Below are 144,179 nucleotides of genomic sequence, written 5' to 3' on the forward strand. Positions count from 1 at the left end.
ATTGAGCAACTTTTTTTTTCCTTTTTTTAAGTGAGATTTTTAAACCATCCACTAAATATTTCAGCAGTTTTTCTACCAGCAACGATCTTCTTAAATTTGATCGAGACTGGCAGATTCGACGGTCGCTTTTTGAGCGTGTTTATTTGAAGAAAATGGACTGTTTGACGTTAATCAAAGGCACGCGTTAAAATCTTACATCTGCCTCCAGCTGCAGGCTTGAACCGTCAACATTCGTTACTGATGCAGGAGATTTACTGTGCACTCACCACATCTGAGGGACATAAATCAGGGGATGTGGATATAAGATCAGATCCTATCACATTAAATTTATTATCCAAATTAACTGCGGGTAATTTTTGGCTCAGATGCAGCGCAAACTATGCTACACGTCACCGATAATAATGTACATTTTCTGTACTGTGTAAAAGTCCTGAGCCAGCCCTCATTTCTTTAGATTTGAACGCACACTTGAGTTGTGTGCACAGAAAACACGCACAGCTCAAGAGATGAAGCAGTGTTTTGTCTGCACATGAGACGACTTGGCAAAGAACAAATTTATTAAAAGCACCCTGTCATAAAAATGCATCATTTGTCCCAATTTCTTCAGTTAAATCTATAAAAATGTCCAAGATAACACAATCTGACACACACAAAACAGTATTTTTGCACCAACAAGGTGATTTCCAAACAGCTGTTAGCTGCATGGTGTGCAGGTGGCTGTGAAGAACACTTAAAAGTACCATCAGATTTTGATCGACCATCAAAATTTCCACCATCTGGAAATCATTTGATTGCCTTCATTTTTCAGCATGACAATGATCCCAAACGCATTGGCAGTGGAGTAAAAACACAAAGTGGAACACTATCAGTCATGGATTGGCCTCCCCAGAGCCCGGACCTCAGCATTATTGCAGCGGTTTTCATCTTGAAGAGATAAGGGGGGAGGCAGGGAACAGACAAACTTTGTAAACATGTGGTTATTGTTCTTCCACCAGGTCAGGTTTACTCCAAAAGTGAGTGAATCCCCACAAACCCCTAAATTACAGCAGAAATAAACATGCTTACAGTCTCTGTAGTTATGCATGAATCATGTTTGTTGCCCTTTTCATATGTTTATGTGGGCAGTATGGCCTGCTGTCTGGATAACTGTACCAGCACCCTGTGCAGAAAACCCAGTGCTTCCCTTAAAGTATGAGATGGGTAAAGAAAACAGTAGCCTATAAGCACTGGGTGACGTCAAGTGTCAGTAAATGAACTGTTAGTTTAGTTTGAGCCACATGATCACCTTTAAAAGATGTTTATCCTCTTCTTTGTTATACACCACTGAATCCTGCTAACCAGCCACAATGCAGTTAAATCTTCTGTTTTCAGCCCGCAGCATCCTCGCGTCACTGCGTATCTGCACTGCATTCATTTAAACTCTTCCCTTTAGTTCACATTGCCTCTTCAGCGTTCCTTTATTATGTACCCAACTCCTCTGAGAAAACAACATTTACCACATGGTATAAATGTCATTTACAATATTCACGACAATAAACACTTTAATTATTCTGGTAAATCTACGTTTATGCTTAAAGCTCACTGAAAAGATGCAAACAAACTTGAGTAAAGCCTCAAAAGATCCCCACACCGTGGGAAACCTCCAGCCTCTGCTCCTCTCAGTTCCTATAGTTACTGTTTTCTTGTTTTTTGTTTACGTCTGATTACAGTCTATACCTCTAATCTCTTCTTGTTGCTACATGTTGGCGTGAAACGCCTCTGATTTGCTCCGCCATTGTCTGCCATGATATCAACGCTCCCACAGCGAGGGATTTAGAAATGTGTTCCCACCTCCCGACTCCCGCTGAGCTCTGAATAATGAAAGCGTTTGCACACATTTGTTCCACAATCACATCGAGGGCTGCTCGCTGATGCCGCCGCTGATACACTGGGTCATATTTCAGGGTTTTTTTTCTTCTTCCTGATTCTTTGTAGGAAATAAATCACTTTAAAAGTCCTGTGCCTGACAAACAGCAGTGTTTTGTCTTGAGTGAATAATTTATTGTCGCCTGGAGTCGCTGGCAGTTTGTCTCAGTGTGCTCGGGATGAAAGATATTTTAGGAGCAAACTACAAAAAGCCGGCATATAAATAAATGCCTTCCTGCACCGTGTTAGCCTGAGCTGAATTAACTGTCCTCTCGGGGAGATGTGAGTCGGAGAGCAGGCTGTGCTGCCACACGGATGCAGTTAGGTCCATAAGTATCAGGACAGTTTGTTGTAGTCCGGATGTGATTGAAGTGCAGACTTTAATTCAAGTCATTGTACAAATAAACTCATTTTAAACACAAGGATTGTTTTTAATAGTTGGATGAAAATCTTTTGCAATCAATCACAGCCTGAACTCTAAAACTCGGGAACATCAACAGATGCTGGGTTTCCCCTACTGAGATGATCTAACAGACCTTTAACTGCTGGTTGGTTGTGGGTCTCTCTGCCTTCAGTTAGTAGCTAAAAAGCTGCTCTGTTGGTTTGAGAGCAGGTGACTGATTTGGAATAGTTTTGTTTCTTTATCTTGAGAAACTCGGGAGTTGCTTGAGTGAGGTGTGCAGAGACTTCATCATCACTAACTACTCGAGACCTGGTTTTACTGGCTCGCATATGTGCCAATGCCGTAACAACGCCTCCACCATGTTTGACAGGTGGTGTGGCGCACTGGAAACAAGTTCATCTTGGTTTCATCTGTCTGGACTTCCTGTTCCTGAGTGTAACCAGTGGTTTGCACTTGGTTGTAAATCCTCTGCATTTCCATTCATGATGGCATCTCTTGATAGCTTTGGCACATTAAAAAACACACAAAGAAAACCCAGTTCGCCTAAATTGTTGTGCTTTATGTGGTCTTGTAGTCTTGTAGAGGTACAAATGTACACAAAAGAAGTGGCATTTTGCTGGGACACACTGGGATTAAGTATTCCCTTCCTATGGCTTCGTGTCACATGAGTTTGAGGCTCGGCAGGCTCCAAAGTGTGGTGGACAATCTTCCCTGAAGACCAGTTATTAACGGTCACTGAGAGTCACACGTGGAACACAATCACCTTAAAAGCACTGAGGAGGTTTCAGCACAGGGTGGAATTAAAATGTCTCTCAGCGTCTCGAGCACTGGTTTGCTGTCTCTGCTGTGGATCCAGCAGCACAGAGTGACAGGAAATCCAGGAGTTGGCAGTCCTATTGTGGCGGCTGCCGGGCCGCGGCAGGCCTGTTCGTGACAGCCGACACTCACCGGGAGGAATGTCAGCCCCCACCCCCAGATAAGTTTTGACAGCTGTAAATTGAGAGAGGGGCGTGGGGGTAGGAGGGAGGTGAGCTGCTATTTTTATCTTTCATTCAGCCAGGCCTGAACCAGAGAGAGACAGAGACCCTCCTCTCCATTTCTCTCACTTCTCCAGAAGGCGACGACTCCTTCTGGATCTCTCCTTTCTGCCTGGCTGGAGAAACTTCTGGAGACCCGACCGAGGCATTAAGACCCGGAGACACGGCCGGTGTGGAGGAACATATCTAAACCCAAGTGAACCAGTGCAGACTGTAGAGTGAAGAAGAAGAAGACATCACAGTCCACGAGGCCAACATGGCTCTGCTGTGCTACAACAAAGGCTGTGGGCAGAAGTTTGACCCCGACAAGAACAAGGATGGTAAGATCCTCCTGCATGTGTCTGCTCCTTTACTTTAAACCTGTTACAGCGACTCTGGGTGATCCTGTTATCAAAGACCTGGAGCTGAAGTGGAAGAAGACTAGGTGTGAGATGACGCTTGTAGGTTTCTGAAGAAACAGAATTTCCTTCATGATGATGATGATGATGATGTCTAAATTTTCAGCCACCGTTAAAAGGAGCTCTGCACTTTTATTTTGAAAGGGAGTACTCATGAATAGTTTTACTTCAATGTAGTGTTTTTGGACTCGATTCAAATTCAAATTGTGTGCAGAAAACATGAACAGTGTGCTCTGTGGGTATTAACCTGTGATTGTGACAGACCGACTAATCACGCGCCGGTTTGCGTGACATCAAATAGAAGTTGTGTCCGTGCTAGAGAGACGGTCTAGTCTGAGACAGCGTGGCTGAGAGAGACGGCCATCTTCCTTCCTTATAAGGGACACACAGCACCTCCACACTGCAGTGACCCTGTGAGCAGCTGGGATCTCAGTGAGTGTCTATATGCAGACTCATGTTGTCTTTATCTCCACTCTAAAAGATTCCTGCCTCTTCCACCCTGGAGTCCCCATCTTCCACGATGCACTGAAGGTAAACTCTCCTCTTAGAGTCTGACTGGATTGGGAGAATAAAACTCAATGCTAATCACATGTTTGTTTGTTTGTTTGTTTGTTTGTTTGTTTGTTTGTGTCTCCAGGGCTGGTCCTGCTGTAGGAAAAGGACGACCGACTTCTCTGAGTTTCTCTCCATCAAGGTAACACAAGCTCAGGGTCCAGGCTCCAGAAGTGTTTGTCATAGTGAAATGACCAAAAAAAGAGAATAAATTAGGAGAAAACATGGAGCTCTTTTGATGAATGTTTAATCAGGTGGAAGCAAAAGCAGTGGAGTGAAACCTAATGAGAGTTAGTACCGGGCATTTCCAACATTTATTTTAAACCAACTGAAACCGCAGTGTTGTAATGAAGTATGATACTGTTTCAGCCATTAAAACACGCTTAATCATGCAGGACAGAGAGGTCAGCTCTGAATGATGAGTGAGGGCTTAATTAGCGGGAAATCTATGTTTGTTTTATTTTGAAAAGCTGCTGCCCATTTATCAGGATGGGCACGTTTCATCTTCAGCCCAGAACATGCAGGTGGCATTTAAAGATGAAAAGTGCAGGCAAAGACGTAAAAACCAATATGGGAGGTTGATTTAGCCACTGAAAAAGATAATTACATAAAATAAATACACAAATAATTCTTCCAGACAGAGCTAAGAATGAACATTTATAGTTGCATGTACACAGTATATTTAATTGGTCTTTAACATATGGAAGCTCGTGTCTGCCTGCAAGTTAAAATTTCAGAATTTCAGGTAATTTTCAAATTACCTGATTGTCTCTGTCACAAAAATGTAAAAAAAAAAATCTTCCACACATTAAAGATCAATGAAAAGTCTCAAAAACAAAAACATGGATACAAAAACATTGTGTACATTCTTTCAGCTGTTACCAAATACTTACACACTCTGTATCAGTATCATCACTTCTGCCCTATAAGGGCAAAAAAAGTACATTTTGAAAATCTACTGGATTATTTTAAAAGGTAACAAGATTATGAGTCTAAAATGATGATTAATGTGTTAAGTTAGTTAAGTTAGAGTTTCTGCCAGTGAAAAAGACGTTAGCAGAAGTTAAAATTTCAGGTTATCTTGAAATTATGAAGTGGTTATCCTGAAATTTCCACTTACTAACCTGAAATCAAGATTATGGTTATTTCATAACTAAAAAGCTGGAAAATAACTATTTAAAAAAAAGAGTCTGGCCAATAGAATTGATACATCTTTAAATCGCATCCAGAGCTTCGGCATCCAGAGCATGACTGAAGTGACCCGTGTGGTTTTGAACGCAGGGCTGTACCCGTGGGCGCCACAGCGACGTGAAACCCCAGGAGCCTCTGAGGCCCGAGGTGTCGTCGGATAAGGGCGAAATTAAATACGCCGACGGCAGAGAGATAATCTATCAGGGCCCCAAATCTGCAGAGATGCTGCAGAAGGAGAGACCCAGGTGTGTGCTTCAGATCTGCAGTCAGCTCTCATTTATATCAGCATCCTTCTTTTTCTGATGCATGTGTGATCGCTGGAGTTTGTCAGGTTGTGTGTTTGTCCCGGTTTGCTTTATCTATCCAGCGAAGTCATGGGGGGGAGGTCACGGGGGTCACGATGAGGTCGGCTAAGCGTGGCTGGAATAAATAATTCACTGCATAACTCTTGTGTGTCAAGCTCGTGCTTTTGTATATGTGTGTTCAATTCTCTGTTGTAACGTGTGCGTGTGTGTGTGCACAGTTCAGACGAGCCCATGACCAAACTTCCCCACAAGGTGTCGGCGTCGCTGGCTCAGGCGCTGGAGAAACTGGACATCAGCAAGAGAGGAGAGAACGAGAAGAAAGGTACACAAATGCTCACCATTTAAAAGAATCGCAACAAATGTTTACTTCAGGGTTGGGCAACTCCAGCCCTCAAAGGCCGCTGTCCTGCAGGCTTTAGATGTGTTCTTGATCCAACACAGCTGATTTAACCTCCTCAACATATCTTGAAGTTCTCCACAGGCCTGGAATCTGAAGGCTAGACTGTCCCATTTGATAGCCTCGCACTTCCGGCCTTCTAATGTGTAATGTGTATGTGTTAGTCCCCGTAGGGAAATTACTCCTCTGCATTTAACCCATTCACCCAGTGAAGCAGTGCAGTGCCCAGGGAGCAGCGGGTCTTCAAAAGACCCGGCCCACGTAAACTGAGAAGGCCGGGTCCGAGTCACACCGGCCCTTGAGGCCTGGAGTTCCCCACCCCTGGTTTACAGTGTTGTTTCTTTAGGGGTGGAGAAGAGAAATTAAACTTTAAAAACAGCGACAGACTTCAGCTCCATTTTAATCACTTTTTGGACTCTGATAGAGTAGCTTTGCATGATTCACAGTTCAAAATAATCCCTGTGCTTCCTGCTTTGAGCCAACCTCCTTCTGGTTGGCTCTCCTTCACAAACAGAAGGGTTGAACGGGGAGGTGGGCGGGCTTCTGAAGCCATGTTAGGGATGTCTGTGCTGACTGATGTCATACAGACCCATAAGCAGTCTGAAGTCTGACCTTTTTCTGAGGTCAGTACTTAAATGTTTCATACTAACTCACTGGTCACTTTATTAGGTACATCTCATTATCAGTGGGTTGCCTTCACAGCTTCTTTAACTCTTCGTGGAACAGATTCAACAAGCTGCTGGAAACTTTTCTCAGAGACTTTGGTCCATTTTGACATGACAGCATCACAAAGTTGGTGTGGTCTTCTGCTTCAAGGTTCAGCGTGTTGTGCGTTCAGAGATGCTCTTCTGCATAGTTTGGTTGTGACGAGTGGTTATTTGAGTCGACTGATCTTTCTGCTCAGGTGTCAACAAGACATTTTCTCCCTGTGAATTGTTTTTCCCTGGATTTTCTCTTTCACATCATTCTCTCTAAACTCTAGAGATGTTAGTGTGGGAAAAACCTCAAAGTCACTTAAATAAACTTTCTTCAAAACAATCAGCTCTGCATTGAGACTTGTCTGAAATCGGGTGCATAAATCTTTAAACGAGGCAAAGTAAGCGAGGCGCTGCACTCAAATCGATAACAGTGAAAGAAGAGTCGACGTGTATTGGAAACAGTTTGAAATATTGATGCTACACTAGCAGGTGTTTCTCATTCAGGGAAAAGTGAACTTTTCAGATTCAATTAAAGTCAGATTGAGCCGGTAAGGCGGGTTTATCGGAGAGCGGATTCAGGAGTGCACGTGTCTCAGTCTTACTCCAGATCAGAGTGATACAATGAAAAAATATTAGGAATGCAGTCTCTCCCCGCCCTCCACCACCTCAGCAGCAGCTGTGTAAGCTTCACGTCATATTGGATGTGACTGCAGCACCGAGTGTAGTTTTTTCTAACTATGTGCTGCACACTTCCCGTTTTATTGAGACGTTTCTGAAAAAGAGAGAAAAAAATGTCAGCACACTGAGAATAGTTTGACCTCAGTGCAGCACAAATCAATACGTCAAAACTGCGTGCAGTCTCACTGCTCTGTTAGAATTATTATAAAACTTGGACTTGTTAGTGTCTTATCTCTGTTTTTGTTCTTTCCAACAGAGAGTCAGGCTGTTATTTGCGGGACCCGCTGCAAAAACGCAGGATGCAAAACAGTGAGTGTCTCTTTGTCATTTGTGTGATTTAATGCCTGAATCTGAGCTTAAAGCTGAGACTTAACCCCTTTTAAAAGATTCACACTAAAGTAGTCATCATAACACACACATGTGGCAGTTTTCTTAACCATTTATTACACAACATAGTGGAGTGGGGTTGGAGCTTTGTAATATATAGGATGGTTGAAACAACCCAAAACGTGACCCGGCCCCCTCAGATGCACCCAGGCAGTAACGCAGCCTCACTGCTGTGCTTTGGTTTGAGTTCAGTCCATCAATCTGCTGCTTCAGCCTCTGTAAAGTTTATTAAGGGCGCCATCTAGTGCACAAAGCAGACAACAACACATATCAGCTGGTACTAACTGTAGCAGCTCTTTGTTTCCTCAAATGTAGAGAAAATACACAAAAGTAAAGCCTCCAAACATGTGACTGACTTTCATATTTACTAGAACTTTATGAAAAATGCTGCTTCCTTATGGCTACAGTATGTTACAGGTATAGGAGGCGCTGTTTGCCCAATGATTGCTTTTTAGTTTTAAATGGACTAGTGAATGCAAGGCTTCTACCTACTTTTATGTTTTTTCCTTTTGCAGTATAAAAATATGAGGATATCTGGGATTACTACAGTACTCCTAAGCACAGAACTATACATACTGTGCTTGAAAATAAATTGTGCGTCAAGACGATGATAAAAGTGCAATAAGATGGAGTCGGTATGTAATTGGTTATCAGTTATCAAGTTGGCAATTACATGCAACCTGTTTGTGATAATCAGGCAATTAACTGTGATAAATGAGTGAAAATGGCTAATTTGTTGCCATCTGCATACACAGAAATTCATACTTGAATCCAGACTGTGGACAGAACCTCACAGATCTGAAACACACATTTGTAAATAGCTGCTGCAGGATGGCGATTTAACTGCCAGATGACATTGGTGCTTGGCAGTCTTGACTGTAAACTGGAATATAACCAGTTGGCAGCCAGCTGAATCCAGTCACCTACTGCAGAAAGACCACTCAGACTGATGGCAAAATGCTGGTGATCTGTCTGCATTTATAAATTGGATGGTAGTTATTCACAAACCTTAACCAATCTCTCTGAGCGTGACTGCAAGTGTTTGGAGACCCGTCACCTTCCACCACTTGACTTGTGATCAAAAGTGTTTACCCAAGGGTTGAGAGTGCAACATCACCATCGGTCGCCAAAGATGGAGGGAGTGAGTGGAGAAACTGAGAAATGAGCGGTGACACGCACATCGCTTCCGTGTTTTCACATCCTTTTGAACTTTAACCCTTTTAAATACAGTAAAACATCACAGTTCACAAACCACACCAAGCTTTCATGTTCACATTCAGTTTGATCACATGATAAAAGCACACTATCTCTATGTAGGTTCTCAGTCATCCAGGTAAAGTTAGTCTAAGGACCTTGGAAAGAAAGCTACTGGACTGGAAACTCCTTATATAAAAGCACAGAAGTATAAATACTGAAACCACCAAGTAACGCATACAAAGGCGACAATTCAAGTTTAAGGAAAAAGAAAGAGCCTTACTTAATATTTAATAAGTGTTAATTAAAAAAAATAAAAAAAGTCCTGACAACTGAAAACTACAATGGCGCGACCTTCGATATAGAAGTGATCATGAAATAATGTCTTCAAATCTAAGAACATGAAAAGAAGACAGTTTGATTTCCTTCATGGTCACCTATAGTTGGACTATAAGAAAACTGCACAGTCACTAAATCATCAGTATTCTCGAGATGTGAGAAGACAGATATTATAAATACCATGGAGGACCAACAGATTAGTCTTGGCTGAAATCGAGCCAACGACGTCACTGAAAGGGCAGAAATCGAAGCTACTACTCGCATACTTTGACTGTCATAAGGCAGGTAAAGATTTCCTTGTGTACTCGTTTTTATTTAGTCATCGTTTTGTTGTTTGTATCACTATACTGTTTTTGTCCAAAAATCAAAAAAGGTTGTTGATGAAATGAACTCTAATGGGAAGAACTTCAGGAACAAAAGACTGAGGATAGGATCGATGTTTATTTATGAAGTTACTATGATTCAGGAACGAACTGATGACCTTAACTTTAATTGCTTTATAAGGAACCTGATTTAACAAACAGTGCTGACATAAAAGGGAGCTATCCTTTCACTTCACCCTTCAAGGTCTTTGCCGTTCTACTTAAATATGGCTGAACACCGGTTATTGGACAGAAAATATGATATCACTCTTTTAAAAATGGAAGAAAACTTAAGATTAGACATAATCTTTTATGCCCAACTGATCCAACGGTCTTTACATTGTGTGCTATGTTTCTGTGTTTAGGTCTACCAAGGACCACAGACCGACATGGAGGTCTGCACCCACCATCCTGGAGCTCCCGTCTTCCACGAGGGGTAAGAACAAAAACTCTACACTGCCACTTGTTTACCGGAGATAATTTATTATTATTTTTTAACAAAAACAAGTCTAATCCGCTGTAACAAAACCGTAATTACATTCTTTATTTGCATAGCTCGTATCAAAAACAACAATTAGCTGACTTCTACAAAGGAGGGACGTAAACAAAACAAAACTGAAGGCCGTGCACGCAAAGCAAGAAACATAAAAGTGTCGAGATAAGAGAGTTAATTAAAGATTGGTAATTAAAGCAAATCTGCAACATTACAAACAGATTTTAGGAGTAAATAAACTGCAAGCGCTGCTTTTAAATCACATTAAGTGTAACGCTGGGCTTCCTACTGCTGGGCAGCTTTCCTAACAAAAACTGAATTAGTCTCATTTCATGGGGATCACGTAGGGTTGTTGTTTCCAGGATGACACGGCTTGTTTCATACAAACTGTGACCATTTCTTTGTATTTTCTTTTTTTGTTGTTGTTTAGGTACAAGTACTGGAGTTGCTGCTGCATCAAGACAACAGACTTCAACGCCTTCCTGGACCAGAAAGGCTGCACCATGGGGAAACACCGCTGGGTCCCAAAGCAGGTACATGCACCACCTGGAGAATGTACTAGAGAAACTGCTGGTGGGACACCGGGGATCGGATCAAAGTTTGCAGAGAAAAAGGAAAACAGATCTCAAGGGCTGACAACAACATCAAAAAAAGCTTTAAAGTGACCTATTTTTGCGTGCACGGTTCACTCATTCGTCCTTTTGATCACTATAAAACAAAGACTTGAGTGGGAAGATTTATCTGTGATAGCAGACAAAAAACAAGTCAAACTTCAAGTCGAACGAATCATGTTTACCACAAATTCAAATGGCCTTGAAGAGAGCTAAAGCAATCCAAATACTCAAACCAGGACAGGAATAAGGTTTCTCTCTGTCATTGGGTTATTTTGATTTAGATTTGATAATTATGATTATCAGCCTTTCGAGTCACTCCTCGGTCGCGCAGCAGAGTCTGGCTGTGCAGCTCACCAGTGTGTGTGGGTTCACGTGTGTGTTTGCAGGACAAGAAGAAGGTGGCGTGTCGCTATGACTGGCATCAGACTGGCAACAGCGTCGTCGTAACCATTTACGCCAAGAATGCAAACCCAGAGTTTTCCAGCATAGAGGCCAACCGGACTGTGGTGAGTGTAACAAAACAGACAGTGTACAGCGTATGTGGTTGGATCTAGTATGACTTTGTAAAGAGACAACCTCATTAATAAGCAGCTTATTCTAATAATTTGTGGTTTTATTAACTGTTAACAAATCAAGATTCAGCACAGGAACAGGCGTTAATGAGATTTAGCTCAACTTCCTGTTGAGGTGCAAAAATGAGTCATTTATTACAATCCTGCAACCCTTTCTGAGATTGATTTTTAAGAGGGTCTATGATGCACATGTTGCTAATTTATTAACCACAATAAGACGGCAATGCATATGTTGTGTATTAGAGAGTGACTGCATTTATGTAACAGGTTTTACTAAATTACTTTTACACAACAGTTTAAGCTCATCAGTGCTTTAACTTCCATAGGTCAAAGAGATGCGTCATAGAAAAGTTGCACTCATTAACACAGACTGACCCACAATCACAGCAAACTGTCACCAATCTGTCTGCGAGTGAACGCAGCCACCCTCAGCATCAACATAACAACTTGGTTGCTGCAACTTCTTGAAGTCCTTCATTGTTAGCAAAAGAAATTTGATTGGTCCTTGTATGCTGCACAGTGGCTGTTCATTGGTGCTAATTCTTTAGAGTGAAGTGAACTCTACTGACTGAAATAGACTTGACATTATAGAGAAGCCTGCAGGATAGCAGCCCTCGACTCTGTGACCTCCAAAAACACGTTTCTGGCGACTTTATGAGCTCAATCGTTAGTTTTAGGTCATACTGAACATACATGAAGTTAAGTTTGTTAATAATAATAATAAAAAAAAAGATTAGCAACACCGTAGCAATTAGAGAGCATCGAAAGTCAATGAAACTCAGCGACATGTGGCGACATAGGGTGAAATAACCATTATCGAAAAGCTTCTCTCAGCTCTGAGGCGGGCGACCAAAGTGACTACGAAGGGGTTCTCGGGAGAGTAGTGTAAATGTGCATTTTTGACCGACTGTGAGCAAAAAGGCGATGCCCAATAACTGAACTGTTAGATGTGGACAGGGTTGTACTCTACCTTTGATTACGGAAGTCGAAAAGGGACAGACAAGCCAAGCTTCTTCAAGCTTTTTACTAATTTTGCTAAGAAGTTCTATTTTTAACTTTAGTTCCAGGACTAATAATCAAGGTCTAACTCAAGATTTATGCAGTACGACCTACACCGTTTCTCTGTCTTCTGTCCTCTCTTTAGCTCTCGTGTCAAATCCAGTTTGAGAACAATAAGATTTTCAAGAAAGAGTTCCACCTCTGGGGGGTAAGTATCTGCTGTCTGCTGGGAATTACCTTTCCCACTTACACTTGGTACATTTGAGCTCATGTTCAAAGATCAGTGAATGAACTGAGGTTTGAGGATGGTGGGCACACAAAGCGCCCGACTCTTGTTTGGCAGGTTTTTCTGGCTGTGGTTGGAAAAAAGTATTTAGGAGAGAAAGAGGAAGATGAAGACTTTGTGTCCGACTAACTACGCTAGACGGACCTTTCCTCAGCAGTGGAGTGCTGTGAGCACCTAAACATAATCTGAAGTTTAGAAATAAGTAATTCAGTTGCAACTAGAGTTTCTTAAAAATATAATCGTGATCATAATCATTAGCATATGCGGTGGTTAATTAGTTATCGGTTCACACGTTTCTGATGAACACATTTAAACTAGATTGCACTTGAATGTTGTCCATCCAAAGTTTGAATTTCTCTTACCTGCAGGTGATCAACGTGAAGCACAGCTCGGTCAGTATGGTCCCATCTAAACTGGAGATAAACCTCCGCAAGGCCGACCAAGTGGCTTGGGGCAAACTGGAGGACCCGAACTACAAACCTGAGCCTGAGCCCGCAGATGACCCGTTCATCGAATCCAACGAGTCGCACCAGCCCAGTTGGGACATCGATGATGACGACATCAGCGACTCAGACGAGGAGTGGGCCTATGACACGCCCAAGAATAAAAAGGCAGAGAAGGACGAAAATCAGAAGAAGAACGAGGAGGAGGAGAGGCAGAAGTTAAAGAGGAAGGAGGTGGAGGAGGAGATGAAGAGGGCATTGGAGGAGCGGATGAAAGCGGAGGAGGAGAGGAAGAAGCTAGAAGAGCAGAGGAGGCAGGAGGAAGAGGAAGGATATGAAGACATGCCAGAACTAGAGTGAGAAACTGCAGATTTCTTTGTGGTTTAGAAATAGAAAATCAAAAGAGATTTTTATAACATAGGACATATTTATTTCTGAAATAATAATTATTAACTACAAACCCCAATGAGACGTGTTTAAATGACCATGATATGGAGAATGATGTAAAGACAAAACTGAAGAAATAAAGTTTTCTATGTCAGTTTCTACTTCTAGATTTGTGTTGGGGGTGTTGTTTCTTTTTGTATGTGTACCGACTGGTAGCATTTCACCACTGTTGGCTACATTCATTACAGATAAATAGCTGGATCAATGTTATAAAGACTTGATATCCATCACAAGTCCCCTGGGCTTTAAGCAGAAAGATTAATGATTTTTTCAAAAGCCTGTAATGAATCATTAGCTTATCCACTGGTGCTGTAAATAAAACAGTTTAGGTCAGACTAGCCTTTAGTTTATGACTCATGCTTAAATTGTATTTCCACACTTTGTTTTCATTATTATAAGCCTATTGTACATCTGTGAGAGCAGCCTACACAGTATTACTCACTGACTGGCTTTACTACAGCCAAACAAAGAACATACAGCATGTGGGCTAATTGTTTAGAGCAAGCGTGGCTAGTAAACAAGATGAGGAAAATATCAGCGGCAGTTTTCTGAGTGAAAATGCCTCCTTGATGCCAGAGTTTGTTGGAGAACAGCCAGACTGCTCGAATAACCACTGGTCAAAACCAAGGTATGCAGAGGAGCATCTCTGAACACCCATATCTTGAAGCAGATGGGAAGCAGAAGACTTCCCAGAAGTCGGAGTTACTTCTGTCACCTAAGAGCAGGAAACTGAAACTACATTTCACGCCGGCTTGCTAAAATTGGACAGTATAAGAAAAATGTTGCCTCATCTGATGAGTCCCCAGTTTTACTACAACAAGAAAGCATCATTCTATCCTGGCTTGTATCAAGCTGCTGTGGTGTTGGTGTACTATTAGAGGATATTATCTAAACACCACAGTCTTACCTGTGTCTTGTTGTTGACCATGTCGATTCCTTTATGACCAAAACTTCTGGAACTTGTTCCAGCAGGGTAGCACATCATGTCACAAAGCTAACGTCATCTCAAACTGGTTTCTTAAACATGACAAGTTCACTGTTCACTTGGATTGGGATATGTCCTCCATAGATCCAGATCTTAATAAAATAGAGCAACTTGGGGATGTGGTGGAACGAGAGATTCACATCCCAGATGTGCAGTGGATAAATCTGCAGAAGCTATGTGTATGCCATCATGGACCAAATGTTTCTAAGGAATGTTTTGAGTACAGTGTTGAATCTATGACAAGAAAAATTAAAGTAGTGACGGCCAACGGGGGTCTAACCCGGTGCTATCACGGTACCAACACCTCGATTAGCGCAATCCTTTGTGCCACAGAAGCATGTTATTGTAAAAAGATGCTAAAATACAGAAATTAAGAAACTCCTCCAAAAACTAAAAGATAATTTTAACTATGCACAGACATCAAAGTCATTTATCAAGTGTAAAAATATACATACAGCCAGAAAAATCAACTTTCAGGTACTGTGTCACTGCTTAAGTGGGTAGATAATAGTGAAAATACTATTTAAGTCTTTACCTTTAGTTGTGACCTACTTTGATTAAAGCACACCGAGAACTTTTCTTAACCTGGAAAATAAACACTCGAAGGCGCAAGAGCAACGCAAATCACACGGTTACTAAATAAAGCAACACACAAGATTCACACTTCAATAATTCATTTAATCTCCAGAGGGTTGCACTGACTTTGTTTTTGTTACAAACTGCACATGATAACACAATAAAACACCTCGCAACGTACAAGGTCGTGCAACATCTAGTCTGGCTTCCAGCACTGTCTCAATATATAGGCTGTTCAGAATCAGGGGTGCGTTCACAAATGTCATCTATGGAATACTGTTGCACAAACATGGCAGAGTGTTTGTAATCTGTGGATTCATTTCAGTTCCTTTGCTAGCATTTTTCTTTTCAGCTTCATGTAACTCCTTTGGAAGAGTTTCAGTTTGCGACATCAGAAAAAAAGTTTAAAAAACAAACGCTATAAAAGAAAAAACAAAAAACTAGGAGATATTTAATTAAGAGCAATAAATAAGCAATTACTTGTCCCAAAATGGCTTCCATATATTATGTTCCCCAACATCTTTGCGGTAATTTTCAGCACAACACAAACCAAATCAAAAATTATACACAAAAATTTCACCAAAAAAAAAAAAGGCTCAACACAAGCTGAACAACTTCTTTGTGTTAGTAGTCTGTAAATAACACTGGATTATATTTTAAATAACTTTGGTTTGAAGTTAGAATAAATTTAGTATAACTTTTTTCTTTTTTTTCTTCTTCTTTGGGATAGCGTACCAATTGGGGTAAGGATGTTTAAATGACATCGCTGTGATGGTAAAATGACACAGTCACGAATAACATTGGTGTCAAATGGTGTTGAGCTGCTGTTGGAGCAATTGTACAGCCACGAATGTAATAAACATTTGTGTATACATCTCCATATATTCATCATTTTTTTTATGATTGGTTACATATATCACACTTTATCGAAACACTTATGTCCGTATACATTTTTCATAAATAAAAAGATTTCATTCATCGATTAAAAAAAAAAAAAACAACCCTGTAAACACGTGAAATCTTAGCGTACACACACACACACACACACACATACACGTGATTACCCCCCCAATCAAGTTAACCTCTTGATAAAGTGCAAGGCAAAATACAGTAAACTTTGAAATATATGACATACAACAACTCCTGCATCTCAAGTGCACGTGAGCGCCATCGCTCAATCACGCACACGTTATTGTATGTCTCATAACCCACAAAAGTACAAACTTGGCACAACACCACGAAAGCCTCTAAGGTGTAGAGCGTAAGCTGGCACACTATGGATACAGTAGCACAATCCTACATCTACAACGCCTCACAGTTATTCTGTCTGGTAAAGGAGTTTAATAAATGTGGAAAATGACGTCCGAACTCAACAACCGAGCACTTCTGTGTAAATGAAGCAAAGCTGATGCAGAAACAACTTTATTTTAACAGACCTGAGTCAAAGTGAGATTGTGAATGTACATTTTTGTCCATTTTCTAGTTTTCAAAGCAGTTTAGTTATAAATTAAGAATATGTAGGCTTCATATGAAAAAACATCTAACAACCACTGCATCATATTGCTAGCTTGAAATAGCTAGCATTTCATTTTGTTTTAATTTTCTTCCTTCCTTCCTTCTTACATTCTGACAATCAAACACTTGCCAGTAACTATGTCTCATGGTATAGTTTAGCCCAATAAATGTGAAAATTTGAGTGTAAAGAAAAAAAAGTATAGCTAACTTGTACTGTAAGATTAAGCTAGTGTTAGCTAAACTTGCATTAAAACTTAGGTAAAGGTTAGCTAGTGAATGTTCTTTATTACATCCTGGTAGTAAAAATTGTGACATTTTATGAAATTCATTTTTTTTGCTAGGTAAGAGAGATGTTTTATTATTATTGCTGTTTACAAATTTAGCTTTGCTTCTGAAAAAAGACGGAAAATGTCAAATCCTGCCACAAGTTAGATTTGATTGCTTAACAAAGAACGTGCTGTTTGAGTAGCAATTATCGGATCCATTGCCACGGTCTCTTGTAGAGATGTACTGGACTAGTCGGCTTGAATGTTACTGCAATTCCTAGTTGCACAGAAATACTTGTGGGTTGAAATGATTATAGGATTTTTTATGCTGTAATTGATAGGAGTATTTGGTGGTTTAAAACTGATATTCCAACATATTTGTCCATTCTCTTTTCCCTCATATTTATTATTAACTTTTTTGTGTGTGTGTTGATGGATCATGTATTTCACTTTTAGGCTAGTAGGAAAAAGAAACAGTAAACGGGTTAACAAATTTCTGGAGTATTGTAAAAGAACAATTTTCGATTTCAGGGATTTCCAAACAGCAGAACAACAATTTAGGTACTCAAATAATACACTATTGATACATTGCTTGACAAAATTTACAATATGCAGGGTGTAAGTATGTAAGTAAGTGTTTTGTCTTTTTTTTTTTTTTTGCTAAACTAACTCCTGCTTTTCAGTTAAACTCCAACCAGTCTGGTTTAAAACAAAAGTAACATTCACAAATGTTGCTGGTCTGAACAAACACACAAAAAAACCCCAAAACTTAAATTAAAAAACAAAACAAAACATCATTTTCATGAGGCAATATCCACTGTGAGGCGAAGGAAGGCTAAGTATGCATGCGGGGACACACATAACAATAGTAATTGGCTTGATTATATGCATGGTGGCCAAAGAGTTTGTCAAAGGGGGAAGCAGCAAAGCCAGAACAGCTTCACAGGTTACCATTGGGAAAATAAGATATACAAAAAAATAGATATACATTTTGTAATGTTAATAACAATAATAATAATAATAGCTTTTAACCACAACAAGGCAAAGTCAAATATCCACTGACTCTTATATTACATATACAATCATGAATATGGCAAAGTATTAGTAATATACTGAGTAGCTGTAATGTTTTATTTGTGTGCATCCTTGATGCTTCCTCCTTCTGTAAACGCATTTACCAGACACTACCAAAAATATCTGCTCTTATCAAGTCACTTCATCTGGTACTGTGCCTCATAGTGGTTCACAGAACAACTGAAAAACTGCACAGTGGGAAGAAATATTTAACTCCCACATAAGCCACATTTTAGACCTCGATAATAACCAAAAGAGTGTACTTTAAAAATCCCACAGTCAGATCTTTTCACAGGGCTGAATGCCAGATGAAATGACTCTCAGTAAAGTTTTTATTTTCGTTTTGCACCATGGCTGCATAGCCTCGGACCACACAAGCCACACAACAGCCTATTAAGAACCACTTTAGAACCACAACAATAGAACCTCTGTAAAATCATATACGATTTATCATTTAACATCATCATCATTCACAGGTTAGTACAAGTACATTCCTCAGTATATTTTTTTTGCAACATATAAGAGATTCTCCAGTTCAGTAGACGGTAAGGTCGAGATGTTTCAGTTTGTTCATTTTGTTGATTTGTTGCGTCGGAGTTCTCATAGCAGTAGCATCACGGAATAAATACTCAGTCTTAATCAACGTCTAAAGGCGATTCAAGAAGTTCAGAAATAAAACAATTAAAGTTAAAAGATTGTAACAACTTATGATTGTACATATAAAATAATATGGCTGAACTCAACATGCAAGGAGAGCACCACGTAAACACATTTCTTGGTCACGGAAAAAAAAAAAACGTAAGCGAGGAAGGACGTTGTTGCTCCACGCCTGCCTTGATTTCAGTTTGATTCGCTGCTGGCCACATCTACCGAACCAGAAGCAGAGCGCCAGTGGTGAAGCAATGCGATGCAAAGCCAGGGCCCTTTGGAAAAGATTCAACAGAAACAGGGAGGAAAAATAAAATCCCCCCCCTCGACCCACGTAAAAAATAAAATAAATCCTATACTGGGAGGAAACACCTCTGTCAAGCCACTGGGCATTGTGGTTAGAGGTAAGGGCAGGAGGGGTGCTCCTCACACCTGGTTTTTAGAGTAACGGGGTCGGTAATAAAGCACCTCGTGCAGGACTTCAGTTGCCTGAAGAATCTGCCTCAGTGATCCCGCCTTTGATATCCCAGGTTCCTGTGGAAGAAACAGAAAACAATAAAAACCTGCCCCTGCTTAAAAAGACAAATAACTGGGTGTTTTTAAAATAAAAGCAGGCTGAAACCGACTAAAGCCTCTTCCTTTAGTTCTTGGAGTAAATTGCTGTTAAGGACAACAGGACCTTGAACAATGACAGCATCCCCCGCCTCTCTTTTTGTTGCTCACTGATGTGTAATTGAAGAAAAATGCTAGCTGCTGTTTGTTTGGCAAACTTGATCCTTTGTGGTCTGTTTCCAGAGTTTGATTATGTGGTTAAAATCAATTAAATGGTTTGCCCAGCGGGAGTAACCACTGCAAACAAACAAACAAAAGAAAAACTCTAAATGGGCATGACTGACTCAGTATAGCTGTAACCGATCCACCAGAAAATGATCCAAGTCCTGGAGACATGCAGAACCCTCTCCTCGTGAAAGGGTCATTTTTATAGTTCCATGGTGGGCACTGTGACTTATATACATGACAGATACCAAGTGAAGAAAAAAACGATTAACGCTTCCATTTATTGCACCAAAAACCCCAAAAACGTATCCGTCTTTCAAATCATCCTCACAGGACAGGACCTGTTCACTCCTATACTGCATGCATCAATTTTTATTTGGTGTGGACGTGCTTGCGTTGTTCAAGTTTGTATTAACACCAGCCAATTTATAATGAGGAGATCAAATCAGGACAGGATCAAATCACTGATTATGAAAAGATAATAGAGATAAAAGATGATTCATTTTGTGTTTTTCCTTACTAGGTTTAAAAGCCTGAGGTCAGTCACTGTTTAGTTCTGCTAAACCCAAGAAGACAGAAAAAGAGCTTTTGGTCAACAAAATGCATGTTGACACAAACTTAACCTTCCCTTTCAGTATTTAAAGTTCAAGGAAAAGATTTTTTTTTTTTTCATGACTATCATGACTATTAATATGTGCATTTGTTTTCTTTTACTATAACCAAGAAGTACTACATAATCCATAATTTCCCTAGGGATTAATAAGGTATTCTGATTACAAAACTTCAGTAGAATTGTAGTTTGTCCTTGACAAAGGACAGGAACGCATAAGTGTTGCTGCACAGCACACTGAGAGCTTTTTCAGTCAGTTTAATTTCAGAAAGTTTCATTTAATCTTAGGCCAGAGGTTTCTCAGGTCGATACTTTCGGCTCCAAGATGAAACCTCCCCCTGGCCGCCCGCCGGCTCCTTTTTCTCTCATTGTTGGACAGCAGGGGCTAAAATGACTCATTTGATGTTGAAGGTTGCTGACCTGGTCTAGACAACACCTTGGTCATTGTATTGCTGTAACCCACATCCCAAAGAAATGAACAAACACAGCTAATGGCTCGGTCACACTACAGTGAAAATAGGACGGTAAAGTCTCTGCGACTTTGGGGGAAAAAAAAAATATTTAAAATTCTGGTGGTTGCCCAATGATTGCTTTCAATATTTTTGCTGACAATGACAAATGTCAAGAGTTGCAACTGACAACCTCGTCTGGGCGAACACTCAAGCACAAGGCTATTGCTCAAGTTGTGGTGGGAGGCAACCTGTCTCCGATCTCCGACTGACTGCAGTCACTCTCAGACAGATTGGCCAAGATTTGCAAATAACTGCCATCTATTTTTGCAATAGGGAGTACGACTGACTGGTTCCCAACTGACTGTGCCATTTTGCATTTACATTGCCGTCCTGAAGCAACTGCGTCACTATTTGTGACTCTTTAAAAGACATTTAGAAATTTCTAAATTTATGAGGTTCTGAACTCTCAACGCAAGTAGTTAATGTGAATTTCTGTGCATGAAGATGGCAACAGGTTTTGCTGATTTATTATAGTTAATCAGCATCTTATTGATGTGTTGACGCACCAAAGTTGCTTCGAAGACGACAACTGGCTGCGAGTGCTCCCAGTCTTCAAAGCAACCATTTCAAAGGCAACGAGACTGCGAAACGTTTGGACACGATCACAATAAATTTGTTCCTGCTGTGGTCAACAAACTAGTTTAACTGTTAGCATGCTGACATGCTGAGATCTTTTACCTGAGAGAGAACTGTTGGACTTCTGCTTGTGGAGCTTCTCTCTCTCCTTCTTCCCCTTAGGTATGATCTTAAGCTTCATACTGCTGCTGCTCTTAGTGCTGCTCCTCACCGAGTCCTAAAAATACGAGCAAAGACATTGATGGGTACACAGTGAGGGATATTTTGATATGTGAAAGTCGTCAGTGAAGGCAGATGGGCTGCTACTGAGCAACAGAAGTGACACTGTGGCACTTTGCTGGTTGTTAGTCTGCGATAATGCCACGGCTTCTCTTTGACACAAACAAACACTGCATCCCATCCCACCTCCTCGGTGCACTGCATGAGCGGGCAGATCCAGTGGATGTCATCCAGCTTGTGAAGCTCGGCGCTGAGGCTGTTCAAAGTCAAGCGAAGCTCCTCTCGCTCTGGAGACTCAGACTGAGACAGAGAGAAGGTGAAGAAGAGTTCAATTATAATCAGAATGGGACATTTGACATTTAACCCTCTGAAAGTCGGTAAAAAGTCAACACCTGTTCTGTCTCGATGCACGTTTTTGACCCCTTCTGATTCACAAATGCATAAAAACACCTGTTAATGTGTCAACAGTGGTTACTTCGAATTTCTTAAAAAGGAAAAATATTTTGTATATCTTGCTAATATTTTCTGCACTACCTATCTGTGTAATCATCACATGTTCACTTCATTTCATCTCTCTCATCAAAAGAAGTTTACGGAAGTAAAATCACTACCTGTGGTTCACCATTCAGTGTTAAAGGAAGTGAAAGTTAAACCCTGTTTATTAACTAAAAATGTGTTTTAGATACTTCAAAAAAGGAAGCAGATTAAACTGCATCCCCAGGATATTTGTATCTAGCAGTTTCTAACATGTAGACGTGTTAAAGACAGCATCAAAAGAAGTAGAGGTAGGTTGCAAGGCGGCTTGCAGCAAGACTAAAACAACTTAAATGTGCTACCAGAAAGATGAGCAGGAGGCGATCATCTGAGCCATCAGCCAATGCTGTCTGGCACCGCTATGAGCCATACAGCATGCACTAACACTGTTCTCAGTTTGTCCCTCTAGCTTTGAACAAAGGATTGTTCAATTTATCCAACTGTGCATGAAGTGCCACCCACAAGTTGAAATGTCTGGACACACCATACAGTCAAGCTGTTCCCACGACAGCTCCGTGGGACTGAGATCTGGTGACTGCACTGGACATAGACCGAATACCAGCTGACTGTTTCTTGAAATAGTTCTTACACAGTTTGGAGCTTTGTTTTGGATCATTTTCCTGTTGTAGGAGGAAACTGGCATCGCCACAGGGTATGGCTCGTGTTGAAAAATGGAGCAATATCCTCCCTTGTTTCAAGATTAATTTCTCTTACACAAACCTTCCTCCCCTCTGCAACCAAACTATCGGATTTCTCCACCATGTTTTAAAGTTATTGTTGAACTCCTCCAGCACCTATTTATTTGTTCCACAGCTCACAAATGTTCTGTTTTGACCACAACTCCTCAAACTTTAGATTAATGGGTTTGTAAGGCTAGTTTCCAATCTTCCTCCGTCCAGTGCTTGTGTTCTTTCCCCACAGTTTCCTTTTCCATTTATTGGCCAGACTCAAATTAAGCTTTTTCTTTTCAACTCTGCCTAGACGGCCATCAGGAAGAGGTCTCATCATTACTGCGGACACTGAAACTAGTTATTTACGGGAACTGTTTATTGAAGGTGCCAGTCAAGGCACTCTTTCTGTTCCCGTCAAAGTCAGAGCATGTTTTCTGCAAAGGGAGTTGTTCCTTCTGGTCTTTGTTGAGCCATGCTCTAGTCTTTATTTCTTATCAGGTGTACACACAGGAAGAACAATGAGGGGGAAAAAAGAGGTAACTTGTAGCAATGTCGGGCAAAATAAGACAAATAAATTAACAAGCAGTTAAACTAATGTCAACTTTAAAGCCACATCCACACTGGAAGTGATTTGCAGTGATGTGGTGACCAGAAATAACCACCACCTGAGATAACTTCTCTGTATTTCCAGGTAAGTGCCTGAAGCGACTTCCAATGAGAGTGAAGGATATATGACATATGATCTGTTAATAAATATATTGGAAGTCGTGATTGCTCGAAAGTGACCAGCAATCAGCTTCAACGAGCAAACTGCTTCCAGTGTGAACGCAGCCTCCTGACTACCAATGGGAATGAACAATGCGCCTGACTGACCTATGACAGGGCAGAAAATGCGCTAGAGGGTTACCTACACGGTCAGCTTGATTGTCCAGCAGCGACAGTCAGTGACAAAGCAGACTGGCAACAAACGAATGGTTTCATATTTGAACAACTTCGTTTTAATGTTACATCTTTTTGGGTGGTTAGGCTGATCTGCCCCAGTGTGTGATCAAATTCAGGGTCAGTCCGGATTCAAACCAACGGCCTCCTTGCTGCGATGCAACAATGACAAGCAAAGACATTTTTCTTTCATAAATAATTTCTAGCTGATAAAAACTTGTAGGCATGAGTGTCCTCTAGAATTGTAGTTGTATGCAGAGTTCTCATTATGTCTGCACAAAGGACCACTGCTTTAAACTGAGATTTCTTTAAAGCTACAGCCAACACAAACTGAACAAACATGTTGAACAGCAGAAGCTGAAATATGAGATGGAATATCTGAACGGCTTCAGAGGAAATGAAGGACCGAACGCAAACAAGGAGGGAAACAAAGAACGGACAGATGAGAGGGATGAACGGCTGAGGCGTACCAGTAGTTTTCCATCGAGCAGCATCCTGGTCTCAGCCTGGAGGACTTTACTGCTGTTGACAATTTCCACTGCTGTGCTGCGACTCAGACACTGGAAAAAAAAAAAAAAAATTTCAAAGTGACTGTTTTGAAGACATACGTCGTCCTTGAGGTGACATCACTGATGGAGTTCAGGTTAACAGGCTGCAAATTTAACAGCCTTTAAATTGACATGAAATCTGAGCATATTTATGAAAATCTGGACATTTTGTGCCCTCAATAAACTCCCCCATCTGCCCATTCATCTGTTCCCCTGCTCATCCTCCGCTCTCCGCCTCGGTGTCTTACCTCAGGGCTGGACAGTTTGGCCTCTGTGAGCACCAGGGCGGTGGCGTTGACTGCGTGAGCCAACTCCTGCTCCACCAGCTTGTGGGTCTTGGCCGCCTCACGGATTCTGGGCAGGGACAAAGCAGGAAATGGTCAGAAAAAAAAAAGAAAAGCACAATTATGGTTGCTTTAGCCTGTTGATATGTACCCGCCTCTGAATTTACTTTCTTTTATTGTCTATTATTGTATTGCCTCTTCCTCAAATATAACCGGAGCATCTTCTACTGTGCGCTTAAATTATTTGTAACACATCTCTCTTGAATTGAAATTCCCTTTACGAACATTTCTCCACATCTGAGACAAGTTTACAAATGTAATTAAAATATTTATCATCCTGAAAGGAAGGCAGTTTTGAGACATAACCGAAGACATCATCATAAACCAGGCAAACTGAGACAGGAAGGAGGAGCAGCAGAGGGACACTACTTGTTTGCAAATGTGAAAAAGAGGAATAAAACAGCTCATCAGTGCAACGGAGACAAGCTCAACCCAAGTTTGCAAATAAGCCAGTTAATTGCGGTGGGATGAGGAAATTACCCCTTTATGGTCTCCACACACAGACGGATGCAGCTCAGTTAGATTGAGCTGTTTGCAGTGTTTGAATGATATATTTTAAAATAATGTAGAGCTGGGGGTGGGGAACTCCAGGCCCCAAGGGCCGGTGTCCTGCAGGTTTTACATATCACCCTGGGTCAACACACCTAAATCAAATGATTAGTTCATTAACAGGCTTCTACATAACTTTAAGACATGTTGAGGAGGTAATTTAGCCATTTAAATCAGCTGTGTTGGAACAAGGACACATCTAAAACCTGCAGGACACCCCTGATGTAAATAATCAAACACGTCTTAACATATTCGAGGCAAACCTACTAGATCAGAATCTGCGGTAGTTTCCTTTTCTTTCCTACAGATATTTAGCCTTCACATGACTAAAATCATTTAAAAATGATTCTGCCTTCACAACAACTGTCCAGATGTGAACTCCTGTGAAGAAATTATCCATTTAAAGAGTGATAGATATTTGACATGTGATTGGGTAATAAATAAATTAGAAGACTTATTTATTTATTAAAGGTAAACTTTTGCCGAGTGGATGCCAACACACCACGTCTGGCAGGCTTTTCGAGCACGTTTGTCGTATCTGACGAATAACACGTCCTACAACCCATCTCAGAAGTGTTTTTCAGTTTTAGTGCTAAATTTTTGTATTTTCAAAATTTTCTTCTGACCACAAAAGAGCATCCAGCTTTTATAACCACTGTGTGGCGTCAGTGCGCACTAATTAACTGTGGAACAGTCGAGACGAGAGGAGAAAATCTGAAGCGGTGCCTACTTGTTGATGAGCGTGTCGGCCACCATGCCCAGCTGCTGAACCTGAGCGCACTCCTCCTCGGTCAGGTACTCCATGGACTGCTGGGAGTTAAGGCGGGGCCTGCTGGCGCGGTAGCTGTCAATCTTCCTCTTGTCCTCCCACGACTTTAGCGTGCTCTCAAACGCCTGGTTGTAAAGAGATCAACGTTCAGCCAAGCTAGTGCTGCTGAGCCATCTTTGAAAGGGAAGTCCATTTCAAACAAAATCAAATCCAAGAGCCACCCGATGTCTGACAGCTCCCCTGTCAGTTACTGTGCGGTTTGTAGAAATAAATGTCAGGGTGCATTTCATTTCACGTCTAAGACTAATATAGAAGAGCAAAGACATCTTTTTAATCTCATGAAGGAGCAAAGGAAGAAAAGTGTTTCATTATGAATTTAATTTAAAAACTCGCCAATAATCGTGCCTCGAGCAGGCGACCAGCAGGGAAAAGATTTACCCGAGACATAACTGTCACTATTTCACTGAATAAAAGCCGCATTTAGGGAGGATAAAACCAGCGAGCCAACTCTGTGGTGCTTAAGGAGGGGAAACCATGGAAACAAACTGCCCAAATGTGCTTGGCTCAAGAGAGCTCTCAGAGGTTTGAGCAGCACGAAGGGAGAACAAACAGTGGGTATGGATGTGATTTAAGAAATCCCAAAATAGAAAGAATCAACAACACGGGCAGTGCGCTGAGTGGATGTCCAGCTGCAATATTTATGAAAGGAAAAGGGAGTATTTCCAGCCACTGCCGGTTTTAACATGCATGCCACAGACATGTGTATGCAAACTGTCAGGTGGCAGGTTTTTTATGTGTGCGTCAGCGCTCACCCGGTCTCTCGTGAGCATCTGAGCGCGGTTCTTGTGGATGATCTTGACGATGCCGGGCGGCTGGATCCAGGCCTCTCCGTCCACCTGCACGGGAACGCCCTCCTCACCCAGGATAGTGATCTTCACCTGGCGGCACTGAGAAGCGGCAGAGCAGAAAACAGCAGCTGTCAGATGCGGGGGTTTGAGTGCTTTTTACCAGCTAACCCCTTCACTTGACCTCCTCTGCCCTCTACTGATGAACACTGAGCAATTCATGTGAAAAACCAGCAAGTTTAAGGATTGGGCCTCTCCTTGGTTGGATTTTATACCTCTTTACAGCCCTCAAAGCTCAGAACAAACAACTCTTAATTCAAGTGAAACAACAAGACTTTGTGACCAATCGCAAGCCTGTTATTTCTTTTGTTTACTAAATTTTGCCTAGCAGTATTTTTACTGCCTGATAGGAAACGGTGTCCCTTTTCCAAATCAGCAAGGCCTGATAATTTGTACTAACCAAGAAAGCTCACCAGCCACAAAAAGATCCTTGTCATTAGTTGTTATTAAATTAACAGTATTATCCTAGCCGAAAGAATTCATGATAACAGCACAGTGGAAATAATACCAGGCCTACTATGTTGAAGTGCCACAGATGCCACCAAGGGCTTCAACTCCCAGTGAAAAACATCTGTTGATAGTTCAATTCAATTTTATTTATGTAGTGCCAAATCAAAATAAGTCACCTCAAGGTGCTTTAAACTGTAGGGTAAAGATCCTGCAACAATAAAGGAAACACTTAGCGAAAGTGGGAAGGAAAAACTCCCTTTTAACAGGAAGAAACCTGCAGAAACCAGGTTCAGGGAGGGGCCATGACCAGAGTGAGTGAAAACAAGCAACAAGCCGGTTTTGGGGACAGTGGGCACCTGGCAGATCCCACTTATTCCCACTAAATATTATCTTATTTAAAATAAATGCCAGTGTATGAAAATATCTGTGGTGTGTAGCTTACTCAAAGGCTGTTTTAATCTGAATATACATTTTTAGATTACTGATGTTGCACATTCATGTAAACACTGTGACTCCATTTAATATTATAATTACTCCACAGGCTCCTTTATTATCCTTCATATGTAGATGACTGTGGACAGTTTTTATTTATATACTGTAAGGATCAGCCCTTCAGCTGCAGGTTAAACAAGATTCCTTGAGCTGTTGGTTCAGGGTGGAAATTAAATATTTGCTACTGATATTTGTCTTTTATTGGTGCAGAAAGTGACGGCCACGGGATATGATTCCAGTTTGTTTTTTGTTGCTTCCTGTTGTGGACGTTATTAAACCTCAACCTCTGATAAGAGCTGATGTGCAGCGTTTGCAGGTCCTGAAATCGTGTGGACCTTCACCGTCTCAGCCAACCTTAACAGTGATTTAACTTGCTCAGTGTGTCCTTTTGAAAGCCAAACTAAGACGCTGATGTAGGGAAGAGGTTTTAAAAAGGCTCTGTCAGACATTATAAAGGTAAGAGTGTTACATGCGTGTGTGTTACCTGTGCAATGCGATGGTGCTGTAGGTTTATGACTCTGGACATGGCCATCTGCATGCTGCCGAACACCGCCACCACCTCCAGCTTCTTATCATCAAAAGATGGAGCGCCAAAGTTCTGGAGGTGCACGCGATAAAATCAAACACAGTCAGCTTCAAATTTAGATGAATTCGAAATGTAAAGTAAAAATTCTGATTTCTTTTCTTTTCTTTTTACTAAGAATGCTTCTGAAGGCTCTGTTGCACAGCACTCACATTGTCCTCCTTGGTGCCTCCCCAGAAGTTGATACCGCCTGCATAGCTGGGGATGTTGAGGACAGCCAAGCCCTGCAGACTCGGCAGAGACATTGGAACCCCGTCACACTGTGGATAGAGGAGAGGAGACGCTTCAAGACGAGGAAAACTCAGCAGGTTTGCAGAAAACAGCTGACAGACATTTGTTTCCCTAAACAAAACCGTTGGGTGTGTGTTCATGTACGCCTGTTTTTTACCTCCAGCTGAACTCTCTGCTCTAGGTTCTTGTACGTCTTCTGGACCAGTTCTTTGGTCCCCAGGACTCCGTACCACATCATGTTCTTGGTGCGACTACTGCAGAGGGAAAAGCAAACCAGTCAGGCCTAAACACAATATGATAAACAAAGTGCAACTAAAAAACACCATAAAATCTAAAACTGAAGCAATTTAAGCAGATATTCTTCTGCTGCTAGCATTAGGAGGTCATTACTGGGGGAACTTTGTCATCTCTGATCGGATGTTTCTTTCTGATATGCACCTTTATTTACTGGCATGACTGAGAATGTCACAGACTAATAGGTCACATGTAGCGTAATGAACTGGGATTACAGTGGGTATTTACAAAGAGTGCAGTGACAAGATTGCGTGTAAGAGGTTGGACCTCACAGATTTGATGCGACTGACCCTGATGGATATGTATTTATGGGAGTTCCTATCTCAAGGTGGAATATATAGGGAGGGGAATATCTAAATAAGTAAACATTTCTGACATACAATTTAGAAAAAAAGCTAGAAAGCTTATTTTTATTAACTTGACATTGAAATAAATTGACTGCTTGTGACTGCTTGTGCTTACACGTCATTTTGCCCCGTTGGCCCTTTATAATCAGGTTTGTGCGTCTGTGTGTTTGTTGGGTTTTTTACCTGCATTTTTTCGGGTGCTCGTCTCTTTTGTTGTTGAACTCGAGGGAGATTTTGGCATCCAGGCCGATGCCGAAGTAGTTGTTCATCACACACTTCTCTGAGCATTGTCTGTAATTATGAAGCATGCAGACGGTTTATTAATAGCTGATTTTTGTGTGTGTGTGTGTGTGTGTGTGTGTGTGTGTGTGTGTGTGTGTGTGTGTGTTTACTCATGTGCGCGCTTACACAGTGTCCTCGCTGAAGGTGACAGTGTTGAGGCTCTCTGGCTTCTCCAGGACGATGGGAGAGGTGGGACTCAAACTTCCTTGACCTGGACAGAACAGCGGTAGTAGGAGAAGCATCTTTAGAGTGAAAACTGGTGGCTTTTTTTAAGGCTTGAGGAACCTCCAAAGCTTTAAAGAGAAATCACACTGTCCACTGCTTTGACTCTTTAATTTGCTAATGCGTGACGTAAGAGCACTTTGGCATGGCTCGTATCCCTGCTGTGATCAAACTTACGTGGCTCGGCATCCTTCAGCTCCTCACTGTTTTCTCTTTTGATGGAGGATGAAGACGGCATCCTTTGGACCTGCGTGTGCCGGTTCTGCTCGTCAACCACTGAAATGATGATAAACGACCGGTGAACTGTATGCAGCATGCTTGTATTTTACAAAATAAGCCAGCCCTGATGTTGTGCGCTAAATGACAAGAGCAGAACAGCGGCTTACCTTTCTCGGCCTGCTCGATGATCTGCCTGAGCGCCTTCTTCAGACTGTTCGCCCTGAGCATCAGCTGCTCTTTGGACCGGTACGTTTTGCCCTCCGATCCCGACTCACTGCCACTTTCACCGTGGCTCGAGCCGCTGCTCTCCTGGCTCGGCACCGTACCCGCTGGCACCACCTGGATGAAAGTACAAATAAAAACCTATGAAACCTGTGAAATAGGCCCTGGTATGCTGCTGTTTGATGGCTTCTTTTGTGGAATTCCTGATATTACCCGACTTCCACATTCAATCTGTTACATTTTACGAGCAGCAGGAGCCCAGCATCACAATATCACCAAAGCAGCAGTGTTCAACCTGAAAACGTCTTCTCATTCATAAATTTTTACGATCCCTGCTTCGCAGCCCTCTACAGCGGTGCAACATCAGCGAGAGGCAGCAGTTATCATCCTTTAACGACAGAACTGCGGCTACACGCAGAACTTTGAATCAAAGGTAAAAATTCAATGCACTTCCTCTTTTACTGAGCAGAAGGTTTAAATCATGCTGACATTTTGAGGGCTGGGCTGTTTCTTCTAAAGCAATGACATCAATCTCTGGATAAAAGGCTCCACAGGGTGCAGAGACACAGAAAGCTGTGATGATGTTTTGCTCTTGAGCTCCCGTGAGGAAACTTAAAATGCGTGCAAAGCCGCCTTTTTTTTTTTTTTTTTTTTTTAAACTTGACCTCATGTTTCAGACAGTCCTTAGTTTATCATTGCAATCCTTATTTTCAGTTTATTTTGAATTCCTAGACACTGTATGTGTTTATTACTAGCAATACAAATACCGCTTTATTTATTTTAGTAATTAGTCTACCACGCAATCGTCAGTTCAAGACTGGGAGGAGACACTCACTGGGAGGTGAGAGACTATAATTAGGGGGAGACGACATTATCATGCATAATTATGAAGCAATCAATCAAAAACATTAGCACTTTCAAGAAGCAATAAAAATTAAAAGTATGGTTCACTTTTGAGATGAAGGAAACCGTAATAAAAATGTCATTTATTGTAGAAGAAAAACTTCCGTTCAAGGTTACAAATAATCTTCTTGTGACCTCTGGTACTGGACTCATCTCTGTGTTTGTTCCACTAAACTTTAGTGCTACATTGGATACTGCTGACCACAATATTTAAATACATACATCAGAACATACTGTAGGTATTACAGGTACTGCACTTCAGTGGTTTGTATCATATCTATCTAACAGACTCCAATGTGTTCATGTAAATGGAGAGTCCTCTTCACACGCCCACAGGGTTCAGTGCTAGGACCAATTCTGTTTACATTATACATGCTTCCCTTAGGCAGCATCATTAGAAGACATAGCATAAATTTTCACTGCTATGCAGATGACATGCAGCTCTATCTATCCATGAAGCCAGGTAACACACACCAACTAGTTAAACTGCAGGAATGTCTTAAAGACATAAAGACCTGGATGGCCGCTAACTTTCTGCTTCTTAATTCAGATAAAACTGAGGTTATTGTACTTGGCCCTGAAAATCTTAGAAATATGGTATCTAACCAGATTCTTACTCTGGGTGGCATTACCTTGGCCTCCAGTAATGCTGTAAGGAACCTTGGAGTCATTTTTGACCAGGACATGTCCTTCAATGCACATATTAAACAAATTTGTAAGACTGCTTTCTTCCATTTGCGCAACATCTCTAAAGTTAGAAATATCCTGTCTCAGAGTGATGCTGAAAAACTAGTTCATGCATTTATTACTTCCAGGCTGGACGACTGTAATTCATTATTATCAGGAAGTCCTAAAAACTCCCTGAAAAGCCTTCAGCTAATCGAAAATGCTGCAGCAAGAGTCCTGACAGTATTGAGTATTTGCCCACATTGTCTTGACTGTGTTAAATTCCTGTTAAATTCAGAATTGAACTTAAAATCTTTTCTGTTGCTGTATTTTTTTCTTCACTCACTACTACTGAACTTTCAACATTATACAGATTCAAATGATGGTTGTTCAAGGACAGAAGGGAGCAGAGGACACAGATCATTTCACAAGTTAAATTGTGCAAACAGGCCGGCGGTTCCACACTGCTGTGTCTTCTTCACATAACAGCGGGGAGGTATACTGTATTGATACACCGAGCCCTTTGGGATAACAAACAACAACTAAATTGGTCTTGTTTTCTCTTCTTCCTCGTAACATTAATTTGAAGTCTGTTTTACTGTTTGTAAAGTCTGAGGCTTTGATGAGATTTTGTGTTTCTGATTGTGTCTTTGATTAAGACATTTTAAAAAAGAAGCATTTATGAAGCCGTAACGATAGAAGTAAGAGTAAAAACAAAGTAGTGAAGGAACAGCGGTGGATGGGAGGTTACATAAATGAGTCAAAACCTACAAGAACCCACATGCACGTTATTAAACTAAGTACTCCGTGGGAACTGTAAACATGATCTGGGTTGAGTATAACTGGTTGTGTTATGTCATTGTCAGTGTGGAAATGCTGGTGTGTTTGCACAGTTAAAGTCTCTTATAACCACTTGTTGTCATTACCTGGGCTTCAGCTTCCTCACTTAGGGCCTTGACGAGGGAATCGAGCTTCTCGTTGAGCAGCGCACACTGGGAGAGGAACAGAGACAGACGGGGAGATTTTCATTATCTGCATTGCTTTCTTTCTCACTTCAAAATTACACGAGTGCAGTGTAAATTTGGACATGTAGTATGCATCACTTTGAAATTGTCACTCTGTGAGACTGCAGCAACACCTCAAACCAGCGTGAAATCAATACTCCGTCTGATTCGGTGCACACAGGACTTTTTATTTTGAGACTTACGAGGCAAATATCCCACCAGGCATCAACGCTGCAACGCAGTATTTGGAAAAAGGCGGGTTGGTCGGAGGGTGTGGTGGAAGCTGAAAAGATTTTTCTTAGTTTTTTGGAATCTTGTACTTCTCAAAGTGATTTTCTATGCAGAGACTCCAGCGTAAATGTTGTATTCAGGCGTTGTAGTCATGTGATCGTCATCTATATGGCGTTAACTTGTCCACCATCAGGACAACAGACTGGTTGCAAGAGAAAAATGCGTGCAACCAGCATTTGGTGAGTCGTGGCGAGCGTTTGCAGAAAACTCTGCAGCAAACTACGACCAAAGCAGGTTTTTGGTGCAGCACCCTGTTTGCAACCAATTTTACCTAGCAACTGTGAACAACCTCTAGCAACCATTTGCCAACTGGGAATGGGTCAGACGGTCACTGACTGCTCTGTAAGCCTTCATATCTGAAGTGAGTAATAAACCTGCTAAACATTAAACATAATTATAGTAAGGACTCATTTACGGACTAGGATCTTGCCCAAGGAAACTTTGGCACGCTGGCAGGAGGAGCTGGGGATCGATCCCCCAATTGGTGGACAACCCACTCTACCACCTGAGTCACCCTAAAATGATGTGAAAACTGTGGGTAAAATAACAAAAACACAAAGCAAGTGCATTCAAACCTGATAGACTTTTGAGTGCGTAACACTAGATCACAGACAGCAAGACTTGAAATTTCTGAATTTAGATGTTATCCCGTCGTTGTATCCTATTACGTCCCAAATAAACGAGAAGCAGCATGAAAATGATCAAAGCATGAGTGGGTTAGAGTCTTTTGTGCAGACAGCGAGGAGTGACTTTGACTCAGCTTTTAATGCTTGCATTCAGACGTCCAGCTTCAATGTCTCCATTTAAATTCTAATGAAGAGTCAAATAATTCAGCAAGAAGAAAACATGAACCGCCAAAGGCGCAGAACACTAAAGCAGGGAGTGATAACACTGAACCTTCAACTATATTTCACACTCTCAATTATACGCACGCACACCTACACTTGCCCACTAGTTACTGTTATACAAGCTCTTACATAACCCACAGGGCTGCACACAAAACCCATTTACCTTCCTTGCCATGGCATCTGCCTCCTCCTTGTTCTCCGTGGCTCTCTCGTACGCCTTCCCCACCTCCGCCACAAAATCATTCACCGTCCCACACAGAAATCTGAAAGGGAGGGAGAGACGTGAAGGTGAAGGTTAACGTGATTAACACAGAGAGTGAAACTAATTATACGGCTAACAAGTTTCAGATTGTGTGAGTCACTGTGCGGTTACTGCACTGAAGATTATACAGACACACACACACACACACACACACACACACACTTGTTTTATTGCCACCTACCTGCCTGTCAGCTACGTCGCCTCCACACAGTCACTATTTACTCACAGCTGTTACATTGCCGCTGCATGACTCAGCGGGGAGGCCTCTCCAAACTCTCACAGTCCTCGTCGTGCTTTTTACCAAATATTGGATGCTGAAAAATGATCGCCGCTCGCCTTCTACAGAAACACGCCGTTTATGTCCTCCAGTGCTGCCCAGACTATTTATTTTACTTCTATATTAGATGTGTGGAAATTACACGTCTCATCGCACCTTTTTAATGAATTTAAGCGTCGTCTTTAAAAGGTAAAGCTTCTAGTGCTGATGAATATCCATTCAGCTTCACCGGTGCTACAATCAATCACGTGCAATGGCTCAGCAGCTGCAGGTGACGCGCCAATAACGGTAAAGATGTCACTAAAGGATATAAGATACAGTTTTATCTGGAAGCTCTTTTTAAGGTGTAACTGCTTTTAAGCAGAGTGCATCCAATAGAGGTTCTAACAAGATGTTTGCCAGGTGGGCAGACTGGTTTCTACTGTTCAGATTAGTCAGATACAGTTACTCCATAGATTACGCTTTTGTAAACTTTCATCTCATAGTACTTTCATAGCGTAGCGGTTTGCACGTTCACTTAATACACATATCATAGTACTTTTAGTCCCCCCCCTTACACCATCTGACGTGTGATTTTAAAAAAAAGGTAAAACCAACCCCTAAACTTTATTATGTTTAAATTTAGTAAATTTCTTGAAAGGGAAGTTCTGTTTCTTTTTGTTAAAAGGGAGTTTTTTTCTTCCCACTGTTGCCAAGTGCTTGTTCAAAGAGGATGGTTTGATTGTTAGGATTTTCCCTGCATACTGTAGGGTCTCTACCTTACAATATAAAGCACTATGAGACCACTGCTGGTGTGATTCGGTGCTATATAAATAACTGAACTGAATCTTCCCTGCGCACCTTGGAGGTCCAAAAGCAAAAATCAACTTCTGTTTCAAACTGATCCAAATTTGTGTGGAGGATGATCACTTGCTGTCACCTCAGAGCAAGAAGGTCCTGGGTTTGAATCCACCACCTAGCATCTTGAGGAGTTTGCATGTTCTCCCCGTGGCTGTATCGGTTCTGTCCGGGTATTCTAAACTCCCCCCACAGCCCAAAGACATGCGGGGGTTGGGTTAACTGGCAATTCTAAACTGGAAGTTCGTGTTAATGGATGGCTGTCTGCCTCTCTGTTAGCGCTGTGATCGACTGAGGACCTGTCCAGGGCATACCCCGACTGTCACAGGGACAGGCTCCAGAGTCCCTGAACTGGATAAGTGAAAGAAACTGGATGAGTCATCACTTGTGACAAGAACTGGGTCTCTAGATATGAGATATTAGTTTAAAAGAGCCCAAAATGTTGCATTTCAGGCCCAACTTGCTGGATTCGCCTCCCTGTGACTTCATCAACTTTGAGAATTTAAATGCGTTGCAGCCAGCATCACAGAGGCAAAGCTACCACATATTCCAGTAACAGACTTCTAGGGAGAGATTTAAAAATCAAATCCACACTGAAAGCAGTTCAGAGGTGCACCAGGGGATGATCCTGAAGGAGAGACTAGCTTAACTGGAAACCAGGCGAGGTTTTAGATTTTTGTGTGCCGAATCCCAGAACTTTCTCAAGCTTTCTCGTAAATCTACACTTATTTGTCTTTACTGTCCCAGGCATGTTAGTGGAAGATCATTGTTAATGTTTAGAGGGCTCCATTAGAGCGTGACAGCAGGCTTACATTACTTATTCCTCCTTTAATGGCTTTGCTGGCAGAGTGACATCCCATTTCTTACATTAAGTCCCGGCCCTGTGCAGGAGCTACACCAGACTCTTCTATGAGTTTTCACTGATAGTAACTCGGGGTGAGAACAGTACCCAGCTGAACTCCATAAATTATATTTTAATGTCATTTCGTGCTTGAATTCTGTTCACACGTCGAATCCTGTGAAAGTTCTGTGTGCCGCCTTCAAGTTTTTTAAAAAGAAGTTATTATTGTTATATTTCATGGGAAATCTGCTGTGAACGTGTCCTTAAAGTCCCCGAGGTGTTTTAAATGTGCTGCAGGTCTGAACTACAATAAGCACTGTTTTAAAAGAAACACATGCAGAGAAATGGAGACGAGTCCTGCTGCACCGTTCCCCAAAGGGAGACGACTAATGTACTAATGCACTTAGGATGACCCCTAAACACTGATTCATCTGTCTCGTTCACTCACAGACACGCTCGCACTCTCAAGTGTATGTGTGGCCTCAGGATGAGACCAAAGCATATATACACATTTAAAAAATACCAAGACAATCACTCGACATCCCCGTCTCATCGTTAACCCCCTCTCCCAGGCTTCATTATCCTTTACCCTCCCATCTACTACTTTCCTCCCCTTTTGTCTCATTCCTGAGTTTGGAAGCATTCGTGGCACGTACTTGGCAGAGGAAATGACATCACTGTGTTTGTCCGAGTCCAGGATCTTGGCGAGGTGGGAGGCCACGGAGTCTGCATACTGAGTGATGTGGACCTGTGAAGAAGGGAGGAAGGTTTCAAGTTAACAGAGAAACCAGAGAAACTTGATCTGTAGTTTAATCAAACACGCTGGTTAATGAAGTGGCAAAAGATATTTTTCTCTTTCATCTGGAAATATTAATTTACTGGTATTGGCACTAATTATGTGAGTTTAAGATAGAAATGTCTGATTAACATTATTATCTTAGATAGAATTAATTATCAGATTTAATGGAACTAAGATTAAATTAATTTCAGTTTTATTTTGGCCAAAGATTTTGCAACTAGCAACAGGTCAGGAACATTATTTGGTGAGTTTCTCAGAGATGAGGCATGGGCAGAGGTTCACCACTTTGCAAAATAACTACATCTACAATTGTGGAGCAATTGCAAAATAATCTAATTTGTGAAAGCTTTGACTGTCTCATTATCCACATTTCCCAACACCGTCAAATGAGTCAGAGAATTTGGAGAAATCTCTGTGCGCAAACGGCAAGCCTGAATATGTTTTTTCAAATGGTGCATTTCCTTAGTTGCATGATTGGTAAGGTATCTCAAGTGCCACAAAAACCTGTGTGATTTCTTTTCACAGGTCGTGTTTGACGTGACAAGGCATGAATTACTCGCTCATATTACTCATCCGTGCACAGGAAATTCAACTAAATTCGTCTGCGTTTAAGAAAACGTCAGTCCAGGTTTACAGTTTGTGCAACAAATCCTTCTGCAGAGCGGGGCATGTACAGTCCTGTGAAGAGGTGCACCTGATGATTCAAGAGCCTGCAGAGCTACCTTTAGCCGCAATGACGTGAAGTAATTGTTTACTGTGTGACCTCATCAGACACTCACGTTGCTGCACCTCACTCTTCTTTACGACCGCGTTTCATTTCATTCATTCGTTTATGCACAGCTGTAATGTTTCATCAACTTGAGGTCTGGACTTTGACTGGACCGTCGCGACCTAACTGAGGCCTGTAGAGCACTAACGTCGAACTCATTTTACATTGTGGGCCGCATACAGCCCACTTTGAGCTTGGGCTCAACCCTAACAGGGCTGACTCAGGCTTTTTGGTTATACTTTATACACATGTATGTTCTTAACTGTAAAGTTAAGAACATACATCAAAAATACAAAATTTATTCCCTCCTTCGTGTTTTCAAAAACTGTCCAGTGGGCAGGATTGGAGTCTTTGCTGGGCCGATTCTGGCCCCTGGGCCTTATGTTTGACACCCCTGCTGTAAAGTCTTAGATGAAGCTCTTGTGGGGCAGGTTTTGCCGTTTCTCTGAGCATTGCACACTCTGAGCAGGTAATCAGCAGCTACTCTACTTACCCTCTTAATTCCTATAGAAGTGGTAAGGGTGGAGTTAGTAAATCCCCATTTATAACTCAACAAACTCCTGTTTCTTTGGACTTTTACTGCAATTGCAAAATCATTTAGTAAAGAGGATTAATTTATGTGAGTGAAGATGATTTTAGCACGTTAACCACCATCTACGGCATATCTGGCATTTGAGAGGCAGCGCTCAGCTTGAATTGAAAACACAGAGCTGCCCTTTGTCGATATCACCGCCGCTCCCCGTGGTTTGAGTCTGATTGCTTTGGTTTCCAGCTGCCAGGCTCAATTGATTCTCAGCGGATGTTTTCCAAAATAATTTCAGAGAGCTTGGAAGCTCAGCCATTTATGGTCACCATCTGTCAAGAGACAGACAGCCTCTTTTTTAAAAACAAAAACAAGGAAAAAGGAGCCGTGCGGGGTGATTTACCTGTAGAGGAGAATCGAGGCAGTCCTCTTCCTTCACTATCGGCGTCTGTTTGTTGGTGGTGGGCACCTCGTATGTCATCACGCTCCATCTAAGGAACACAGATTGATAAAAAAAAAAAAAGAAAACCGTTATCAGATAATCACACTGAGATAAGACGCAACAGCCTCCTTATCCTGTTCAAACCGCAGATAAGCGGTCAACGAAGAAATGACCTGCAGTTCAATGTAAGTTCAAAGAGAAGTTTGACCTCTGCTGCCCATAAAAAAGTTTGCTTTATCATTTAATTTCACCCCAAAGACGTCACAACTCGCAGCGTGTGGTAAAGCCTACGCTGTCCTTTGACTCCAGAATGGTTTGTTTACGTGAATGAAAACCAAAAGACAAAATCAGAAGAAGCAGCCATCTGCCGTGACCGGTTGGGGGTAGATGATTAACAGTTAAAGAAAACATACCCCAAACTCATGGCTGAAGCATGTAAGGCATTTTATCTCCCGTTTACATCATCGCACGCATGAAGAACCAGGAACCGGGAAGAAGGCCACCGCAAACCAAGACATACTTTCATGGCGTGTAGTTCATACCTGAACCTGAACAGTTACATTTACAGCCAGGTATGTAGAGTATGCTCCATCACTAAGATAAGCTTCAGGTTATTTTAAGTGACAATAAAGGGAGTGTCCAAAACGCTGGCACCACGCACTGTGATTGGTTCTTTATAGTCCCAACGGCATTGGAAAACAGCGTGGATAGGATGGGGTCAATAGGGTCAACTCACGACATTCCTGGAGCCTGACAGTTTTTAACAGCAGGGAATAGGTGTGTGCGTCAGATTTTCAAAATAAAAGCCTTTGTCTCTCAATTGAATACCTGTGCGCTTTAAAATCTGTGAATTTATTTTAACATAAAAGCCTCATTTAACTCCAGGATGTTATTGGGTTCACAAAAACTGTGTCTAATTTTCAAAATAAAAGACTGAGTATTCAATGAAAGCTACAAAGAGGCTTCAATGGTGGCTCTATAATGTAAAAAAATGAAGATATATAAAAAATAAATAAATAAATCTGCCAAATCAAATATGAGGGCTACTCCCACTGTGACTTTTAGCCTTTTAAAGCTGTGAAATATAAAAAATGCTTTGAGGTGCCAGATTTTCAACATAAAAGCCTTCTATTTAGCTTTGTTTTAACTTTTTACAACAAGTATCAAGCTGCTCTCAGCAACCCCCCACGATTTCTCCAGAATCACACGTCAAACATAAGGCCCAGGGGCCAGAATCGGTCACCAAAAAGACTCCCATCTGGCCCACTGGATGACTAATAACTTTTGGAGTTTTATCTGTATTTTCATAACTTCTACTGATAAAAACCTCCCCCGTGGTTATTAATACTAAAGCAACATAATTAAGTAACTGTTTTTTTATTATCTACTGTAAAAATTTCTGATGTGTACAATGGTTTCATTAGATAAATAAAAGTAGAATGGTTTCTGTGAGTTAATAAAAAACCTTGTTATTTATAATTACTGGGCAATTACATGCTACAGATCTTTCTGTACTTTTACACATTTATTTCTTACAACTTAAGCCCAAAGAGCCTTGTCGACAGACTTCTTTCATTTACTACAGCAGCATTTCTTTATCATGTAAACAACCAAGACGTACTGTTGGGCACAGCATGCACTTCTTATTTTTTAATGTTAGATATCTCAGCCATTTAAAGTTTTACTAGTTCGGCCCACTTAAGATCAAAGTAGTTTGTATGTGGCCCACAATGTAAAATGAGTTTAACATTTCTGGTCTAGTTCGTTTACTTTTAGTTTAATATATTTGCTCTTTATTGAAGTTAATCCATGTCGTGGCCCTTCCTACTTCCACTCCAAATACTTTACTTTGTTCAGATCATTCATTATAACTCTTTACTTCCTTATTATTTTGCAGGTTTTAAAATCCAGCGATATAGTCAATAAAGATTCAATAATTATGACCCCATAATACAATATAATGTAATGTATGACTCTGAAAAAGGGTTTATGTACGACTCTCTTTTTCATGAGCTTAAACGCCACACTCTGTGTTTCATATTCCAGTTTTCCGATCACGTATTCTGTTTTTTGGTCGTGGAAGCACCTCTGAGCGACAAGTGAGGCTCACAAGGAAGTGCTAAAAACTGCAATTCCACTCGAGGCTGAAAAGTCACAGACTCCCACGTTAAAATGCCCAAATCTGCAGCAGAAATAAACATGTTTACAGACATCATTAAGTAACAGCTGTGCCAGCACAGGCAGCCACTAGCTATCTGCTGGATGTCACGTTAGATAATTGGAGCCACTGAACCTCTAAGCAGCGTTTGTGGTGTTGGACCCTTTTGGAAAACTTTTAATCTAATTATCTGACAAAAATGATGACCTACTCTGTGGTTAATTGTACTATGAGGCAAAATCTTAAAAATAAGGTGCAAGTAGAAGCGGACATTTAAGAGGTCACTGTCGGGTTGTTTGAAATCGCTGAGGCTAAGGAAGGCTGTGTTGGATTCACATGACGGCACACGGGGAGTAAAAAGCTCGCTGTGGCTCATTTTCTGGTTTTAATCGGCACCATTTATGGCAAATATGGAAAGGTGGCTTCCAACATTCTGTGAAGCTCGGAGGGCTCTGCATAAATTTGTCCATCCACTCAGTCCGTTTCATTTTGTGCCCGTTGCTGGCTGAACTCTGTGGCATTAAAAGTTATTTTTAACTTTATAAATCTTTCTCAGGAGTGCAGACAGAAATGAATAGCCTGTAGTACTTTCATTTAATTCTTTTTATTACTCTCAGTATCGCCTGCTTCTGTCTGCAGCCCTTCAGTGAACCTAATGAAGCCAAATATAAAAACCTAACAGGACCAGATCTGTTTTTCATTAATTCGTTCATCTGGGACTTCCTCCTCCAGCAAGTTATTTCAAGAAAACACCGTGAACATCTCTCGTCTCACAACCCAAACAAATAAATTAAACCTCACTTAGTGTGCACTAGCAGTAACAGCTAAAAGCACTTCATTCTGGACCTTTTAATTCCGAGGACTTTTACAGGAACCACACACGGACTTGGAACTTTAAAAAGTGAGAAAACCCAGCTGAAACCAAAGTCCCGCCCCGTGTTTTCCACCCTCTCTCCCTCTGGTCTTACCGATCCAGCATTTTGGTGGTGGCTCTCTCCAGCTTCTCCAGGATCTGTAGGAGCTGAGCGTCATCATCGCAGAGGCCGCCCCAGCCCAGAACGCGAGCCAGGTCGTTACCTGTGCCCAGAGGCAGCACGCCCAGCTGACACTACAGACACACGGAGAAACGAGCCTCAGAAAAACTGATGCAAAATACAGAACAATAAAAAGCAAACAAACTGATGACTGCAACTAAGTCAGGACCATGTTAGCTCACTGCCATGGCTTATTTTTGCACTACATCTGTCTTCTGAGACATCCTCACCCTTTCCTGTGCTCAAAAATATACCTCCACTCATACTTGTAGAAAGCTGAACCTCAACCAGTCTCTGTTGGTATCCATCAACAAGCTTCTGGCACAATTATTGCTGGTTATTTGATGTCTAATGTGTTCCACAAATCTTCAGTGGGGCTGAGGTTGGGGCTTTGGGAAACCTGTTCCAGAAGCTTAATGCTATTCTGTTTTATCCACTCCGAAACTAGCTTTGATGTGTTCAAGCTTAAACTGTCTAGCTGCTGATCTGACATGACTTTGAATAATTTGGAGGTAGTCCACCTCCAAATTCAACCACGTACCAGGACCACTGATAGTGAAACAGCCCCAGAGCATGATGCTACCACCACCATGCTTGAGAGTGGCTGCAGGGCACTGGGCATGTGTATGTGTATATTATTTGTCTTATATTTTAAAGTAATTAAAAATCACCATGACATTCATTCCCAGGATGAGTGGATATAAACTTCTAACCACAGCTGTCAGCAGCAGACAGGAAAATGATGTTCATTTAGTGCCGGTAATAAACTCTGTCCGTAGTTAACCTCTCTGAGAGGTTCGTTTCAACTGCAATGTTAAATGATCAACAAATCTATAAAAATCAGGCTTAGGTTACAAAAATTCTGACTCCTTGATTTGTTCAGTTAACATCTTAAAGCTGATGCTGACTTAAGTGGTTAATCTCGTTCATTTATCAATTTAATCTGAAACAAAACTGATTAGATGCGGCATTTTATATGAAATTAGTATTAATTTAACATAAAAAGCCATTTTAATCTGCCACAACATCAATATATGTGAAATTAATTAAATAGAATTAATGAATTAGTTCAGCTAAGGAGGCTGTGTTGCCCTTCTCTCTACCATGAACCACTCCCTCTCCAGTCAGGATCAATATTAGATTAGATTTCAATTACAGACTCAAGTATGTAAACTTGGCTTATTGTTTGTGTTTCTTCTGAAAGCACCTCTCACCAGCATCAAGATTAACACAACAACAGGTATCTCGCCGCTTTCTCCTACCCATCAGCGTTACATCATCGGCAACATCCACTCCTCCTCGTCCACCTCGTTGTTCTCACCTGTTTATGGAGGTTGAGTTTATCCAGCTCTGAGAGCACCCAGCCCACGCTGCCATCTCCTCCGCACACAAGAATACGAAATGTCACAAACTTCTGGAAGAGGCGCAGGCTGAGGGGAGGATGAGGAGCAAAGGAGAGGCAGGTGTTTATAGAGAGCAACACTTATTAAATGTTCTACTGGAGAACGACCCGTAGATATTACAAGGATTCAGAAAGAAAAAGCTCTTAAATACCCGAGCTCTGGCCCTCCGTTCATCAAGTCAAAGACCTGCGCTGGGTTCAGAAGCTGCTTGAACTTGCGGAGGAACTTGACCCCCTGGTTGTCCCCGCTTTTAGAGTTGACCAGGACCAAAAGAGGGCTGGAGCACGACGCCGAGGTGGCCTTCCAGAAGCCTGTAAACGAGCAGAAATGTTTGTATAGCTCACAGCGTGGAGTTCAAATGCCACTGGGACTGTGTTCAAACTGTAAACTGCTGATGATAGATGCTCAAATTCCAGGGATAAGGGTTAGTAACTTGGAATTACAAATTGTCAGTGTCAGTAGAAAAAGCCAAGTCGGGCTAAGTCACAATTTCATTACATGACTGAACTTTAAAACCTACTGTAAAAGTAATACTGTGTGTCCATATGGGTGGGTGGGAGTAAGAGGTGTCTCACCGTCTGAGTCGATGCTGTTAAGTGCAGTTGGAGGGATGATTGACACTCGACATTGGCCCAAGGGACACACCTTCCCCATTTGTTCCTTACAGCTGTTATGGACCTGTGAACGCACACACACACGCACACACACACACACACACACATACATACAGAGTCAGTGGTCTCCAGTAATTCTATATTTCAGTAGAAGCAGAAAGGTCATTACATCCCTCTGAAACCCACCAAAATGCCAGTTCTGTAACCTTTACAAATGCCACTGTGATTCATTTGAGTGTGCGAGCCTGTGTATGCACGCGTGTCTTTGTATACGGAGGATCAGACTGCGCATTATGTGTGCCCGTTTGGCCTGAACGCTCAAAAACACAATGCAGCTCTTGCTAAATGGAACAAGAGGATAGAGTAAAGCTACATCTCTCTGTGTGTTTGAATACCTCCACTGGACTTTTCTGTTTGACTACATCAGTGTTTCAAAATCCACTATAGTACAGCACAAACATAATAAAAGAAAGGCTCCTGTGTACTCCTTATTAAGTAAAGAGCGGCTGTTTTAGGCTTTCCAGCGCGATGCTTTGTTTGGTCTTTTGGTGAACACTGGGTGAAATGACACTAAGAATCCATGATGTGAAGGTAAGTGGTTATAGTGCAAAGCACATGGGTAAAAATGCACTCAGCAGCCCAATGCTCAATTCTATAATGTCCAGTTATCCCAAATGAACTCCCAACTCATCTCATCTACTGACTGAAGGCTGGCGGTTCGATCCTTGGGGAGGATACTGAAGCCCAACTTCTCCTTCCGATGTTAGTTAGGAAGTGTAGAAAAAGTGCTTGTACAAATGGATGATTGAAGGATATAAAACCCTTCGAGTGCACTTGTAGAGTAGAAAAGTGCTACATAAGAATCAATCTGTTTACAGAGTCTCCTGCCAACTTGTACTGTTGCACTTAAATAATGGGAACTGTATTTCACGTTAAAACATGTGGAAGAACTATATTAAAAAAAACTAATATATATATATATATATATATATATGCACACTCTGGTTTTACTCTAGTTAATATTAAAGCTGCAATTTCATACTTTCTTTGCCACTTGGGGACAGCAGAAGAAGCTGGAGACAGACGGTATGGTCACAGCTCTCAGGTCAGAAAGTGCCTTAAACCTGTGTTGTCTCTGAAGGCCAGCAGATGGCGATAGCTGTGACTGGAAAAGACTTCCTGTCCTATTGAGGTTTCTCATGTGACGTCATACACGCCTCGCTTAAGAGTTGCCACCATGTTGGACGTGGTACAACACTCAGTTGCTAGGGAAACTGGCTGGCTTATTCCCAAACTGGCTGGTGGTTCATGGAGGTTTCTGGTTCTTGCTAGGTGAAATCGGTTGCAAAGAAGGTGCCACACGGTTGTAGTTTTTCATGTTTGTCTGCAAATACTTGCTAACTACTAGTCCACTGGTAGTTAAATTTGAAGAAGTGAAGAAGGTTCACTTTCAAAGTAAAAGTTATGCTGGTTGCACATTTCAAAGAAAGCAACTTCGAAGGCAAACAGTCTCCATTTCTGATTTGTGTTGCACATTTTACGGTGTTTGTGGACGAGCCCGTCGCTGACTCGTCTGCAGGCCTGTGGGATTTAGCAATCATTTTCCCAGCAACTGCCACCAAATTCGATTTGTCTTTCTGTTTGTTCCAGTGCTTTCTGTTTTCCTCGTTTGTTTTGTACAGTCAGGTCTAGTACATCACAACTACTGCAATAAAAAAAAGGAACGTTTCTGGCCGTAAAACCAAAACAATGGTCTGAAAGGCGATAAAATGCTCCGCAGATTTCAGGGGCATCTCCCTGTAAAACTGTCACATATTCTTTTATATTAGGCAAGATTATTTTATCCATGTTATATGTGAAAACATTACAAAATAATGGTTTAAATGAATTTAAAAGCATGAAAAATTAAGCAAAACTTTTACGTATTTTATGCAGAATTTGCAGGATTTTAATTTTATGTTAAGATGCACCAAGTGCTGTTGGTCCTTGTGCCACTTTCTTTGCAGGATTATCACCAGCCTGTCAACGCCCTCCTAAATATTATTAATACTCCAGCACACACAAAAAATGATTCTCCACATCGTGCTTGAGGCGGTCGAAGCGTCGGGTCAGTTTCAGCAGCCCTGGAGCTGACAGGAATTTATCAGCCCCTGTTCCATTTCTCATTTTAACTTTCCTTCCTATTCCTCCTCCCCTCGGGGATCTCTGCTGCCAATCTATGTGCCGTCCCATTAGTCTGATGACTCCGCTGAACTTTTCAGACCTTGAGTCTTCGGAGGAGGTGAGAGCGGGAAGTCAAGGACAATAAAAAGTTTTGGGTTTTTTTAGAGAGGGGGGAGGAGCATCTCATGTGGAGAATCACAATTTCCTGCGCATGAGTCAACATGTCCCAAGGGCAGACAAACAAATAAAGAGAGAATTGAATCTTAATGAATTTATCTGAATTTGATCTCTCTGTTCTGTAAGGAGCCGCTCACACGGTTCCAGATAACGAGACGTGCACCGTATTTAATGAAAACCCTGCGTTCATATTTAAATGTGACAAATGTTGCACTTTTATTTTGCTGACAACATCACTTCCCAAATTACCTCCATTATTGGAGGGAGCTGCTTTGAGTCTGTTTGCATCCCACACTTTTCCCAGTGCGCTCGCTACTGCTATGACTCCATTTCCGCGGGCATCGACGCATTCGAATGACAGAAGTTCAAATAAGAAAGGCTGGAAATAACTCTCAGCTAAAAGCAATGCCCCAGATAAACACTAATATTGATTCAGCGTGACAGTTTTTGATGGGATAGAGGCTAAACTCAATCCACACTTACGATAGCCTTGCACCAGAGGCAGCGCCAGTCCTGCAGTCGCCTCACGCTGCCACAGTTCTTATCACACACCACACATTTGGCGCTGACGGGCAGATTGCCTTCCAGCCACTGGTGGGGCATGGACACCTGGAGGGAAAAATTAATAAATAAAGCATATCAAATGAAGCCCTTCTGCTCTAAAGACATCAAACCAAAGGTGTGAACATCAGGCAAAATAATTTGCATGAAAACAAAACCAAATGCAACTCGTGAAAAAGCTTCAGCTCGTACCCCATCCTCATCCTCAATGATGTCATTTCCTATGGAGGCTAGCGTGGTCCACTTGCAGTTGTTGGTGGAGCGAACAGCACATCTCTTATGAGCCTTGAACTTACAAACTGCAGAGGATAGATGAACAAACAACATGTCAGACACACCGAAAGTCTCCACTTTTATCCTCTTCTAGTCGGGTGAGTGTATGATGTAAGCTTCCTGATGGTCACTGTGTGTGACTGTACGCCTGATACAGTTGTGTAAAACTGTGTGATAACATGATGAGACGGTGTACATATGGACTGGAGAGCAGCTGGAACCCTAAAAACTGCAGCTCCTCTAGCCTGAGGCTGCTCTAAAAGAGGGCCGGTCCCCATAGACTCCCATGTTAAGACGCACAACTTTAAAGCAAAGACTTTAGATGTTTACAGCCTGCTGCAAAACTCAGTTTCAGTTAGAAAGCATGTGTAGTATAATGTGGTTTTTGACGCTTAAAGTTATCAATTGGGGCGTGGCCTCTGAGTGACAGTCACAGTCATCTGCGCTCCATTTTTGGTCACTGAAGCTCTAACATTTTATTTCTGTGTTACACGCTATAACAGCTATCTGTGTTATAGCTGACATGCTAAGGTTCTCTCAGATGGCTGCTGTTGTTGTGAATTTTATATAAATGACATTTAAACTGAATCCAAATATGGTCACTACAAGTTAAACAAAAAAAAAACTAAGCAGGGATAAACAAGTTCAGAGGTGGTTACTGCTTAATTACTGCTAAGTGTTGCCATCATTTAGATACAGTCTGTGGTAAATGTACTGCTGGGTTTTTAAAGCATGAGAACAAAATGAATCTGAAGCAGGTACACAAGGACAGTGGGTTGACTAATTAGAGTTAATCAGTTAATTTCTTTGTTTTTACCTAATCAATTTCATATTAGGGACCAAATTAAAATGCAGTGTTACTTAAATACCTGTAACACTTTCTTTCTTCAAGATATGTTGTGCTGAAATTAAACAAAAGGGGCCCTCGGGTACTAACATGTTCTCTGAGAAGAGAAATTCTCTTTAATGGTAATTGGAAACCTGCAGCCTCAATCACACAGACCTCGAGTCTGGTGATACCCTGGCAACATGCAGTTGCTAGGGAAAAACGTGTTTTTCCTGATCAGTTGGCGGGTTGTTGTGGGCAATCGCTGGGTACATGGTGCTTTTACTTTGAAGGAGACTGGTCTCCATTTTTAGTTTCTTGGACTTCTTCGAGGGCTACGTACATGGATATTTTGGTAAACGTAGATTTTTGTGTGTTTTGGCCTTTCATCCACGTGTAAATGCCGTGATATTGTTTGCTGGATTTTGAGCTGCCGCTTAAGGGTTATATGGCGACCTGCTGCTCTGGCATGCTCTTGACAGACTTTGAGGTGGTGTTACACATTTTAATGTTCACCGAGATATTTTTCAAAATAAGCTCTTAAAATCTTCCTCCCTTCTAAACCCCCAACTGCAGATGGCTGCTCCTCCTGGTTCTGCTCAAGGTTTCTTCCTGTTAAAAGGGAGTTTTTCCTTCCCACTGTCGCCAAGTTACAGGCTGTCGTTGGATTGTTGAAGTTGTCTCTGAATTACAATTTAATGTGTTGAGTGGATTTAAGTATGTCTGTAATCTGATTTTTACCCCTGATATGAGAGGTGACGTACTTTATACAACTGTCTCCAGTTGTGTCACAAACCTGTTGTGCAACCATTGTCACAGTGCAGGAAAGAGCTTTAAGGCTACTTTATTACTGCATATCAAGCGCAGACAAAGAGAACGCTGGTGATGTAATTTCTTCGGTTAGGCCAAAAATGATAGTATTGTTTCTCAGAAATTAATGCATGAGTGACTCGACGTTCCAGTGACTTCATATGAGTGAGTGTAAGAACACAGATGCAGTGTGTGTGTGTGTGTGTCTGTCTGTCTGTGTGTCTACGTGCCTTCACAGGACAGGCCGTGGGAGGTGACACCTGGCAGCGCCTCTCTGCAAACGTTGCAGAAGGTCGGTCTGGCGTGCGAGCAGGCGTACCAGTTGTGCATCCCGGAGAAATGCTCCATATTAAACTGACTGGCCTGTGGGGGTGGGAAGGAGAAACACTGAGGTTGAGACGCGTCAGCACTTCTCCACGCAAGAGGAAACACAAAAGGACAAAAACGAGAACTTTCCCAGAACTACAATTAAAAAATAACTAGGCTGGGGTAGGAGAACGATGGCTGTACATTTTGTCAGCTGCTTAAAATCACATCACATGAATAACTAGAGATGAGAAGGCAAAAATTGAAACCCCAAATTAACTTTTATAATAAAAAGCCTAGGAAGCCCAAAAATCAAAGAGAATAAAAGCTCATAAAAAAAAAATCAGAGCCTCCACTCTATAACCAATTAAAGAGGAGGCTTGGTTTTATGAGGACATCAATCGGTAGGCAAAGAGCTGAAATGAGAGGCAGATAAAAAGGAGACGAGAAGATGTGAAGGTGGATCATTTATGTGAAAAACAGATGGAAGAAGAACTGAGCTGTGAAAGCCTGGTCTCATCAAAATTAATTACATACTCATGACTCGCTATTATCTAATGATAATCAGTTTGGCCCAGTTTACTCTCATGTCAGCCAGGAGAACGAAGGACGAGGCTGAAACATAACAAGAGCCCGACACAGAGATGAGAAGCACCAACCTCGTAGGTTTCCCACTTTTGGACGGATTTGAGCGCCGTGATCCAGTCCTCCATTTCCTTCCTGCTTTCAGCGCATAACATTAGTTTGCGAAACGGAGTGATCACCTGAGAAAGAAAGAAAGTGGAAGGTTTAGAAGAGAGCAAAAAACTTGACTCCAATCTTTGAACTTCTTGTAGTTGTTGAGCAATATGGCATGACAGGCTAATGGAAGCACCAGCTGTTCTTCAGATATTTGTTGCCAAATAAAATCCTGAATTAAACAAACTTATTAGAAGTTATCAATCCTGAAGTTAATTAAGCCTGGTATGAACACGACTTTAACTTTTAAGGCGAATGTTCTCTGTTTCCGGATTGCGTCGCACTTTTTCAGGTTTCTACTGCTTGGTGGTTAGCTAGCAACCGTGCGCAAACAAGTTGCCGTCTTCAGTGCAAACTACGGGCGGTCTCCTAGAGACCAAAGCAATCACAAGAAGGTTTCTGTGCAGCTCTGTATACCCATTAAGTTTTCAATTCCTACATTTTGCTTTTAACTTTTTTTACAAGCCAAAATAACATCACCTGTTATATTAAAGTGAATAACAAACACACCTTGCTAACCAGACAAGCTAACTTAGCTAACTAAATTAGCTGATTAGCCGTAGTCTTTTACACTAAAAACAGTCACGTCAACACCAAATAGCTGAGCTGGCATCCATTAAAATGGTCTATTTCTGACCTAGCTTTAGTCCGTGTAGGCTATTTTGTCATAATTTGCCCTTAGAAAAGTTTTAAAGTGCCCCCTTGTAGTCATTTATAAGGCCTGTCTTGTGCTTACTGTGAAACTGTTGTTGATGTTCTTGGTGCTGGTCTCAGCCACACTGGCATCTGATAGGTCCACTTCATCAAAAATTAGGGACTAATGGGAGAAAAAAAACCCATCAGCTTATTTTTTAGCCAATTACATTTAAATAAAAATGTTACAGTTTAAGAGCTATGGCGGTAAAACGATCACACAGTTCTATACCTTGCAGTCTTTGGCATAGTAGAGGGTCCTCCCTCTGAGTTTGAAGTACCTCCTCTTCCACCTCTGGAAGGAGCTTGTTTGCTTTAACAGGATTCCCTCCTTCACACTTTTCTGTAGTGAGAGAACAGAGACAGAGGGGATAGAAGGAGAGGAGGAGGAAGATAAAACAGACGTTAGCGCATCCAGAACCTCTGAATATCAGACGTGACAGCTATTCTTCTCGGAGTTCACATGTAAACAGAAGGAGATCGGTTTGGATAGTGTCACTCGGACGGCTTGCTTTTGTCAAACAAAGACAGATAGAGCTGCACACATGAGCAGAGGGGTGTTGACTGGATCTGTCACGATACAACAGAAGTATCAGCCCAAAGGCTGCGCTGGGCTTTTTGGGTATTTTCACCCGATATGTCTGTAGATGAGATCAGGGGCCCAAAAACAGCACACTAATCTGTTAAAACAGCAAATAAGGACGTCTGATTTGGTTTACAGTACGCTCACACAGCATTAAAGTCAGGTAGGGAAGCACCAGGTGGGAGATGCAGTCATCCGTGGCTACGTGGAAATTATTACCACGGTCAGAACTTCAGAAGATCAAATGATTTCATTTGATACAATCGATCCGCTTGGCTGAAACTCATCACCGATTCTGCCACGGTGGCTGTTATTGTCCTTTTTCCTTATCTCTGCTTAACGTGCGCTCGTTCTTTCTTCCCCTGTTTGTGACTACATGGTGCAAGAGGGCCGAATGCCCCACGGGTAATCAATTTGAGACAGGACGTCGGGAGGGGGTCGCCATGGAGATCCTTGTTTCTCGTAACAACTGCTGGCACACGCAGCTCCCTGCATACCTGCACATTCATCACCAAATGTAGCAACAAATCACTAGATCTGCCTCCGTAACAGCCCAGAGGCTTCCACATAAAGATAATAACCGTGTGCCTGCATGAGTCACCCGCATACTGTCATGGCAGAAAACAGCTGTATCACACATGTGATAAAACTGGAAAGAATTCACTTTCAAGGCATCTGTGAAAACTGCTACAAGCATCTATTTAATGTTTCTTCATCTTAACGCTTTATCACCCAAGTGTCGCACAGGCCACGTGGACTTCTTAGTCATTTTGGAGGTAAAACTTCAGAAATATGTGGAATTTTTTCTCTTGCCAAAGAATAGCTGAAGAGTTATAGTAATGTGAAGCGCACATGGAAAAATCTAGGTGGATTTCATTTTTCTGTCTGTGTTCAGACAGCAATACCTTATAAACGCTTTGTGCTACCCCGATACACCAAATGTCCCCATAAAGCTCAATGTCTCTTCTTTCCAAAACAGTTTGAATTTTGTCTCTAGCACAAGCGGTAACAGAGTAAAGGTCATTTAAAGAGCGCTTACAAAATGTTTTGGCATTCATGGCATTCCATATACTCCGTTTCTTCGTCTTAATGAATAACTCAAGAACTGTTCAAGCTAACTTTTCGACCAATAAGCTGAACCAGGAGTACTGCAGGTAATCACATCTTTACAGGTTGTATAACAACAATTCTTAACATCGTCTTCAGCAAATGAGACTTGCATAACGAACCGGTTCTTCCAGGAGTTAAATCATGTGTGTAAGTATGTCAACTTCCATCCAAGATCTTTTTCATTGCTTCAGGATACTATCTGAAGATATTTTGCAGCAGAGTGTTTCACTGTGAAATTAGTTCAGTTTTGTAGGGGAGGTTTCATGCACTTTTCAAAAACACGTGTACGTTACTTTCCTATTGAAAATTAACAAACGTCTCAGCTCAGTCGTGGTTCGACGGCAGGTGGCTCAGCAGTCACTTGGCAGTGTTTCCATTTCGGAGCGGAAGTCTTCCCTTAAGGGAAATTGCAAACGGGAGTTTTCAAAAGTGAAAGCATTCAGATTTGATAATATCTCGCAGAGCAGGTAGTTAGCTATTTTTTATCTTTAGTGGTCTGACTTTATAATATGAAAAGAATGCAAACAAAAAGAAAAGGAAGAAGATTAATGCATTACTCTTCTAACATCTTTAGGGTTTGACTTTTCACTCGGTCATTATATTTCACCTTGTATCTTATACCTCAAAATTATTAATTTTTTAAATTTATTTTTACTGATCTAAATGCATTTCTGTCATTCTGTGTTTGTCATGGGTTTAACGCCAACTGGATGCCAGGCTCACAACAGAAAGGACTGCGTCTAATAGAGCAGTGATCCCCAACCCCTGGGCCACGGACCGGTACCAGTGCCGGAGCCGTTTGGTACCGGGCCACGAGAGTTGAGGCTCAGGTGTGAAATTTATGGTTTTCAGGGTTTTTAATCGTTATTTTTTTATTTTGGTGCCGGTACTGGTTTTATGTTGTTATATTTATCCACGACACCTTAAATGCCGGAAAATACTGTCGGACATAAACCGGCCCGTGGCGCAAAAAAGGTTGGGGACCGATGTAATAGAGGAGCTGAGCTAACCTAGATTAGACAGCCGTTACTGTCAAATGGGATTGTTTAATACAAAGATAGATACTGACATTTATATGTGCCACATGAAAACAATAACATCAACATAAGACGTAAAGCACACAATATACATCTTAACTATCTTATGGAGGATTCTGGCCAGACCGATGGGCAATGGGGGAACCTGTGACCTGCTCGTGTTCGGAACTTTGATGGCTTGAGGAATACAAGACAGTTTTTTGTGAGCAAGGGGGGACAACTGTGGCAGTAGTTTAAATAAAGAGGCAAGTGGATGCTTTTCATCACTCACAAGTCCCTATAAATGCTTTGTAAGTTTGATAATGGGATTCCCAACAACTTACTCGCTACTGTTAACGCCTTTTTCTGCACCACAGAGGCAAACCCAAGATAATAGCATCTGTCCACATTATATATTAATATATATATTGATACCTAGATTTACTTTAAATATTTTGGTGCATTCAATAGCACATGTATCTACTAATCTATGATACAGATGATTCTGGCAGTTTCAGTCCTCCATAACTTCTGTTACTGCTTACGTTTCTCCTGACATCCTTCATCTCATGCGATTTCTGTCTTACTTTCTCTGGCCATTTCTCTTTGCAGTAATGTCCTTGGCTGTGTGAACAGTGGGAGTAATACAAGGCAGAGGCACCGCTGAACCAGTGATAAATCTAATTCATCGCTCCATCACAATCTCATTTCTCTCTTGCAGTGTGTGTGCGTGCGTCTCCGTCTGTCTGTGTCAATGTGCAACCATGAGATATCCCGCCTAGTAATGGCGCATACAGCTGCTTGTGCTCTCCGTGTGCTTGTTTCTTTCTTAGAATAAATGTGCTTTCATACCCTGCAGGAGAGAAAATCTCATATTGTCACCATGTGAGAGAGAAAGACGGAGAGAAAAGGAAGCAGAAAGGAAAGGATGGATGGTGGGAACAATGACAGATAGGCTCATGGTATGGATCATTAACAACAGGAGATGCAGGGGAAAAAAGAAGTATAGCTGCGAGAGCGGTGAGGACAGAGGAAGAGGAACAACACCAAAAGAGAGAGATGCAAAAACTAAATCAACCACAGGCTCTAGAGAGTTGACTTGAAAGAAAACCAATGAGCAGACGGTCCCTTGAGGAAAAAGAAGAAAGAACGAAATGCACTAACAGGAAGGTGTAAAGGTCTCTTTCCACTGACCCACTTGACACTTTAGAGATAACGGTGAGGTGTAACCACCATGTTCCACCAATCAAGCTTATCCGTGGTTGGCACAACAATGCCGTCACAAACCGTCAGTCGAGAAGCTAATCAGAGTGGTTTTGTTTGACAAACGCTAACACCATTGCAGCCTATGGTGTCAGTAAAGGACAAACTGAAAGTCAGACCCAACACAGAGAAACTTGTCAAGCCTAATGGCCCCATCCCCAAACCAGGGCCTAACATTTGGCTAGGTTAGCTTACTATCCTAAACAGGGATGAAAAACGCGTTTGGCCCTTTGGTGCTGCACATGTAAATGGTAAATGGCCTGTATTTATATAGCGCCTTTCTAGTCCCTAAGGACCCCAAAGCGCTTTACATATCCAGTCATTCACCCATTCACACACACATTCACACACTGGTGATGGCAAGCTACGTTGTAGCCACAGCCACCCTGGGGCGCACTGACAGAGGCGAGGCTGCCGGACACTGGCGCCACCGGGCCCTCTGACCACCACCAGTAGGCAACGGGTGAAGTGTCTTGCCCAAGGACACAACGACCGAGACTGTCCGAGCCAGGGCTCGAACCTGCAACCTTCCGATTACAAGGCGAACTCCCAACTCTTAAGCCACGATCGGCCCCCAAAACGCAGGTTATGTGGAAAACATTGAGAAATTTAGTTGATTTAAAGCTGGCAAAAGCTAAAGTGATAAGTGCTTCAGCAAAATCAGATAAAGTCCTGTCCTCTCCAGAAGATGTTCAAATGCAAATTCAATGGATTTGCCTACATTTGCCAGTTTATTCAGATGTTTTACATACTGTATCTACCATTGGTCCCTTCACCCACAGAGATATCTTTCAACCACCCATTTAACAACAATTAAAAAACCTTTGGGCCTTTCTGATCCACTGAGGGTCATAAAAAGGAACTAAAAAAGCACTATAACCAAACCTACACTCCTTTAGTCCCTCCCTGAGCCTGCTTTAGTCGGAGGTCTCTTCCTGTTAAAAGAGAGTTCTTCCCCTTCACTATCACCTGCTTCTTTAAAGTGCCTTCAGGCAACTGTTGTTGAATTGAACTCCATCTATCACTTGAACTTCCCACTCACTTCTCTATGAATTTCAGCTGACCAGCTACAAAACCAAGCAACTAAATTCTTCAACAAACAGTCACACCTATTGCTAGAGTTTGCAATGAGCTAATTTTGTGTATTTAGCATTCCTGGTCATCTGCTACTTATTTATTGAACTGAGTCGTTATTAACCTTTGATCACCGTGCAGAAGGAACTAGTCCCTACATTAAAACAATAAAGCGCACCACCAATTTATCTTTGCAAGGTAAAGTTTCCTTAGCCTTCCTGACTGAGTCAAGCACCCGAGCACAGTGAGTGTCACGCATGCCATAAAGCCTCTTCATGCTAATTCAGTACACAGACTACATTACACTGCACACAGGAACATATCGGCAGAGCAAACAGCACGCGTGTTTCACATATAAACAGACATATGTGATATTCAAAGGTCACAGTGTCTCCTCTCTTCTCCAGCTGAGCGATGTTGTCACACAGATCACTCTATTCATTAGAGCAAGCCTAATCACATCACAACAATCATCCTGGCACACGCACACAGACAAACACTCAGAGGAGGGCAGTGAAGTGGACATGCACACTGAAGCACATTAACACATATACTTACTCATCTGCGAAATGCACACACACACACGCGCGAAGCTTTGAAGGGCGCCCACATCCACACAAACATCCGACTGAATCAACCCTGATTTATTTCTCCCTTCATTTAATTCTCTAACAGAACACACACACACACACACACACACACACACACGTCTGTCAGCCTCCGTCCTGCATGAAAGACTGACCTTCAGTGTTCAGTGTAAACACTCAATCAACAAATCGCTGAAATTTGGACTTTCTCCCAGACAGCAGAGCGACGCGAGTGACTCGACCAGTATTCTGGCGTACACAAAGACTGCTGCACAAAAACTTCCTGCAGTTTTATTTCCACTCGGTGAAATGAGCAATACCTGGGGCTGTAGGAGAAGACGGACACGGCCAATCCCAAAACCACCCACTTCTCTGTGAACTCCACACAGAAAGGCCAATACCTTAATAAACAGTCACACCTACTGTCTGAGTTAATAGTTAGCTTCATTTCTGCAGCTGCGTGGACATAAAAATGCAACATTATCTGTTTGGTAGTTTGTTCTGGAAACCAGGAGCTGCTAAAGCCAAACTTTCACACCTATAAAGTGGACACAAACAGAGACAGGGTGATATTTTGGGGTTTCTTTAAAGTATCGAACACTAAAATCTTTGAAGAGAAAAGCTAACTGTCCTAGAGCAGCCAGCTGTGAAACTGTCCTCTCTGTGACGTCCCTGAGATTTCTCAATATAAGAACACAAGAAGTGTAATTTCAACAGCATGCTCCAGCTTTCATACATGACACGAGAAACTTGACTTACAACAAAGGCTGCTGTGGTGAATGAAAGAAAGCTGTCAGTATGACTGTTTGGGCTGAAAATGTAAGAAATAAATGTGTAAAATTACAGAGAGAGTTCTGGCAGCTCACTGTCCAGACTGTCCTGTAATCATAACACAGGAAGCCTCTGTGATTCACAGACTTCCACAGTAGATTGTAAATAAAACAAAACTTTTATGTCATTTAACTGTTTATCCAGTACTTAGTTACTTTGGTGTGGTCTGAAGAAAATGTCAAGAATGATGTCAACAAAAGTTTGTACTTTTAAACAAGCAGTAAAGGAAATGCAAAGAATCCATCTGACAAACTACAAAAACGCATGCACACATTCCCACAGTCTAGGACCGGGCTTATCTGGCTGTTGGTTTTTGCCTCTCACACTGACCTCTTCCTCAATCAGCCGGCTCTCCTGCGCCTTCCCAATGTGAGCCGACTCCAGATGGTCCTCGTGGCTGAGCCACTTGTCGTCATCCTCCTTCCCTCGCCCGAACAACAGGGGCGGAATGCAGCACCCACCGAACCTACACAGCCCCAGCATTTCACTGAAAATCAGTCTTATCCTCAGGACGGTGGTGAGAAACTTTTGCTTCCTTTCTGTGTGCTATCTGGATTCCTTCCTTCCCATCTTTTTTCCCTTCTCCTTCTTCTTATATTCGAAAGCTTCCTTCTTTTGTCTACATAAAAACTTCCACTCAACTCGCTCCCCCTCTCCTTTCACACTAGCGGTTCTCTCACACAAGGCAATCCTACTTCCTCTCTCGCAAACTTCCCTGTGGCAGGTAACCACGCCCCCCTCAGGTGTGCATGTGTTTGAGCAATTTCCCCCACCCCCGCCTCAGATGTAACTCCTGAGAGGTGAGGTGGAGCGTGCAGGTGTGTGTCTGCGTGTTCATGTAAGGACAGGCCCACTTCCTCCAGGCTAAAAATAGAACTGGAAGAACCTGTCTGGTCGGCAGTGACAGCACACACACACAGACACACACACACATGGTAATGGCTATTCCTGCTGATTTAAGGCATCAAATTCATTTTTACACACACACACGCACATGTATCAAGATGACGGGAAGGTTAATGGCACGCCGCTGTGCTTATAAGAGAGCTGGAAACGTCACTGTGATCACACAAACTCACGAGCTGCCAGCCTGCCTGAGCTGTCCTGACTCTGTGTGTCTGCGTGTGTGTTTTGCGTGTGTGTGTTGCTCTGCGCTGCCTACACGCTGTCATCGGACCGCTTTCAGTGTCAGATCAGCGTCTCATCTGCCAAGGCAAATTACAGCAAGCGTCCGCATTTGTGCGAGCGCATATGTAAGTGTGTGTGTGTGTGTGTGTGTGTGTGTTTTCTGCCACTCGGTATACCATTCTGCCTTTAATGAGCAGCAGCATGCTGTTCCCAGCAGACTCAGTGACACCAGCTCCCTCTTCTCCTCTACTCGTCTTCAGTCCCTCCCCCCTCCAGAACATTTTCCCGCTGCTGATCTAATTCAGCATCAGGTCAAAGAGCTTCATTAGCGACTTTAAATGATTTTAATGTAACATGTTCTTATGCTTGTTATAAAAAGGAAACCCCAAGGACAGAAAAGAGCTAAAGGAGGGACAGAAAATCCTCTTTTACAGCAGGAAGAAAACAAGTTCCAGTCTTTTCTCCAGTGTCCTACTGCAATAAAAGATAAGAGCCCCCAAAATATAATAAAGAGATACACTATAAGACAAAAAAGTACCAAAAGAACCTCCAAGAGCTGTTCACCCATAAAAACCCCACACCACGAAGCTCCCAGCACACAGTTTTTATGCTGATTTTAACGCTAGAAGACTTTACATGGTCTTTGCAAGTTGCTGCGGTTCCTAAACGCTTTTAATTTGCATTAACAGCACTTACAGCTGATTGAGGAATATCTAGGAGAGAAGAAATTTCACACACTGACTTGTTGCTGTGGTGGCTAGGCGCTTAATTACACCTGAATTCAAGGACTCAGAGACTGTGTGGCCCAGTGGGGAGTATTTCAGCGAGTCAAATCTAATTAAAATGGGGAATAGAAACTGAAACAACTAAATAACCTGCATTTCCTGCTCACTCTACAATCCTGTGATAAAGTGGGCTAAATGAGTATTAGAAACCCCCTCAGCATCAACTCTTCATATATCTGTTTAAACCCCTAAACACCTGGTGTCTCATATTTGATACTTGAGTTTTTGAGACTTCTGCATTGCATATAAAATAATGCGGTTTTGATTATCGCACGTCCAGATACGACAGGAAAACACATCAAATTCTGTTAAGCACAGTAAGACAGCCTTCATATATATGGACCAATCATGCTTATGAGTGTAGTTAAGGCCTAATTTTGAGGCAGGAGAAGCCCTGCAGTTATTTAAATGTTACGCTCATCTACTCATGTAGGCCACTCTCTGAGCAACATTAACAGGACTCCCATTTGTTTCAGTGAGACTGAACTGAGCTGGTAATGCACGAGTGCCCTCAGGTTGGACGTGGCTCGAATGCCATGCAATCTAACATAAGCAGCACCAGTAAAATCTAGCGGAGCAATTTGAATAGATCATCAAGAAACAGGATAACAAAGACTATATTTTTATAGTCTTACTGATCGCCCAAAGCACTTTAAACCACAAGCCACGTGTAACCACACCTCACACCCATGGCTAACATTTCAGCCTTATAAGTCATGGATGGACAGTATAAATCTTGCCCCGTGATAAACCAACCATGTGGGATCACGGGGCATGCTTGGTGGTGCCTTCAGTCTGAAAGCTCCCTGTTTGAATGATGTGTTTCCTTAAAGTTGTGTGGACCAGGCTTTCACGCATGTTTTTATCTGGGTGGGATATATAGCTCCAATGCAACATCACAAAAATTGCTTCGAATTCAAGTTTTGATTTTATTTCCTGCATCATTTGTGGATTTTTTCCCTTTTTTTCATTATCCTAGAGCAGAGATGTCAAACTGGTTTGACCTCACGGGCCACACAGAGTCCATTTTACCTTAACTGGGTGAAGAAAATGCCCCTTTCTGTCAGTGTAAAACAGTTTAACCACATTACATCCTCGTGATAGCTTCACATAAGACGAAATCAGTACAATCTCAGTTTCTCTACATGATTAAAATAATGCTTCTGTAATAAATAAAAGAAATCTGTCAGCATGACTAAATTGTAAGAATTATATGTGCAAAATTTAGTTCTTTATCTATTACTTAGTTACTTTATGTAGTATGGGGCGATCGTGGCTCAAGAGTTGGGAGTTCGCCTTGTAATCGGAAGGTTACCGGTTCGAGCCCCGGCTCGGACAGTCTCGGTCGTTGTGTCCTTGGGCAAGACACTTCATCCGTTGCCTACTGGTGGTGGTCAGAGGGCCCGGTGGCGCCAGTGTCCGGCAGCCTCGCCTCTGTCAGTGCGCCCCAGGGTGGCTGTGGCTACTATGTAGCTTGCCATCACCAGTGTATGAATGTGTGTGTGAATGGGTGAATGACTGGATATGTAAAGCGCTTTGGGGTCCTTAGGGACCATAAAAGCGCTATATAAATACAGGCCATTTACCATTTAGTATGCATGGCCATGGAGGAGGTATTTACCAACAGGAAAAGCTAAAGCTTAAATCTATGCACTCCTTCACATTTTTCAAAGCCTTCCCGTGGGCTGTATTAGGAGTCTTTGGCAGGCCAATTCTGGTCCCCCGGGCCTTATATTTGACACCCCTGTTCTACAGTATCATTGATCACTCTTTTGTAAATACTGCAATAAAGTTGGTGCAGAAGAATTAAAAGAGCTGCTTTCATTAAAAGAACAGATTTTTTAAACAATCCCTGTTCGAGATGCCTAAATGTGAAGATTATTCAGCCGTGGTCTTACTAAACACTGATCAGCAGCTGTTTATTCATGAATAAACAGAAACGCGGGCGCTTTTTTCCCCAGGACTAATTAAAACAGTCGCAGGCTGGCTGCTGCAGACACAGAACCACCTGGCCTTTCAAATATGGCCATGTTTTTGTAATCATGAGGCCACGCCGTCCCCCGGACGGACAACACTGGAATGCCAAATGCAGCTCGGCTCCCGTGTCACTGCCTTTGGACAAGCTGCGGTTATTTTTCTTCTCCAGCAGATGGCAGACTGAGAAAGAGATGAAGGGGGTGGTGGGGGAAACGGCGGGGAAGAAAAGGTGACGGGGTGCACGGGGAGAGGAACTGCAAAGGGTTTGGAGTAAGGACCGAATGGAAACATTAAAGATGACAGAAGGAGAATGGTGCAGTAATCTGCAGCACATTTGGCAGGACTTTAACTCGGCGCAGCCTCCCAGCTGTTTGTGTTGGCTTTTTAACACACACACACACACACACACAGGGTTTCTCATGTGGACATGCAAATCCCCCTGTGCACCCAACAAACTCATGTTTCTGGCACCACCAAGGTGGAGTTTGACACACATCCAACATTACACAGACACACATCATCAGGACTGACACAAGAAGACATCTATGGAGGACCAAAACTGCTAATGACAAGAACAAGACGTGAAGAAATAAGGAATGACTCGACAGAAAAGCATCAAAACAAGTATTTTTTTTTTAAAAGTGACTTAAGTTCCTAGTTTTGTTTTAATTTTCTTCTGGATTTGTTTTTTTTTTTTTATGAATTACAAAAATAAAATTAAGAATAAACATATATACCATGAAATAAATGTAAAAGATTATATTTATAATTTGGTTTTTATTTTATTTTATTTATATTAATTTACCTTTTTAAAAAAAAAAGAATTTAAATAACTATAAATACAAATTAAAAGTAAAATTAAAAAAAAAAGTAGAATAATAATTAAATAAATGTACATTTAAGAAATGTAAAATTAAAATGTAAATAAATGTAGTTACATTTATTTTGAGATCTATATATTTTGTAAGTATGTAAAAGAATATACACTCACTGGCCAGTTTTTTAAGTACAACTTTTCAACTGGTCATTACCACAAATATCTAATTAGCCAATAACGTCACAGCAGCTCAGTACACTGACGCATGGGGATGCCATTAAGACAAACTGAAGGTCAAACACAGCATCAGAACGGCAAAGAAAGGGGATTCACAGTAGGTGCCTTTGAATGTGGCATGGTTTTGGTGCCAGACGTGCTGGTTTGAGTATTTCAGAAACTGGTGACCTGTTGGGATTTTCCCCACACGACCATATCTATGGTTTACAGAGAATGGTCTGAAAAACAGAAAATGTCCAGTGAGCTAAATGGTGGGTGGGTGAAAATGCTTTGTTGATGTGAGAAATTAGAGAAATCTTATTGCAATAAAGGTATGCAGAAGACCAGCAGCAGAAGACCACACTGGGTGCCACTCCACTCAGTCAAGAACAGCAAATGTTTTCTGCAACAGTTGGATGGTAGCGTCAGAATTTGGCGCAAACAACATGAAATCATGGATCCATCCTTCTTGTATCAACTGTTAATGATATAAGACACATTTTCTTGGCATATGGATGTGCAGCCAATAAATCTGCAGCAATGCAGTGTGATGCTTTCACCTCAACATGGGACAAAATCTCTGAGGAATGTTTCCAACAACTTGTTGAATCTATGCCACAAAGAATAGAGTCCAACATGTTACCAGCAGATTGTACCTAATAAAGTGGCTAGTGAGTGGACTTTCAGTTATTAAATGGCGTATTTATTTCTACACGTATTTTTTTGGCATTTACAGACCTCCATAGGCCACCTGGATCACCCCGATGCTGTAAAGCCCCACCCAGCCGGCACTCAGAGGTCACTAAAACAAATGCAGCGTATCATTAGCACATAACAGCCGACCCGGGTCTGTTGTTGTTAATTATACTTATTTTCTCTCTCGCTCTCTCGCCGTCTTTATTTTTTATTTTTTTTGCTTTGTGACATTTGAAGTTGGTGATGCAAAGGCATGCGGGGTTGCCACGGCAACAGTTCGACTTTCAAATCAACCTTGAGCGTTGGAAATTTAAGGACCAGCGCGCAAACAGAAAACAAAAAACAAAAAACAGAACTCGCGCTCCTTTTCACCTGGACGTTTCCTCTTCAGTTAATCAGACAGGAAGTAAACTAGGCTTCCTACGGGTGTGTGTGTGATGTTTGTGTGTGTAAGGTTGCGTTACCTCACCGTCCTCGATAACTTTCATTATGCAAGCAATTTTATTAAACGGTGCAAAGAAACGCGGTGAAACAGATCGTTTGAAATAGAACAGCTTGCATCATCTGTTATACATAAAAAACATCTGACCACACACACACACACACACACACACAGAGGGAGAGTCAGAACAAGGCGTGGGAGGACTTTGCACCATGGCGACCACATCCTGTCTCATGTACCTCTGTGTGTTTATTAATAGACACAAACACGCCAGTGATATGTGCAGAAAGCAGCCAGAGAGAAACTGTTGTACACTCTGTCGTACTTTAGATGGACAGATGGAGAGAGACAGCCAGACACAACACACACACACAACACACACACTTTCTAACCCTCTGACACACACACACACATGCACACATTTCTTCAGGTTTAGCCCAGTTTTAACATTTTTATGTTAATGTGTCTTTGAAAGATCATCCAGTTTTTGGCTTCTGCCCGTGAGGTTTGTGCACTGAAGGACACATAATCTGTTGCTGGTGATGGTGGCAGGAGGAGGAAGAGAAGGGGGGGGGGCTTTCCCAGGAGCATATGGACCAAATCTGGCCCTGATGCTGCATAATCCTCGCATACATACACACACATAAACACACATAAACACACACAAGCGGACAGATAGGTCTCTCAGCCAGAAACAGACACACAGTGACAGAGAGGTGGAAAAAAGGTGCAAGGCTCTCATAATGTGCCGATGCGATTAGCGTGCTCTTCCTGTTGTTTAGATTTGTGATGTTAATCACTCCGGTGATGTTTTTTTTTGTTCTGCTGTCATTAGAAAAGAATTACGCAAATAAAAGTTTTACATTTGGGTAAAGCAGAGATGAAAAGAGGAGGCAAGACAAGAGGAGGTTGTGATGTAATTCAGGTAGGGGAGGAAGGAGAGGAGTGTAAAGGCGGGAGGAGGTAAGCCAAGATTATATATATGGCCATGCATGTGCGTGTGTTTGTGTGCACGCACTGATTATCCCTGATGATCACACCGTGCTGTTTAATCTTGTCTCAAAGCATCCAAAAAACATCAGATTGGGGGCTATGTGTGCACGCGCCTTTGTGTGTCAGTACGTTCCTGTGTGTGTGAGTCTCCGGGGGACCCAGTGTGCATGTAAATGTTATAAATTAAAATAAACTTTCAGTAAATCTAAATAATCAGGGTGTCCATGTGAAGATGTGCATGATGTGTGTGTGTGTGCTCTCCCTTTTCCTCTGAGCGTTCTACCTCAGACACACACACATGCGCGTGCACACATGCAGACGTTACACTGACTTAGTTAAGTTTTGTAGAAACTTGCCCTAATTCTAAACCACATGTTCACCCTTTAAATTAATGATCTGAATTAATTTAATGAGGGAAGCAAAGTCCCCGCAGCTTGAATGAGTTTTGTGCACACCTGCTCACACATGATGAATTATGCACCCCTGCAGCCTAACCTTCGCTTTCGGTGTTCAGCACAAAAGCCAAGCAACGTTTGCCTCTGCAAAGATTATGCAGAGTCGTCGCCACGCCGCAGCACACAGGTGAATGGAGGCCAAGTGACCTGAAAATATTTCAGTCATGGATTTCGCCTGTTACTGCGTCTCGAAAGTCACCATCAATAATCGGAGCTGTATGACCCAGCTTTGCTTTTAGAAACTAGAGGGGAAAATGAGAGAGCTTGGAGAAAACTAAATGAAACTGCAGACTTCCTCTTAAGTTCGGACAGTTTGATACCGTTGATTGATCCCAGCTATGGGCTGGACTTTGGAAGGAGGCAGGAAAAGCACTCCGGTGACTGGATCTGTTTGAGTAATGAAGCCAACCTTTGCTTCACGTTTGGTCTGAACCATAAAATCAATCTTATTCTAACCTGAAAGAAATGCAGGTCCTCTAATGGCCACTTGTGGCTGGCTATAACAATGAGTCAGTCCTCATAGACTCCAACGTTTTAACTTACCAGTAAAACTACTTCGACCTTACACACACAGGCATAAAGACCTATTAGTGAACATTTAGCAACTGCCAGATGTTAGGTGTGATTCCCAACCAGTTATGAGCCTAATTCACTCAAGACTAGAGTCCAATCAGTGACTGCCCCTCAACCACAGTTTGCTAGGAGGCAGTGTGTATTCTGCAAAAAGCTGAATAAACGATGGTTGAATGCTGAGGTTTATTTATTGGTGTTGTACCCAATATCTGCTCACAGTTGCTTTGGTCGCTAGCAGATTGTCGTGGTTGTCCATGGTTTGCATGGAAGATGCCAACTTGTGTGCAAACACTCTCTGCTAGCAGGGCGAGAGTAAATCTGAGAGCTCAAGGCAAGGTGTAAACAGAAAATGTTTTGCTGCCAAGTTGAAATGCAACTGTGTTTTTGAGTCCTTTGAAATGTGTTGGCTGTAGGGGGGATGTACCGCTTTTACTTTGAAGGCGAGTATTCTTGATTTCCTGTTTGTTGCACTTTCTGAAATTTCGCAAGAGCTCAGTCATTATTTTGCAAGTCTTTGCAGACAAGTTGACATCTTCCATGGAAACTATGGGCAACCACAGCAAACCGCTAGTGACCAAAGGAATCACGAGGCTTCTGGTGCAGCATCCTCTTTGCAGCCAGTTTCAACCATTAGCCAATCAGTTGGGGGTACTGTTTCCCAGAGAGGTCACCAACCAGTCTCTGGACCCGTGTGACTGAGGCTTTACTTAGCATTAATTACCAGCTTTTATTTTAAAAAACATCATGATGGCAACACCCAGTAGCTTGAAACTGTCACCTGAAGCTCTGACTCAAAGTGAAGGCCACTGAAATGTCATCACATCCCAAAAACACGTCCTGAAACTCTCAGTGATCCTCTCAAACACAGACAGATACAAGCACACACTCACAGATCAGTAATCAGACAGAGATAGAGGCAAAAACCAAACCGTCTAGCTTTCTCTCTCTGCGCCACTGGCTGTGCTGTCGTCATGGGAGATGAGTGATTTCCAACCCGTGGGGGCTTTTCCTGTCCTCTCCACTCATTTCCCGACAGTCTCATTCAGAACATAATTGCTGCAGTAAACTGAATTGTGCTGCGCTCCAGCAAACGCTGCTGACAGCTATTAAAAATCACTTTAATTTCACAATTATGATCAAATACAGATCTGAATTCTTCTGCCTCACGGGAACAGTTTAGAACTACTAGTACAGGTAGTACTGCAGGAGTACAGAAACACTGCAGACGAATGCATACATTTTAATTTCTTTGCATCTGAGCAAAGTAACCCGTTTGATTTCATATATGGAAAATCAGATTTTCCAGTACAATTTACTGAAACCTTACTATCCTCAGCATTTACATACACCCAAACATTTACCACCACACCACCAACCGCAGACTTTACCCACATTATTTAAAGACTTCTGTGTGGTCGCCTGTTAAAAATGAAAATAAATGATTAAAGCTAATTAGATTCTGTGTAAATAAAAGACTCAACCCCCCACCTCCATTTCAACCAAAACTTCACACTGTGAAGTGTGAATGATTCGTCCTTCTTTCTGTGATACAAGAGCTTCATTGAAGTAATGTTTTCACTCAAACACAAAGCACCGAATGAATTGCCCAGAATGACTAAAAGCTAACCTCATGTAATTTCCATATATTACAAATTAAAGAATAAAACCACCAAACAAAGTGTTTTTAAGCTAGACTGCCGACTCACTGAACCCAAATTTCTTAAACCTGATCTATCACAAACACTCAGAACACAGTAAGGAGTAAAAAATGTTAAAATCTGTTTTATGTAAGTGCTTCTGAAGTGGAGATTTCTGGTGTGTTTGAAAAAACTAATAAAATATATATGTTATTTATAGTAATTATATTAAATTATTCACAAATATTATAAGACTAATGTTTTATACTTATATTTTATACCAATTTTGCCAGTTATGTAGGTTTTCTTCATGTATTAGGACTGTCAGTGTTAATGCATTAACGTCATTACGATTAACGCGATTAAAATTTTTAAGGCAATCAACCCAATCTTAAACACAGAATGTACAAATTTTGGACAACCTGCCCAAAATGCGTTGACAGAGACATTTCAGGGATTTTGAGTCATTCTGCGCTCCGGATGATTTGATTGTGTTAAAAAAAAATTTTTTTTAGCACAGTAAACCTCAGTGTAGAGATAAAGAGATAGCATTGGGGCGACATATGTAGTGGAATCACGGGTACGTGTTTCTGAAAGGAGGTTGTGCACATCCAGTGAAACGGCTGAGAAAACAGGGGTGGGTTGATATCTCGTTTAGACTGTAGGACCTTAATTTAATCAAGACCAACTGAGCAAAACTCTCTCTAAATCTCTAACTCTCACCAATGAGAATATGTCATTTTGTTTTTATTAAATTCCTTTCCCAGATTTTGGCAATAAAGGAGCAAATGAAGAAAATAAAGAAATAAAATCATGTAAAAATTAATTTACAACTTGTTCAATAAATATAAGCTTTGCTTTTTTTAATATACAGGATGAAATCATATAAAAAATCTAGATGATCTTCTATAACTTTAAGAGTCTATGATTATTATTTTTTTCTAATGCAAGTTTTCTGGCAATATTAAATATGGAAATGAGTAAAGGGGGATGCTTTGTGCAATTATCCAACACATAGTTTGTATTGGTGTATATAAACACCTACATTTGTATTTTTGACAATTTCTTTTCACTACTTTTAAAGAAGACATTGATTTCAAAACTGTCCCATGTCTGAGGGAGAAAAAAAAATTGTCTCACCTAATTTTTTCTAAATTAATACTTTGAACTCCAAAGAATAAAGAACGCATTAAAAAAATACTCTTAAACATTCCTGTCGAAGTCATGAGAGTTTGAGAATTCTGCATAAATATTAATTTGCATCTTGAATTAGTGTGCACATAACATAATGCCGTAATTATAATAGCTGAAGGAATTTCATTATGGCATATGTATTATAGTACTGGAGCCTCTACAGTGTTGTCTATTTGGGGACATGATTTGGAGACATTTTACATGTATATTCCAGCCATGCCTGGTGTCACAGTAACCAAACGGCCTCGACACTTTTTATTCTATGCAACATTTTATTCTCCACACGCATTGTTTAAATACAAAGGGCCTGCAGATGTGAAGTGGTAGGTGGGATGACTGCATAAACACAGGCTGTAAGACGTGAGCGATTAGAGCACAAAGAAGAAACACTTGTTTGTGCAGCTCCAATTCCTCCGCACCGCTAAGTGTGATAAAAGAGCTCAGAGCCCCTGCACTGGTTCTGTGACTGCAGCTCAGGGTCCAGTCACTCCAAATCAAGTCAAACAAGATGAATCAGAGGACCTGTCCCGTCACTGCAACATGTGCCCGCGCCCTTGCTCCTGCTGATGGGGATTCATTCGCTGTCTAAATAAAGGACACAGCTTTCCCTTCAGCTCTCATAAAAATTCATTTCAGACCAGGCTTCTTGCTTTTCAGAGCAGTTCTGATACATATTTGAAGCAGATGGTTTTAATTTCTGCTGCTGGAGCTCCAGTGCAAAAAGAAAACTATTTGTTTTCCGCTTAAATCGACTCTTATGGAATTCATAACCTTCTTTAGAAAAACATCTAAAGAAAAGATCAAATTACAGTCCCATACACGTAACTGATTATAATGTCAACAACCCAAAACAGTGACGCATGGGACCTTTATGAAAACCTTCCAGGAATCCAAGAACTGATAAAAGCGGATTCAAACTCTTCTCATTTTGCTACCGTATGGGGACGTTAGTTCGGTAAGGTGTCAACTTACTGGGTCAACAGACATTAGCAACGTCACCACCTCAGCCAACCAGGATTAACAAGACCAAAGTGCAAAAACGTTTCTCTCTCCTTCCTACAAGTTTCAACGGCCTAGAAATCAGATATCGATAGTGCCGTTGTGTGTGCGTTTGTTCGTGTGAGAAAGAGAGATGGTAATGATGTATATGCATTCCTGTCAAACCACCAGAGAGATATGATCTGCAGATCTGAAACCCCTATAAGCTTTTAACAAGAAAAACGTGGGTGCAAATCAACCAGTGGTTAAGGTGTCCATTTAAAAATAAAACATCCGTCTTTCCAAGAATATAAATAAAGGAATTTTAAAAAATGGCCACAGACTGTATCTAAAAGATAGATGAAGCCACTGTGATGTCACCCACTTAAATAAATTGAATTTAATTAAATCATAATAACTTGTCAATGAAAAAGTAGGCATGGCTCAAAGCATACCCTGCATTACTATTTAATTTACACTCAGATGGACCATGTTTCACTAAATGTACACTATGCTGTATTTATGATACATGACACTAGCAAAAATGGAGTTGTGGAGTCGCCCCCTGCAGGCCTTTACAAATAATGTGTTTTTTCAACACTGACTTTTCACACTCGAGGCTACGTCCATCTTTTGTAGACAGTCTATGGCAAGGACTCTCAGAAGTTACTCAGTAGGTCAGCTTACCTATGGAGCCAAACATTTCAGTCACTGTGTGAATGTGAATTGTAACAGAAACAAAAGTGAAAACATGAACTCACTGGATGGTGATGCATAGTGGCGTCTAAGGTGTTCAAATCAGCATGAAATATCTGTTTTGGGAAAAAGCACAAATTCACCTCAAAGTCTATTTTAGTAACTGGTCAAGAGGTTTCAATGATCAACTGATCTTTACTAGAGCAGGGAGAAAGGTTTGAAAGCCAAGGAAACCTAGCTACTGAACACAGATTAGACGACCCTGGAGCGTGCATACGAAAAACAAGTACAAGCGGCTTCGACAAAGTGGCAAAAAAAAAATCATATGAAGACATTCATGAAATATCAGCAAAAGCAGCAACTAACCAGCTATAATATTGTTATTATTGCTGTTATTTTCAAGTGCGGATTTGCGATTAGTCTGCATCATCTACACTCGCCAACCAGTTCACCTGCTCTTTAATGTAAGTATTTATTCAGCCAGTCACATGGCAGTAGCTTGGTCAAGACAATGTCTTGATGGTCAAGTCCAAGCTGAGCATCGGACCAAGAAAGAAAGGTGAATTTAGTGACTTTGAAATTGGCATGGTCAAAAAGTCACGATCTGCTGGGATTTTCCCACAAGACCAGCTGTAGGGTTTATAGAGAATGGTCTGAAAAAGACAAAATATCCAGTGAATGGAAGTTTTCTGGGTGAAAATGTTTTGTTGATGTCAAAGGAGGCAGAAGAGCATCTCTGAAAAGCAGCAGAAGACCACACCTACCACCCATGTCATTTAAGATCAGGAAATTCAGGCTCTAATTCACAGAGGTTCACTAAAATTGGACAATAGATGATGAATCTCGATTTCAACTGCGACATTTTTTTCGGTGCTTTTGCATCATGGACCTTCAGTCAGCAAATCTTTCAGAGAAATGTTTCAAGGATCTTGAATCTGTGCCACGATAAATTAAAGTAGTTCTGAAGACAAAAGAGGGTCTAAGCCTGGATTTGCAAGGTGTAGCTAATGAAGTGGTTGGCAAGTGTAAATCTGAAAGCGGTAGTGGTATAGCATGGATTCAACACAATAACATGTCATATTCTGTGGGCAAGAGTCCAGTCTTGGTTTATATAAAAGTGGAAGTAAAGTCCTAAACACAGCTATTCCTTCTGTCGCTTCTTCTTTCATCATTGCTCTGTTTCTACCTCTTACTTCCTTTATTCCTGCTGTTTAAAGCTCTTTTTCTTCCAGTCTCTTACTCTCACTCCATTAACTCTCATTCTTTGCCTTGGATCAATATCATGCTTCCATCTCATCCCCCTCAACAATTCCTCCTCTATCCAGGCCTTCTGTTTACTACCCAAATCGATACCTCCTCCTACTCCTCATCCTTTATTTTTCACTCTGATTTCTTCTTCATGCCACCTCCAGCTCTCCAGCCTCTTTCCTATTTTTAATCGCCTACAGTCTTCAGCCAGTTTTGAATCATCTTTCACGTCATCTGCTTTATAAGACGCCCCTTCTGCAGTCATTCCCACAACTCACCGTCAGTGTTTTTCCTTCTTTCATCTTCTCCACTTTCTCCTCTATCAAACAAACATTTCTTCTTCATCTACTGGTCTCATTTTAAGATTTGTGAGGCCACCTTTCATTTCTTTATTTGCTTTGATTGTGGATCTTTTCATCTATCACCGCCAGAAAATAATCAAACTTCATACCTGTTGCATATTTCGCTTCATCACAGCACAGCTGTAAAACTGATGACCAAATACAGGTACAAGTGTTGCTGTTTGCCGAGATTCAAACACTAAACCACCAGTTCAGGATTCAGACTAGGGAGCTAAATTTGAATACAGCTGAATAACTTACAACTACCATAATTAGGCTCAAACTTCACTTTCAGCTGTGGTTACTAGATACTAGTTACTAGTAACTAGTAGTTACTAGCTGTAGGGGACATAACTGTAATCATCCCTTTTCCAGCATAATGGCTGAAATTTTCAATACAGCTGAAATATTATGATCGCAGATCTCAGCTATGTCTCATGACGTGTAAATCCCTCTGGTAACAAGCAGCAGAAACCACAAAAGTAACCATTGCATTGCCATCCTGTGTGTAACATAACGCCTCTTGGCCACGTTATAAATAGCCGTCCACTACAAAGAGCACACTGGAGGTAGGCGGTCACTTTGTGGGAACTTGTTATTTTTTTCCCCCCCAACTGATGTATCTAGTTCAGTGATTACCAAAGTGCGGGCCCCCTGGTGGCCTGTGAAGGTACTGCAGATGGGCCACAGTAATAGGTTAGTACAGTTACGTAGTAATATAAGTTTATTTATTTATACAAAAAGTGAACTGAAACTGGTAATCGTGTCTCTGTCCCAGTGGCAGGTTTTTCACACATTGCCCTTAACACTTTGCATATGATTGGGTAGCATTAGCAATTTATAGCTAACAGCCTTTTAAAAAAATGCATTACTTTCTCTTTTAATTTGACTAGAGTGAAGATTTACGGTTGGGTGGGCCCTGTGGGATTTTCTGGTTTTTAAAGTGACTTTGGAAATGACTGAATTAAAGCATTTGCTGGAGGTTTTGGGGACAATAAAGGTTTTAGCTAGTTAGCAAATAAAAGACGTAGAGCTGCACTCAGAATTAGCTTACCATGTACAATGCTAATGTAGACATGCTAAGTAAAGTGTTTTAGCTGGCTAGCAATTAAAAAAGTATTTCTTTCTGTTTCAGCATCTGATAAACATGAAGATGATGGTTTGGGTTTAAAATAACCAGTGAACTCATTCTATTTTTAAAGCAATGTAGCAGCTCAAGTAATTAATTTCCTATGTTGTAACCTGGAAGCTTAGAAAATAGAGCATTGTCAGAAAGTTTTTTTAGGGTACTGCTACTAATAATCTAAAACATTTTTTTTTAGACAGAAATATGTTCAAAGCTATCAATCAACGTTCTTCACTTTTTTCACCTCACTGGTTCATATAATATGATTGTCTTCAGAAACAGTAAAATTCCCACTGACAAAGAGAAGTTGATCGACTCTCTAGGGAGTTATCACACCCTCACCACAGAGCTCAAAATGCCAATAGTGCCACTGGTCTTCTAGGTTAAGCCGTTTAGACCACCAGACTGTGCAGGATGGAGCATCGCGTCAAAGCCATCACCATGAAAAAAAAAAAAGCTGATTATGTGGTCTAGACATGCAGAGGTCTGCTCCATCCATCACAATACAAAACCTGCCAAAACGAGGCGTGGAGGAGAGGAGCAGGGAACAGGGTCACCTCAGTTCCTGCGATTTAATTCTCCCTTTATGAGGCAAGCAGTCGATCACCTCTTAAATCTGACACAAACTCATAGTACACATCCAAATTAACGACACCGCACTGATGAAGATGTATCAGTGCCCTGATTTTAACAAGTTAGAATAAAACTGTAAAGGTCATGATGCCTTTTCCTTCTTTTCGTGGCAAAGTTATGTGGCAAGGTGCAAATGGATGAAAAATGAAACAGGATGGTGCCACAAGAAGGGACATTAACTTTCATAAAGTAGTCTTTTCATTGCTGATTGTAGCTTTCAATAGACTAGCTGGATAATTGCCATATCATTGCACTGAGAAAATGGAGAGTGAGAGTAAAAGTGAAAACTGAGTAAATACCTTTTTTTTTTAAAAAAGCAGAACAAAGTGCAAAACACCTCCTGACCTACAGTGTGAGCTTTGTAGTGGACACCTGAGTCACTGGTGACAAAGGACACCTTGTGAGTAATGGTAAGACACGGTTAGCGTTGGACCTGGTATGACCACTGGTTGCTCTCATTGCTCAACTTCATACTAACAAAAGCTGCACCTGTGCATGAATGACGGAGAGACAGGTGTAACAGTGAAGCCGCAGGGAGCAGGGGGAGTGAAGGTATGTGTTTAAATACCTGAGGTCAACCATCTGAAGCAACGGACAGCGGCAGAGAGGGGAGGCAGAGAGTGCAGGCAGGGTGAAGACGGATAGCAGCAAGAGTGAAAGGAAGGTTTACAAGATGGTAGTGAGACCTGCTGTGATGTGTGGGCTGTAGACAGTGGGACTGACAAAAAGACAGGAGGCTGAAGATGTCGGGACTGACCAGAAGGGACAGGATTAGAAATGAGTACAACAGAGGGACAGCTCAGGTTAAAGACAAAGTTAGAGAGGTTGGTTTGGACGATGGGGTGATACAGAGGCCAGGTGAAAGAAGAAGACAAGGCTGGATCACATAATGTCCCCTGAAACTAAACCTGACATCACATCCCAATTCGGATTATTTATACAGCGCCAAATCACAACAGTCACCTCAAGGTGCTTTATACTGTCAGGTAAAGACCCTACAGTAATACAGAGAAAAACCCAACAATCACCCCCTATGGGAAAGCACTTGGCGACAGTAGGAAGGAAAAACTCCCTTTTAACAGGAAGTTGAAGGCTCTGCCTCCAATTCTACTTTTAAATACTCTAGAAACAACAAGCAAGCTCGCAGTCTGAAAGTGAAGTGCTCTACTGGGATGATACGGTGATATGAGGTCTTTAAGATAAGATAGTATGGGAGTATGGGAGAAATATGCTCTGTCTTTCTAGTCCCTGTCAGGACTCTTGCTGCAGCATTTTGGACCAACTTGCTTTTCAGGGAGTTTTTCGGACACCCTGAGAATAATGAATTACAGTAGTCCAGCCTAGAAGTAATAAATGCATGAACTAGTTTTTCAGGGTCACTCTGAGACAGGATATTTCTAATTTTAGAGATGTATGTATATATGTGGTTTCACCATGAAATCCAAGCAGGCAGAAACATTACTCAACAAAGCCCTTCGATCATGTTGGCAAACTGGCTGCGCAAAGTGTCGAAACACCGAACTGGTGAGGACAAGCTGCACGTGAGGGATTTACACAAGCAGAGCAGCCGCTATTGCAAAACACACACACGTTCATGTGAAAGTGCGCCGTTTCAAGAGGACTTCTCTCCCCTCTCCTATCTGTCATGCTAATGAAACTGAACTCCACCTACACCACCCCACCCCCTCCTTTTCTTTCTTTTTTTTTAAAATTCCACTACTGCACCAGCTCACCTTTGCCCCCCTCCTCCCTCCATCACCTCCATCACGTTGAGGCTCGCTGTTTACATAAAATGTGAAGTTAAAATAGCCTCGGTCTGAATGCGCGAGACGATAAATCCACACACATAAACACACGCTGATGGAAGCACATGGCCTGTGTGTTTTGACAGTCTTCCAACACGCTGACGCTGTATTTGTTTAACAAATTGACCTCCTAAATATAGACTATGTTTCCCAGAGGAGGCTCTAAAAATGGAGACGGGCCCTTATGTGTATGTGTGTGTGTGTGTCCTGCTTTTATTATATCCATTTGAGTGGACGGCTTGCGGCTACGACAGAAATTCCTCTGGCTTTCAAGTAAAATCAATACCAGCGCCTGTGGTCTTCTGTCGGACACTTGGACGTGAGAAAAGAGCCACTCCTCGCTCCTCGAGTGTGTGGTTATGAAACTCAAACACGGTGCCGGATACACCCTTATTGACGCTACTGTTTTCTTTATCTCTCTCGCTCTGCTTAAGCTTGCTCAGGTGGTTTCTCGGCCCTGGTAGTGGAGGTGCAAAAAGCCAAGGATTACAGTATGCTTTTAATACGTAGGCGGGCTCTGGCTCTATGCGTTTAGGCGGGTGGGCGGCTGCTGCACACAACAGCCATGATTTCGCCTTTAAACGGTGGCATCGTGCAATTGGAAACACGTTGTGTAACCAGAGAGGGAAGTGATGCTTGCTCTACGTAACATATGCAAAAACAGTTGATGCTGTGAGACAATTTCTTTTTACTGCATTCAAATGTAGCATGATCAAACTACTGTGCGTTTCTGAGGTCCCCCCTATCTGGGCTGCAAATCCCTTTGTTTGGCTTCGGCTGCCTCACATGGACGTTCGAATGACGTGCGTGGAGTTTGATGCTGAGGCGCTTACATAAAGAACTCTTTTTCAGTATAGGAACATGATACGACTTTACTACTAGCTTTTTTTTGGCCAAGCAAAAGTGGCTCAAACTCACTTGCACATGTGCACTAAATCACATATGCAAGTCTCAGCTTAAAAAGTGAGGTCAGAATTCATTTGGACTTCAGTGTCCTCCTCTGAGAGTCTTTCGGAAAAGCACTGCCAGATTTAGCTAAAAACACATTTTGGGGCAAACAGAGCACTTTGCGTCAGACTGCAGGCTTGTTTGTGGTCCAGAAGGTGTTTAAAAGTAGAATGGGAGACAGCACCATCATCTCTCAGGCCTCACTGCTATGGAACCAGCTCCCAGTTTGGATTCAGGCGACGAACACCCTTTCTACTTATCCGACTTATCCGACGGTGACCCTGAACTCTCCCTTTGTTATGCTGTAATAGGTCTCTGCGGACTTCCCATGATGCATTGTTTGCACCAGTCAGGACAGATAGCCCTGAGCCTGGCTCTGCCGGAGGTTTCTTCCCGTTAAAAGGGAGTTTTTCTTTCCCACCGTCGCCAAATGCTTGCTCACAGGGGGTCGTGTGATTGGTGGGATTTCTTTCTGATATTCTTGGGTCTTTACTTTGCAATTTAAAGTGCCTTGAGGTGACTGTTAACCTGATTTGGTGCTATATAAATACAAATGAGCTGAAGTGAAAATTTAATTGCACTCTGGCTCCAGTTGCCTAGGTGACTCTCACTCTACTGTATTTAGTGCCAATGATCAGCAAAAGTAAAAAATCAGCAGAAGTAGCAAACTACACTAGCACTGTTATACAAAAAGCCATAAAATATGCTTTAAAAGGCCTCCATCTTTACTTGTATATGGCAAATGGTAATCTTCTATAGCGCTTTTCTACTCTTTTCCTACTCTGCTGGAGGACTCAAAGCAGTTTTTCATGCCTCATTTACTCTCTTACACAAATTCATACAAGCACTTTATTCTACACCCAATTGTGTTCTATCTAACCTCCACACACACTCATACTCCAATGAACACATCAGAGAGTAACTTGGGGTTCAGTGTGAATATACTGCAAGCTAGGAATCTTAGCATTTCAGACTAAAACAGCCAGGTGAACAAAGGTGAGTGAAGAAGAAACCCTCAGTGCATCATGGGAAGCCCCTAGCAGTCTAGCATAACTAAGGGAGGGTTCAGGGTCACCTGATCCAGCCCCAATTATGTTTTTTATCAAAAAGGATCAGATGACAGAATTGTTCAGCAGCCCATCATTTACATGATATCTGATATGATATGCCACAATCCTGACACTGGATGAGTTCTTTATCATAACGTAGGTATTTTGTAATTTTGTTGTATTCTTAATATCTGTTGTCCATGTTTGTTTTGAAAATGTGCATATGAGAATGTTCAATTTAATTTTTAGTTCAGTTGTATTAATATAGCACTAAATCACAACAACAGTTGCCTGAAGGTGCTTTATACCATAACGTAAAGACCCTACATTAATACAGAGAAAACAGAGAAAACCCCAACAATCATATGGCCCCCTATGATCAGACACTTTGGCGACAGTGGGAAAGAAAAACTCCCTTTTAACAAGAAGAAACCTCTAGCAGAACCAGGCTCAGGGAGGGGGCGACCATCTGTTGCAACAGGTTTGGAGCGAGAGGAAGGAGCCAGAACAAAGACACAATGTTTGACTCATTTACTGCAGATCGAATCGATATACAGGTACAAGTAAGTAAACGGAAGCAAAGGAGAAAGGGTCAAGGTGGTCAAAGTCCAGAGCACAGTATTTACTTTTGTTCCTCCAGCACCAGAAACATCTGACCAGTAAGCTGACTCAACATTCTCACGTGGTTTGTAGTGACACATTTTGGTCTCCTTGTAATTTTCTCTGTGTGAAAAGAAACCAAGTAAAGGGAAAAATGTCAGAGTTTGTCTGAAAGCAGTCTATATTTGACTCATCTTATGAACTTTTAGCTGTATGAACAGTCATTTGACCTAGGTTACACAACAAACTTATCAACTAAGACATCTGCAGCCTTTGTCGTCCTCTGAACTTTAACTTTGTGTCTCTAAAGGCGGATTCAAACAACCTTTCCTTCTTATTGAATGTTTTTTTGTTGTTATCAGATGATTTTATACTTAGACGTGTTACTCATGATCATTTCAACACAGCGGTCTGGTGAGACGTCTGCGCTTTAACGTCGCCCTGCGAGAAAGCTTAAAATAGCAACACAAACATTCAAGTATGAGACGTTTATTGTGTCGAAAATATATTGTGTAGCGAAAGTTTCGGAAAATCAAGCCACGCTGGCTAAACGGTGGTGTGACACAAGAAGAAGAAGAGCTGTGCTCGACCCTATTAGAAGAAAGGAAGAAAACAAAACTCAAAGACTTTCCTTTCTTTGATACGTGCACTGAACTTTGCTTCTTTGCGGTAAAAACAAGGTCTCTTCCCCTCTCTCGCCTGCACGACAGGTGGGGGTGGGAGCGCGCGTGGGCGTTCATGCGACGCTGCGCTTAAAGTGTGTATCCCTGCGTGTTCGTGTGACGAGCGCCAGATTGCCGCGCAGCATGGCTGTACGCTCGGACTGACAGACTTCTGCAAAAATGAAAGACAGGACGCCAGCAAAAGGGATTAAAAAAAGCATTTTTTAAAAGTGAATAAAAAGAAAAGAAGAGGTCAGGAAGAGCAAATGAAAGAAGAAAGAAAAACAAAGAACGGAAATGAGAGAGAAAAAAGTAACAACAGGCAAAAAAAGGAACACAACAAAGAAAAAGGGCAAAAGACAGAAGCATAAAAAAAGAAAAAGAAATAAAAGAAAAACAGGAACTTGATGCATAAACAAAGAGAGAGAGAACAGTTGGGGATTTACCAAATACAGTAAAGAGCCTGATTCTAGAATAAGCTCGGTTTCTCAAACATAGACACAGGATGACAAAAATAGACTTTCAACAAAGAGTTTGCTGAGTGGTTAGTGGTGGTGCAGAAAGCATGACAAACTTGTGTGTGTGTGTGTGTGTGTGTGTGTGTGGCTTTTCACAGAAGCAGGAGCCCCAGCGCTCCATCTGTGTCTCAGATTCCTGCTTCTATTCGTCAGACTGAAGGGAATCCTGCGCTTCAGCCACAACAACACGCTGCTGATCTTATCATGTGCACACGTTTACTGATTCATCTGCAAACATGTTGCACAGACATGCGTGAAATACAAAAAACGGTGCTACTGTAAGTCGTAACCGGTTATGCTTTTAGTCTCAGATGTTGCTTTTTTTTACTGTGAACAAGATAACACCATTTTTTTAATGTGTTTCAGGCCTTATAGTCTCAGCCTGCAGGCTAACTAGTGGTTATTGTTGAGCATTTAAAGGTAGAATTCCTGTTAAAAGGGAGTTTTTCCTTCCCGCTGTCGCCAAGTGCTTCCTCATAGGGGGTGGATTGATTTTTGGGATTTTCCCTGTATTATTGTAGGGTCTTTATCTTAAAATATAAAGCACCTTGAGGCAACTGCTACTGTGCTATAAATAAAACTGAATTTAATTGAATATTCACAAACTTGGGGTCCATGCCAGGTGGTGACAACACCCTCGTCAGCTTTTAACAGCCGAGGGGTAAAAATGTGGACCAACAAATGCCTTACTTTATTGTGAAAGGACCCACACGTGTTCACGGGAAACGTGGTTTTAAATCTGAGCAGTAAAAATCCACTGCCAAATGCGATTACGGCCCAGTTTATTTAATTTACGGGACAGTGATGAACTCCCTCCTAAAACCATGACACAGTGGCGTTAATGCACCCTTCCCATATTGTTTGTTCTGCTGCTATTTATATACACGGTATGAGGATGTGGGGTAAATCATGCTGACATTTACATGTATGCGCAATCATTTGCATACGCACTTCCACGGCAGACATATTCAGGAAGCCACATGCAGGCTGGATTCCCAGGCTGCAATCTTTCTGTGCCTTCACCTGCAGATTTACAACACTGAGGTGTGTGCGGTACATGCACATGCAGGGGTTATGTGGGACACTGCTTTGTTTCGGTGTTAAAGATGAAATTCCAGGAGACGGTCCTGCCTGACAATCTATTTTTAGCCTTACACACACACACACAAACACAGACCTACTTTAAATACAAAAGGAGTCTGGAGTAAGCAGACACACACCATAACACCCAGTAAACACACCTATTCACACACCCGTTCTTCAGCACTTCCTCTACTCTCCTTTCCATCACCCCTTCTCGCTCTTCTTTTATTCTCCTTATTTGTCCTCTCCATTGTTAACGGCGATATTTAATCAGGTCTTTGTGTTTTAGAAGCTCCCATGACCCTTATGTGTTTTTGATTTCCTGGTAAAACTCTCGGTGCATGTCAACACTATTGGTGTGTCTTGGGTACATGTATGTCCTCGCGTACATGAGGCCAAATCGCATTAGCTAGACTCAAAATCTTGAGACGAGTTAAGAAAAAAAAAGAAAAAGGAAAAGATGGAGAGAAACTTGGGGTATATTTGTCTTTCTGATAACTTGCCAATACCTCTAACTATAATATGATTCAGTGTCTGGCTCAGCCTCAAGCTTGATGACTAAGGGAAGACACTGAGATCCAAAAAGGCCGAGTCAGAGAACAAGACAGAGATGGAAATGGAGTGAAATTGGCGACTTCGGGCTGGGTAAGCGCTCCTTCCTAATATGATTATACCTTGTCTTGTCCTCATCTTTTTGTGCCAGTGATGTCCTTGGGAGGAAGTTTCATTCCAAGCCTGGAAAGCCTCTGCGGCCAACTAAGCTAAGTGTCCGGTCAAAAATAAAAATAACACTGCCTGCTAAGGTTAAAAGGACACTTGAATTAAAAAAAGAATCATATCGGCATCAGCAATTAGAGTAAATGCAACAGGGTCAATCAATGAAATGAAGCCTTTAAAAGCCAGAGTACAGCAAGGTTTGTGTGATAAAATCTGCCAGCCTCATCGGCTTGAGTCGCAAAGGGGGGCTGGATCCGCGCAGCAGTGTTCCATCTTCACTAATTGAGATGCTGTTGATTTGCTGGATGTCTTTAAATTAAATTAAGGTGTGCCGGACAGACGCCAGCTGGAAGTTGGGAAGCCTATGTAAACAAAAAAGCCCAAAGTCTTCATGAGCCGAGGGGAGCGTGACTCATCAGTAATGACAAAATAAAGGCTTTATTTTTGATTTACTTTAAGTCTCTTATTAAGCAAGAACATCTCGTTTGTTTTTGGTTTTTAGCTTTGGTTTGAGGACATTTCTTTGGGCACTAAAGAAAAAAAAAAAGCACTATTAGATCCTGAGATATTGGCCCTGACAGCTTATTTTGTCATAACACACACATTTTCCCCTCATAGTCAGCAGCAGGGGCCCGAGCACCAAAAAGACCCTCACTGTCTATGTCTGTGAGTGTAAACACAAACACTTCATTACGAACACGGGTCTTTGCACAGAAAGTACCAACACACTGGCCGCCTTCCTTCAGCCGTGTCCTGTAAGCCTCCAACTGGAAAAAATGGAGTTTACCTTATATGAGGAGAAAGTCAGTGGCATGAATATTCTAGCCTGTGTGCGCTCAACGTAAATGGAGAAAAGGAGGCAAGCAACTCTGAGAGACCGACTGGGTTTTATTTATACCCTCTCGATTTCACCCAGCGCTGAACCCTTGTAAAGGTCTGGGGTCTTTTTCTGCATGTGTTAACTCATGCAGCCAAATTAGCAACAGAGTGAAAATAATATTTGTATTCAAACTACGGTAACATGCTTAAGAGAGGAATGTGTGAAAAGCTGCTCAGTGTTTGCACAGGAAATGCTTGGGCCAACTCCTTATTTAATGCTTGCATTAAGAAACTACAAACTGCAAAACAGTTAGGGTTGTGCAAGCAAACACAATGAAAAATACCATCGATCATTATTTGCAAGAAAATGCTGAAATTCTTCTTGTGTTGCCACAAGCATTTCAAGACTTCATGCCTCCACTTTGGTTTTGTAATCCATTGTGACCATGAAATAGCAGTTTAGGACAGTTGACCAACGTTTTTAGGAGATTACAACTATGTGGACATTTCGGCTTCAGTCGCACAGTATGGAAGCTTTTTTCTGCCAATGAAAAACAAATAAAAGAAGTGCCATCCATAAGTCAAACTTTTGGGTTTTTCATTAGTGACCAGAGGTTTCCAGGGGATCACCAACTGGTCTCTAGGACTGTTTGACTTGTTTGGTCCAGCCTTACAGCAGCACCTTTGGGGTTGTCTTTACATTCACTGTCACCCAAAGACTTACACTATCACTTGTTAGTTTTACATTTACAGTTTGATGCATCAATGTTAGCATTCTGGCCACCGTGGGGGTAACTATCCTTAAAGCCTAAAACCTTACTATTAATTGTTATTTACTATTTTTCAAAGGTTTAAACCAACTTTTTAATCCCGTAAAGTTGGGTATTTTAACAAAGAAGTCTTTGGAGACTGACTTGATTCTGGAATCAGCCTTAAGTATAGTTCAAACATTTAAAAAACCTACGCTGCTTGCTAGCTTGAATTTTGCTGGCACATCACTATGACACTTGGGATGTTTGGGGGTTTTTTTTACTTTAATTAACCATGAAGTGATACTCTTCATGCCTTCAATGCCACATGTGAATTTGAACCCACGACGCTCTTTCCGTACAAAATCAGCGGTAACCACTGAGCTACCGTGCTGCACAGACGCTACCACAGGCGTAGCTCAGTCCCGGCGACTTGAAACCGAAAGCACAAACGAACGCTCCAGCAGGAAGCTCGCTCGGGTTTACTGCTCGTAGTGAAACAATCTTTTTACCATTGAACTGGTATTTTTTAACCAAAACACGACTTATAAGGCTAACCTTCAACTTTGTGTTATGACTGTCATCATTATCAGCAGTGCAGCTTACATGCAGTGCATTTCTATCATAACCGTGCAAACCCGCGACAAGATTTACGTCCAACTATCAAAGCAGAAATAGAAAATAAATGCATTTCATCGTCTTTTTCCTCCATTCCATAAACAATTTAAAACAGAAGCATCCAATCATATCAATCAATTTATCTATCTACTACATCTATGTCAGTCTATCATGTCGCGCCTGTGTCTCACTTTGTACCTTTCTTTCATAATGAAAACAGTCTTCCTCTATTACGAACATCACACACACGCGCACACACACAGCTGTGTAAAAATAAGATGTGCTGTTTTTAGAAGGGAAGCCACATCCTTCCAGTACAGTCACACTGACTGCCAGGGTACTCTACTTCTACGTTGCTCTCGTTCTCGATTTTACTCACCGTTTCCAGGAAGATGCGCTAATATCTAAGGACAGTTTTTTTTTGTTTGGTTTTTTTGCAATCAAAGATCCTCTGTGACCTACAGGTTTTGACTCATTTCATCTCTAATATTCTGATCTCTTTCCCTGCCGTTATCACTATAATTTGGTGTACATCTGCAGCGCACAAAATCTGATGTGGGTGTAGCAGGGTGTCGATTTAGGTTGTAATGCAAGGTCACGGTGTGAGCCAGATAATCAAAGTATTTGCATACGGTCGCATGCCACGTACAAGCTCAAAGGCCTCATTTGGCCACACTTTCTTCTCTTCAGCACTGAATCTGGATTTTAATTAGGCTTTATAAAATGCACTCAATACACTCGAGATCAACCTCGCAGACTTGTTATTACTGTTACATTTAAGTAATTCTTCTCTTTCAAAATGAATATTCATAGTACACAAATAGTAATTACAGCTAAAAGACAAATCTGTCCACGCATGCTTACATTACATCAGTAACATCTCAAGTTTCTGAGGAATTCAGATCCATAGGATTACACATATTTCTGTCACTGTCTAAATAATCCACAGGGAACACAGAGGGGAGCCCTCTTGCGCAACACATTGCAGGAAGTGAACCACACACCTACACAGGTTCGTGACACACTAAAAGGTGTCTTCTTACATCAAACGACTTCACTTCAGCCCTCACACACTGAGAAACTATGAATCTCCCGAGAGGGATCCGCTGAATGAAACAGCGAGTCGTACGCATCGACAAAGATGACAAAAGCCGTGCAACTTTGGATCCGAAACCAACAAACAAGGCGGTAGAAGGCGAGCTGCCACACAGCCAGGTGCATTTTGTGATTTACTTCAGTTTTTGCTTTAAAAAGGCCGTCCCACACAATCACTGACGTCACCCGTACCTCAGCAGTCACAGAAAGTGTACTCAGGGCTTCATGGATGCATCGCCAACTGTTGCTTTGGCATGCTCCGGACAGAGCCTGTGAAATAAATACATGTAACGTATACGTGTATTTCTAAAAAACATAATTGTATTCTTCTGAACCTATATGTACACACACTATTGGTAAAAAATACCTGTATATGTGTGTGCATATACAGGTATTTTTTATTTTAAAAAATTCATATACGATACGCTTCCTAATCTTTATAAAAATACGTATACGGGTGTTTATAAAAATACGTATACGGGTGTTTATAAAAATGTATGTACCTGGCCTCACCTTACTATCTCAATAAAACAAACTAAATGGATAATAGTTGGTGATTCCCGCGTTGTTTTCTTACAGTTCTTGGGATGCCTTTAGTCTATGGACAAAGACCTCAGTGACACATGTTGTCACTTGACACACAAAGTGTAACCTTAAGGTATTGCCTATAATTAGGTGTCATCTGACTGCACCAATAGAGAAAGGTATTTTAAACACAGCTGTTTCAACTGTCCGCCTTCAAAGATGGAGCAAAAGGGCAAATATGGAAGGAGAAAGCAACACAACACTCACTACAAACGTTCACACAAAACACAACTATCACTGCCGCCATCTTTAAAACACACCGAACTACTTCATAGAGAAGGGTTAATAACTACCTGGTTTGTAGCTACTGAACTTTCAAAATAAGAGCGGACTAACTGTCCACCAGTATGTTGAAGAGGCCTGTTCTTTCAAGACAGATGAGGAAATAACAATATAAAGCACTAAAAACGAGTTGCATGCCCAGGGTGCTTCGTGTACTAGGTTCTATGATGGATTTTACATTAAAGACCATGACAGTGGAATATTTTTTAAACCTAAAAAAAGCAGTTTTATGAGCATGCATTTAGTTTGCGCAGCTGACAGGCTGTCAGAAGAGGACAAACTAATGATCACGACACTGTCATAATGAAAGATGTACTTCAACACAGCAGGTAAGCAGCAGCATTAGTAAGAATAATAATTCTAATTACTGTAATTGTAGGAAATGTACTAGTGAATATGATGAATAGAGCTGGCTCTCCCTTTCTCTTTGTCACTCTCACACACACACACACTTTATTTCAAGTGTCATTAGCAGATGTGTTTTTGTGCTGCTGACTCAGTCTCTTTCTCTTCATGTGGTACTTAAAGTCAAGGCTGATAACAGTGCATGGGCTCACAGGCAATTCAACACATGCATGTACACACACGCACACACACACAAAATATTGCAATGCAAGGTGGAGTCAAAAAGAATAAATGGAATCACTAAATATATGTGATCTCTCAGGACAGCAGTATTGCAAAAGCACTATGTGTGTGTGTGTGTGTGTGTGTGTGTGTGTGTGTGTGTGTGAACGATGTGGTGGGTGTCTCTTACTTCCTGTTAAAGGGGTTTTAAGAGAGAGAGCAAGGCTGACAAAAACCCAGAGAGAGAGTGAGTCTATTTTTGGCCCCTGTGAGACAAAAAAGAAAAAAAAGATGAAGAGATAGCAGCAGGGTTAAATAAAACCGAGAGGCGCGCCGAGGCGTGAAAGCAAAACAGGAAAAATGAAACACAAAAGTTAAGCAAACAGAAAGAGGGAAACGGGGAAATAAGATAGAGAGAGAAGTGTAAGTGTAAAACTGCCCTCATGCACACTGTCTGCTTTTTGTGGCCAACACCCTGATAGGACGAGGTGTACGCATCAGAGGAAGTGCTTTGGCCTCCACGTCCTCTTAACAGAAACAGCCTGCGCTCACTGAACAGCCCGATCTGGCATCTAACTAGTGGCACAATTTTTGTAATGTTTTGTTTTGTTTGTTTCCTTCTGCAATCAACTTTCCCACACTTGCACAAAACCCATATACGATATACGAGACCTGACACATGAAGCTACATCTTTACTTCCCTTTTAACCCGTTAGCTTTCCAGGCTAACGCAACACTTTTTTCTACTCTACGGGGTATTGTGCTTCTGATAACAGCTGCACACTCATCATTTGTAGCGTCATAAAACAACTGCAATTAAGCAACAACTGAAAATAACTAAACCACAATAAAAAAAATTTAAAAAACAACAATCCCACAATGCAATCAGCTAATAAAGCTCCAATTTTCTAACTTTCAGGCCTTTTCTCATTCAAGGCTGCAGCAGTCTGCCGGGTTTCCGCCAAATTTAAACGCCAAATTTAAAGCAAATTCACTGAATAATAGCTATGGAAGCTGCAAATTACTGTGCACTTCCATCTCTTACTGTTACATAAATATTAGGATCTGGGTATATTGAGATAAAGTGCTGCTGCTGGTGCAGAAGAAGAAGCGGTTACAGAAATGATAGCATGGAAATCAGGACGGAAAGCTGATTTTTGATTTATTCATGTGTTGATTTAAATAATGTTACAGTGTCCACACTGCTTCATACTGCTTGGAAAATCTATCAGCGAAGGAAAATGTAGGCGAACACAAACGGCGGCGAGCATCTAAGCCTCAAGTTTCACAGGCGTCTTCATTTATTTGTCAGTTCTCTTCCATTGCACCAACTTCCCCTTTCAGCCAAGCATTAAAATGGTTTTTGCAATATTTGGACCTTGTCCCAATTTACTTTTTCATGCACTGAAATGCCAAGTGTACCACCCTGCAACCTCACTTTAGAGTTGCACAGCCTTCAGTCTTTTGTATACAAAATACAAAAGACTTTCATGTAAAATATAAATGAAAGCAGAATGCAATTATTTGCAATGAACACCAATCGCCACATCACTTTTTTCATGTCATGTTACTTCCCAAATTTGTAAGTGACATGTTTTAGTGAGATATGTATAATTCTAATCAGAAGAACGTATTCTGTCCAGTGAAAGGGAGGACGTGTCAGAATAGCAAAGGCAGCTTAAAAAGACCTGGTAAGCATTATATTTTCTAACCAATCTAACCATGTGATTTCTATTTATGAGACCTAACCAAGCAATACATTTTTTTTTAAATTGGTAACACATTTAAATTAATACAAATGATGTGTGAACATCTGTGACGTGTATGACTTCATCCCGAAGCATGAGCAGTGAGATCACTCGATGTATGAATGACCCCTCCAAACTCCAAACGCAGACGTTTCTGGCCTTTTTTAAACTACAAAATATTGGGGTTTTAGCTCGATGGTTGAGCCAGTGACCTGTGTCACAAGGCTGAATGCAACGGCCTGGCTTTACTGCCTTGTTGCGCCTCGATTTCTTCACGGCACTATGCAAAAAATACTGCCAGCCGCCACTGCTACCCCTCAGCTTCCTGGTAGATACACCCATCGTATCAGTTTCAGTCGTCTTGTTCTCAGGTTATTGTTATCAAGATTTTCAGAAAACCTGACCGAGATTCAAACTCATCTGAGCTCTTCAGTAGATACACCTATGGTATCAATATCAGAATTGTACGCTGCCTAATTCTTGAGTTTGCAAACTTTGGTGTCTACGCTGTCTGCCCGAGCAGCAGGGTGACGACAATACCTAATCGGCCTTTTACAGCAAAGCGATGAAATGGAAAAGCAAAAACCCGAAACAAAAAAACTACTTGTGTTCATACACATGAACACAAATCAATACTTATGCAAGCAGAGTCAGGAAAAGTTGTGCTCGAGGATGTGAAAATAAAGACCGTGCCTATTTCACGAACTACCGTGAGACTTGCTTTTATTCACTTTGCACATATTCCAACAGCGCGTCATCGTAGTGAGAGAGTCCAGGTGCTAGGCTGGCCCTGCTGCTGTCCTCAGCTGTCAACCGCTGAAACCAGCTGACAAATGACACCACCCAATACTGGGCAGCTGAAATCCTCCATCGAGCACGAATAGCAAAGCACTTGTGAAGTCGAACAACTGGTCTCGGCAGTCCTAAATGCAAAAAAGTGCTGTGAAGCTACAACACAAACGCTTCTTTTTCAGCTTTAAAAAAATGAGGAAATGACAAATGACACTTCTCAGCTGCAACAGCTCATATGCTGTTTTATAGAATTCAAATGACTTGTAAATCATTTGTTTATTTACACTTTTTTGTAAATGTAGTTGTAAAATGTTGAAAACGCTGCATGTAGCACCTTTACCTGCAGGTGTTATGAGGGAAAAAAACAGACACATTTGCAGATGTACCAGAAACCTGTGAGAAAAGTCAACTCAAACCGCGCAGCCTCAGCGAACTGAACCAGTCGAGGGTATATTATCCATCTCTCGCTGGCAGAGAGAGATATCGCTTCAGAGGCACGAGACAAACACGCCGAAACTCGTGCTTTGTGCTGTCAGTCTCCGGTAACGAGCAGAGGAACACGAGCGGTAAACGCCCGTGGACGCAACACCTTTCACTGATTGATAACGCACCGTTAGCACATTAGCACACAAAAGCACACCTGCCGAGACTGAAACGCCCGTCAGTGATAGCACAAACACACACACACTTCTGCTAACGACCGAGAGCACACACGAGCACACACACGAGATATTGTTCTCTCCTCATCATTAGCACATTTCCATGAGTGAGCGTCAACATGTTAGACACAGCCGCTGCAGACAACTCATCAACTTTGTCTCACACACACGCACACACTTTCTTTAATGGCCTGCTGCCTACAGAAGACTGATGACGGTTCAGGCTTTGCAGACGCAGGAAGAAAAGGGAATGACGGAGCAAAATGGAGACGAGGGGAGGTGAAATGAAATCAAGAGAAAGGAAAGAGTGAGGAGAGAGATCAATACGGGGATGCCGGGACGAGGAAATGCACCTGAAGTCAACCTGGTTTTACTGATCTAAATCTTTTTTGATGTTTGTGCTCAGCTCAGATTGTTGTGAGAGAAATGCTGCAGCTTTTGAGGTGAGGGCGGGAAGTGAGCGTTTGACAGACACATTAAGCTCAAAAAATGATGTTAAAACGTGAAGAAAACAAAAAAAAATGAAAGACACGAAAACCTGCAGTGAAACATGAGAGATGTGAGGAGGAAACCTCTGTGCACAGCACGTTCTGCAGGAGTGAAGCCGAAGATGGCAACCACAATAAGCATGTAATCATGAAGAAAATAACCACAAGTAGTGCAATATCAAGACTATAAAAATAGAATCAAAGCTCAACAGTGTTTTTTTTTCTAATGCGCGCTTTACTCAGGCACAATAGATTGATAGATATAGACAGAGAATTTCTGCTGAATCAAAACAATCTCAACTCTGTTAACTTGCTGCTTTCCCATTGCTTTAGCCACACTACATAATCTACATTCAAAGGACTCTTTAGACCTTTAGAGCTCTGAGAGAAGAAGAAAATGAGCTTTACCTGTCAAGTTAGCTCAACAACAGCAGGAATAAGGGCTCTCAAAAGCCCACAGTTGTTTTTACCCAAAAGCCCCAAACTTTTCTAGACATTAACACCTCTGCATCGGTTAGAATGAAAATTTCACACACTCAGGTCAGACATTAAAAGCTGTTTAACCTCCCACTTCTGAATGCAACCATCCGAGAATGCACAGCTTTCAAACTTACTACAGTATGTAATTGTTCCATTCACTCAGAATTTGCTAACACTGCAGGTTTGACTGCAGGTTTCCCCAATCTTATAAGCAGTACATTTGTATAATGACTGAAACCAGCCCACTGAAGGAACAATGGGCTGTGAGATCAGTTCCTTGACCATTAATATGCAAACTGTTGTGACCATTGATCAACAACCACTGTTCAAAGCCCAGCAATCAAAGGCCACTGATCAATGGCCATGAGTACCATTCACAGAGAGACCTCACAGCCCATTGTTCATTCAGTGGGCTAGGTTAATAAGTTTGGGGAAACCTGCAGTCAGCCGAGACTGAAGAAGTCACTTGGATGAGTGACGAAATGTTTCTCCCACTGAAAACGCTACGTCCAGATGAACAGAATCAACCTTTTGGGATTTACTTACCTGGATGATTGAGCATGCGTTAAGACCTTACGGACCAATATAACCAGACATCAGTGACGTTACTCCACGGGATTCTTCCTCTAAAACCTTTAGCACAATTTGGGTTAAGACCCTTCCCATGATCAGCGTGTTTAAGTTTGAGTTAATTCAGTAGGAGGAGTAGCGATTCTTGTGACCAATGGACATGTTGCCACAATGCTAGCTAATCGAAATGAATGTGGCTTACTTACTATGTTACTATATTACTAGGGATGTTTGGTTAAGTCGCAGAAAATGTCCTCTTTTTTTAATCTACTGTGGACCCACTATAAAATCCTGACATTTCTACAATGGATAGTAAAAAAAACAGGAACTTTTCTGTCATTTAACTCTTTATCTATTGTCAGGCAGTGTCTATATAATTCCTTTAGTGTTGTATGAATGGATGTGAGGGAAGTCTTTATCAGCAGGAGAAACTGTAAAACTTGTGAAAACACAGTTAAAAGTCCAAAATGTATGCCCTCCTTCCCATTTTCCAAAGCTGTCTATTGGGACAGGAGTCTACTGGAGTCTCTTCCTGGGCCGATTGTGGTCCCTGGGCCTTATGATTGACACCCCTATTACACCGACTCAACCAAATTCTGTTTGTAGGGTTGTTTGGTGAATCCAGACTAGACCCAATCTATCCAGGATGAACCAAGCACGGAATTCACAAGTGTACTACATACAGACCTGAGCTGAGCTGACTCCTCTGCAGTATTTTAATGATTTTTAAAGGCATCTTTCACCAATTCAATCACAAATGATACAAAAAAAGTCACATTACAATGACTGATAATTGTCAGCTACAAAACACGAACATGTATGTTATATATTCCGGACTGCCAGAAAGCCACTACTCTGAACATGAGCAGGACCTGAACGTAAACGATTGAAAAGAAGCTTGAAAAACTATGAGGGGTTTCACAAAACAGATGAAGGACGAGCGGATGAAAGGAAAGGAAGGAATAGCGGGATGATGAAGGACAGAGGTCGGAGAAGAGAAAGAGGGGAGCATTTAGAGATCAAGGCAGAATAAATAAAGAGCAATTAAAGATTCAATTTAAGAATGACCACAAAAGACATGCGGTGAAAAGAGAACATAAATAAAAAGACCGGAAGTAAAGGGAGGAATGAGAAGGAAGTTACCTTCTTATAAAAAATCATCCAGGGGCGGGGCTACAAGGCTGTTTCCCTCAGTAGATTTCACTCATTTCTGTAGTATGTGATCTTATTTTAGCTAAGTTACACAAAATAATCATTTGAATGTTCTTCATTATAATAAATCAAAAATATCACACCTCGCAGAGTTTCGCTACAACAATATGATCTGTGAACTTTCCTGTTATTCAAAAATGACTTAACAAGTCTTGCTTTTCCTCCTGAACCCACGAACAAAGCTTGTTTCTTCACACCTCTTTAAATGATTTCCTGCTTTCTTTAAATGCAGCCCAGAGTTTTCTAGCACTTTGTTCTTCCTTTGACTGTAAAGAGTCCCCCTGTCGAACGGCCTGGCGTTTCGGGGAAACATGAGGTCAAATCAATAGAAACTGAATTTGATGGCTCCAATTAACCAACACCGGTGAAGTCGGGGAGACAGAACGACTCCGAATTAGGCCCTGAGACTGTGTGTGTGTGTGTTCATGCATGTATGATAGACAGCTTATGTAGAGTAATTTCATCAGAGCAGATCAATAATACACATTGGTGCCCTTTGTGGATTCTGGGAGTTAGCCGCTTTATCATAGATTACCTATAAATTACAGGGAGTAATATTTTAAAGTGCTCTGTTGAACGCTGCAACTGCAAATCACGAAAGAAGCTTTTAAGGGGAAAAAAATGTTTATTCACTGTTCAAACGACTTTTAAAATGTCACCATTAATAGTCTGAAAGGCGATACACAACCACTTGCTTTGTGTGTCGTTGCTTCGTACTTGAACACAGGAACAGTAAAAGTAGCACCAAGAAATATTTTAACCATCAATCTTTTCATTGATTTTCAAATCTATATGATGATAGCGAGCGTCAAAAGAAGCTTAACATTTATTAACTCAAAACTAAATTAATGTCTTACAGGCAACCAATCAGAAGTCTGACTGAAAGAGCATTGTTCATCATTTGATGACAGATACTGATGTTTAGTCAGAGTCATTGTGAGGAATCAAACGTCTGAAAAAACAACCGCACATAATTAAATACGTGAACTCTTATCATGTGCAGAACTGTCGATTTATCTGCCCTAGTTCACAAAGCTTTACAGTAAAGGAAATGTCACTATGGCACTACTGAGGTTTCTCACGTGACGTCAAGCGCACATTATTCAAAGTTGTTCGCCATATTGGATAGGTACTGTAAAAAAACAAAGTGTAATCCCTGGATAGCTGAGAGTTTGTAATAAAGTCCTTCAATTCCATTGAAAGTACGATCAGAGCAATATGTTGGGAACCAAAGAAATCGCAAGGAGTTTTTTTTGCCAACTGGTTGGGGAATGGATGTTTTTCTCTAGTGATGGGTGGTTTGCAGGGTGTCACTGACCGGTATGTAGATCTGCCTGACTTGAACTTTAGCAGTCACTTTGTAGTAGAAGATACTCACAACTGGTGGTTGCCAGATGGTTGCAGACCAGTCTCTAAGTCTATATGACTGGGGTCACAATAATGGTCATACATCTAAAATGGCAAACAAGTTAACATTGCGTGGTTAGTGGTCATGTGTTTGCAAAACGTCAATAGGCCATGACTGGGCACAAAATATTGTCGTTATAGACCTTCTACTACAGCGCATTCTTTGATTTGGGTGTACTTGTTTAGTCCCGGTCTCAGTCGCACAAGGCCAGAGAGGAGTTTTGACCTCTCAATGGCCATCACCAACTGACCAGTTAATTAGTCTGTGCTTTCCCGTCTTTAATAAGCGTTTTGTTTTACCAGCATGACGCTAAAGAACAGGGTCAAGGGAATAATCTCAGGTTTACTGAAATTATTTTTAATTTGAATTGTTTTATCAAGCTACAACTTAACTTATTTAGTTACATTTATAATATTAATACCCAGCAATAGAGTTTCTACAAAATTGTATTTCTCCTTCTACAAATTTAGCATCCTTAGTACCTTCTTACTACAGCTGGGCACAAACTGAAGCCACTTCCTTTTAAGTTTGTCATGCTTTTTTATCATCAACCTCTTCATGCATAAATGTAGGTTAAATCTTTTGGGATTGACATTTTGGAGTTTTTTGTTTTTTCCTAAAGTGTGTGAATTTCAACTTGTCGTTTGTTGATAGATAAATCATGGTTTTACTTTAATTAATGTTCACGGGATTATAATACGAAGTAAGCACAATATACTTAAAATATCTTTTTGTAATCAGGATTACATAAACCTAAAAAGAGTCAGTCGTGCTGAGCTGGCTATCAGCTTGGTAAGTCAAACAAAGTTCTGGCTACGAGCGCTTTCATCTGGTACCAAATAACCAACTGCAAATATGAAAAATCCCTAAACAAATGTGAACAAACAAATATATAATCCAGGCTAAAAGGCACACATTTGCTAGAGCCAAACCAATCACTATCACTGTTCTACATAGAAACTTTTGTACTCGCTCATAATATAAGGCCCTTCTGTTCTTTATCTTGCTGCTGTATAATACAACAATGTCCCTTGTGGGATCGATGATGTAACGTACCTACCTAATTGCTCCATCATTAAGGCCCAGGTAGATCTGACTGTATTTCGCCACGTTTATTCCAAGAAATGAATACATAGCTTAGATGTTTCATTACAGTTAAAAGACAACTTTAGCTGGCTTGGCTGTGTACACAAGAAAGATTTCCAACTAGTAAATAGGCTTTGCTAATCCTACATAATATGAATAAGTGGTCTAAAAGGAGTTATTTCTCTGTTTCAGGACAGTGTCACTGCTTTCAACAAATCATGTTCACGGGGTATAGATGCTTTCTGGAAACTAAAGACAATCCTGCTATCTGCACATCAAGAAAAGTAACGGCATTCTCCAAGTGAATCGATCCTTTTTTTCCCTCGGTCTTTTACCTCACTGAAACCTTCCAGGACTTGAATTGGGACTTAAATCGGCAGCTAGCAGGGGACAAGCACGTAACATGTATCAATAAAGCTTTAAAGAAGGAGGAGAAGAAAACCCCGAAAGCCGAGTTAAGAAGTTGAATATACAAAAACGAGCTGATCAAATGTCCTAAATGTTGAGGTAGATAATGCAACGACCACGTGTTTTTTTAAGCCTTAAGGATATAAACAATGTGTTTTGAGCAATCTTTGTACCAGTGACTGAATAACACATTTAAAATAGTCAAGCCGCCTCCTCACCAGTCCTGCCAACCTGTTGTAATGGTAAATATGGATATTAGAGCCTGCTGTTCGCTGTGTGGATTTCTTATATAACCGACTCTGGATGTGTTTCCATTCTGCCTCCACCTCTCTCCCTCTTACACTTGCTAATTCTCTCCCCTTTGTCCATCTTCATCTCTCTCTCCTCTCCCCATCTTTTTCCATCTCTCCCTCTCCCGTGTCGAACCGAACACTTCTGCATCTGTATCGCATCAAGCCGAGGGCACAAATCAAAGCACAGCACACAGACACACAACACCGGCCATCCCACACACTCGTGCACTCTCCTAAAGCCATGTCTATCACCCCCCCCTTCTCCATCCATCCCCACACATCTATAACTCGTCCTCATCTCCATTGCAGTGAACACCCACACAGATTTCTGCACTGGGAGCGAGATGCAGATAAAAAAGAACAAATATAGTGGGTTTGATTCCAGCAAAGCATCGTGCAGGAAATCCACAGGAATAGGAGCGAGGGGGGAAAAAAAGAAGAAGTGTTACCTGTTAATCACCACTCTAAAAGCCAGAAATACGACTGGTTACATAATCTGAAGTGGCGCTGCTGCTATTTTAGAACGAAAGGGTTTTGGTTAAGAAGTTACCAATTTTAGAAATTCTAGAAAATATTTGGATGTTAGGAAAGGGACAGGATGTGACGTGATCACTACAAAGGAGGGGAAGTCACACCAAGAAATTACAAAGGAATAGAGAACAGACAAATGAGAAAGAAGAGGAAGTTAGAGGAGAGACAAAGGTGAAAACCTAATGACGGGACTGGCCTTTTCTTTGCACGTTTATGAGTGTGTGTGTCTGTGTCTACTTTCGTAACATAACATAACAGTTGGCGGCCTACTCAAAACCCAAGTGGTGGTGCTACATACACACAAACACAATTCACAGAAGCTTCTCTGCTTCATTCTCTTCCTGCGTCTCCTTTATCCTCCACACAGTAAATGTGAGTACTGCAAAGGAGGAGGAGGAAGAGGAGGAGGTGGAGGAGAATAGGATAGGGAAAATAAAAAGAGGAGAGTAAAGAAAGAGTGCGAAACCTTACGTAATTGAGCCTGGAGGTAGAGAAGGACAAAAAAAGAAGGAAAGACAAAAAGAAAGTAAGAAAATCAGAGATCGCTCGCAGAACGCAGACACATTGAGTTACAAACAGAACTTTTGCAACAACATGTGACACAAAGACAGCTGACAGCGCAAAACTTAAAAGCCACCACATCCAGCAGTTTTTGTTTCTCACAATTTAACATCAGATGATAATTTCCCTCAAGAGAACTGCTCCCTGTGCCAAAGATGCTGCTGCCTGACCGTCCTGTGGTGAATTAGAAAACCAGAAATCCATTTTACAGCGGCGCGAGAACCCAATCACATTGCAGATATACCAGTGGAAACAGGCAAATCACAGTAAATCTGTGGTGGTAAACAGTTCATTTGTGGCTCTACTCACTAGCATAACATCTTAATAGTGCCTGGTTTTGAGTAAAGGGAGGCTAGACAGAGAAAGGTTGGGGGGAAAGAAACTAGTTAGCTAGCAAGCTTTTCTGTATCTGACTTTTTCCCATTGCCTCTCAAAGACAGGCACATCTGTCAAGGTTGTCACACCATAGTGCGTAGAAAAGATGGGCATGCCTTCCAGGTATAAAAAGCTATCATTAAAGTGCTTGTAACCTAAATTCTTTTGAATAATCAGCAGAGAGCGGCTCCTCTGGTCGCAAAAACATTGAGTGTGGTGAAAAAGCAGCCCTTGCCTCTATTGTTATGTCCATCCATTTTCTGCCGCTTAAAAGAAAGCGCAGACCTCAACCCTGCCACCTCCTCCAGCTAATCTGGGGCGACAACGAGGCATTCACAAGACAGTCAAGAGACTATCCAGCGAGTCTTCGGTCTCGCAGTAGGAATACGTCGCCTAAGAGGCATCTCAACTGAACCTTTCGATGTGGAGATGCTTTGGTGCTTAGTGCAACAGGTGGCCATCAAAGGTGGAGGCCCTGGTGTTCTTACCACACCTTCAAGAACTGGCTATAATGCTTGACCTCTGTAAACATTTTGCTGATGACTTCATGTGCTCAATTGGCAATTTCGGATAACATTAAATCAAATGAGGTTCACATAATTATTAAAGCCAGAAAGGAGGACTATCCAGGATATGTTAGGTGGCTAACAACTCGTCAATCAAAAGTGCAGCGCTCTCAGTTTCACAGTCCTATCCACCAATCAACTATTGAACAGTTTTTTAGGGGACGGGGTTCTTATACTTTCGTTTTGAAAAATACCTCCATTCAAATGAAAACACAAAAAAACTGCTGTCACGTGCTGTCAAGCGCATGCCAAAGAAGCAAGTGGTGAAATAACCCTAACCATATAGATGTGACAATGCTGGAACACCGCAAACGATTACAAAATGAAAGTGGATATATGAATTCTCTTGTATAGCTTCTCCTTTCTTTTTGTTTCACTTTTTTTAAGCAAAAACGCCACATTTTGCAACTGGCTTTCAAGACACAACACGTTGAACAATCCTTAGCATCTAATGTTGATTTTGTTTATCAAAATCTCAAGTGAGCCATCGGCCTGCAGCTAGGCCAATAAACATGTAACCACTGTTTCGACAGCTTGCCAAGATAATCAACAATGCTCAACAAATAGCTGCCCTCTGTGGATAGAAGTGAAGATGTCTTATTGAGATAAGGTTGCAGAAATGCCTGCATGCACGGTGTACTGCAGCTGAAATAAAATGCAAACAGTTCCTGCAGTCATCGTATACCCATATAGCTCAGGGTCTAAATGTCAGCAATTTAGACTGAAAAAAGCTTTTAAGATGTTAATTGATGGTAATTATTTGCCTTAAAATAGATAAATTACTACACGAAGCACGTTAAAAATGTGGCTTTTTTCATTATCAGATGCTTCACAGTATTGATGACCTATACTGAGCTGTTACCGTATGCTCAGTGACGCATCATTTATGTGGTTATAATTTATCCCACTTACTGGCTGAAATATGTGAAGCTGCAGTATGTTCTCTGAATTGTCTATCTGACACAAAAAGTTAATAGACTTCCACTTTATATTTACTAAATACAGAAGCAAAATTATGGAGAAATAAAGAGCAAAGTCAAACAGTATGACCCTGGCAGCTTGTATTGGCCCTAACCGTCGTAGTAATCAGTTCTCAATAAAGTTCAGAGTTTCTTCAGAGTCTGTTTCTATTTTAGTCAGGTAGTTGGTTAGATAAATTAAACCTCACTAAAATTAGAAACTGTCATCTTTACTCTAAAGAGCTGTGTGAACAGAAATGCTATCACAGCTGTGCTGAAACTTCACGTCCCAACAGCTGGTTTTTATCTGTTGCTGGTGGATATTAAGCACCGTAGAAACGAGGGAAATAAGCTATTTAGAGGTTGAAGATTTTGGTTTTGTTTGAAGGGTATTTGAGCATGTCATTATACTGATATGAATGTACCATTTACCAATAATGATAACAATATCAGACATGAGAACTAAAGGCTGAGGAACACAGGAAATGGAGAACAGGACACGAGATATAACAACCGCTCAAACGGGGACATTGTGGTTTATGAAGTACACCCATCTTTGCACTCAGGCTACAACTTTAATACCGAAAGAAAAAAAAAAACCCCGCACACGCACAAAAGGGTTTGTCTCTTTTCAGAGAGCATTGGGTTTAGTTTCTAAAAAGCCTGCATAAACAAGCCGGTGCAAGACTCGGGTCAAAAACTGAAGTCAATTCACAAAGGCGTTAAAACAGGATTACACATGTCTGGTAATTCAGTCTCCGTCAGTCCTAAAACCCATTCTGGCCAGCAGAAACTAACAGATGAGTCTAACAGAGTCAGGCAGTTAGCAAATCTCCAAGGTCACAGTCATTCTGATTACAGGAACACAAAAACATTTAAAACTGGAAGTCTGTTCACGTAGCAGGACTGTCAGGGTAACATTTAATCTAACCTCATATAGTAGCACAAACAGCAGAATTACCGCCTTGTCAACTAGTCAAGTTGCATTTCACCATCTGTGGAGACTTCAACCTTTGAATATAGAAACTCCTTGTTGTTTCACATTATGTCAGGATTAGCATATCACCAGAAACAATACTTGCGGTACCATTCAATATCAAAATTCCCCAAATTTGTTTGCTACTTTAAGTGCCGATACACCAGTAATTCTTGAAATCCGGTGGGTAGCATAAAGGTACAAGTATTTTAGGCTATCCTTACATACTTACGAACAAGGAAGCCCTAAATATCTGGTATTGTGACATGCCTAATTTTAATTTGTCAAGTTAGCTAATTTTATGTATTTATTTTTTCCAGACGCTGCACTGATCTTGACCTGTGAACATGAAGTCTATAAAAGTTGATTCTGACTTCATGAACATGGACCAGATTTCAGGTCACTGTGTTCATGAACCTTGACCGCCAATTTAACCGCTGCACCCAACTAAAAAAAGCTGTTGCATCACGTAGCTGCAATAGGCTGAGGGGACTTATTGGGGAGTTATTGGTCTTTCAAGTCACCATAAAGAGCACAAAGGAAACCTACTGTGTTGGAAGAGAAACACACAAGGACTTCTAATTTTACTTTAACTAATGAACATTTACCTAATTTATTTTTTCTTCTTAAGCTCGTCTGCAGGTCTACTATAACATAAGTCATTGCCATGCAGAGACACAAATATCAAGGTTTGACCTACATAAATGTATATATATTTGGCACCCACCAAGGAGATGGTGTATGTATTTTTTGACCTTGTTTTGTTAACTGTTCTATTATTATTTCACACATAACACTGTGAAACAATCAGAAATAGTATGAAAATGCACAGTTAACTATGCAAAGTTAACCGCCAAAAGCCTGTGTGGAGCCTTGAACGTGTAGGTTTCGTTTGAAAATCTCACAAATTAACTACCAGCATATTCCCTGCTGATCGTACAGTGCATATAAAGCTGGTCTTTAAACCCAAACATATTTAATTAACACCACAGTCTCCACAGTGAAATGGAAATGACCCGCCCTTTGTTTCTGAGAGCTACCACAACATCTGTATGATTATTTAGCGAATCACCGCCAAGGAACTGAATTAACCTAATGGTGTCAGGATGTCATGTCACAGTTGATGAGAATTAGCACCTCCTTAACAAGTGTGCCGACAGACTGCAGCTCTAACAAGGAAGGTAATAGGCAGGGGACAAACTGAAGAAAGGCAAATAAAGCAGACAAGGAAGCGCTGATGTAGTGATGCCATTCAGCTATAACACACGCAAAAGCCATAAAAAATAAAGGAAGAAAGAGACATTTTGGCAAATGACAAATTCAGCCTAAATCACCCAAAACACACACATATATATGTTAATACACACACCTGCATGCACTCAGAGAAATGAAGGGACACACAAGCTCATTAATCCTCTCAACCTATTGTTATCACTGAAGCATAATCCCGAAGTCGATGACTAGCTTAATCTACAGCAAGTCACCTGACTCTAGTTACACAAACTCTAATCATCTCACACTTGCACACAAACAACCAGCAGCCAAACCAGAAGCAATTTTTGTTTCATCCAATGAGAAACGAGCTACACATCTCTAAAGCCACATTTTGGGCACATTTTAGCTGTTATTTTCAATATCACGGCAATTAAATGTGATGTTTTAGGACTGTGTCATACCAGGCTGGAGAGACTGGTCAGGAACCTGCTGGCAAGCACATATGATTGGAGGAAAAATGTGCATTCCCCCCATCGGTTGGCAAGTGCTTGCAGGCTGGCACTGAATAGAATCGGTCAAAAAGACAGTGCTGCACCAAAAATGTCCTTATGATTGGTGTGGTCGCCTGTACTTTACATGGAAAACACCGAGTTAGCCTCACACACTCCACATTTACTCTTCAAGCTGAACTGAAATGGTAAAAAGTGTGATTCAAACCATAAAAGGAGACCAGTCACATTCAAAGCAAAAGTCACACCTTTTGAAAGACGTCGGTTGCCGCAGTAGAGCACAGTTTTTACTTTGAAGGCAAACAGTCTCCGTTTCTTTTTTCATCATTTCACTAGCCGTCGGCAAGTAGTTGCTGAGTGTTTACGTACAACCCTGCGTTTTCCATGGGCGACGTTGGCAATCTAATAGCAACCAAAGCATTTTCACCTAGCCAGCAGCCTGTAACCACTCACCACCTGGTCAGGGAATACATATTTTTTCCCTAGTGACCTTTGGTTGTGTCTTTTCAGGAAAAAAATAAAAAATGTTTTTCATAAGTTTATTTATGTAGTAAACTCCAAATTTTTCTCACTATATGTCTATATAAACACATATATGACTGTATCTACCCTCGTTCCTCCTTAGCTAGCATATACCAATCACGTATACGGCAGTTTTTAACATCTATGTTTTTTTTCCTAAATTTATTACAAATCTCAATTGTATGCATTTGTTTCATGTGCCACATTCCATACGCGGCATCCAAATACGTAACTTAGCGGTCACAAAAATTTTTGTTTCGCTTACCACTAAACACAGAATGAAAAATTCGAAAACATGCTGCAGGTTTTTGCTAGTATAGAATATGTAGGCAGATAGGTTTATGATTTAAGGATGGATGCTCTGGTGAGAAGTAATTCAAGAATTTAAAAATTTAGAATAATTCTTAGGTCGTTTTCTCTACCTCTGAAAGTTAAAAAAAAAATGCGTATACATAAATGACTCGACAGGTAATTGAATTTTCTTTTTTCATTGCTTTTAAGCTTTTGTCTTGTGTTTTATAGGTTATACACCCTTCGGTATGATTTAACCGTACCTTGTACTTTCAATTGTTTAAATTTTTTTTTTTAATCCAATCATCATCTAAACTGAATGATTCATGTGAAAAAACAGGAAAATATTTTGCAGATAAACAGACTTCTTTGCTTTTAGTTCAGTATATTTTCGGTTTAGTTTTTCTTGTTTCAGTTTAGTTTTTATTAGTTTTAATGTTAGTTTTAATCTTTTTAATTATTATTGTATGGCGGGCAGATGTCAGAGACAGGACTATTCCTCCATTATACCTCTTTATTTTTTAGTTCAGTTCTTTTCTAAATTATTTTTAATTTTTTTCAAAACTGTACTTATTATTTTTATTTTGGTTATCTAAAATCTTAGGTTCTACTCTTGCCGATAACACTAAACAAAACACACACACACATATGTTAGTATATATAAGTGTCGAGTGAGATCAGCCAATCAATACTAGACTGTTATCCAATCCTATTGTCTGCAACAGAAACAAATGAGGCATTATGGGATGCCATTCCCATGACGACAAAGATAGCAGGTATCCTGTGTCTTCTATTGATCTGAGTGTGTTTTACAGCTGCAGGTCAATACAGATAATGGATAATGATTTACACACACACACACACACAAGCACACACTCATACAGAATAATAATTTGGACATTAATCACTCGGTTGATAATGATGCATTTCTCTTTATTGCTATTAGCTCATCAATAACTAACGACACACACTTCTGTGTATGTGTGTTTAAATGCCAGTAACAGGATACTATCAAGCCATCAATATCTTACTGTAAGACTGAGTCCAGAGGCCAATAACATCTACCAGAAGTCCAGTAAGAAAGGGAGCTCTTACTGCTGTCATTGATTTGAACACTGCTCATGAGCACAGTGGTGGTAAGAGAGGAAAATGACGAAGGCAGGAAACAGACCAGGCGTTAGAAGGAAGTTAGCTGACCTCAGACGAGAGGTCGGATGAGAGGTCTGATTTAAGTGTTGATAAAGTTGCGACACAGAGACAGTCACACAGAGAAAAGGCTGATAAAGATGCAAGGTAGCGGTTAACGTCCCTTCACATACATTTGATTATCATATGCAAGGCCTCTGAGAAAGGCAAGGGTCCTTCAGGCCCACATGCACATGCCCACATCATTTCAGTGATAAGTCTAAATTTTCTGCAGGTTCTTCAGTAAGTAAGCAGCTCAAATATTTAATCAGGGTTACCAACATGGCCCTGATCAGAAATTCCATGATTTTTCCATGAATGTTCCCTAACTGAGTAGCCCCTGCCTGAATCTAAAAATATTACTGCACTCTGGTTCGCTAATGATGCTTTTTACCTCGGAGGAGTCAGGTCGAGAATGGACAAAGTTCAGAAAAGCTCTTAAAAGCACTGCAACGTGTCGAGAAAGGTTAAAAAATTTAAAAAGCAGCTGAAACCATCATCTATGATACAGAATTCACTAATATTACCTCATTTCTTTCTGTGTCAAAAACAAGCTCTTCTACCTGCTATAGTCCCACCTACACACACATACACCATTTCCTCCTACCTTGGCCCTTATCTGTCCCGAGGTCGAAACTTTGCGGATCAGCTTGTGTGACGTCTCTTCTTGTTCTCCATCGCTGTCTGATGACTCTTCACCTGCTTCACCGGGCTGCAAGAAGAGGAGATAAAATCACCGAAAATGAATGTGAGATCAGGAGCCGTAAAATGTCCTCATTTCAAACTGTAGTGGAAGCGTTCAGCCACTGATTCAGCAGTTTGGCTGATGGGCTTTTTACTCAGAGCAACATTTCATGGTAAACTTGCGGAAATCCCACCGTCACCTGCACAGAGAAAGTAAAGTAAAAATGGACCGATAGTATAAAATTTTTTGGTATCGACCAAGTAAACACCTAACCATAAAAACTCAGGTAGCTCTTACAGCTCTTTAAGAAAAAATAAAGCTATATGAATTTTATAGCAGTTACAAAAAGTTCAAAATAATGCAGCTCCAACGATTCAAGCTTTGTTTTTTTAGCATGAATATTTTCAAAATAAAAGATACTAACTGTAAAAGACGTACCCATGTACCTAGATTATATAAGGTAAAGTGCACTTTAGGCACTCGCTGATCTGAATATTTGCATATACAACAGAAAGTGTCAGCATAGGCACGAGATTTTTTGGGTACCGGAAGGTTTCTGGTTTGTAGCCTGGGTGCTACTGACCAATCACATTTGAGCAGGATGTAGCTGCAGGCGAGTAAGCAGCCTGTGGTGAACAAAAGAGGTTCTGCATTCACTGAAATGCAATGTAAAAAAAAACAAAGATGATTGAGCTTTACGTTTACACGCCATCATGGAGCGAGTAGTTACAACTTCTTAAACAAAGCCAGCCTCCCAAAAACAACAAGAACGTCACGTCTTCCTCCACAGCGCTAGATCTGAGCCTGCTGCAAAGCTTTTCTGCGGGTCAAGAAGTCAGGTATTTCAAATTCAGTACATGTCATTGATACTCTATAAATGCGCGGGAAAAATGATAAAGTGAGGAGGTCGGGCTGGATGGATGTAGTCCTTTTCTTTCAGCTGCTCCATTTAGGGGTCTTCTCTGTCACACTAACCCTCCGCGTGTTCTCCTTCACTACATCCTCTGAGATCTTCCTCTTTTCCTCCTGCCTGAAAGCTCCATCTTCAGCACCCTTTGTCCAGTATATCCCCTATCCGTCCCCTGCACATGTCCCTCTAATGTACTCATTTCTAATCCTGTCTATGGTCATCAAAAACACAGTTTAATGACTACATTTTCTTACTTTGTGTTCCCATTCACACATTTCCTGCATCTTTCTCAGAGTTTATCCACACTGATCCCTGCAGAGTGGACATCTCCCTGTGGCTGCTTCCTTCCAGGGTAACTTTGTCACATATAGTGAAGGTTTATACTCGCTGCTCAAAAGGGGCTGTTAATAATTCCTGTATTTAAAGGCTGCTCCATGCAGATGAGGTATCTCGTTTAAAAGCACGTGTCTTCTTTCACCTGCAGGTCGAGATTAGCCGAGGCTTTTGTCATCTCTACACGACCTGAGGTAAAAGACTCTCGCTAAGGGATTGTATTACTTATAATTTGGGTCGTGTAAGTTGACTAGTCCCATTGTTAAAAGTGTAGAGTTGGTTTTTTTGGTTTTTTTACCCCTCCTGAAGGGGAAAGGAAAAGAAAGTGGAAGCAAAACCTGTTGAGGAGCCCCACCTATACTTTCATAGTCTCTCTCTCTTTCTCTTTTTTCCCCATTTTTAACTTTAAGCGTGAAAATGAAGTGCGCTGTACTCACAATATGAGTCCTTTCAGAGTCTTGCGGCGATCCCAGCGACTCCCCAGCCCCCGCCACGTACAGGACGTTGGGGTTCAGTTTGGACGCCATCACGAATTTACAGCGAAAGGCGAAGGAGAGGAGGAGTAGGAGGGCGAGGATAACAGAGAAGAAACAGAGACACGGGCTTGAAGGGGGTGAGAGAGATGGGTGAAAAGTTGCAGAAGATGTGGAGGGGTGGGGGGATGAGAGAGGAGAGGAGGAAGGGTGGAGTTTGGCAGGTGAAAGCCGGGCTGAGAAGAGAGATGATGAGGAATGGGACAGCAGCGGCAGCAGCAGGATCTGGGACGCCACGCTCCTGCCGAACTCTATCCAGGTCCAACTCTGGAAAAGACGGAGAGATGAATTATTGATCAACAGAGAAAAGCTCGGGTTTTTTGGCAGGGGGAGGTTGTCTCGCTCTTTTTTGCTGGAAGTTCCCAACATGTATAAACAAAGTGTGGCTTTCACAGCTGATTAATTTGCCTTCCTCCTTCCATGGCAGGCTTTCAGCTGACAGAGCTACAGACACAATGCACACAGCGCTTCTGTTTCTCGGTTCCTCTTTGGGTCTTCCTGTCTCCGAGCGTTAAACACTTTGAGGTTTACAGTGTTTTGGGTTTTTTTTAGGGCCCTTTCAGGCAAGTCACACAAAGTCAAACAATTATAATAATACATACAGCGATGATTGGGAGGTGGAGACAGAAACATGCTTCATCACCAGCCTCTGCGTATCTCACACACACTGCTTGAATCGACGTGTTTTGGCATGCAGCAGTGCCGGGAACACACACCCTTACAGTAAATATACATATATTCGTGTGTGTGCGTTTCCTTGATTACGACGTGGACACATTATTGAAAAACCTGTCTGCGCATCTTTCACCTCTCTGCCGCCCCCGGTGACACCAAAAAACTTGCACACATAAGCGCTCAAAAACACACTTCAGCACAAACGCTGAAGAATGTGTGTGTGTGCGTGTGTTTGTGTGTTTGTGTGCGGGCTTTTCCTTTTGAAAAAGCCGATCAAACTGCGCTGCTGTGGCTCACATGTTTCAGACAGCCGTACACGCAGACGGATGCACGCACAGCAGGCTTGCTGGAGCCGAGCGCAGACCATCCATCAGCCGTGTCTGTCCTCACTGTTTACCGCGGGAGCTGTCGGCGGACACGCGACACAAAAACACACAAAAACAGCCCGGTCCGTGTATAAGGACCGCGTGCACATCTATCAGCTGGGCTCAGCCTCAGCTCAAAACATCCATCAGCGACCTGCGGCCACCACCACCTCCTGCTTTGCACACACAAAAACACACACACACACACATATACATATATATATATAAACCCCCCCTCCTGCGCCCTCCTGTTGTTATAAAATGTTTTTATTATTCACCTTCGCTGCTTGATTTCTCCTTTCTCCTCCAGCGGAGCTTGATCAGGTGCGCTGTTTCTGCCCCGCTCCGGTTGCCCTGCCTGGGTGGCTCGTCAGCCGGCGTCGGGGTGCTGCTGCGCGGGCGGGCGGCCGGCGGTCAGCAGCGGCAGGAGGAGCAGCAGGAGGAGGAGGTGGTGGTGGAGAAGGAGGAGGAGCAGCGGCGGCGTGCGGGTCTCTCTGGTGGTGCTCGCCTTGCAGAGAGAGCGGTCATACGCATAGCGTCGGAGCGGATCTGAATCAGGTAGCAAGAGGAGGAAGGGGAGGGAGGGAGGAGGGAGCAGGGGGTAAGAGAGAGCGAGCGAGAGAGAGATTTAAAAGCGGCCGTGTTGAGACGCTTCAAATCGCCGTATCGGGGTTAAACTGAGAGCAAATAACGTGCACAAACACACACACACGCACGCATGCGCCTGCAAGCAGGAAAAGCAGACCTGCTGAACATAAGCAGAGCTACGTTAATTAACACACACGCGCACCACAGTGGACCTTTGAATGAGGGGGAAGAAATAGTTTAATCAAAATCATCCTGAGGTAAAGGCAAAAGTCGATTAAAATGCCAACAATCCTTTGTTGTTGTTACGTGCACACGGTATAAATGCCGTTTCTCAGACTGGGCTGACTTGGGCACGTGAAGGACATGGTCGGTTTATGGACACCCGTATGCAGCTGGAAAGCACGAAGATAACAGACGGCTTGATGCATGCTCAATCATCCAGGTAAGGAAATCCTAGAAAGTTCATTTCTTCATTTTCGGTGGAAGAAACGTTTTGTCACTCATCTAAGTAGTGGTGCAACGGATCAAAAATCGGTTCGGATCGGATCACGGTTTTAAGAAAAAAAAGAAAAAAAAAAGAAAAAATTTTAACATTTATTTATTAACTTATTTAAGTATTTTTTGCCTATTAAAAACATTCAACTCAAGACTCATTCCACGCAATTATATTAAAACAAATTAAGGTGCAGTATAGGGCAGTACAGAGCTTTGTATCTACCACTCCGCTGTGATATAATGAGCGGTCTCGGTCACGTAGCTTTCTGTTGACCTGGAGGTCCACCCATTTGTAGTTGGGCAACAGAAGATGCCTGGGACAGTTCAGCCATAACTTTAAACTTTTCCTGCTCATACATGCCTGGGTACGATCTTGTCACTGAAGTGGACGCGCAACGGGATATCATAGCGTGGCTCAAGCACGTTCATCATAGTTTAAACGTTCATCATAGTTTAAACCCCTTGTTTTGCACAAGGGAATACGGCCTCATGTCTGCAGCTAAACACCCCAGTAGCTTTTGTAATAGCTTCAGCCCGGTCGGATTGGGGAGCAAAGGGCTGCTTAAATGCCGCAAACTCCTCTGCTCCTCCACTTGGACCGCTAGCGTTGGCCATAACTATCGCTTGACAGACTGACCACGCGCGCCATACACGTACGTTTTTCTTCTTTTTTGAATCTTCGGATCACGTGCGTCCCGAACCGTGGAGTGGGATCGGTTCGGATTACGGATCAACCGTGATCCGTTGCACCACTACATCTAAGTGACTTCTTCAAACAGAAGAAGTCACATGGTGACCTTCAGTCACTTGGTTACTGAAGAAGTCTTCCTAAGAAGTTCAAGTGACCATCTTAACTGCATCTCTTCCACTTGTAGGAGTAGTGTTTCCAACTGCGAGATTCCTCCAGATGTGTCAGCTCCTCACCCGGTTTCTGACGCTTAGAAAATTCATTTCGTCCAGTTGTATTCAGAACTCTTTAGGCCATTACCCAGATTTCATGACCTGAGGTGAGGGTCGGGACATAGATGGGACGTGGCTCAAGACAGAGCATTCTCATTCCCAACACGTAACATACTGACAATTTGTCATGTCCCGAGGCATCTCATAGTAACGCTTAAGGTACCATTCGGCGTACTTATGATATGCTCCGGATTCTTAGTTGAATGCAATACAATGCTGCTCATGGCAGTAACACAACAGTCTATTCCAGTCCTAACCATAACCCTAACCATAACCATAACCATAACCCTAACCATAACCATTACCTTAACCCTATCAGATAGTGTTTCCCAAAGCGATTCATGATGAGAACATAAAACACATTTACATGTATACATTCATTCCTAACAGCTCTCATGCCTCCGAACGCCTAACATACCGATGGTTTGTCACATAGTGTCGGTATGTGACCAGTTGGGATGGGAATGTGTTGCTCAAGCTACACCAGGAAAGTCCAGTACAGCATCTGCATTACTGCCGACGGTGCACCAATCCGCCAGTCATATTCGCACTCCACCTTTCCATCACTTGTGAATGAGACCTCAAGATACATGAAGTCCCTTGCTTGAGGCATGCCTTTTCTGCGTATTTCTACGTACAAAGTAGGAGCATTCCACCATGCTGAATCTCATCCTAGCTATTTCACACTCAGCTGCAAAGTGCTCCAGTGCACACTCTGAAGATGCCAACAGCAACACATCATTTGCAAAAAGCAGAAATGTTATTCTGAGTTCCCAAAGCAGAAATGCTCCTTATCCTGGCCATGCCTTGAGATCCTGTCCATGAAAATCAAGGACAGGATTGGGACCCCATGCTCCTACAGTATAGCCGTCAGGTGCCCCAGGGAACTTTGTAAGGGCGTAAGCCTTCTCCAAGTCTACAAAACATATATAGACTGGATAGTCAAACTCCTGTGATTCCACCAGAGGTCCTACAAGGGTGAAGATCTGGTTAACTGTTCCATGGCCAGGAAGGAATCCCTTTTGCTCCACCTGAATCAAAGGTTCCACAGTCTTTCAGGGTCTCTTTTCCAGCACCTAAAATAAACTTTCCCTCGAAGGTTGTAATTGGAGCACACCCTGCAGTCCCCCTTTGTTAAAAGGGGAACCACCATACTGGTCTGCCTCTTTACAGGCACATTCCCAGACCTCTATGCAACATTAAAGAGATATGTCAACCAAGAAAGCTCCAGAATGTCCAGAGTCTTTAGGATTTAAGGGAAAATCTCATCCAAACCACCAGGGAGCTTTCCAATAACCCAGCAACATCTACCAGTAGGAATGTAACTGGTGACACTTCCACTCCACTAAGGCTCTGCCTCCTCTACAGTGGACATTTTGGCTGGATAGGATAGGAGTTCCTCAAAGGCCAGAAGTTCTCCTACCCGACCAATTCCTGAATTGCTGCTCACCAAAACTTCTTTGAGGCCTGCCAAAAGTCCTCCTCCACAGCCTTCCTGAACGCTTCTGTAACTGCCCTTTTGGCCTTCCAATACCTGTCTGCTGCTTTAGTAGACCCCCGGGCCGACTGATCCCACACATGAAAGGAGGCTTATGGAATTACATGAAAGCCTGGGTCATATTTAGGACCACTGTCTAAATGGTGTACAAGTTTACAGATATAGATTTAGTCTTCCTCACTTTTACCCTACAGGTAGCATTTACCAATTCACTCACATGCATACAGAGCCTTTGTTTTTTGTACTTTTAAGTGTCACACACATTCTCACTGATGCATTTTGCAATGGAGTTTGAGCTTTATCATCCTACCCAACGACAACTGAAAAGTAGACCGAGGGATGTGAGGACTGCACCACCTGCCCTAGCTCCGCCTGAGCTACAGCCACTGAGTACCTCTTATGTTTATACATTTAATTGCTTTTGTTGGTTGACGGGCTGGGGTATCAAGCATTTTTGGACAGAATGGAGCGCTTGCCGATGCCATGAATTAGCCTCTTGCCTGAGAAATCAAAGTCAAACTGAGTCATCCATTGATTGAATAAATACACCTTCCACAATTGGAGTTAGAGGCTTTAAATGTTGCTCACAGACAGCAAACAATCTCACCCCGTGTTCCATTTATCAGCCGCTCTGGAGCTTTCAGTCCTATTACATGATCTCCAGCTTTCATTTGTTTGTGGAAACCTGTGCACGGCTTGAAAAATGAATGCTCTCTCTGTCTCAATATACATATATATTTTAATTTAAAATCCAGAACAAGCCATGACAAATCCCGAGGGCTCATAAAGCATAAGAAAAAAAACAGTGATTATTCTTTTCTTGCTTTCCTAACCTGCTTTGCCTTTCACGCTTCTTCAAGTGAAACCAACCGAAAAAGGGGATAACACACAGTTGAACTCCTCACAACTCATGCTGCACTAAATCTATAACCATGAGCCAAAAAATAATAACAATAATAATAATGCTTTAGACGAATAATGACGCACTTGAGAGCCGGTCCAGTCAAATCTTTTGCTTTTAATGTGTTTGCTTTTCGCAGGAAGGGGGGGGTGCAAACGGACTGGTTTAAAAATGTAGTGGCACAGCATTCCTCTCGCAGGCAATAACGCATCTATTTCGCTCAAAGTGCTGCCCAGACATGCTCTCAAAAATTCGCCTCGCACTTAAGCGTCTGCGCTTCGGCTCTCTCAGATCTCGATCTGCTGACTGATTTGTGCTCAAATTTCAGCTCAGTCAATAAGGAGAGCCCACACCTAATGGAGAGCTGGAGCTCCATTAGAGAGAGAGTGAGACAGAGAGATCTGCATTAATAAGGTAGAGAGGCAGAGCGAGCGACACGTGCACACTAACACAGATACAAGGAGAGAGACAGGCAGACGTACACACACACACACACACTGGCAGCACTCAGTGCAATAGTAATTTGTTTACAGTTGATTAAATATTCATGCTGAATTAGCGGTGAGCCTGCCAACAGTCACTTCATTTACGCACGGTGTGTGTGTGTGTGTGTGTGTGTGTGTGTGTGTGCGCCCTTCTCAGCCTCAGCCTTCCTCCACCTGTAAATGTGTGTTTTTTTTTTTTTCTTGTTGTTGTTGTTTGTTGGCTTGAGAAAAAAAAGACAAGACACAAGCCCAGCAACAGGCATGCGCTCACACCTGATGAACTCCCCTGACGATCAGGTGATGGCCTTATTGTATTCGACTCTTTCCTCCGGTTGCCCTTGACAACAGTGAGAAAGAAGGAAGGGCGAAAGGATGGAGATGAGGGAGGGATGAAGACGACCGAGGGCGTAAAAGAAATAAAACACATGATCAGTGTCAGCTGAGAGTATGGGACTTGTTTTTATAGTATTTCCATGAGGAGTTGTTCTGGAGCTGGGGTTAGAGATAAACACTTCACTGTGGGACAGATGCAGTGGGTATTTTATCGATCGATTAGTAGCATTGAGCCTGTAGGAAGCCTGAGACAGAGGTCTTTTATCTGTTCCTCTGGCATGGCCAAAAAAAATCAAGGTGACGGAGCCCCGCAGATATGGCATGAGCTGCCTGAGGTAATCAGATCAGCAGAGTCAGTGGCCTCTTTTAAATCTCTTCTTAACACATACTTTAATTGGAGAGCCTTTCCAGATTTATTTCTCTTTTAATTGATCTGTTTAAATGTTATCAGTAACAGTAGGAGGGCGGACCTTTGTAATGTGCGGTAAAAACCCAAGAATATTGCAGAAAGAGCCCCAGTGATCACACAGTCACCCTGTAAACAAGCACTTGGGAACTGTGGGGAAGAAGAAAACTTTTTAAACATAGCTCAGAAAATTGGGAAGCACATCTATTCTGTTTCAGAGAATAAAAGCTGTTTTCTTTTTCTCTTCTTTTGTCCAGAAAATTGTTTCAAATTCAGATATATCCAGTTCCCAGTGTGTTGAAGGTTTGGCCACTAATTTACATTTCTACAGTTTATGGCTCTGTTCTAAGACCACCATCCCAACGCTCTGATGTTCAAAAATGGAAAGGTGAACAGCGGGAATACACTGCGCCTGGTGGCGTCCCAATTTAGCTCCGATGCAGCCACTGGAGCTGACTGCACCCACCCAAGGCAATTCCCGCAATTCCAGTGTTGCAGAAGCATCCGATCACTTAAAGTAGCACTGCATCTATAATTTTTACAAGAGCCATGTCAAACTGAACAGAGCAGATAAGAAGGGCAGACAGCTGGGCACAAGAACGGCATAGGGAATTATGAATTTTTAAAATAAAAGTGCTCAGCCAGACAAAAATTAAGCTTCTGAGATGATCCCTGCGTGATATGAAGGCATGGGAAGCTTTATGGAACAAGACTGCATCAAAGATGCGGCGTCAAAGACATGCATTAATTGTATTCCCAATCGATCGCCATGTATGGAATTGAGTCGTGAAGGAAATTCAACAACCTTCGGCACCCACAGCAGCGTATGGGCTTAGGAGCTGATCCACGCCAGCTACGGATCAAAGAAAAGAAGAAGACACCTGAAGCCACACAGCTATCAAGCTGGTTACCCCCATGAACCAACACTTTTAAACAGTAAGAGTGATCTTAATTATCTTAACGCCATACACTGCACACACAAATATGACACATAATTCTTGTTAAGGCCTTTTACTATATACTAATTTATCTCCAATGTTATATATTTTCTTTGACTTATGTATTGCCTATTTGCTTAGTCTTGTGTTGAGTATTACTAGTTGGTTACATTTTTTGTTGTTTGATGATTTCTTTCTATTTTTGTCCCCCTTATGGATCAACCGGGTCTGATTAGCCAGAATTTAAGTCCGCTCTGTCCGCTTTAGATCAGTTTTATTCTGTTGAGCAGGTAATTCTGTTCATTTCACCTCTGTGTTGTTACTGAATTTTGTATGTTTTTGCAGTTTTGGGCAAATAAAACCAGTTTTTCTCAAAATAACCAACGTGTCTTTATGTTATGTGTAATCACCTCGGTCTCTCAAAGGTGCCATCCTGAGGCACCAGATGATGTGGGCTGGCATCGAGATCAGCTATTATTAGATGATGTACTGGGACTGTGGGCGGAGTTTAACTCCATGGCCTGCGTGAACTAACACTGTGCTCAAATTCTGTTTGAAAAACAACCCTAAAAAATTCACTGAAACGCTTTTCACAGTCACCTGTGTAACGAGAGAAACCCGGTGATCTCTTATGAGCAAACACTTGGCAGCAGTAGGGGAATAGAAAAAAAAATAAAACATGGCTCAGACCAGGCTCAAAGAGGGCCGCCATCTGCCTCCACCATTTGGGGTGAGCACAGAGGGGAAAGCAGAGCATAAAACCAAAAAAGTGGTGGATTGTGTTGTTTGTGTCACGTTTAGGAAAATTTAAACCTTTTTTATTTTATCATTTGATTGTGCTAATAAAAGTGAGATGAATCAGGTGTTTGGTGTGCTTCTTTTACCGATCAGACCAAAGAAACTACAGTTCTTTGGAAAAGCAGGAGGAGGCAGGAGAGATGAGGAAGAGCCAAGGCCCTGGCGCCTTTGCTCGATCTGTCACACACAAACTCTTTCTCTCACACACACACACACACACACCTCCTTCAAGGTCTCCCGGGGAGCTGCTTACAGGTTGTCAAATTTCCTCTCGTCCTCATCCGAGTGGCGCGCAGCGTGAGCAGCAATCAGAGGCGAGCAATAAAAGAAACTGATAACAGAGAGATAATTAACAGCTCCGTGTTACGTATCAAACTGAAGGGCAAATTAGTGCACAATCATTATCATCATGCAGCAGACTGTCGCACTTCCTGTACTAATCTTTCACAAAGCCAGTTATACCCGCACACCCTGTATTTATCTCTTTAATAATGTGCAGCTAACACATTGCAGGAACTGCTCTCGCTTTGTATTCCCATGCTTATTACCGCTGCTGTTTGTAGAGAAAATACACATTATTTAGTATTCTGGAGAAAGTGGTGCTACTGTTTCTCTGTGGTCACTATGCTCGTGTTTTGGGCATTTGAGTTGCATGTAAAGCACACACTCTTTCTAGATGACTGAACTATTAGTGCCTTTTGAAGCATTTTTATAGAATTATCCAGCCTATAATATGACTTGTTGTGCAGTTATTTGTAGTAACAGACCATTCAGGAAGTCTCTGCTGTAGGTGAGTGAAATGCTAGTGCTAACAGTGCTAGCAGGTATCTGTGTTTAAACCATGCACCCTGTCATTGTTTTGTTTTTTTCACACATGCATGAAAGTGTGTGTACTTCCTGTCACTGCTACAACTGTTACAGCAAGTCAATAACGGTGTAACATATAAACTATGTATATTTTTGCTTGTTTCTTTTAAAAAACGTTATATCAGTTAATATCACTGTTATTGCTGATTTTATTGCTGAACACTGGGTCAGAAAAATGAAGTCAATATGGAAATGCTTTGAACCAATCTAGCTGAAAACCACCAGGTGGCAACAGCTTTGGGCTATGTAGAAATCTATAAGAAAACAGCCATTAGGTCCTGTCTTAACCTCTTTGAATGAACTTAAACTACATAGTGGTTTTCAACTAAGTTTTGAGCACTCAAAGCACTTTCTACTACATGCCTCATTCACATAAACATTTATACAAGCACTTTTTGCTAAGCTTTTAGCACTTCTTACCATTTACACTCCAATGGGGGAACTAAGGATTCCTTATCGTACTTCAACTTACAGACTATCAGAGCTGGGCATCAAACCACAGTGCTTCCAGGTAGCACCCACTCTACCTCCTGAGCCACAGCTCAGTCATTTGGGTCATACTGGATAAAAGATTTTCTACATAATAAATGTTCAATATACAATGTTTAAAAAGGAGGATTATCCGTGGTATGGGTAACAATTTGCGAGCAAGAAGTCGTTAGCTAACAAGCAAGCAGTTTCACTGTCAGACCCCCCCCCATGGATTTTTGAAAGATGGTGACAGTGAAAATACTAATCTTGAGGCTTCAGAAGCCAGTGCCTATCACCACCTTTTATATTGTCTGCTGTTGTGCTACACCTGTACAGTCTTTGGCTGCTACCTGGTAACCAAGCTAGCTAGAGTTAGCCAAAAACTTAGCTATCCCGCTAACTGAGATACAGCCCCAAAAACTATATGACGATAGCCAAATTGCTAAAGACAGGACTTAAAAACAGACATGGATGTGGTGATGGTGGCTGTGTCCATATTTTATCTTGTTATTTTTTAGAAATAGCTGAGGTGATGAGCTGGCAGGCAGCTAGCTCTTTATTTAAGCAAGCCCCAATACAGTTTAAGGGGGTGAGTTATAAAAAAAAAAGTTATACAGTTAAAATAGCTGTAGGCACCAAAATGTGTTTTTTACACTACAGTAAACAGGTTTATTTCTGCTCTGAAACTAGGCAGTTTAACATCTACTGGGGCTGACTCTCTTCTGAAGCCAGCTTCAAGTGGTCATTTGAGGAACTGCAGTTTGTAGTGTTTGGCTTTGTTTTGGTTGGATGCTTCTTAACTGTCCAAATATATTATTTTACTTACCCGTGTACAATAAAATTCAAAAATTGGTTGTAAATACACTCCTCTACATTGTTGCCAAGAGCTGAATAGCTTTATTTTCGCTTAAATCTACTATTTCATATTTAACACTCTATAATAGAAACAGAAGGGTCAAACATAAACAGGGAAGCCTGTCTGATGGCACATACACATTCAGGGACACACATCTCAGATGGGAAATGCCATAATCCCAGTCCTAATCCTACTGTCATTCATGTTGTCACCACCCACAACTAAACCCACACACACACAGCGCAAGGAATGGTTACATCAGATCTTAAAATAAGCCGGCCCACAAATATCGAATATGAGTCACATAAGAGAGTTCATGAAGGGAAGTTAATGGCTTCTGTGGAAAAAAAATGTTTCCTTACTGAGCCATTAAACGTGTCTTTTAACGGTTATATTTGAAATCAGCAGTTATTATTTTTGTTTGATTTCAAAGCAGTAACTGCAGACTTATCTGACTAAATTACAAGATACTGAAACAAGATTTAAGGTTTTGTTAGCAAGCTTTCTTTCTATCAGAGAAAATATTACATGTTATACCATAAAGTCACATTCAGGCAAGAATATTTTCAAAATAAAATATCTTTCTTATCGATCTTATCTGTTGTGGCAGACTGTATCTGCTTTATACCTTCCAAATAATTGAGATTTTAAAAGCCCTTGAAGCCTTCCTAAGTGCTTTGCAAGTGATCGCCTGATTAACTTTAGGACAACAGAGGTTAACAAACTTGGCAAAGAACCAATATGCTTTTAAAAGGTCATTAGTGGGTGAGGGCAACATAATTTGAATTGATCTGGAATCGACCCCAGGCTTATTTCGTTGGGTAATTAGAGACATTCAGGGGAATTGAGCAGCAGTTATTCCAGTTATTCCTTCACTAATCCTGGATCAAGCCCTCAGTACTGCATCTTAAATTTTTTGGAGCCAACATGATGCAGTTCCTGAAGCTCACTTAGTGTGTGCACCCTCCTGCCTTGTCAATGTATGCACCATGCGCTACTATGCTGCCACCTAGTGATTTATTCCATTAAAAGAAATGAACCTGCCGTGTGCAGGAACAGACTCAGCATGCAGAGGAAATTCATGAAAAAGAAAAAAGGATAAGAGGAAATGAAAAAAAAACAAGAAGAAGAGGAGGCTGACTTGTTATTGGAAGCTCGATAAGCGGTGGTGAAGTCTAACGATAGTCTCTTTGAGGGCATTAATTATTAAGTGTGGTCTACGATTTCTCCTTTGATCTGTGGGAAGGGGTAATCACGGTTAAGGCTAATGAGGCGTGCGATGAGAGGAGGGGAGGTGTAGAGCAGCAGAACAGAGAGAAAAGAGGATGGGGACGGGAGACAGGCCGCTCATAACATCGGGAAATGGCAAGACGAGGATTAAAGGTGAAGATGGCGAGGAAAAAAGGAGGACATTTCATTATTCCTCACCACGATGTCTGTCTGTGATAAGGATTAGAGTGGCTTGCTGAATCATTATTTTGCTTATCAGAAAATTCAAATACGATCTTCTCAGTGTCGCGTACCTCCAGAGTAAATATGTCCAGAATAAAATTAAAAATCAGCTTTCTTGTATTTAAATGTTTTGATTTAAAGGCTTCATTGAACAGAGTTTAACAAATCTGAAAAAGAAGAAGTGTCATTACATATAATCTGAATTAAACAGAGTAGGGTTGCATGATTGTGAAATATTGAGCTGATACAATACAGTGTTTGAAACAGCAGATTTGCAGAATACCAATACCGATATTTTTTTCCGTGACGGTTTATTTTTGCTGTTAGTTATTTTTTCCTTTCTGTCATAATAATACTTTCAGGTCTTCCTCAAATTATCTTTGAGCGCAACTTTCATGTGATACGACACGCACCCCCAACATCGGTGAGCGTCATTTAATAGACTGGTATCAGTCAACAAGGCTGAAACTGATCTTCGAGCGATATTTTGGTTATTTCTTGTAGTCACATTACAAAAAGCGAGTGACTGTAATCACTTATTAAGTTATGAAATTAGTTTAAATAGATTATTACATTGTCATGGATAATGCGATTAGCGTTTGATCAGAGCCGAATAGGTTCCTCTTTAAACTGAAGTAAGTGTCTTTTCTCAGTCTGACAGTTTTGTTATTGTGACTTAAACTATATGTGTTTGTTTGTTTTTTAAACTTATGATATGGATCAGAGTTGTTTTAAAAAATAATATTTAATTCCTTTTTCTTTATATTAAAATTGAAAAATGTTTTGAGTAAATTCTGCAAGATCAAAGTTTTCTGTGGATTTTTTTAAAAGAGAAAACTTTTTGTTTTCCAGTGGTTTAACTACATTACCAAAATATTTTCTGTAAGAAACAGCCTGCATTTCATTTTCCAATCCTTTGTAATGGTATTGTGATTTTGATATATAGTTTTTAATTAGGCAGTAAACATACTTATTTCCGCTGATAAGTTGTTGTCAATTCAATTCAACAGTATTTACATACAAATAAATTGTACTGAATTGTACTAAAAAACAACAACAATCCCCTGTGAGCGGGCACTTGGAAACAGTGGGGACGAAAAACTCCCTTTAAAAAGGAAGAAACCTCCACCAGAACCAGGCTCGGGAAGGGGTGGCCATCTCCCGTGAACGGTTGAGGGTGGGAGTGGGGGGATGTGATGTTCTTCTTTTTTTTGTCTTTGCTGTCCAGCTTTTTCCAGCTACTAGTAGGATTTCTGGATGTCAGCCACTTCCTCTATCTGCTAGTGGTACATACCGTGCAGGGGCCTGTCCTTCCATGATGGCTCCTCCCCTTGCTCCTCTTTCTTGGGTTTCTCCTGCCTGAGGTATTCATTGAGCATGCTGTCGCTTGTGGACATCTTCCTGATGTACTCGTGGATGTTCATTCTCTCATCCTTGACCGTGGCTCTGACACTCACCTAGTTTCCTAGTGAAACCCTCCATGCATGGTCGGGAGCTTCCTTGTCTTCATGTCAGTGGCTTTCACCTCCTCCTTTGGCCAGCTTATTATCCCAGCAGGGTATCTGATCACGGGGAGGGCGTAGGTGTTGATAGCCCGGATATTGTTCTTACCATTCAGCTGAATCCTCAGGACTTGCCTGACCCTCTGCAGGTTGTAATCAATCCAGGTGAACAGATTGGTCAGTGTAGTCTTGCAGTCTCGGGCGACTGCTTGGTCTACCAGTAGCTGGCTTTTTTTTGCTTCTCTGGTATTCCTGCCAACTCCTTTCTGTGCCCCGCTCATGTATTGAGGCATACGCCTGTTCATCTTAGTGGCCATGATGCCTGACAGGAGCTTCCATGCGGTATTGAGGCAGGTTATACGCCGGTAGTTGGATGGAACCGGTTCCTTCTCGGGATCCTTGAGGATCAGGACTGTCCGGACTTCAGTTAACCATCCTGGGTGTCTGTCATCAACTAGCAGCTGGTTCATTTGTGCTGCCAGACATTCATGGAGTGCTGTCAGCTTCTTCAGCCAGTAGGCGTGAACCATGTCGGGGCCTTGTACTGTCCAGCTCTTCATACTGGAGACCTGTTTTTGGATGTCTGCCACAGTGGTTGTTACTAAACCCAGGTCAGGGAGGTTGCTGTGGTCTGTTCTTAGATCCACTACCCACTGAGCATTGCTGTTATGGGTTGCGTCCTTCTGGGATTCACGGGACCCCTAAAATCGGTTGTAATGGCTCAGTGTGGGGAAAAGATCACATCAAAAACTCACATTAATTTCTATTGAGAGCTCCACTAGATTTTCTTAGTGTACAACCTATTTACAAAAAAGTGTACAGGCTACTCTTTGTGGATGTACACAACTGAATTTAAAAAGACGTAAGCAGATGCTCGGCTGATTTCCATCCTCTACACTGATAGTATACTGTTTATGCTGTCTTTTTTCTAGATTTAAGGGGGTAAAAACTTTTGTCACACCACTGTGTGTATAGTATGAAGAAAATCAAACTCCAGAGTGTCTTAGGAGTCTATGAAGAAAATCAAAAATACATAAAATGGTACCTTTGTGCTCTAAAACAGTCCAATTTCATTTAATTTAGTGAGTCTGTGGAGATTGACTCACTTTGAGAGCCACTGGAGAAACTGCAGTTTTTGGCTTTACTGTTCCATCCCTGGAGTTTGAAGCTGGGGTTTACTACTGCTGCTTCCATCTCAAAATGTACTTTTATTACTAATCTGTGAGGAATTGAACAATAGGATATTCAGACATTTTGGAAAATAAACTCCTTCATATTCTTGCATAGAGTTAAATAGCTTTATGTGAGGCTGCTGTGCACATAGGATACAAACCCTCTGTAAGTCTTTTATGTGTCACTTGAATAAAACAGGAACGTATGAGTCACACATAAGGAAAACCTTGAGTGGCACACATCTCTGTGGCTGTCGCGGTGGTTTCCCGAGATTAACATAAAGAGTAGAAAAATCTGCATCAAGTAGGGATTAAGAGCCACCACCTCGTTAACCCAGCTCTGTGTAAAAACAGAGAGATACACCGCTAACAGGACTCCATTCAAAGGTGACAAGCCACTCCAGCATCCTCACAGCCTAATAACCGAGTCTGTGTAAAAAAAGACAAACACAGTAATCAATCATTTTACAGATGGTTATCTGCTGGTTGCCTGGTGCTGAGCAGTCACCAGGCAACCTCCTGAGATCTCGGGTTGACCCCAAGAAATAGTTTGGTACATGAGCATCTATTAAAAACTGCAAAGTCTCATTTTTCCTTTCTATTTTTGTTTAGAAGGAAAAAGATAACTTACTCCCCAAATATCAACATTATCACCCTGAAAGATGACAGATTATATTTGTTTAAGAATACAATAATATTCTTGGTTTTTTTGCATTCTTTGCTTCACTTGTATTTGCATTTGCACCCACTCGTCCATACATTGCTTTATTCTGCCTTTTATGCATGTTTTAATTACTGTGCATACTCTCAGCAGATGCATTGTGGGCAATTTGGGGTCCAGTATCTTTTTTCAATGATGCTTCGTCATGCAGAGTGGATGCAGCCTGCAGAGAAGGACCACTCCTCCAATGATTCAAGGGTGTTTCTCCCATCTCTTCTTTAGATTTTTAATTGTCATTTATTGACCATTATAAATGCTGACACGAGATATCAGCAAATAGCTAGTATCAGCCGATGTATCCATATCGCTAAAATATTGTAAGACTAATTAAAAATGCTCATTTTAAAAACTTTTTTGGTGATGTCTGCAATAATATTAGCATAAGAAGAAAGCTGTAATAGCTCATTACTGAATTCTGAAAAACTGCAGATGGAAAACTAACTTCTAGTTGATTTAAACTTTTGATCGTCTCACAAGTGCACTATGTTTGCGTGTACATGTACAGTAGAAGCTCCTGAATAGCTGTCGAATGGGAGTGAGGTCAATTTCTGAAAGCTATTTCTGCTCTCAGCTGGGGTCTCCTACAGGTGTTAGTCCCACTGACACAGTTAAATCAAATGGCAGAGACATTTAATGAACGATACCTGATGGCAAATAAAGAAACACTGCATACAGAGGCAGAGGGAGAAAGGTCGTTAAAGCAAGAACAATGGAGAAAAAGAGGCAGGAAATAACTAAATAAAAGGAAACAAATGCAGGAAAGAGACTGAGCAAGAGGTACAGTACACAGAGACAAAGAAAAAAAATTGAGTGCATCCCCCCCTCCGTGATCTATTGAAGCTATAAATACCACTGTGGGATACATAGATCAGGAACATTTGAGTCATCTGCCATTTGAAGGCTGGTCTAATGCACCCGACCTGCTTTGAACACCCATGCTGAGCCACAAGTGCAGGCTGCACGTCAAACTTTAATGGCTCTGGCAGAAAATTACAGGTGAACATGAGGACTGGAAATTAGGTGAGTGCATCGTGAGTCTAGTCAATAACGCAAGCAGCAGGGGAAAAAAAACAAGAGGGCAAAGATGAACATAACCCATCCACTGACAGACAGACAGACAGACACGAGTGGAAAAACAAAGAGGCCATTGTGTGTTTGATTGGGCCTGCTCTTCACCATATTGGTTTCCATGAGAACACAAGACTGAGAGAGCGAACAGGTGGTAACCTCAAAGAGCAGAGCAACACATCCTGTTGGCTTCTACAACCAGGAATCTTACACGTCATCCAAACACAGAGCTGCTAATGAAGCAACATGCTGAGAAAGGCTTACGAACGGATGAGGGCCAAAGGTAGCCAGCAGAATAACTAGTCTGAGTACTGAGTACAGCCCAATATAAAACAACACAAGAAAACAAAGGAAAACAGTGAGTTTTTCTTAGGGTTTAACATACATATTACCAACTTGTGGTCCATGTATGTTAAATATGTTGGTAGGACTAACATCGCCAAATAATCTTGCGCTTGCTTAGAGGTGTTGAAGCGATTTCAGTCGGAATAATGTAATAAAAGAAGTTTGATGTCCACATTTCACTGGCTGTAGATTCATGTTAACATGCAGCAGGAGGCAATGTACCAACCAATGTAACAAGTGCAACTAATATGGTAAGAAATGCACTAATCAGCTGTGTTTGGCCCAAAGAATAAATGCAATACATTTTGGTGAGAAGCTGAATGAAACCACAAAACTTTATTTATGACTGTGATGCTAGTGAGTGAATTACTCATACTTGTACCAGAGGCATCAAGATAAGCATGCAGGTGTTAACCTCAAAGCGCAGTTTACTAAACCTCAGGCAACAAATTAATTTACCAAGAGACACAACAAATAATGGAGGTGAATCATCAGCACTAGCAGCAGCAGAGGAGCTGCCAGTGCTGTTGTAAGAAGCATTAATAGCAACAACTGTACTAATCCCATGGAAATTTCACAACTAAAAACAGGAGCAGCAACGCGCTCGTGCAGTAAATTAAAATGTAATTTTGCTGTCACAATACTGCAAAGATTTCTCACTGTCATTACGAATCCAGCACAGCAACACTGTGTTGCAAAACAATGACATTAATTCCTGTATATCTTCGGATCAAAGCGATCTTGCGCATGCTTCGAAATATACCCATTATTGTCTCACAGGGCAAATCACGACAAGTGAAACACAACTGAAGTCCAAGGAGCAAGAACAAAGAAAAAAGTATTGACCAATTCATCAGTCTGTTTGAGCACCAACATGTTTACATTGATCACCTCATAGGATTGTGTAAATGTGATAGAGTCAGTTTACAGGCTGACATTTACCTAAAAATCCAATCAATCTGATGTGTCAGTGGTTAAGAAATCATTTCCCGGACAACAAGAGCTCAGGAATTAGCACGGAGCTGCAGAGAAACACGAAACTATCATTGACAGAGCTCAGTCTATGTCAGGCTCATGGAAACTTAATCGATGAAGCTGTACATAATCTGAATTGCACCAAATGTCAAACTAAGAAGAGTTTGCCTTGAGTAAATGTTGTTGAGTTCAGCTTCCCTCCTTACTCCCATCAGGGGAATACTCCGAAGCTAAATGGAGACTGAACAACACCCACCCCACCTCCACACCACAGAGCTGCTGGGACTGGAGTATCGCATACAAGAGCACTTGACTTAAGCTTTTTATAATGCATGGATTCAAATTAAGGACTGTGCCACTAATCACTGAGCTGCTCGGGATAAGGCCTTTGTGAATTTTAAAAGCACAATGAGTAAAGAGCATAAAAGTTAAGGGGCAATTCGACATATTATTACACGTCAAAGTCTGTTAAATGTATCTTTAGAATGTCTGCTGAGCAGAATTTGCATATGTTTTGTGTTTCCAGCGGAAATCTGGTCAACAGCTTCCTTCTCCTCATCCTACTTGAGGATAAGAGCTCCTGTAGAGGTTCCATTAGAATACTTTTACCTTTTCTGTGCTACACACAAGAGTTGAAGTGGGCTTGAACGAACCAGGAAAGGTAGAGTAATACCTAAAACTGTAGAGTGAGTTCATTTTATCATGTTACTGCCTGGAGGTGCTCAGTAATAAGAAAGTACAGTGGTCCCTCGCTATATCGCGGTCCTGATTGGCTGTAGACCATTGTCAATCAATGTCTCCTGTACAGATAAACGAGGGACCACTGTAATCTCATCCTACAGTCTCACTTACACCCTCATGGCATCTTTGTCCTCCTTATTCTTGTAATTTGTTCATAGTACAGGTGTCAATTTTGGATGACCATTTTGTGCTCAACTTGGAAATTTAAAGATAAACTTGGAATGTTCTCATTTAGAGCTTCTTCATTCGTAGCCTACGTGTTGTATTGAAGTTCTGTTATTTCCTACTGTGAAACAAAGCAAACAGAGCTACAATAATTTGGTGCCATTTAAAGGTTGCATAAAAATATTTAGCATACGGGCTAAAGTAATTAGTTCGCAGCACTGTGGAGAACATCACGGTAAAGCTCCAGAATGGACTGGTGCAGAGCAGACTATGGTGTTCATGGTCAATGATAGGTTACACCAGCGGTCCCCAACCCCCGGGTCTCGGACCGGTACCGGTCCGTGAGTCGTTTGGTACCGGGCCGCGAGAGTTGAGGCTCAGGTGTGAAATGTATGGTTTTCATGGTTTTTATCGGTTTTCAGCGTTATTTTGTTATCTTTTTTATCGTTAACTCGGTTTTCCTGGGTCTTTTCACGTGTGTTATGAATAAATCTTCTTTTTTTCGGTACCGGTACTAGTTTTATTTTGTTGTATTTATCCGCCACACCTTATTGCCGGTCCGTGAAAATATTGTCGGGCATAAACCGGTCCGTGAGGCAAAAAAGGTTGGGGACCACTGGGTTACACCAAAGGCAGCAAACAAGCAGTTTAAGCTGTTACAGATTAGATTCACTCACCAAATTCTGCCTTTTAGTCCAGCTTCATACTGTCTAGGGGTAACATCTGCTTTTATATTGTGGAATTCAGTTGGGTGAATCAACACATATAAACCGATAACTTTGTCCGCGCACAAAAAAGCAAACCCACTGGAGTTTACAGCACCCCGTTAAAAGAAAAAAATGCATTTAAGTTTTAAGTCTAAGTGGGTCTCTGTGCATCTCCGCCTTATCTTAGGCTTCCCCAGCCTGTCAAATGGATATACTGTAAATGGTTCGAAGCTGAAATTATTTAAAGTATAGAAAGGAATCTCGTGATTCCCAGGTTCATATTTGCAGCATGTTTAAACTGAACCATTCTATTTACCAGGGTGTCCAACTAGTACTGGACCATTTTTGACACGAGAAAAAAATAGTACTGACAGTTCAAATTAAGAGCAATGAAAGTATTTCATATGCATTTTGTACATGTGCATGTGTTGGGAATATTTGATTTAAACTTTTCTGTGAAGTTTATGAAACAGCAAAGAGATTTTTAGAGTCTTTCTATAGTTTTTAGGGAACAAAATGGGGAATTATCTGTTTTATTTCAGTCTGTGCACAAAGGACCTTAGTGGAATAACAGCACGCCAAGCCTTTTCTCATGTTAATGTAAAAACAATATTTGTACTCTGTCAATTAAGACAGTGAATCAGACAAAAAGAAAAAGAAACACCTCTTATAAAACACAAACAACCGAGATGATTGTTGGATTTAAAAATATGAACCACACTTACAAATTCATCAATAAAAAAATAAAATCAACCAAACAAAATTTCAAAATGTAATATTATTAAAGTCGTCGGCATTTAAAAAGCTGCGTGCTGCAAGAGGCAGTTCGAAGAATGAGGCTCTTCAAAGTGAGCGACGCAGCAGTAGGTATGGCGGATGCATCTGCGTTATGCAACCTTAACAGCGGGGAAATCGCATGCGCATGTAAGTATGCCAGCCCACATGTCACACATGAATCAAGGCAGAGAGAAATTTCATAATTAAATTAGGGGGGAAAGGTACTCATGTACTGCATCACAGCTGGAACAGCTGGCCCATTACACACGAAATAACTGCTTTCTTACTGTATGTGCATGTGCATGACTGACACAGGCCAGCAACGCTGTGTGAGATCACACCTTCCTACACACATGCTAGCACAGTGAAACAAATTTAAAGTGATGCTTAACATTCCAAATAATTTGCTGCACCTGCTACTACAAATTAAAACACACCATATTTGCCTTTATTTGACAGCTGACTGCATACACTTGACATCGCAGTTAACCACTTTAACTATTTGGTCATTAAGCACCCCTTCACAAATGTAATGCTGATTAATTTTTGAGAGTGGCACTAAAAGCTACGTTACACAAATACAAAATAAAACATAACCAAGAGATTATAAACCCGGCAGCATGCCTGTTGAAAATGCTTACTGAAGTACTGAAGTGAAGTCATCAGCTGCAGGAAGACAGCAGAGGAGGCTTCAGACACCACACATGTAAGTGTCTCTTAAAACTTTTTACATAATATAGTACTGTACAAAAATCTTAAAGTCTCGAGCCACCCTTAATTTCTTTATATTTAGCGTCAGGAATAGATAGATAGATAGATAGATAGATAACCTTGTATGAGCTTTGAGGTCAGGCCTTACAGCTGAAGGGAGGAGGGTAAACAGTTCATGAGCTAAGTGTGAGGGGTCTGTCATGATGTTCAATGCCCTATTTCTGCATCTGTTAATATAAATGTCCTCTAATGATAAGAAGCTGCTGTAAATGATCTGTTGGGCAAATGTTACCACGTGTTTTCGACCTCAAAGCAGTTGCTGTACCAGACAATTACAGCAGATGTAGTATAGTTATAACTTATCGAACTGGTCTTGAGAAATAGTTCTCTAGGTTTTTTGAAGGTCTCTCAAAGTCTCTCAAAGTTTGACCATTTTCACTGGTATGCTTTTTTGTTTGTTCAGCTACTTAACATTAGCCCATGAATCATTCAAGCACACAAATGGCTCCCAACTCAAGAGATGAACCAGTTTTGAGTCTAGGCATAACAAACAACTTCAAAGAACTAATTTTAAATTCTATCTTTTGGCACTTTATTACTAGCTGGCTGTCCCAAAAGAGATTATTTTCCCCCCATTTCTTTAGTTGAATCTATGAAAAAATGCCAAATAGTATTTTTGCACCAACAAGGTGATTCCGAAACTCACATTAGGTGAAAAGTTGGCATATCCTAATACAGTGTACAGTGCACCCTTAAAAAAATTTGAGGAAACTGGACATATTTAGGACAAAAGGAGAAGTGATAGAGAAGAAACTATCTATAGCAGATATCTGAAAGTCAGGTCTTAAAGTCAGGTCCTTAAGAAAAAGAATAAAATACAGCAAAGACCTGACACAGGACCTCTGTGTTTGCCTTATATACTGCATTTCCATTTATATTTGCACATTTCAATAAATCCCTGCTATGTTCCATTTGTGTAAAGAAATGATGGGTGGCCCAAGACTTTCTGCACAGCACTGTGTATGCTGTGGTTGTCTGTTTTTCCGACATGCTGGTAGTTTTGATTATTTTATCTCTGTGAAAACGACTTGATCCAGGAAGAAAATAAATTACAATTTGTTGTGTATATGAGAACACAGCATGTCTGTAAGATACTGAGCTTCAAAAAGTCTTCATTCGACTGTGTGAACGGCCGTAGCAGAAGTAGTGAAGGTGGATGAGTTTAAATACTTGGCCTCAACCATCCAAAGCAACAGAGGGTGAAAGAGAGAGGAGAAAAAGAGACTGCAGACAGGGTGGAGTTATTATTGCTGGGGTTTTATACCTTACAGTATAAAGTGCGTTGAGGCAACTGTTGTTGTGATAAAACTGAATTGAGCTGAGATGAGTGTAAAGGGTGATTAATGACAGCAGCAAGAGTGAAAGGGAAGGTTTACAAGATAATATGATGTATGGTTTGGAGACGGTGGCTCAGAGTTGAAGATGTTAAGACATTCACTGAGGGTAACCAGGATGGACAGGACTAGAAATGAGTACATCAGAAGGACAACTTAGGTTGACCACTTTTAGACAAAGTAAGAGAGACAAAGCTGAGATGGTTTGGACATGTACAGAGGGGGAATAGTAAATGTATTGGAGAAAGGATGTTGAATATGGAGCCGCCAGGCAGGAGGAACAGAGGAAGACCTGAGAGAAGAGTCATGGATGTAGTAAATGCAGAGGTTTGGTGTGACAGAGGAGGATGTTAGAGATAGGGTTAGAGGGAGGGAGCAGCCAAAAGAAGACTGTGTGTTGACCATCCATCCACCTCGAACTCCTCAATTCATTAAATTTGCCACCTGACTTTGTACAACAGGCAAAAAAATAATCTTTTTAGCTCCTGGAAAATGTAAAACACACTGTTTTGGGGCATTTGTTGAACTTACTAATACTACTGTCATCCCAGAACAACAGAGGGGTGATGACTCTGCTTATTTGCTATGACATAATAATATAATTTAGCTTTTCTATGTTGATACTTTATAAGGACTTTTTTCTTTACATTTATTTCTTAAATTTGCTCTTTTACTCCACTGGCATGAAACTCTGTTACACTCCTAGACTCATGCAGTATTACAGCAAGTATGTGAGCTTTGGAAATCCATGTCTTTATGCATAGAAGCTACTTAGTCTTATTATGCAAGCAAAATGATTAATAGCAAGACAAGAGAAAGATTGTATCATAAGAAATTATAGCTTTGGTGAACACTGGATGCAGGCCAAAGATGAAGAGTTACAATTATGTGTAAAATAAAGTTTCACAAAACTCTGCAGTTCCTTACTGTTTCCACAGGAAGCAGCCAGGTGCTGATAATCAAATACACTTGATTAACTGATCATCATTAACCGATCATCACCTCTGTAAAAGTAGAAGTTTTGGCGGTTTGCACGTCTGGAGGATTTTGGTGTGTTTTAACATAATGCCACAATCTTCCCAGGAGCGAACGTCCCAACAAACTCATCCCAAGGTCGGTCCGTGCAATGCTCAGAGAAACTGCCAAAAACCCAAGAGCTACATCTCAGACTCTAAAGGCCTCAGTTAGCATGTTAAATGTTAAATGTTCATGACAGTGCAATTAGAAAAATACTGAACAAATATGACTCGTTTGGAAGGGTTACCATGAGAAAGCTTCATCTCTCTGTGAAAGAAAGCAAGAACCAGCGAGAAGAAACGAGACCAAAGTGGAGATGTTTGGTTATAATACAGAACACCACATCTGAAGAAAGCCAGCATAGCAGCACAATCACCTCATAAACACCTGTCAAGCACGGTGGTGGAGGGGTGATGATTTGGTCTTGTTTTGCAGCCACATGACCTGGGTCCCTGGCAGTTATTGGACCACAAACTCCTCTGTATACCAAAGTATCCTTGAGTCAAGCGTGAGGCCACCTGTCTGACAGCTAAAGCTTGGTTCAGACTGGAACCCAAACTCAACAGAATGACTGAAAAAGAAAAGAATTAAGGTGCTGCGATGGACCAGACCTCAGCCTGGTTGAAATGCTGCGGCAGGACATTAAGAGAGCTGTGTTTAAACAAATGCTTGCAAACCTCAATGAACTGAAGCAATGCTATAAAGAAGAGTGGGCCAAAATTCCTCCACAATGATGTGAGAGACTGATAAAGTCATTCAAAAAACGATTACTTCATACTGTTGCTGCTACAGGTGGTTCGACATGCTACCGAATAATTGAGTGTACCTACGTTTTCACGGGGTCTGCACACACTGATGCAAAAAATGGTCCTTTTCACGTCAGTGTGTGCAGAGCAGCTAATAATACAAACAAATACTGAGGAAATTAATTGCTCTAATTAGTCAAGGAGACATCTATTTTATTAGAGTGTGGTGAATAAACCAGTAATCCGAATTTAAGCTAAACTAAACAGTGAAGCAGATAATGGATGGGTGGATAGTGAACAGTTTTCATATCTTCATTTGAGTTATCGCTAAAGTAATAATTTCTTACCACAGCGTCACTGACAGGATCTTCAGAGCCCATTTAAGCCACAACAAAGAGTCCAAGTGACACACGTTTATGTCCACTGACATGCAGCTTTGGTTCTGAGGAACTACAAATACCACCACACGCACCCGCACTGCCCTTTTCAATCAGCGTCAAAGCTGTTCATTCTATGAATAAGAAGAGTGAGCTATTTTCATCTGACGCCCCAGTGTGGCTCTCAAGTCACCCATGTTAACAGTAATTTGGACCGACAGGTGCGTGTGTGTGTGTATGCGTGCGTGTGTCAGATAGCATTGGTGTGGCACAGTGGGGTCCTAACCTCCAGCTGCTCACTGTGACAACAGCCTGTCCGACCGCATCACCCTTTCACATTCACACACCGACACACGCACACATTCTCCGCCTCTGTTTTCTGCCATCTTTAAAAAGCTGCCACTCTAGCTTTTGTAATTCAAAGGTGGGTCCCTCTTTGATGCCAGCCACGCCAAAACAAACAAACAAACAAACAAAAAACTGAAGAGTGGGATGAAAATCTCGTTTTAGCTAGCTAGGTAACGTGCTAACACACTAGCATACCTGCTAACAGAAAAGTAGGCCTTTAGCTTTTCTCTGGATTACTTTAACAACCTGATTAGTGGGTTTAAGTAAAGATAAGCAGCTGTTGCGGTCTACTCACCTCTACAAGTTGGTGAACATAGCGGAGCATTTAGTTACAGATGTTTGCAGCAGCCTTAACACTGAATTAAGTATTTACAGTAGGTGTTATATTAGCCGTAAACTACATAGATTGAAGACGATGTCCGGAGTGTGCAGATAGCTAAAAAGCCCTGATGTCGTCCTGATTAGAAAAGTACATTAACGCTAATGAATCTCTCTCTGTTTGGGTTGCACAGAGATAGTTGAAATGAGGGCAAATCAGTGTTAAACGTAGTAAAAACGACCTCTTCACAATGACCAAACACAGTGCATATAGGTTAGTAATACATCGAACGTAAGAGGCCTACCTGTTCCCTATAACCGCACAGTTATTATCTACCTAAACAGAAGGCTTGAAGTGCGAAGATAAGGCACAACATTTCATTTTATGGGAAGAGTAAGGACAACATGTCCTTCTGTTGTATGGACAGAAGACAAAGCCCTGCCTACAGGTAGCCATCTCAACTGATTTTCCCGGTCAGGCTACAGCAGAACACTTTGTGTGCTGTTTGTAAGCGCTGAGACGGTCTCCACTTTTATTTATAAGTTATTTTATTGACTTTATGGAGTTTGCAGAAAGGTATGATTGCATGCCTCTCTCATTCTTTATTTATCTCTCTTTATGGTCTCCCCCTGTTGTGATTTTTATTCTTTTCAGTCCATATTTCTTGTAATTTTCCCCGGATCCTTTCGCTCCTGAGAGCAATATCGGTCGCAATAACTGTTTTGTCTATCTTCACTTTTTCCCCCTCTGCCAGCATTTTACAGTTTCACACACACACACACACACACACACACACACACACACACACACTGGGGTCCTTGGCTGCCTCTTGACTTGCAACAAAACACCACTGTAGCACTCTGCGGGAAACTCCTTCAGCCACATCACTCACAGCGGGGGCCACACACACATTCAGCCCTGCCAGTCGCCTTAACATGAACTGACTGGAATAGTAGGACCTGCGGGCAAAAAGACACAACTGTGTCTACGTGTGTCATCCATGTACGTGTACAGTATGCCACTGGGCCTGGCGTGAGTTCCTGTTACCGCTTGCTGACCGCTTTCTGACTTCACGCTCTTAAACGTCATAAAAAAATTTGACACTCCGGTGCTGATCACTTACATATTGAGTCCATTTGTTTTGTACAACATGCATTTTCCATTCAACCAAGAGTTGCAGGCGATACTGAAGTGATTGATGTTTATATTTTTATCCTTCATTCTCTAGCCTGTTAAATAAATCTTGCATTTATATGTGATTTAGTCTCATTTATCCTTCCCCTGAGCTGCGCTGTGACATTTTACATTAAGAGAAATTGCAGTAAATAATAAGCAGTTGTCATTCTGTGATTGCTTTAAAAGATTACGGGGTGAACTGAAAAAAAGCAAACCTACTTTTACAAGTTGCTATTTAACGTAATCGTTAATCAGTTACTTAATTTCTTTACTTTGCTTAAGAAAGATTTACTGCATGAAAGCTGTGAAAGCTGAATATGGAGTTTTAATTGTCTGTAGGACAATACAGGCCCTTTGAACACAGCCTCTGGGGCTTTAAGAATGACTGATAGTCAAAATGCACTATTAGGAGTAAAGACTGAGCTATAAAATTAAAATATTGCCTTTGTTTTTCCAGAGAACAAATGATTTTTATTCCCCCCTTTCACAAGCTCTGCAAGCAAAAGATTGAAGATCTGGTCAGAGCTTATATTTAATCATGTGGTGCACTCTGTCTGCTCTAGATCACATGAAATTTTGGGGAAAACAAAAGATTAGATTAAAAAAAAAAAGCGTACCAAACATCCTTCCATCCATCTATTTTCTTCCACTTATCCGGGGCCGGGTCGCGGGGGCAGCAGCCCAAGCAGAGAAGCCCAGACCTCCCTCTCCCCAGCTATCTCCTCCAGCTTGTCCAGGGAACACCAAGGCGTTCCCAGGCCAGCCGAGAGATATAATCTCTCCAGCGTGTCCTGGGTCTGCCCCGGGGCCTCCTCCCGGTGGGACAAGCCCGGAAAACCTCACCCAGGATGCGCCCAGGAGGCATCCTTGTCAGATGCCCGAACCACCTCAACTGGAGGAGCAGCAGCTCTACTCTGAGCCCCTCCCGAATGGCCGAACTTCTCATCCTATCTCTAAGGGAGAGGCCAGCCACCCTTTGGAGGAAACCCATTTCCGCCGCTTGTATTCGCGATCTCGTTCTTTCGGTCACTACCCACAGCTCGTGACCATAGGTGAGGGTAGGGGCGTAGATTGACCGGTAAATTGAGAGCTTCGTTTTTACACTCAGCTCTCTCTTCACCACAACAGACCGGTACAGCGTCCGCATCACTGCGGCCACAGCACCAATCTGTCTGTCGATCTCCCGCTCCCTTCTCCCATCACTAGTGAACAAGACCCTGAGATACTTAAACACAGGCTGCTTTGAGTATTTTAGAAACTGCTGATCTGATTTTCCGACACAAACATCTCTAGAGTTTACAGAGAATGGTTTAGAAAAGAGAAATATCCAGTGAGCGGCAGTTCTCTTGGAGAAAATGCTGTGTCGATGCTTTGAGCTGGTAAGAAGGCTTGTTACAAGACCACTTGTTACAATCAAGGTGTGCAGAAGAGCATCTCTGAATGCACAGCAGCAGAAGACCACACCGGGTGCCACTCCCCGCAGCTGATCATAAATGACACTAAAGCATTGATCCATTTTAACCCCACAACCTGCCTGAGTGTCGTTGCTGTCCGTGTCCATCCCTTTATGACCACAGCGTGCCCCCTTCTGATGGCTGCTTCCAGCAGGACAACAAACCATGTCACAAAGCTCAGATCATCTCAAGCTGGTTTCCTGATCATGACAGTGAGTTCATTGTACTCAAACGGCCTCCACAGGCACTGAATATTTCTAAAAAATATTATGTGTCACAATAGAAGTATTAAAATAAGAATAAAATAAAATAAAATTGGACTGACTGACTGAAGACAACATGTGTCCAGAGGTGAGAGGCCATCTGGTGACAACATGGTCTGGGCAAGAGCTATCAAAGCAGAGCAGCAGCTGGTCACCATGACCTGGACTCCATCCAGAGGACCCCAGCCAGAAACTGGAGGGTAGTCGCTAAAATACACAGGTCTGAGTCCAACTGCTGTGACTGATAAATGAATGGACAGATACGGTTGGGGAAAACCCCGAGGCAGGAAAAGAGGACATGTTGCGCTTTATGGACAGATGGGCATAAGAAGAGAGGAGTGGAGTGCAACAGCCAAAATACGAGTGCATGACAGATTGTTACAGCTGTAATGGGCCGTGTGAATAAATGAATGGGATTTAGATGTGAGCTGAATCTGCAGAGTATATTTTTTAAAAAGCCTCAAATTTAGGATTTGTGGACGTTTTGCTCATACTGGTGTCGCAGTAGCTAAAGTTTACATTTGTAATCCGCAATTGAGTGATATTGTCTCAAGGGTGAGTCCCTGATGACTTACCAAATTTTATAAAGTCGTCTGAATTCACAATTTGGAAATTCTTTTTTTTAAAGATTAATTTACTTACATGAACATTTACTTAGAAACTACTATGGAAGCCTGTACAAAAAGAAAAAAGTATTGATAACTCAAAATTTCGAGTTATTTTCTTGAAGTTTTGATTTATTAACTTGAAATTTTGACAAAAATAACTCAAAATTTTGATTTATTAACTCAAAAGTTTGAGAAAAGAAAACTTGAAATTTCGAGATATGGATACCAACTGCCAATTTTTTTTTTTTGTGGCGGAATGCGCACTCAAAACCGGATTGTGAGCTACCAATGTATACCAACAAATTGGTGCTTTCGAGAGTACATTTGCTGATAGTAACGCCATGTGATTCATCTAATAACAGAAGGATTTCATCATTTGTGAAGCCACGCTAAAAATACTCAGCAATTTGTGCATTCATGACTGGCTGTAATAGTTGTAGCATTTGTAGCTAAGGGCTTCAGCTTCCGGGTAACAAGTAAACGACGTCATTCATGTAGATTACTGATTGGCAGCGCTAACTTGAAATTTGAGTTGCTTTTCTCAAAAGTTTGAGTTAATAAGTTACATTTTCAAATTATTTTTGTTATTTTTGCGTTAAAAGGTCAAAATTTTGAGTTAAAAGGCCAAAATTTTGAGTTATGGTTACCTTTTTTTTTTTTTTAGTGGCGAAAATGGGCTTCCATAAACTACAGTTAATATATCCCAGATAAAAATACAAAAACCACATTAATACCACCTACTCATGAAATAACCACAAAACAAAAGGCAGGATTGTCAGGATTGACAGTTAAACTTATAATGAAAAACACATGCCTTCAGCTGATTAAATTACGAAAATTAAATAGGAAACTAGGTCTAAATTAGGAAAATTTCAACTAATTTCTAATAAATAAAATTTTCCTAATTTAGAGTTATCTCAAAGTTTCCACTTGATAACTTGAAATTTTCTCAATTTTGACTCTTTTTTTCAGAAATTAGAGTTTGTAAGTTAAAATAGTAATACACCTACTTTGAAACCCGAAGTCAGTAACATAGGTAGTAAGGTAAGACTGACAATTCAAGCAAAGGGCAGACAAAACCCAAGTCCAAAAACCAGCCCGAAAGCAGAACACGGAGAATTCTAGGAACTGCAATGGAGGTGCAAAGACAACAAGCTGCATAACCACACACACACACGCTGAGGCGACTGATTTATTATAGTGATAGAGAACTGGTAGATACATTTTAAATTCTGAAAAAAATTCAAAATTCTGAGATTGAGATTCTGAGATCTGAGATTGATTGTTAGATTGAGATCTGAATTCTGAGATGAAATGATGAATTCTAAGAAAAGAATCTGAAAACAGTTTTCAGTTCGTCAGAATTCTGAGAAAAAAAGATAAGTCTGACTTCTGAGAAAATAAAATCTGAAAAATGTCTAAATTTTAAGATTAAAGTCTAATTTCTCAGAAAAAATGCCTGGATTCTGAGATATGTCTGAATTTTTTAGATTAAAGCCTGAATCCTGAGAAATAACTCAGAATTGTAAAATAAATCTAAATTCTGAGATCAAAGGCTAAATTCCAAAAGAAACTTATGAGAAAAAAGTTCTGATTTTGATACAAGTCTGAATTTAGAGAAAAGTTTTTCCCGTGTCCCTAAATCTTCCATGGCGGGCACAAGGATGGAAAAAGAACAGAAAAGGAAAACAGCAGCAGAAACATAAGACCCACAGGGGAAATAAAAATGAAATCAAGTCTAAACTCGCGCAGGTGCAGAAATTGAGGAATAAAAAATAATAACTAGAAACATCTTTTCTTTCTGGCTGTTTGTTTTGACTAAATAGGACTTTACGAGCTCCCCAGAAAGGTAATGAAGGAGATTATCTTAAAATGTTTTTAGAGCACGGTCATTCCAACTCATTATGATATCACAGCAGTATACCCACTCACTTCAAGCTTCACTCGGACTGTGAAGAGGGGCATTTACATTCCCATCAACCAAAAGCTCTCTGTAGTCCATCAATTTGCTCTCTTGCGCTCTTTCAGCCTCCCTCTCCCTCTTGACCTTTCACTGAGACCTTTAATCAAAGCAGAGTTATGGCTCCCTGCAGCCATTGCTAACTACCAAATCACACAGCCTCAGTGCAGCAGGGATTTGGTAGGCCTGAAAAGTCAGTGTCCTCCTCTTAATCCTACAGCAGCGTGCTGATTAATGCATGTTTTTTCCTGCTTGGGAAAGAAACTAGCGTGCCACTGGTGATTCAGCGTGTGATTCAATCTGAAAAACAGCTCCCTAAGACCTTAGTTCAAGAGAAACAAGAAGAAACAAGGGGAAATCATCGCGGCCTGTGAATGATGCAGGAACCCCTCAGTGCGACAAGATCAGCGTTGAGATGAGTCATTGCTTCAGCTCATCAGATCTGGGTCAGTGCAGATCTGAAAGTTTTACAGTGACAGCTAGATTTCTATAAATTTAACCAATTCAAAGAAATATTTGTACCATTTTGAACAGGATCCAACCACAGGTGGTTGGTCTTGCCTGCTCATTTTTTGTGCTTTATATGTAAAACAACACTGATAACTTCTGTTTTAGCTCAGACACACAGCTAGCTGCAGCTTCAACTCATGAAATTCTCCTTGCTGCTGCCTTCTTGTGAAAATTGGATGAACCCAGAATCTCAGTTTCTTCCTTTCCTTCTTCACAAAGATTAGTCTAGTTTTTTTTTTAATCACTTTAATTAATTAAAATGGTTTTTTTTTAATCATATTTATTTTCAATTTAACAGCACGGTGGTTAGCATTGTTGCCTCACAGCAAGAAGGTCCTGAGTTCAATTCCAGCATCAGGATGGGGTCTTTCTGTGTGGAGTAACTCTAAATTGCCCATAGGTGTGAATGGTTGTCTGCCTCGATGTGTTAGCCCTGCGACAGACTGGTCACCTGTCCAGGGTGTACCCCCTGCCTCTCACCCTAAGACAGCTGTGATAGGCTCCAGCCCCCCAGCAACCCTGGGATGGATGGAAAGTTTTAGTTTGGTTTCATTAACCTTGGGAGGATCTCTATATTTTCTACCTTTGCTTGACTTTTTTTGTTTTTGTTTTGCACCTGCTCTCTTCCACAGCATGTCTTTGTCCTGTCAGGGTGAGGGGAAAAGATGGCCGCCCCTCCCTGAGCCTGGTTTTGCTGGAGGTTTCTTCCTGTTAAAAGGTAGTTTTTCCTTCCCACTGTCACCAAAGCACTAGTTCATATATAGTGTCATATGATTGTTGCGATTTTCTCTGTATTCTCTATATTATTGTAGGGTCTTTTCCTTACAGTATAAAGCGCCTTGAGGCAAAGTAAGCCTGCTTGTTGACCACAGATGACTTGGGAGTGAAAGACCCAAAATGATGGACGACACCATCTGCCAGTGATAACAGTGATTCCCTGCTTTATATTTTGTTGTATTCAGTCTCACTCGACGCTATAGAGCTGGACCGCTTTTTGTAACTAAAAGAAGTCGCCCCCTGGTGGCCCCCCTCTCCACTCACACATCCTTAGAGCTCCTTCTTTATGCTTCACAGTGGGAACCATATGTTCAGATATCATTCATGAAACCTCTCTTACACAGATTTGTACTCACCAGATCAAACTCAGAACTTCCACTGGTCTAGATGTCCATCTCCCGAGCACATCTATCAGCAGGGATTTCTTTATCAAGCCCGATTCACGCAGCCTCCTCTGAACAGACGAGATGAGGCTGTGATTCGACCTCTGTAAAGGGCTGATGCTGGCTCCAAGCTGAGCTGCTGTTAATTGGTGATTTCTGAAGCTTTAATAAACTTCTCCTCTGCAGCAGAGGGAACCCTCGCCTAAGTGTGCCTCGTGAGAGCCGGTTTCATCACAGCGTTTGATGGTTTCTGCTACTGCACTGATCCTGAAATTTTCCCCATCGACTTTCATTTCCTAAATTAACAATGAGATGCTGTTTCATTGTAGAGCCGGGCCGTTAGTGCCGCGATGTGGATTACTACAGATATGTGGGTGCCACCGCTACGTCAGCACAGCACATCTCATGTTCTCAAAAGCACTGCGAAGGAAAGGAAGACTAAAGAGAAGTTATTAGGTGATTTTTTTTCTTCTTTAAGCATCACGCTCGAGGGAAACCCAGCGGCTGTTTTGTGAAGGGATGTGTAGGTGTGTGTGAAAGTGAGGGGACCGAGAGAGAAGGGAGGGGAGTGAATGGGTGGGAGTAGTATTAGTCATCCACTCTCACTGCTGAGATGTTCCCAGCCTGTGCATGCACGGGGATTTAACCCAGCAAAAACCTGTGTGTCCTGGTCTTTAACAGCCCCACCGAGCCCACAGTTTAGGGTTTTTATACTTTAAGGATTGAGTTTACATCTTCCCAGTATATGTGAGACCTAAGCATAACCGGGCACCACTGCCTTAAATATCAAGACGTTACACAACTCAGTCTGCTCAGTGTGAATCGCCTGTCCTCTGGTGACTTTCAGCCCGGACTAGACGAGGTAGAGGAGGAGGAGGAGAAGAAGAACTGAGCCTCATGTTGGAAATGCATCAGTGATGTAATACAGTTTGACTTTGGCGTGCTTTGTCATCACAGAAGCAGAAGCAAGAAAAGTGTGAGTGCTGCAGAAATGGAGTTGATCAAGACAAACACACGCACACACTGAGGGAAGGAGAAAGTGAAACAGACACACCAGCTTTGCGCTACAAAGCATACCAAAACAGCGAGATGATGTAACGGCTCACAATTACCCATGGTGCTTTGCCGGAAAGATGAATGAAGTCGGACATAGAGAGGGCGTCAATGAAAACACACGTGCACACGCGCGTTTCATCTGTATTCTGATCATGCGGCGTGATTCATACATAACGATGTGCACAGCAGAGAGAAGGGAAAGCGACACGCTTTAACTGAAGGCAGCATGAGTGTGTGTGTGCGTTGTGCGTCAAGAGAAATCACAAGCTTCTTTGCTATTTTATTCATGTGGCTCACAGTGAATGAAGAGACAGGAGGAGAGGAAGAGGGGGAAAAAAGACAAGGAGACAAAGAGGAGGGAAAGGTTGTCGGAGTGCTTGTGGACCGGCTTGGGAGTTTCCTGCACTTAAGGTGCGATGATCCAATTGAGCTCAAAGTGAATCTGGAGAAGAATATGAGCTCCGTCCTTATTTATTTTTTTATTTATTACGCCTGGAAGGAGGTGGTTTGCATCACGCATCCATATTCAGACTCATGGAGGGGGTTACCATTACCACACCAATTACAGCATCAAGTGGTTAACAGTAGGCGGTCCGAGAGTTGTTGAGGCATATTAATATTTAAAAGTTCAAATATAACATCACGACACAACCTTGCGTTCCATCTTTCAATAACAGCTTTAATGTTTCTAAGAAATGTCTAAAACTGATACATCTGGTCTGTGATACACCAGTAATATCAGCCCAGTTTAATAGTGTGAAGATTTTGTAATAACAGATGTAAATGTAACTGATTTTGCGTACATTATGGTCATTATTGCAGTCAGAGAGGTGGGTAAACCTGAGTATAGTCGCTGAGCATGAATGCCAACTTGGGGTTCGACTTGATAGCAGGACCTACAGTCTATGTTCATTAAACGCCACCTGGGAGTCCCTTCTGTGTTCCTTGCATGAGCTGCAAAACACTTTGTTTCATGTGCATATATAAAATATGTTACACACAAGGAACACCCCGAGGTGCTGCTTTAGGCAGTATTTTGGCCATTTTTTGAGCCTCATTCTTTCACATATTTGTCGTAGAGATTTACTTGGATGCACGTGATCCAGTCAAAGTCTGAACACCTTTTGAGGAACTTTTGAGTTTCTGTTGAAGGGTGTCTCTGCTTCGACATGGTGAATTCGGTGGTTGCACACAGCAGATTAAATTGTTAGAAGTCAAATGTGTACATGGGCCAGTCTGTCCCAAACTTCCCATGCTTAATGACAATCAGAGCTTCTTTTAGTTGCTCCCTTTTTTCACAAGGGGGCGCCGCAGTGGGTAACTCCGCATGTGGTCTTGAATGCCACCTACTGGCTGCAGGAAGATATCAGCAAGGCACTGGCACTTACACAATGTTTTTCTACTTTACATTCTTAATACAAATGAAGGCAGGGATCAAGCCATTAACCAGAGCCAGAGCCGCCCCGCTTCCACTTGGCTGCTAAGTGCCACACTGCCTCCACGCATGGTGGTGACACATATGGGAGTGCCTCGCAGCACTTGGAACACATCTCACCTTACAGCCCTTAGAGGTGGGTGGATCGATCCAGATATCGATAGTATGGATCGGTGCTAGCGCGATAGGATTGATACTTCATTTAATCCTGAGGGTTCAGTATGTAGCCCACTGGGCTAAAAACCCAGTTTAAAACTATATGCTTTATTGTAGATTACTAAGTGCTAATAAACAAATTACTGCGGAAAGTAAAACTCATAGATCTTGACACATGGATCAACACTACACAAGCTACCTTTGTAAGTTGAACGTATCAGTATTGGTATTGGTATCAGTATTACTGGCCCTGTAGTTACTTGGTATTGCACAGCACCAACAGCCAGTTTGACTGGTTATGCTGCAGACCACACACACACAGGCAGGTACTTTTTGCACATGCGCTTTCAGCTATTTATTTTCATTTTGTAGCTGTTTGTTTTTTTCTATCAGCACACCTGGTGACGCAGAACCTAAAGTGGGAGGCAGCAAAGCGTCCCACTGTCCTTTTGAGCGGGTTATCAGTCACTGTGTGATGCACAGTGTTGCTCAGTCACCCCTCCAAGTCCAGGACAGATCACACCAACTCTGAGGCACAGGCAGTTACACGCTCACCCCGCTCTTTAACAATAATAATAATAAAGATAGAGTAATGGCGATAAGGAGCTCTGAAACCTGACCTACATACAAACACATAAACTCAGTGAAGGTGACGATGTGTTAATCCACTCTCCCTCTCTCCGTGATTCACACACAGACCATGATGACGGTGACTGGAGGAGCGGAGACTTCTGACGTCAGACGAGGAGAATGACAAGCGCGTCCAATGAGGGGCCGAGGATGTGCAGCGCGAGGACGGAGCAGCCGACAGAAGGCTAATAACCATGCCAACGGAGGAATATAGCGCGCGCCGCTGACTGGGAGAGAAGCGCGCGCGAGAGACAGGGGGAAACCCCGAAAGAAGAAAATACTGAAAACACGTTCACGGGAAGTGGAGAATAAAGGAGGACGGAGAGAGATACAAGAAGCAGAAGCAGAAGACACGGAGCTGGTAAATGTGTGTGTGTGTTTGTGTGTGTGTGGCGTGGTCTTCATCCATCCCACTTTCTCTCTCCCTCCCTCTCGCTCTCTCCCTTCTCGCGCGCTGGCTCAGGGACTGCACTGCTGCAGCTGAATGAAACCGATGAAGGTATTTAAGCTTTTGTTCTGTCTTTGCTGAAGCGCACACACAGCCTGCCCTCAGTGCTGGAGGCTCGGCAGGGGCGTTAAAACAAAAAACAAAACAAAACAAAAAAGGCTCGTGAGTGCTGTGTGCTGGGCTCCGGGGCGCACGAGCTCCCCGTTACCGCAGGGATGTGAGCCCCCCCTCCTCCTCCTCTTCTCAGCTGCGGGGCTTTTGATGCTGGTGTAGGTGGTGGTGGTGGTGGGGACGGTGGTGACCTTCCCTGGACGTTTCCAGTCATTGACGGTGTGTGCGCGTGCGTGTGGGCGTGCGAGAGGAGGACTGAGATGAAGAATAGAGGAGGGGGAGGAGGGGTGAGTGGGGGCGTTGAGGTGGGAGGTGCGAGAGGAGGGGGGGGCAGAATTTTTTTTTTATGAATGGAGCTCCACATCTCTCTTTGGCGCACGCGGCTGCGAGTGTGTGTGTGTGTGTGTGTGTGTGTGTGTGTGTCGCTGTGCGTGCGCGCGCGCGCTGGCTGCTCTGCTGCTGGGCTAAAATTAGCGTCAGCGGCCGCAAATATGTGGATCAGAATCCGAATTAAGCAGCTTCTAAATGAAAACTGCGGACGCACGCGCCCGTATCTGGGCTCGCGCTCACACACGCCACCGGTGAATAGGACGGCAGCCGTGCCCCAGGACGTCATGCACCATTTTTAGAGACGCTCTAAAAATAGACAGAGTCGGTGATGATTTTGGTTGTCCGGACTCTGTCAGGTAGGAGCGAGCCAGACTCTCGTTATTATTATTACTGGTGTTGTTGTTGTTGACAGTGTTGTTTATTTGGTGTATGTGTTGGTTTGCTTGAAGCCAAAATGGCAGGAATAGTACTGCCATTTATGAAAGACTTGTCCTTGTGTGTGTATGTGTGTGTGTGTTCACACCTGCTGATAATTACCTGTCAGCGTGGTGCACGAGCTGCTGGTGACGTGCATGCTGGAGGGTAAAAGTGCGCGGTCGTTTTCACGAGTTTCTGAATGGATGAATAAAAAAAGTCTGATTTTTTTATTTGGTCTTTTGTGAAACGGGATGGCTGAGAACACGTCCCTGCTCCTCCTCTTCCTCTGCCTCCTCCTTGCTTTTCTCGTTTGTTTTGCCCTCCTCTCTCCGTCTCACGTCCTCTTCCACTCTTTTTGCTTTCGTCATCCTCGCTTCCACTTTCTTCTGAAAACTTCTCCCATCGTGTTTTTAACTCATCTCTCCGTTTCCATCGTTCTGCTATGTCACATTCCTGCACACAAACGCCTCGCACCTCTGCTCCACCTCTTTCCTGACTCACCTCTTCCTTTCTTCCCTCCCTCCTTCCTCTCTCCAGCTATGATTCTCTCCCTGGCCGCGGTGGCAGCCATGAGTAGCGGCGGCGGTAGCAGCCTCAACTCCTCTTCTCCCCTCGACCCCTTTGACTCCTCCACCCCGTGGAGCCTGGTTGAGGACCCCGCCAACTCTTCGTCGGAACCTGTAGTGCAAACTGTGACCCCTGACCTCCGGCCGGCCACCACCGCCGTCGCTCTTCAGGAAGTCAGCCCGTGGGACATTGCGCTTTGCGTGACAGGGACTCTCATTTCCTGCGAGAATGCCCTGGTGATCGCTGTGCTGTTCTACACGCCGACGCTTCGCGCTCCCATGTTCATCTTGATTGGATCGCTGGCGGTGGCGGATCTCCTGGCCGGCCTGGGCCTCATCTTGAACTTTGTCTTCACCTATCTGATCGACAGCTCGGTGGAGTTCGTGACATTGCTGTCCGTTGGACTGTTGATCTCGGCCTTCTCAGCGTCTGTCTTCAACATCCTCGCCATCACGGTCGACCGGTACCTCTCGCTTTACAACGCCCTGACCTACCACACTGAACGGACAGTCACCTTCACCTACATCATGGTGGTCTTCATCTGGGTGTTGTGCCTCACGCTCGGCCTGTTGCCGGCGCTGGGCTGGAACTGTCTGAGAGACGAGAGCACGTGCAGCATCTGCCGACCTGTCACTAAAAACAACGCCGTGGCACTCGCCGTCACTTTCTTATTGGTCTTTGCCCTCATGATGCAGCTCTACCTTCAAATCTGCAAAATCGCCTTCCGCCATGCGCAGCAGATCGCGGTGCAGCACCAGTTTGTGGCCATCTCCACCACCAAAGGTGTCTCCACACTGTCGGCCATCCTGTGTGCCTTCGGGGTGTGCTGGCTGCCATTCGCTATGTACTCCATTGTGGCTGACTACAGCTACCCCGTAATATACACCTACGCCACGGTCCTCCCAGCCACCTGCTGCTCTGTAATCAACCCCATCATCTATGCGTTCCGAAACCCAGACATCCAGAAGTCGCTATGGATGGCCTGCTGTGGGTGTGTCCCCTCCAACCTCTCCTTAAGACCCAGGACCTCCAGTGATGTGTAGCAGGGAAGGTTGGTGTCTCCTTAGTGTGATGCTTGAGGTCGAGTCAGGGTTGGAGGAACAAGAGGTGGCGAGGACGAAAGAGGAAAGAGATTTCCTCTGCTTCTCATATCGGGGCAGGCTGATGGCGGACACTCAGCTGGCCGCTGTAGATGTGGCACTGGTGGATGATGGAGAAGAGGATGATGCATGGTCAAAAAAAGGAAAATAAAGAAAAACGATATGAAAGTTTGTAGCCTTGAGAAAACCAAAATGATGGATGGAGATGGTGTAGAAACCAACTGCAAACGCCTGTTTAAGGTATCCTCATCATGGGTGTGGGAGCTGGGGTAGGAGGTGGGGGATGTGTCAGGTGACTTTTCCTCTGGCCTCTGTTAGGGTGCGAAAAGTGAGGCCTGCTTCTCAAGAGTAGCATATATGTGAAGCTGAGATTTAGGAAGAAATTTGCTAAATCTCTGTATGTCCTGAGGCTGGGCAGCACTGCATGGTTATGCAATCAGAAGGAGTGAAACAGTCTTAAAATACTTGTTTGTGTTTTAACTGATGTGTTTGAAATTAAGTGGCGTGTGGATAAAAATACAATGAGCTAAATATACACAAGGAACGACCTTGAAAATTCACAATGAGCTACCTTCTCCTGGTAATAAAACGAGAATATTTTCTCCCTGGAAACATTTTTGAACAATGTTTCCTTCAGCTGATGCAGATTAAGTAGCTGAGTCTTGCCCATTAAGCCTTTTCCCAATGCCAGCAGCACAGCCTGTATTATTTGTTTTACCCATTTCGGTGCAAGTTTCAGGAAAGAGAGAAAAAAAAGCTAATCACACAACATCCCTCCTCAAACATTCAAATCCGAAATGAAATCTAATGTACCAGTCTCCGAATGCATAAACAAGCCCGGCTAGTTTGAAAAATCTAGAGAGGGATTTCCATATTTAGGCTGGCATGTGTTGTCCTTGGCGCGATGAAATGAAATCTGCTCCGCATTGGAGAAAAATGGGTTTCTCAGCCTGCCGCTGTGCCGTGACTGTGAAGCAGAGAGAGCTGAATTCAGCACCAAGGACAGCGCCACTGCAGAGCGCTGCTACCCTGGGAATGCTCTCTGCTGCGGGGAGGGAGAGCGCCGGAAAGTAGGCTACGCTGTTCTTTATGGGGAAATGGGAGACGGGCCTTAAAGGAGCATTCCAGCATGATTGGAGTTTCTTTTACCCCTTTTGTCCACCCCTGGATGGATAAAGGTATTTAAAAATTTGGTTTTGCTATAACTCTTCTGTTATGTGATTGCTTCAGTTTCAAAAAGACACGCAGAACAATGTTAGTAGTGCTAGTTAATCATTGTGGCACAAGAGAGCACAAGAGACATTTATGCTTAGTATCAATAGCTAACATCTGCATACACTTTGCATTTTACGCTATGTCCGTACTTGCATAGTGTTTAAAATTAAACGTGGTAATGTTATTTCAAATTGACCACAGCAAGCTGTATACTTACCAGAAATGATGACTGGACATTGATCGGAGCCTGACTGATCTATCAGCGGGACGATATAATCAGCCTTTTGGCGATCTACTGGTATTGGTGTTGAAAATGTCTGATAAATTAAAATTTAACAAAGA

General features: G+C 41.8%; 3 protein-coding genes and 1 long non-coding RNA gene across 9 annotated transcripts in view; 3 read left to right on the plus strand and 1 right to left on the minus strand.

The window, feature by feature from the left end:
- The first annotated feature begins 2,655 nt into the window (after positions 1 to 2,655).
- On the plus strand, positions 2,656 to 13,807 carry zgc:92429 (cysteine and histidine-rich domain-containing protein 1). Its single transcript, XM_005458614.4, has 11 exons — positions 2,656 to 3,665; positions 4,225 to 4,274; positions 4,381 to 4,437; positions 5,577 to 5,731; positions 6,010 to 6,113; positions 7,821 to 7,873; positions 10,212 to 10,282; positions 10,770 to 10,872; positions 11,340 to 11,459; positions 12,670 to 12,732; positions 13,179 to 13,807. The coding sequence occupies exons 1-11, from the start codon at positions 3,602 to 3,604 to the stop codon at positions 13,611 to 13,613; spliced, it is 1,275 nt and encodes a 424-aa protein (XP_005458671.1). The 5' UTR covers positions 2,656 to 3,601; the 3' UTR covers positions 13,614 to 13,807.
- Positions 13,808 to 15,342: 1,535 nt separating this feature from the next.
- Positions 15,343 to 105,628, minus strand: si:dkey-172j4.3 (diacylglycerol kinase delta). 4 transcript variants are annotated; one of them, XM_005458610.4, is made up of 32 exons: positions 105,387 to 105,628; positions 103,973 to 104,335; positions 102,215 to 102,319; positions 69,394 to 69,444; positions 50,510 to 50,620; positions 50,321 to 50,401; positions 49,506 to 49,610; positions 48,771 to 48,903; positions 46,824 to 46,930; positions 46,554 to 46,679; positions 43,692 to 43,794; positions 43,268 to 43,427; positions 43,035 to 43,143; positions 41,648 to 41,787; positions 38,483 to 38,570; positions 36,645 to 36,736; positions 33,935 to 34,034; positions 32,555 to 32,620; positions 30,005 to 30,176; positions 29,796 to 29,894; positions 29,523 to 29,607; positions 29,298 to 29,405; positions 28,631 to 28,727; positions 28,395 to 28,502; positions 28,144 to 28,257; positions 26,625 to 26,759; positions 25,774 to 25,937; positions 24,399 to 24,504; positions 24,073 to 24,162; positions 21,645 to 21,758; positions 21,342 to 21,456; positions 15,343 to 19,298 (listed from the first exon to the last, which is right to left on the minus strand). In XM_005458610.4, exons 2-32 carry the CDS (start codon positions 104,060 to 104,062, stop codon positions 19,246 to 19,248), a joined length of 3,327 nt encoding a protein of 1,108 aa, XP_005458667.1. In that variant the 5' UTR covers positions 104,063 to 104,335; positions 105,387 to 105,628; the 3' UTR covers positions 15,343 to 19,245. The 4 variants fall into 4 exon arrangements, with proteins under 4 accessions (XP_005458667.1, XP_005458669.1, XP_025760435.1 ...); XM_005458612.4 differs by lacking the exon at positions 69,394 to 69,444; XM_025904650.1 differs by lacking the exons at positions 102,215 to 102,319; positions 103,973 to 104,335; positions 105,387 to 105,628 and adding an exon at positions 77,105 to 77,194.
- A 411-nt stretch (positions 105,629 to 106,039) lies between these two features.
- Positions 106,040 to 112,092, plus strand: LOC112845091 (uncharacterized). Its single transcript, XR_003217897.1, has 2 exons — positions 106,040 to 106,138; positions 111,032 to 112,092. It is a non-coding gene; the product is annotated as an uncharacterized LOC112845091 (long non-coding RNA).
- Positions 112,093 to 139,785: 27,693 nt separating this feature from the next.
- The window catches only part of gpr185b (G protein-coupled receptor 185 b), a 10,975-nt gene continuing 6,581 nt past the window's right edge, over positions 139,786 to 144,179 (plus strand). The window contains exons 1-2 of one of the 3 annotated variants that reach the window (XM_025905396.1): positions 139,786 to 140,010; positions 141,493 to 144,179. The exon at positions 141,493 to 144,179 is cut by the window's right edge and continues 6,581 nt beyond it. In XM_025905396.1, the coding sequence (XP_025761181.1) occupies positions 141,495 to 142,565 (1,071 nt within the window). In that variant the 5' untranslated portion in view covers positions 139,786 to 140,010; positions 141,493 to 141,494 and the 3' untranslated portion in view covers positions 142,566 to 144,179. The other 2 variants (XM_019353463.2, XM_025905395.1) reach the window with 2 other exon arrangements.

This window comes from Oreochromis niloticus, linkage group LG3, assembly GCF_001858045.2.
Source record: "Oreochromis niloticus isolate F11D_XX linkage group LG3, O_niloticus_UMD_NMBU, whole genome shotgun sequence".
NCBI classification, from domain to species: Eukaryota; Metazoa; Chordata; class Actinopteri; order Cichliformes; family Cichlidae; genus Oreochromis; species Oreochromis niloticus.

Excerpts from the sequence above, each read along its gene's own strand:
- si:dkey-172j4.3 (XM_005458610.4), bottom strand. The coding sequence starts at position 104,062 with ATGGCGTCCAAACTGAACCCCAACGTCCTGTACGTGGCGGGGGCTGGG. Across the intron at positions 32,621-33,934 it reads CAGATGCCATGGCAAGGAAG|TGTGCGCTGCTCAACGAGAA; the intron begins GTAAATGGGTTT and ends TTCCTCTCCCAG. Across the intron at positions 24,505-25,773 it reads GCCGACACGCTCATCAACAA|AATCCGTGAGGCGGCCAAGA; the intron begins GTAGGCACCGCT and ends GTCCCTGCCCAG.
- zgc:92429 (XM_005458614.4), top strand. The coding sequence starts at position 3,602 with ATGGCTCTGCTGTGCTACAACAAAGGCTGTGGGCAGAAGTTTGACCCC. Across the intron at positions 11,460-12,669 it reads TAGAGGCCAACCGGACTGTG|CTCTCGTGTCAAATCCAGTT; the intron begins GTGAGTGTAACA and ends TCCTCTCTTTAG. Across the intron at positions 12,733-13,178 it reads AAGAGTTCCACCTCTGGGGG|GTGATCAACGTGAAGCACAG; the intron begins GTAAGTATCTGC and ends TCTTACCTGCAG.